This window comes from Sus scrofa, chromosome 13 (genome assembly GCF_000003025.6).
Source record: "Sus scrofa isolate TJ Tabasco breed Duroc chromosome 13, Sscrofa11.1, whole genome shotgun sequence".
Taxonomy (NCBI): Eukaryota; Metazoa; Chordata; class Mammalia; order Artiodactyla; family Suidae; genus Sus; species Sus scrofa.
In genome coordinates this window covers 205,800,154-205,921,908 of record NC_010455.5, presented here as the reverse complement: position 1 = coordinate 205,921,908, position 121,755 = coordinate 205,800,154, and the positions used below count along the sequence as shown (strand labels likewise).

The following is a 121,755-nucleotide window of genomic DNA, read 5'->3' as shown; positions in this document are numbered from 1 at the left end:
TACATAAAGAGGTTTGGTCTGGGTCTGGCACATGTCACCACATTCAATCGCAAGTCCAGTAGGCGGGGGGCACCACCATGGATAGGCACTGTTTCAGGTATTAGAAGCACAAGATTCCTGCCTGTGTGCAGCTTCCCTGCCAGGCAGTGGGGACCACAGCTATCGTAGAAAGTCAAGAAGGCCTCCTTGGAGGAGGTGGCATTGACCTCAGCCTGAAAGGAGAAAGGCCTGGCCTTCCAGCACAGGGAACAACTGTGGCTGAAACAGACTGATGGCCATGGGGGGGTCACTCATTGCAGGGCTGCAGCGCTGGACTGTGGGGCTGGCCCCACACGTCCTCCCTCTATAGCCTTCTCTTTGCCTGTTCTGGGGCTGACCCACATGGATGCACCCCCAGGCCCTCTGGCTTCTGGTTGGGTCTAGCCAAAAGGGAGCCCTGGCAGAAGCTTGGAGGTGGGGAGACCGCCTCTGGCTTTGTTGTCCTCGACAGCAGGTCATTGCTCCGCTCACGGCGGCCGCTCTAGGTGGGCTGCTTTCCGGTTCCTGGTACATGCTTACCCCTGACCCCGTAGGCTCAGGGTGTAATGGCTCCACCACACCCTCCGCATTTTCATCCCGAGACTTCCCTGCCCCCTGCCTGCACCTTTGTAAAAGAATCCCTAAGAGTTCCCTGGTGGCCTAGGGGGTAAGGGTTCAGCCCTGGCCTGGGAATTCTGCATGCCGTGGGCGTGGCAAAAAGAATCCCCCAAACCATGACTAATAAGCCAGCTGGTCCAAGGAGGGTCCCAGGAAACAGGTGGCTCAGAGTGGGGACGGGGCGTCATAGATTCAAGATAACCTGCTGGCCTGGGAAATGGGTCACAGAGAAACACGGCTATATGGGCATCTCGCTCCCATAGTCACGGGGTCAGCGTGGGCAGGAGCAGAGACAGAGGCAAGTCGTGGGGGAAGCGGGGTTGTCATGGTTTCCTGGTGGTGACAGAAGAGCGTTTATCCTCCAGGCTTCCTCTCACCTACACAGGGAAAAGGGAACATTAAAATGACTGGACACGCAATGAAGACCCTGGGGGACAGCTGGGAGGGAGTCCCGTGGCCCCTGCAGCCTCAGGACCAGGACTGGGGTCTGGCTGTGAGGCCGACGAGGTTCAGGTCTCTGGAGGAGGGGATGTGTTCTCAACGCGGGCCACCTTACCGCAGGGGACAGTTGGCAAAGTCTGGGGATATTTGAGGATGTCAAAGCTGGGAGGGGCACCGCCAGCATCTTGTGGGTAGAGGCCACGGATGCGGCACAGAATGATCTGGCCCCAAACATCAACAGCACAGAGGCGGGAGCCCCCCACCCTGAGATAAGGGCTCTTGGGGTACAGAGGAGAACCCCGAGATGTGGGATGAGGCCAGGTGAGAGGACCACTTTGAGCCGCGGGGTTCCCTGCGCCTCCCCCGCCCCCGCAGAGTCTCCACTTCTGATTATTTCCCAGACCCAGGATGCAGGGGGGAGGGACAGACAGCGTCTTGGCAGAAGGGGCAGAACGGCCCCCCACACCATAGACCCCTGAGATAATGAGCCAAGCCCAGCACTGCATCCTGGGAGGACGCAGCCGAGATGGGAGAGATGCATGTGTGTGTGTGTGTGTGTGTGTGTGTGTGTGTGTGTGTGTGTGTGTGTGCGCGCTGGGGGCGGGGATTCCTACCACAAGCCCAGGTAACTCATCTGTTTAATCTGTTTAGCAGGTGCAGACATGAGAGGGACCCTAGAGCATCACGTGGGTTTTCACGAACGTAATCAGTGGTCCAGACATTGTCACCCTCCTGGAAGGTCAGCACAGCCCCGGGCAGAGGCCGGCAGCCGAGAATGCTTCTCTTTTGGGTGGGTGGGGCCGCCCTTCAGTGCACACCACCTGGCTTCCATGTAAGCAGACTTATCAATAATATTCTCCAAACCTACTTGTTTGCTAAACTTATTTTTTAGGTTTGTTATTTTTATTAGGACTATTTTTTAAGAGACTTTTTTTGGATTTTGTTGTTGTTGTTTTGTTTTTTTAGGGCCGCACCTGCGGCATATGGAAGTGATGGGGTCGAATCAGAGCTGCGGTTGCCGGCCTACACCACAGCCACAGCCACGCCAGATCCGAGGAGCGTCTGTGACCTACACCACAGCTCACGGCAATGCTGGATCCTTCACCTGCTGAGTGAGGCCAGGGCTTGAAGCCGCATCCTCATGGATACTAGATTCTTTTCCACTGAGTCACAAGGGGAACTCCATTTTCGGAGCAGTTTAAGGTCCACAGCAAGATCGAAGGGAAAGCACAGACTTCTCACACACCCCGGCCCCTTACACACGCCTGGCCTCCCCGTCATCGATGCGCTGGACCTTAGCGGCCCATTCGTCACAGCTGGTGAGCCTACCTGGATGCGTCATTGTCACCCAAAGTCTGCAGTTTACACCCCGGCTCACTCCTGGTCTTGAACAGTCTTTGGTTCGGACGATTCCTTTTTTTTTTTCATAACCAGTATTTTAATATGGATTTTTTAAATTAAGATTTTATTTTTTTTTAAGAGGAAGAGTTTCAGGTTCATTAATGTAGAGTGTGACAGGTTGTTAAAATGTAATGAAGAGATTTTTATTTGGTAGAATTAATCTAAACGTCAATTAACTTAATCATTCTCTTTGAGATACATTTATTTATTTATTTATTTATTTATTTTTTTTGTCTTTTGTCTTTTGTCTTTGTTGTTGTTGTTGTTATTGTTGCTATTTCTTGGGCCGCTCCCACGGCATATGGAGGTTCCCAGGCTAGGGGTTGAATCGGAGCTGTAGCCACCGGCCTACGCCAGAGCCACAGCAACGTGGGATCCGAGCCACGTCTGCAACCTACACCACAGCTCACGGCAACGCCGGATCGTTAACCCACTGAGGAAGGGCAGGGACCGAACCTGCAACCTCTTGGTTCCTAGTCGGATTCGTTAACCACTGCGCCACGATGGGAACTCCAACATTTATTTTTTGAAAAGTCACTTTGTCCACATCTGTATTTGAATTCGAAACAGCAAAATCATAATGAAAAGACCAAAGTACAAGATAAGTCTATTTAAGGAGTTTAAGATTTAAAAGGTCTTTAAAGATCAAAATTTATCCATAAATGTTTTTCTAATAACGCTTGAAATTCAAGACCTGAATTAAGATTCATCATCTTAAGGTCTGAATTAATCTTTTTCATGGATTCAAGGAGCAACTTCAAGATCTCCGTTGCGGTCCTTTATCTCGGGCTGGTGTGTGTTTTCTGCATTAAAGCTATCTTGGGAACATTAACTGACATTATTAATTAATCGTCGCAAAATCGGTAAATTTTTTTTGTCTTTTTTTTTTTTAAATCAGTAAATTTTTGACTTAAAGAATGAGCTCAGTGCAAAGAACTTCAGGTTAATAACCATTTTTTTCTCACAATTTCTGTACTATATCCCTTGGTTTCCAGTACTCTGATACTAGGAATTTAATTCTCCAATGATTCTTATTTTTGTTTGTTTTTCTTGTGCCCATGCCCACCACATATGGAAGTTCCCAGGCCAGGGATTGAATCTGAGCTGCAGCTGCAACAACACCAGATCCTGCAACCCACTTTGCCGGCCCAGGGATTGAACCTGGACCTCCACTGTGACCCAAGGTGCTGCAATGGGACCCTTAACCCATTGCACTGTGGCAGGAACTCCTGATTCTTATTTTTAATTGAGATTTTCCATGTTTGACAATTTTTCTTATCAAAGTAATTACCTTAAACTAACCTAAAATTAACTTAAGTTGGAGTCAAATAATTCTGTTTTGATATAAATAAAATAAACCCATAGTTTTGTGTGTTTTAACACCTCTCCTTGTCCCCTTTCATCTACTTTAAAGCTCTGGCAAAAAAAAATGATCATATAAAATTGCCTAAAAGGTGTGAATAGGGGTATCTTTCCTCTTGTCTCAGGCTCTGCTTTTCGTTGGTCCAACACTGCTCAGCTATGCAGATGCAGCTGGAAGCCAGGTGGGGGCCCTGAGGGATGGAGGCAGAGGGAGCTGGGGCTGGAGGATGGGAAGAAGGAAAAATGCCCGCTGAGCTGAGATACCTTGAGCCCGAAATACAGAGCAGGCAGCTCCACTGAATGTCAGTGTGTTGTCAGGTGTTGGAGACCAGCAGTTTCTAAAGTACAGAGTCTCGGGAGTTCCCGTCGTGGCACAGTGGTTAACAAACCCGACTAGGAACCAGGTTGCAGGTTCGATCCCTGCCCTTGCTCAGTGGGTTAAGGATCCGGCGTTGCCGTGAGCTGTGGTGTAGGTCGCAGATGAAGCTCGGATCTCGTGTTGCTATGGTTGTGGTGTAGGCCAGTGGCTACAGCTCTGATTCGACCCCAGCCTGGAACCTCCATATGCCGCAGGTGCGGCCCTAGAAAAGGCAAAAAGACAAAAAAAAAAAACCCAAAAAGTACAGAGTCTCCTTCAAAGACAAGATGAAGGACTTTGGCATTAACCATGTTAATGCATAAACAGCTGTACTGTGTCCTAAGGAGACCCCCTTTGATGTTACAAAGAAGATACTCTTGTCATTGCCTATGCCTGTCCCCACCCACCAATCTTGTCACCTTCATTAATTCCGTCAATAATAACCTCATCACCTTCCTTAATAAAAAGATATGGGCTAAAGCCAAGGCGCCTTTCTTTGTTCTGGGGAAACAGAGTGCCTCCTGGTCCCCCGCTTTCTAAATGTAAGAGTCTTGTGGGGTTTGTCATACCTCGCCCTCCCCCTTCCAGGATTCCCTGCTGTCCTGCAGCGCTGGACGCGGCAGTCAGGTAATTGATTCCCAGGCTGGGATCAGACGGACAATGATCTGGAAGCATTCACAGTTGCACTCTGCACCCCGAGGGGCTGTTGGGGTGACTACAGAGTTAACCTGGCCTGGGGGGCATGCTTGGGAACAGGACGCGGTCCTAAGTCAAGGTGATTGAATGAGCAATGAGCGTCCCGGCTCCAGGACTGTCTGCGAGGGTCGTCCCTAGTGGGGACTCACAAAGCATAGGGACCAGCCGTCCTCATGACTCTTGTTACTCAGCATCTAATAACTCAGACCTTTGATGCAGAGAACGGGCTGACCGCACAGTGCAGCCCTGGGGAGGGTCAGTGGGCGGGCAGGAGGGACTGTGCGGGCCCAGGATGGCATTACTTATGCCAGCAGGCCAGAGTGGGCTGGCACTGAACGTGTCTGCCGGGGCCCCCAGAGCTGCCCTTTGGGTGAGAGTTTCAACCTGGGCTGCCCCTGGTCCAGGCGCTTCTTATGGTTTTGGTATCTTCACTGCAGCTGGGGCATCGGGTCCTGACATCCTGGCTCAGAGCTCGAGATGGAGCCTCAGCGGGGCCGAGGGCTCCAGGGGCGGTGGGAACAGGCGCTTTCTCAAGACTGATTCCTCGTGGGGCTGGTGCGTCCCCTGCAGGATACACAGCGCAGCCTGGGCGTTCCTGGGCACAGGGATGTCCTGTTCTTGCAGCATCACGGGCAGGGCAGCCCGTCGCAGTCCTCGATCGGGGAGGAACACTGGCAATTTCATATCAGATTTCTCAGAGGCAACGTCATTTGAACAGCTTTGAACCCGGAGCCGAGTCCCTGCTGGATGTGCACAGGGCGGGGGCAAGGCTTCCTTCTGATTTGATAAACTGGGCTCCAGATCCTGGAGAGTGGAATACCGCAGGTGGGGCGGGGGACCCCGCGGCAGGGAGGTGCCCTGAGGCCCCCGACCCTGTGCAGGGGGCCAGACCTCACCGCCTCCCTGGGAGCACAGGGCCCCAGGACAGGTTCAGTGTCTGGGGCTGAATGGGGTCCCGTCCAGCCCACGTGCCCTGCTCCACCGCGAGAGGAGAGTGTGGATTACTGGCATGACGGGGCCCGGGCGGGTGCAGGGGTGGGTGCAGATCTAGGGCCAGGAAGGGACTGATGAGGAAGAGAGCGTCAAGGGGGGCAGGGGGATGGGAAGCAGAGACCGGCTCCCACACTCCTAGTTCTCCGAGGTTAAAAGCCCCCACTCTGGCCAGCAAGCACTTTGCAAAGCCCCCCAGGCAGGGCACACTTGTAACACACGAGTGTCGTAGACGGCTGGCTTCTGTCTCCTTTCCCCTTTGCGTTCAATGTGAGAGTTTTGGCATAGTCAAGCTTGGCTTTTATACAGAAAACAGAACTCAGAAATTGGCTTTGGTTTTAAAAGATAATCTTCATTTTGTCAAAGTTGAGAAATTTTGGGGACAGTGAGCTGCGCACCCAGCACACGGAAGTTCCCAAGCCAGGGATCGAACCCACGCCACAGCAGTGACAGTGAGTCCCTAACTGCTAGGCCACCAGGGAACTCCAAAAGCTGAGACTCTGAATAACTGGTTTTTCCTTATATTTAAGTCAGCTCATACATATAAGCTTGGTAACTGGAAGCAGTTCTTCTAAATAGGCTTTGATGAATAGCAGCATATGTTAAACACCTTTGAATATTTTAAACTGCCCATGTTACTTTTAGTAAAGTTAATTTTATTGGTGAGGGCTTCAGTTATTTGATTAACAAATCAAATTTTACCACTGATCTCATTACCTAAGAAATTAACTTTATAAACACGGTGATTCTCAAGTCCTCTGAAATGTTCCTGTGCTGGAAATAAATGTAATGGAATTGCTGTTTAGCATATCCCAAGTCCAAATCCATGACTCCTATGTTAATTGAAAGAAAAAAAAAAAACAAGGCAGGGCTTTTATTGTGAATGGACAAAATTATGAATAGATAAAACTCCCAATTATCCAAGAATTCCTTCACTGGAAACTATTTAGGCGAGAAGTTTGATTTTCTTAATATTTGTGTACATAATTCCAAATATTTCTGATGTTGAAGGATCCTAAGAAGTGAACCCCAAAAGGCCACTGTGGGAGCAATGGCTTATTCCCTAACCACCTGGGGGCGGTGGGTCTTGTCTTGCTGCAGTTGTGTGTGACCGTCTGTACTGGCCAGGATGCTAAGTGAATAATTTTTGACAGCACATTTGGACATACAGAGCCCCACTTAGTCTATAAAAGGGGTGGTTTCATAACAAAACCCCCTTCTTTTAAATCCTTGGTTTCCAAAGATTTAACATGAGTTTTATCCACTCACCAGCTGTTAATTCCCACTGACACTGTTGGGCTCCTCTCCAGCTTCAGGGGTACCTGCCTCTCCTTGGTGCCAAGATATTACAATCAAGAAAATGTCCAAATACACAAAGTAGAGAGAATGACGAACCCCCTGTCTTCAGCTTTAATTTCCATCCACTTAAGATATTTGCATCATTTTTCATCTATTTCCACTGACCTTTAATGTTATAGAATCCTGCATTTTCCACAATCTTTCTTCTTTTCTCGTCCAGATCTTAAAGTGATACATGAATCGCACTTCCTGCCCGTTTTCCCCTCCCATTTGATTACAACTTCTAAAATGAGGTGAGGAAATGAGCATAGAACATTTCCAGAAAATCTTTTAGAGAAAATGGTTTATAAAATAGTGGACAAATGGGAAGCAAATAATGAGCTGGTGGTCACAAGTCCAGATATACTAGAACTAACTGAATTAGATAAAAATGTCTAAAAAGTTAACAGGCAGAAAAAAGCCTCCCACGGGCACGGTGAAACCTGGAGAGTGTCTGTTTCCAGCTCCCTGGCAACCTGCCCCTCGGCCTCCAGGAGCCCCTTCCTCTTTGCAAACCAGGGCTGCTGCTCTGCGGAGAGAGGGTGGGACGAGCAGCGGCCGTCCCTTTCAGATGCCAGCTTGCTCTCCGCGCAGGTGCAGGCGAGGCAGGTGCAGGGCGTGGCCCCACCCAGCGCGCGTGCGCGGAGCCCTGTGATTGGCGCGTTGGGAGGAAGCCAAGCACATCAGCGCGCTGTTCTTCCTGCCGACACCTCTCCAACCACATGGCAGCAAAAAAGTGAAAGATGAGCCAGGAGGGGTGGAAGAGCTGCGCTGGTGGCCGTGATCAGCTTCAGGGGGAAGTGCAGCCCAGTTTGCGGATGGAGCCTCCTCGCCGACCACCGCCCCAAGCCACTTGGGGAGTTTGTGTTTGTGGAGGCCAGATTGGGACACTTTGCCCAGCGTCTCCCTCTTCCGAACGACTCTCGGGTTTCACAGGTTCTCAGTCTTACCTGCCTCTAGACCAGGACTTTTAAAGCTCACATTTCAATGCAGGGACCTTTTTTTTTAAGATGGGAAAGTTGACTGCCTCGGCCTTTCAGGAATGGCCTGATCCCCTGAGATGAGGCAGACTGCCACCTGCCTAAAGATAACATCGCTGACTTTTGGGCAAACCCTATGGAGACCGAAAGATTGTCCTTTGCTGCTGCTTGTCCTGTTTCCTCCATCTCAACCATCAGATGCCAGGTTCTGAGCAGATGGGGGCTCGTCAGACTTCATCACGGCTGGACACTGCCTCCTAAACACCATCCTCTCAGTAAATGCAGGTTGAATAACTGAACCCAGGAGACAAAAAATGAATGACAGAGGCATTCGCGTCATGGCTCCGTGGTTAACGAATCTGACTAGAAGCCACGAGGTTGCGGGTTCGATCCCTGGCCTCGCTCAGTGGGTTAAGGATCCGGCGTTGCTGTGAGCTGTGGTGTAGGTCGCAGATGCAGTTTAGATCCCTGCGTTGCTGTGGCTCTGGCATAGGCTGGCGGCTACAGCTCCAATTCAACCCCTAGCCTGGGAACATCCATATGCTGTGGGTGTGGCCCTAGAAAAGGTAAACACACACACACACACAGACACACGAATGCTTCAGGGCTCCTGGAAAGTAAGATGGCTCTCCTGGAAATTGTGACTCTTCAGAGGGGAGGACCACATGCCCCGGCCTTCCCACCGGGGGCTCTGCAGCATACAAGTCCCCCTCTGCCAGGCTCGCACACCTGAAGGGGGGCAGGGGGAGCAGCCTCCAGGAAGGAGAGGCCTGGGGGCCCAGTGTCCCACCTCCAGGAGCTGATAGTGACCAGCAGTTCCTCTGCCCTCGGGCCCTGTCTGTGTCACTGTAACAGGTGATGAATCTGCTCCCCCCCCAGCATTCTCTTGACCCCCCCACCCCATCTGTCTGTCCATCTTTGAGTCAGCTGTCAGGTGGGCCCAGTGCAGCCAGGCTGCTAGGATTTGCAGGCGTGGAGGTGAGAATCCAGGAAGGTAGCTGGAGCCAGACCTGGGGAAGAAGCCTAAATCACCTGTCTGATGACCTTGATTTCACCAGGGACTGACGAGAGCCATTGGCAGAGAGTAAGGTGGTCGGGGTGCATCTCGTCTGCTGGGGCTGCCTGAGCAAAATACGCAGGCTTATGGGACGTGAGCATCGGAGGTGTGTTTTCTCGCAGTTCTGGAGGCTGGAAGCCTGAGATGAAGGCACCAGCAAACTCGGTTTCAGATGAGGGCTCTCTTTCTGGCAGGTAGGTGGCTGTTTTCTGGCTGTGACCCTGTGTCCTTAATGGCTTTTCCTAAGTGCATGTACTTGGAGAGGGTGTGTGGTAGAGAGACAAAGACAGAGAGACAAAGACAGAGAGCCTACTCTGCTGTCTCTTATAATACGGGCACCGATCCCATCAGATCAGGGCCTCGCCCTATGACCCCATTTTTTTTTTGTCTTTTTGCCTTTTCTTGGGCTGCACCAGCAGCATATGGAGGTTCCCATGCTAGGGGTCCAATCGGAGCTGTAGCCGCCGGCCTACACCATAGCCACAGCAACATGGGATCCGAGCCGCATCTGTGACACACACCACAGCTCACGGCCACGCCGGATCCTTAACCCACTGAGCAAGGGCAGGGATCAAACCTGCAACTTCATGGTTCCCAGTCAGATTCGTTAACCCCTGAGCCATGATGGGAACTCACCCTACGACCCCATTTAACCCTAGTTATTTCCAGATACAGCCACACTGGGGGGCAGGGCTTCCACCTGTGAATCTGGGTGGTGACACAGCAGGGTGGTAGTTTAGGAAGATTCACTGGGGCCCAGAGAAGGGGGCTGACAGAGAAGGAAACCTGCATTTACCGAGTTCCTATTTCGTACCTGTCCGAGGCGGGGCTATCACACACCTTTCAAACACCATCTTCACTTTGCGTTCTCTTACAGTCAGGGCACCTGCGGCCAGGGAGTGCGGGAGCTGCCTGTGGGCACATGGCCCTGTGGTGGGGAAGGAGACCCTGAGCCTGAGCCCAGGGCCTGGTCCAGAGAATGGTGCCTGGAAGGGAAGCCACAGAGGTGGAGGATGGAGATGGTCCTCAGGATGCGAGATGCTGTGGGCACCCGGGGAGGTTGGAGATGGTCCTCAGGATGCGAGATGCTCTGGGCACCCGGGGAGGTTGGAGATGGTCCTCAGGATGCGAGATGCTCTGGGCACCCGGGGAGGTTGGAGATGGTCCTCAGGATGCGAGATGCTCTGGGCACCCGGGGGGGATGGAGATGGTCCTCAGGATGCGAGATGCTCTGGGCACTCAGAGGGAGGATGGAGATGGTCCTCAGGATGCGAGATGCTCTGGGCACCCGGGGAGGTTGGAGATGGTCCTCAGGATGCGAGATGCTCTGGGCACCCGGGGGGGATGGAGATGGTCCTCAGGATGCGAGATGCTCTGGGCACCAAGAGGGAGGATGGAGATGGTCCTCAGGATGCCAGATGCTCTGGGCGCCCGGGGGGGATGGTGATGGTCCTCAGGATGCCAGATGCTCTGGGCACCCGGGGAGGATGGAGATGGTCCTCAGGATGCGAGATGCTCTGGGCACCCGGGGGGGATGGAGATGGTCCTCAGGATGCCAGATGCTCTGGGCGCCCGGGGGGGATGGTGATGGTCCTCAGGATGCGAGATGCTCTGGGCACCCAGAGGGAGGATGGAGATGGTCCTCAGGATGCGAGATGCTCTGGGCACCCAGAGGGAGGATGGAGATGGTCCTCAGGATGCGAGATGCTCTGGGCGCCTGGGGGGGATGGACAGGGTCCTCAGGATGCCAGATGCTCTGGGCACCCGGGGGGGATGGAGATGGTCCTCAGGATGCCAGATGCTCTGGGCACCCGGGGAGGATGGAGATGGCCCTCAGGATGCGAGATGCTCTGGGCACCAAGAGGGAGGATGGAGATGGTCCTCAGGATGCGAGATGCTCTGGGCGCCCGGGGGGATGGAGATGGTCCTCAGGATACGAGATGCTCTGGGCACCTAGGAGGAGGATGGACAGGGTCCTCAGGCTGTGAGATGATGCTCTGGGTGCCCGGGGCCCAAGGAAAGAGCCTCTGGGAACTGCTTAAGTTCAGGGGGCTATTTTAAGGGCACACCTGTAGGATCTGTGGGAGGACAGACCCACGGGAGGGCGCAGGCCAAATCCGTTGGCAGGGGCCAAACACGCCCTGAGGGACCAGGGGCCCAGCCTGGTCAACGCAGCACAGGGGGTACAAGTGCCACTGTGGACACCTCCTTACAAGCGCAGACCTGCACCAGTGGGGTGATGTCAGAGGTGCTGGGAAGAGGCTCCAGAAGGTTCTGTGTCTCAGAGGAGGAGAGTGAGGCGCTGCCTGCACAGAGTTGAGGCCGAGGGGTGAAGGCTGGCTCTTCCCCCCTCCTTTGGGAGGGAGAACGCCATACCCTTCAAGATGCTTTGAGCTAAAGTGGGAGAGGGAGCTGGGTTTCAGCCCCACCTGTGCCCTGTGGGGGGCACAGCCTGCTTGGCCAGACAGCAGGCCTGGTGGTGTCACTGGGATGGGGGAAGGGTTGGAAGGGGGGAGATTGGGTGGGGGCGGCACCCCGCAGAGTGAGGCTGAGTAGGGTAAAGAGGCTTCTGGAAGGTGACGGAGTTCCAGGATTTTCCCTCCGGGTAGCAACTGAAGCTAAGGTGTAGACGCTGTACAGTGAAGGGAAGAGGTCGCAGTGTCAACGGGGAAGGTTCCGAGCATCAGAGGCATCGGGCCAGGAGGTTGGGACGTCAGACCCGGCCAGTGCCCACCTCTCCATAAGCATCCGAGAGCCTGAAGGGGGACAGGAAGGAACGGAAGCCAAGGTCCGAGGTCAGGACGGGGCAGCAAGTCTGCAGGGTAACAGGGCATCTGGAGGCCCCAGCGACTCTCCTCTTGGGGTCAAAGACAGCCTGGGGAGCGAGGGGAAGGGAGGTGGGGGTGACCTCGGGCAGGGGGTCTGGGGGGCATAGGGTGTCTGTGCTGGGGTCCCGTCCATAGACCACACGCTCCAGCTCGCTTCTCCACCAGGTCAGCCTGTGACCAGCGCCACCATCATCACGAAGCGACACAGAGCGTCCACCAAAAAAAGCAAAGAGAAGGAGACCGCAGGGGCCTGGAGTCGCCTCCGCCTGGGGGCGCAGGAGGGAAGACCGGACCATCGGCGACCTTCCAGGGAGGACACGCGGTCCCATCCTGTCAGGTTGTCTGCGACCAGCAAAGGCACCGCGGTGTCTCTGCTGAGCCCCAAGGCCGTGCCGGTCTGGGTCTTGTCTCCTTGCCAACTGGGAGGACCCGCCCTGGACCAGGCTTTGCAGGCTCTGTGGGCGCTCAGGGCACTGTGGGTACAGGCCAGGCTCCGCTGGTGCGTGGCAGGGGCTGGGGATCACGGCTCCGACCGGGCCCGTGTCATGGATCCAGCTCGGGGGACGATGGGGGCTCCAGGTGAATTCTGTGACTAGCACGGGTGTGTGCTTTATATATAATTTCACCTTGTAAATTGGCAGAGGCGAAAAGCAGTCCTGTTACTATTTATTTTGTAAAAGAAACAGGAGCTTCTCGTGGGAAATATGCTAAGTTAGTTCAAGAGTTTCAGAAGTCGATATTTTAATTCAAGCCAAGACATTTTGAGGGACGTGCTCCAGGGCTGGGGACAAGCTGAGAGCAGGTTACCCTTGGCTGGGGCTCTGAGCCCTCGGCGTAGAAAAGCTCTTCCAGAGGCGCAGGGCCCTGGGCTGTCTGCTGGGGAGCCTTTAAAAATGCCAAGGCCTGGGCCTCGCCCTAGAGCAAAGGAGTCAAATCTCTGAGGGCAGGCCTGGGCACCCACATTTTCATTTACTTATTTATTTACTTATTTAGTCTTTTGCCTTTTCTAGGGCTTCTCCCACGGCATGTGGAGGTTCCCAGGCTAGGGGTTTAATCAGAGCTGTAGCTGCCGGCCTACACCAGAGCCACAGCAACACGGGATCCAAGCCGCATCTGCGACCTACACCACAGCTCACAGCAACGCCGAATCCTTAACCCACTGAGCAAGGGCAGGGATCGAACCTGCAACCTCATGGTTCCTAGTCGGATTTGTTAACCACTGCGCCACGACAGGAACTCCCCATATTTTTATTTTATTTTATTTTACTATTTCATCTCATTCTGGCTGTGCCCACGGCATGCAGAAATTCCAGGGCTAGGGATTGAACCTGAGTCACAGCCGTGACTACCCCAAGTCCTTAACCACCAGGCCACCGGGGAACTCTGAGCAATCCGTATTTTTAAAACATCACCAGGGTGGCTGCAGAGAACCACTGCCCTGACCTTTGTGGTTGCTGCAAAGTCAGAATCCCACTGTTTGGGTGCCAAGGGTCTCGTGGCTGGGGCTGGTGGGTTTGGGGGGAGGGTGGGTGTTGCTGGGGAGAACTCCCTTGAAATGTGGGTCCAGCCTCCACGGCCAGGCTCAGTGGGGAAGACCCCTCCCCGCCTCCCCCCTGGGGCCCTGATCAGGCTTCTCCAGGCTACAGACCACATGCAGGGCATGCGACGGGCAGAGAGGGAGGTTATGGAGTGATGAACGCAGGCCGGGCCCATCCCCTCTCGACAGCTTCTCTGAGGAGACAAGCGCTCGTTAGTCCCTCTGCAGTATGAGTCATTCCAGCTGTCCCGAAATTAGGCGACACGTGTCCGTGTGCACAGCAGGGAAGCAGTGAATGACACTCGTCTCAGAGTGGAAAGGCACTGATGGCAGTGCAATCTAAACAGGAAAGGCCGGCCTTCCCGTGGTGGCTCAGCCGGTTAAGAATCCCACCTGTTTTCATGAGGTTGCGGGTTTGATCCCTGGCCTTGCTCAGTGGGTTAAAGATCCGGCGTTGCCGTGAGCTGTGGTGTAGGTTGCAGATGCAGCTCGGATCCTGTGTTGCTGTGGCTGTGGTGCAGGCAGCTCTGATTGGACCCCTAGCCTGGGAACTTCCATTTGCAAAAAGACAATAAATAAGTAAATAAATAGATAAATAATAATAGAGATGGGGCATAGGGGGCCCCCCCGAAGAGAAGCAAGACCCCGCCTGGGAGGGGGAGCAGCCCGCAAATGAGGGCAGAGGTGGGGGCGGCCTTTCTGCTCTCTGGCTATCGAAGCCAATTAAACTCTGGCTAAATGCTGCTGGTTTTAGGACAGAAAATCCTCGAGGGAAGAAGGCGTGGGGTGGGGGTGGGGTGCGTGTGTGCACACGTGAGCACACTTTGGGGCATCGGCGCAGAACCCCAAAGCTTAGAACTGTCAAGCGAGAGCACCGGACTCCCAGACCACGGAGAAGCGGACTGAAACGGCTACTTCCTGCAAAACCACCCCGGATGCTGCTAGAGCCCTCGCCTTGGGCGACGGGGCCCAGTGGGCTTTCCTTGGCTCCTGAGCACCAGGCGTGGTATGAGCTGAGGACCGTGAGCAGGTCTGTCGCGACTCATTTTGTCGTCTTTGCTCCCTAACCTGTCTTGTTGACTTTAAGTCCCAGTAGGTGGCTGGTGAACAATAAATAGATGAGCTTCCTGCTCGGGGACCGTCAAGCCGTCGCCTTCTGAAATGTCTTTGTGTCTAATTAGCTTTCTTATTTTTAGCTTTTAACTGCACGCGTTGGGATACATCATACGAAAGAGATGGCTTAGATCCCGAGACGCGCTTTCGCGGGTCCACGTGGAAGGCAGCGCGCTTTGGAGCAGGTGTTTGCATTTCTACCCGTTTTTGCTGCCAGAGCCGGTGCCGGGTCATCTTGAGGTAGGGATGGGATTAGATCTTTCAACAGCGCCACGCAGAACGTAAGAAGAAGATTTGGCCGAAAGGGCCCAGCTGTGTGCCAGGGCTCCGATTTCTGGGAGGCTGGGAGTTAGTGCTGGTCAACTCACGTTGGCAATGACCCTCCTGGTGGGCGTGGCCTGGCCCATCTTCACCGCTGGCACCTGTGCCCAAAGCCTGGGGCTTTCTAGAATACCTGCTTTGAAGGAAGCCCACTCCACCCTCGGGGAGCCGGTACCCTGCTGGTGAAGGGTGAGGCAGTGGTCATGCCTCACAGGACAAGGAGCAGAACTTTCCAGTTGCAGGAGTTGGAGAGAGAAAAACGGGCCCTTTTTTCATTGACGAAAGACACTTAAGACTTAATCTGCTTCTCTAGACGCTGCTTGGTTTCACCCACAGTATCTAAAATGTAAGGATAAAAATGGCTTAAAACAAGATAATGGAGAAAAAACATGTCCTGCAAATACACATAAAAACCTCATGTCCCTCTGCTGATAGCCGGCAAACTTGACCTCAAGCATAAAATCACTAGGAGCACGAAGTTGCTGGTGACAAAGAGGGTACTTTGATTTACCAGGAAGGTAGAGAGATTCTCAATGTGTATACACTTGACATGACACCGAAGTATAATTTAGAAATGAGCAGAATGAAAATAAGTAGAAAAAAAATCTACAAAAGCACGGACCGGGGAAGGAGGGGGCAGTTAGAGCACATTTCTGGAATTTGCAAACCAGCTGTGCAACACAAGAGCCTGTTACGGTGACTTCGGGCTGTTTCCTTGGGTGGCTGCACATGGGGGCGGGGCATCCAAACATTTTAAGGGTTGCTAGACATAGGTCGGAGGTCACGTTGCTACCCCCGGAGCCACAGCTTCCCAGGGGCCCCTGTTGAGGTGGGGGTGCATAGAGGCCAGGCAGTCAGGGCAGGTGGTTGTGGCCAAGGACTGGCTCACAGTGAGTCCGCGGGGGTCAGGTCCCCCGTCTGCCATCCCCAGATTATAACCGGGATAGGCAAACTTGGCAGCTGGGTCATCGCGGGCATGACAGGTGGGAGCCTCTGGATGTGCCCCTGACCTTGGTCAGGGGAGTAAATAGGACACACTGCCCCCACCCCCGGTTGGGGGGCGGGCATCACTTCTACACCGGAGGATCTGAAGGATGCAGGGGTGGCGGGCTCCATACCAAGATGTAGTTCATATCCACTACATTTTTTTAGGGCCACACCTGCAGCATAAGGAGGTGCCAGGCTAGGGGCCAAATCGGCTGCAGCTGCCGGCTACACCACAGCCACAGCAACACAGGATCCCAGGCGCATCTGCGACCTACGCTGCAGCTCAGGGCAATGCCAGATCCTTAACCCACCAAGCAAGGCCAGGGATCAAATCTGCATCCTCATGGATCCTAGTCAGGTTCATAACCCGCTAAGCGGAAACTCCCAGTTTATGTTTAATTGACCGATCTGGGACCAGCAGAAGGGGCAGCAGCGGGCCAGCAGCCTGCCTGTCGCCCAGCACCCCCAGCTCACACCTGCGGAGGATGGAGGCACCTCCCGGTGGGCAGGCACGGTGGAGGCGTGGGGGAGGCCCGTCCAGCCCAGACTGCACGTCCGCCACAGCCGCGCTCAGGTTGTTCTAAAGAGGGAGGAGGGACAGTCCCCCCCCCACCGGCAGAGCTTGGGGCCCACCCGGACCTCCACTTAGCGCGGAAGGAGAAGCAGCCCCAGGGTAGAAAGAAGATACTTGAATTCCCGGGTGAGGAGAAGGACTCGGCCAGCTGGACGGAGGTGTGGAGGGGTGAGGGGAGCTGGGCCCGGGAGGTGTGAGAGGAGGCAGGGGCGCGCAGGCAGCGGGGGGCTCTCTGAGCAGACAAGGAGCAGCGGGGGGCTCTCTGAGCATCACCAAGGAGGAAGCAGCCATCAGCTGGCGCAGGACCACCCTGGCCAAGCCAGACCTGTGGGCAGTTCTCGCTCAGGGCTCTGCCCTGGGGACCAAGGCTGCGCTCCAGTCTTCAGGGCCGCTCCGTGCCCCCCTTGGCCTCCTCCTTCTCTGCCCCTCGTTCCAGAGCCATGCGTCCCGTTTCCAGCCGTGTCCCCTGGAGCTCTGCGGTCCTTGCGGGGAGGACCAGCCTCCCCTGGGTCATAGGGACAGTTTTACGACGTGAGCGACCAAGCCCACCAAGGACGACCCTCTTCCACCTCTGATGGGGGATCCCTCACGGGCCTCCTGCCAGCCCCTCAGGTGTGAGGGTTACACCTCTGGGACCCCCAGGGACTGTCGGGGGCTCTGTTCATGCTAAGTCAGGCTCACGCAGCAGCCAGCTTCTCAGCACCACCAGCTACCAGGGCAGAGGAAGAACTGCCCTTGGGGGCGGGGGGGGGGGTCATGTTTGGGAATTAAATGCTCCAAGCCCAGAAGGGACAGGTGTCACCCGCTCTCACAGTGGGTTGGCCGAACAGTCGGGGGCCAGCCGTGCCAAGGCCACATGTGCTTAGAAGAGGCAAGCATTGGGAAGAGTTGATAGGCAATGCTGGGGACAGTCACAGAGCACCAGAGGAATGGGGCTTTTAGGGACTCCAGAGAGCAGAGGCCTTACCAGCCTGCTTATGAAGCTTCAGGGCCCGAGGTTGAGCCCGCAGAGCCCGTGCGCCAAGGCGGGGGTGAGCACACAGGGTTTCACGGCCCGGCTCCCGCGCTAGCTCATGTTGGCTGCACACAGGACAGCGTCTGAGACCTGGTGACTCGGCTCTTGGGGTTGGGTCGGCCCTGGTGCACACCTGGTTGGACATCTGACGGCCCTTCGGGGTCCTGGCTTGGGGAATTTTGTTCCCACTTAATTGCGGAGCCCTGGACGTGCTGAGCCTCCACTGCTGCCCACGCTGCACGCGCAAGTGACTGGGGAGCTCTGGAGGAGAGCTGACCTGTCCTGGAGCGTGTCGCGGACACCGTCCGTTTGTCTCCAAACTGCACGCTCTCCAGGGGTTTCAGGTCTTGATCAAACCCCGAGCCTCACCCCGCCCCCCGCCGTGTCCTGGGCCCCTGGATGCTTTCCTGGAATTTCACATACATTTGAGGCATCGATTTGTCATTTCCCCGACTTGGTGTTCTGGAGACATCCACTTTTCATTTCATGCTGCAGTTTCTAAAAAGGAACTTAGCGGTAACTTGGGTTTTTACTCATTTCTCTTCTCCTTCAACACCCGGTGATTGGGTCTGCGACGTCCTGTGCTGAGGCGGTGACGCAGGACCACGCCCTCTGAGGTCATGCTGTCACCCTTCTGTGGGGTCCAGGTGGCACACCCTCGATCACCTGCAGAGGCTTGACCTCCTCAGTGGGGGCTCGCTCCTGGCCCTCGGAGGTCCGGGTGCCAGCAGGACCGGGGTCCCCAGGGCCCCCAGCTCTGAGCCTAGCGGATGCGCTGTGGGAAGTCGCTTGGCCTCTGCGGGTGTCCCTGACTTTGTCGGGAGAACAGTGTTGGCTCTTTGCTGAGCTGAGCAAGAGCCGGTGAAATGGTAGGATTCTCGAGTTTGCCTAGGGACACATAACGTTGTAAGAGGGAAGTGTAAATGCGCCGTGACGGCTGCGGAGGCTGGGGGATGGGTGGGCAGGAGGCACGGATTACGTTATCCTGTCAATTTGGGGGACACATGCAAAGCCCCTTCATGAGAAGAGTAGAAAAACCATAAAACAAAATCACAAGGAAGCCTGGTTTGCTCCGGCCTCTCTGGGGAAGGACAGACGGACAGTGAACTGTGGGCAGACTCTTGGCATCTAACCCTGGCTCGGCTGCAGGTGGCAAGGGAGCTTGAGTGGGTAACTTCTCTGGACCTCGGCCCCTTTGTCATCTTATTAAGCGGAGGGGAGACGAGGCCTCCCAGGTGTTGGGAGATGTGAGCGGATGGAGCTTCCTGGTGGCGGAGCTGGACAAGGGTTGTGCCTCTCTGCCCTGTGCCCCCACCTCCCCGGCCCCCCGCACCCTGCCCGGCCGCCCTGGGCCACCCTCCTCCCTGCTGCCCGCAGGCTGCCCCCTTGCCAGGCTGGCCACCTGACATGCAGAGCCTGCCCTGCGGATCCTTGTGCCACATTAAATGTGACAGTGAAGCAAAGGGACCCACTGACAACCAGCGTCGTGAGGAGCTGGGGGGGGGGCCCCCAGGGAGTCCCCGCTGAGGAGGCCCCAGGGCACCGCCTGTCCCTCCCCGGGTCCTTCGGAGACTCAGCGCTGAGAGGCCCTCTGTGCAGCAAAAGATCTGGGTTTTATTAAAACAGAAAAAAGAAAACACAACGCAGGGCCTCAGGCTTTCAGACCCTGGCTCGCAGGTCCCATGAGCCCCCAGCCCCTTGGCTGTGGGGCTGGGACCCCTGCAGTGCGGGAGGGCCCCGGCGTTTGGAGGCACAGGAGACCCTGTAGCCGAAAGAAGCACAGCAGAGGCAAAAGGGGGTCTCCCAGTACCTGGCGATGGGTGGTCAACTGGACGCGGCACTTGCATGGGGCGGTGGGCAAAGCCCTGACCAGGGGCTGGCAGCCTGGTCTGGTCTCCACGGCATCTCTCTTTGGGACCTGGTGTCCTCCACTGTCCGGTGACCTCTGCCAGCTCTGAACTCGTGCTTTGGTGACCAAAATCGAACCTGCTACTCTTTCACCCAGAAGGCGTCCCGCCATCTCTGACTCTTCCTTGGCTCCTGTTCAGCATCTGCCAGCTTGGCCTCCCCCGCCCACGGCAGCCCTGGTTCCTGCCCTTGCACCCTCAGTCCGAGGCTCTGCTCTGAGGCCGCTGACCGCCACCTTCTGGCCACTCAGACTGTCCAGCGCTGTCCCCCACCAGATCCTCAGTCCCTGGGCCCTCCCCTTTCACCCACCAGGGGCCCGCCCCCACCTCCCTGGCCCCCGCCTGCGCCACCTCCCCCGCCCTGCCAATCCTGGCAAGACCGCCTGTGCTCGAGGCCCATTCCGTCTGCCAGCTTCCCTGGGTCCCTGGATGGTGCTCTCTGTCCTGCCACCGAGGCCTCGCCCACCTGCCCCTCCTCAAGGATGGCACGCGGTGTCAAGGGCCCCCCCCTCCCTTTCCTGGCTTCTCTCTGTGCTTAGTTTCTTCCTGGAACTTCACCCACCCCGCGCCAGCGGCGCTGCTGGTCGGGGCCCCAGGGAATCCACCACACGGATGTGTCACTGTCGCTGTTTCCCAGCCCTTGGGGACATGTGCTGCATGAAGGGGTGACACCAGTTTCTACCAGTTGGGTTTGAGGTCATGACTCCAGGCGCCAGGAGGCATCTTCACAGGTGTGGCTTCAAGGCTGGTTCTGAAGGTCAAGCTCGCACAGGTGGTGACAGCTGATGTCCCTGAGGGGGTGACAGGCCCGGAAGGAAGCGGCTCAGGAGACCGCGACCCTGCCGCAGTGGCCGCACTCTGTCCAGCGGTGCCCCTGCTCTCACATGAACTTGACGGCTCTTCTGAGTCTAAGGATGAGAAATTCAGCCCCGAAAACACGCAGATGGTAGAGGAGGCGCTGTGCTCGTCAGGGCGGTCACAGCCGGCGGGGCTGAGCACACGCCCAACACACGGACACGCACAGACACGTGGACATACACACACACACACACCCCAACACCCACAGAGACGTGGACACACACACACCCCCCCCAACACCCACAGAGACGTGGACACACACACAGAGACACAGAGACACACCAACACACACAGAGACACACTGACACACACACACAAAGACACACCAACTCCCACACAGATACATACACACACACACAGACACACCAACACACACACAGACACACTGACACACCCACGTGGACACACACACACACACCCACAGACATATACACAGACACACACGCACAGACACACCCCCACCCCCACGCGGGTGGTCTGCTCTCCCGTCTCCATCAGCACTTCTTTCTCATTTTTGAACAGGGGCCCGTGTTCATTTGGCTCTGGGTGCCTATCGGAGAAACGGAAGCCTGGCAGACCCGGGGCGGACCCTGGAAGCCAGGCTGCTGAAGCTCTCTGGGGACACGCCAGGTGACACACTGTGTGGGCCACGCCCAGCAGCCCCTGCACACCCAAGGCCAGCCTCCAGGCCACCCTCCGCGATCCTGTCCCTGGACCCCCCAGCCACACTGCCATGTGGCTCTACCTCTGCGAGTTTCTCTCTTACTGGAGGTGTGGGTGCCGGGTCACAGGTTACAGCTCACAGTAAGAGGAGCAGAGACACAGCATTTGCAAACTTTCACTGCAATTTGGCGGTGTGGGTTTATGCGTTATCGAATCTAACAAAACAAATTAGGACTTGTATTTCTTTCCAGTGTTTTTTCTCTAATAATTTATTTTCATTGAATTTCACCAGCTGGCCATTGGAGTTGGGGGGATTCTGTTTTTTCCTTTCTTTCTCTTTTGGTTGCCCTGTGGCACACGGAGTGCCCGGGCCAGGGATTGGACCCGAGCAGCAGTTGCGACCTACGCCTCAGCGGTTGTAACACCAGGTCCCTAACCCACCAAGCGAGCGGGGAATCGAACCTGCGTCCCAGCGCTCTGGAGAGGCCATTGACCCCATCGCGCCACAGTGGGAGCCCTCAGGTTTTGACTTTGAAAAGGCTCTTAGGGCAAGTTTCCAGGACCCAGCTTTCCTTCCTTTGCCACAGGAGGGCTGGAGTCCTGGCTCACTCACCAGCCCTGTCACAAGCTTGCATTTCAATCACCCTGGGCATCTTTTTGGTGGCTCTGAATAGGACAATCTCACTGACACAAATTCATGAAAGGCAAAGACGCATTTCCATATGAATGCGAGCAGGCGGCACCGCAGCTGGCTCTTTGCAGGAGGAAATTATCTCAGCTAATGCTGAGCATGTTTCAACCAAACTGCTTTAAAGAATAGTGTGCGCACGCTTCCTTTTCTCAAGGTGTGGACTCTCCGCCTGAAAGGCGCTGTTGGCTGTCCCTCTGCAGGCTCGGGGGTGAGCCCTCTCTTCCTCTGCAGGTTGCGGGAGATCTTCTTCTAATGGTTTTAGTCCCTGAGCTGGGGGAAAACAAGTCACCTCTGAAAAAGCGTCCTGTTGCTGAACCACAAGAGAGGCGCGATCCTTTGTGTAAAGGTGCAGGAGTGACCTGGGCGACCTCACCTGGGCCTCTGACAAGCTCAGAACGGCGCTGGGAGGCGGGAGCTGCGGGGTCCAGATTTCATTAGAAAAGATGCTCTCTGGGCCTCACTGAATGGCCAAGGCTCTCCGTCACATCCACCCTTGCTGATGCAGCTTAGCATCGAAAGAAGGGTGGGGCTGTGTGGTAGCGAGGGGGCCGCAGCCTGCGGGGTGCAGCACGGCCACGGGGTGCAGCACGGCCACGGGGATCCTAATCCGAGGGGCTTGGTGCCAAGGGTGGGGGGGGGGAGACAGAAGGACGAGCTCAGGGGGGCGGGCCAGCCGGGCACAAGGAACAAAGAGGGACAGAGCGGGAGGGACAGGGGGACAGAAGCGGCCGGGGATGGTGTGTGCGGACCGCGTGGCATCCACTTAGTGTCACGGGGATTCTAACTGCAGCAGAAGCGACTTTCGAAGTGCGTAACTTTTCAAAAAAGTTTTTAAATCTTTTGTGGCCGCCCTGGCAGCATATGGTGATCCCAGGCCAGGGACTGAATCCGAGCCACAGCTGTGGCAACGCCAGCTCCTCTAACCCACTGCCCTGGGCCAGGGATCGAACCCACACCTCTGCAGCCAGCCGAGCCGCTGCAATCGGATTCCTAACCCACTGTGCCACAGCGGGAGCTCCAGTAACCACCTCTGCTAATAAAAAAGCAAGCCTCCTCCTGAGGACACCCAGGGTGCCTGGCGTGTAGCGCCCACGTCCTGGGCGGGACCAGGGACACGATGACCACGGCCCGGGGGCAGCCCTCCTCCTGGCACACGGGTGGGTGTTACCACAGGGCGCTCCGTCTAAGGTGTGTGCCACGTGCACTTAGAAGACGCTGAGAAGGAGACTGACAGCCCGCCCTGCCTCTGCAGTCCAAGCGCAGCCCTGCTCCAGGCCTGTGACACTTTGCTGTTGAGGGCGAATATTCCGGGATGCTCCTTAAACTGCGTGATTTACAAACAGCCGGGTGCTGTGTTTGCCGGGGCCTGGGCTCTGCCTTCTGCGTGTCCTCGGGGACTGTCCCCTGCAGGGTGAGCCTCCCCTCTGCTGGAAACGGTCTCCACTTGCAGAACCAGACTGTCTGACCCTGAGCAAACTGAGAACACACGGAGCTCTTTGGAAGTTTTCTGTTTTGGACGTAATGGAAATGTGATCAGAAATAACCGAGATTCTGCTTGAGGTTTTTTTGGTTTTTTCAAATTTTATTTCAAAGGGCAGGAAATATTTTGTGAGGCAACAACCGAGAAAACAAGTGGCCCGAGAACAATCAGAGTTTGTCTTAATAAATAACAGGATGCCTCTTCTGTTTCTTGAGCTTCTGCAACACATTTCACGTTTCAATAAATAAATCCACTCCAGCGCTGCGGAGCCAAGAACAGGCTCAGGTCTACGCGTGGTGCGGGGGGCGGGCGGCGGGGACAGAGGGCTGGGCTGGGGACCGGCCACTCCCAGCCCCAGGCCCGGCCTCAGCGCGTCCTCCCTGGTCCCCGAACGGGGCCAGTGGTGGCGTGGCCCCTGGGGATCGGTGGCGGCTGTTCAGTCCTCCCGTCCGTCGATGGCCTTGCCCCCACTCACTTGGACGTTTCCGGGGGGGGCGCAGAGCAGGAGGAAGTGCTGGGACGTCGTTTGGGTGATGGGACGGGTCTGGGTTCCGTCTTGGTTCTGATGCAGGTGTCAGGTGGGTCCCCGGGGAGGCGGGGCTCTGTGACCCGCACCCCCTCACCTGTAGCATCCCAACCGCCCCATCGGCTCCATGTGCTCTGACAGCCTGCGTTGAAATACCTGAGAGAGACCAAGGCACCCGGGCGCCGCACACAGGTCCCGGCTGCCATCGCTCGTGCCGCGGAGCAGCCGCCTGGCGCCCCGGAGGGGCCTGCGCGTCGGGGGCTCGGTGGGCGGACGGCAGCCTGCGCTGCCCACCAGCTTCCCCAGCACTGCCCCGGGCCCCAGGGCATGGCCAGAATCGTACCAGGAATTCTCAAGGTGGCTTTTGTGTCTGTTCCAGGTGAATGTGCAAAAGGCAAGGGGAAATCATTCTTTTCAACACAGGATCCTTTATTCGAACTTTTCCTTGAAAGACCGTGCGTGGAGGGCAGGCCCAGCCTCCCTCCATGGGCTCGAGTGGCTAGTGCTCCTTAAACCTGGAAGAGGAGGAGGAAACAGCAGCTGGTCACCTTGCGCTGATGCCCGGAGCCCGGGGTGCCTCGGGCTCCCCAGGGGCCAGAGCGGGGGTGGGGGGGTCCCCTGGGCGAGGGGCGGGGGGGTCAGGCCAAGCTCTGAGCTGCTGACTTTGCCGGAAGCCGCGGCTCAGAGGAGCAGAGGCGGCAGTATCCCTCGCGCCTCTTCACTGCACGTTCAGGGGAGACGGACCTGGATAGTGTCCACCCCAGGCATTTATTGGGAAAGAAAAAATGGGCGTGCATGAGCCGCGCAGTGACAGGGACCCGAGCGAGGTTTTGGCTCCTTTTAGGGCGAGCTGGTCTGGCAGGCAGACACACTGGGCTGCGGGGACGCTGAGGGCACTCACGGAATTTGGTCTCCCGTCGCCGACCCCGGGCAGCACAGCTCCTTGTGTATGAGGCGGACCAGGAACTGCACCCAAAACAAAGACAAGGCCACTGTCACCACCGGGAGACCCTGCGCGGACACCGTGCTGTCCCCGGGGAGGTGCTGGAGCCCACCCGGCTTGGCGCTCAAGTGCATAGTGGGCGGGGTGGGGGGCTGCCCCGTGGAGGTGCCTCTTCTTCAGAAAGCGAAGGACTTCAGAGCCTCAGCAGAGGAGCGGCGGGGGCCTCACGGGCACTGCCATCCCGAGGGCCTGGTCCCAGGGCAGGGCTGCCTTGAAGCCAGTCCAATCATAAAATGCCCACATGGGGAAGTGAGTAAGAAGGACACGGTCACAGAGACACTGGGGGAGGCTGGAGCGCTGCACGGGTGACTCTGGAGGGCAGGCGAGCCGTCACCAGCCATTGGCACGGACAGCCTGCAGAGCCATCCTTGGGCAGCCCTGGTCCACGGGCAAGCTTCTGGGAGAGCACGGCCAGGCCTCCCCAGAGCCCGCTGCTGGTCCGTGGCCTCGGCCTTGGTCTCGAGGTAAATGAATCAGCAGCTCCTGCCCACGGCCTAGAGGGCGGAGTCAGCTCATGCGTCCTGATCAGCGCGGGCCGCATCGCCCCAGCTGAGCTGCGTGCAGCGGGGACCTAGGTCTTCCCCAAGCGTGGCAGCCCCTCCAGAACGGTGCCCCCACAGCGAGCTGTGCCCAGGTTTTGACAGGGGCTCCTGAGGGAAACCCTGGCTCAGGTGGTCCTGCTTCCTGGAAAGCTGTGGGTGCCCCCGGGCCCGAGGTGGGGGGTGTTGCTGGAGAGCTTCGAGGGGCTGCTTTAACACCACCCGCAGCCACGCGGTGCCATCCTGAGGCCGGGGCGCTGCAAGACAGGGTGCTGAAGGTTCAGGAGGAGCCCCCGGGTCCCCTACGATGGCCGTGTCCCAAAGCCAGCGTGTGGGGACTCGGCAGGTGCTACAGGCCAGGCTGCCGGCGATTGTCGCGTTCCAGTTCAATAATCTGCTCTCGGGAGCCCGAACCTCCAGCGCCCGCCGCCTGCTGAGTCCTCGGCACGAATCCCACCCAGTGGGACCAGCACAGAACCATTTTCTGGCGGAAGGAGGGAAGGACACGCTGAGTGCTCCCAGAGGGCTGGGCTGCCCTGTGTGCAGCCCCGACAACGCTGGAGGTCAGACACCAGCTCCTCAGACGTGACACGTGGCTGTCCCTGGGCAGTGCCCTCCCAGGAGCCTGCCCAGGGGGCTGCAGCCCCGAGTAATGGAGTGTGGACGGAGGGGCAGGCCCGGGGCTCTGCACTCGCCCCGAGGTGCGGTCACGGTCCCCGGGCACCGTCACGGTCCCCAGGTGAGGTCACAGCCCAGTTGGTCTTGAGGTCCCCACGTGACCTGCTGGGCTCACCGAGGTCCAGCCTTGGAAGGAGGGGAAACTGGTCCACTGAGACGCCAAGAGGTGGTGTCTCTGGTCTTTAGGGCTGAAAAGACTGGTCCTGGTGGCCGCCTGGCCTCCCCAGTCCCGCAGCCTCACCGTGGCTGTCTGCCTGCTGTCAATCTTCCCCCCCGTCCTTTCTGGGTTCTGGCATTTCGGGTGTGTTTCCTGTCAATATCGGAGTCAGTCTGGATTTCCAGGCCAGGCCAAGTCCGCCGGTGACTGGAGAGTCGGTCCATCCGCTGTCTGCTGGGCCCTTTCCCGCGGCGTTGGCGTTGTAGTGGCTGCTTTGGTTCTCAGCTCTTTTCCTTCAACAGTGGGTTCTTCCTGGACCCCCGTGGGCCGTGCCAGGCCGTCCGCCCCGTCTGCTCCCTGACACTCTCGTCTTTCTCTCTGCAGCTGCATCCAGACGGCTTCCTTGTATCTGTATCTCACCAGCTCTTTTTTCAGTCTTGTTCTTTTCTCACGAACACAGTTCCTTCTGTGACATCTTTAGTCATATTAACTGTGTTTATTTTCACGGTTTACCGGATAACCTTTTTTCCTGCAGTGTGGGGGGGTCCGTGAGAACCGTGCCTGTCGCCCCCATCCCCGCAGGCCGTTTCCTAACCACCTCCTGACTTGGGGCTGAGCTCCCCTTCAGCTGGGCTTGGCTGTGGGGATGAGCTTCCACCTTCTCAGATGGTTTGGGATTGGCGTCTGCCTAACAACCAGCTGTGGCCCCGGTCCGGGACCAATGTTGCCCTGTGTTTTGATACGTGTATAATATCTACATCACGTAAGTCAGAAAATTAAAGCTTACAGGAGGCAGGTCTGTGGCTAAAGATTCTCAAGGCAGTTTCCCCCTAATCTGGTGAGCATGCTGGTGGCACAGGTCCCGCTTCTCTTCTGTGCCCATGTGCGAAGGTACATGCTTCCACTGCCTGCCGAGCCCGGGGGTCCGGGCTGGAGGAAGGCCGCACGTCCAGCTCCCCATCTGAGCCAGCCCAGCACCTGGTCTCCTGTTCTGGGGGCAGCCCTCAATTCCTGAGCCTGACAACTCACCCCCCTGCGCTGGCACCAGCCTGGGCACTTACTTCATGTTGCCCCTCCATTCTGGGGTCCTGGGGACAGGCTTTCCCTTCCTACAAGTCTAGCCGTGCATTAAGAGGACGCTTAATGGACGCAGAGCCTGGTGTTTCTGAAACAGAGGAGGCTCTGTCTTTAAACAGACCTAATGATGCTGCTACTTAGTGGAAGTGCCCTGGCTTCCTTGAGCAGCTGTTTCTCAAGCCTCCCAGGTTCCCAAGTTGAGAGCTGGTATTTGATTCTGTATGAAATGAGGGGAGCCGGGTCTTAGGACGCCTGGGAATTAAAATATAAAACTTCCATCTCATAGATGGAGGTGATATTTCCAAAATCCTCAACTCATCTGTATTGGGATCAATATCAGTTTCCCGGTGAAGCAAGACACGTTGGCGGCTTCAGGTCCGGGACCCTGGGCGCGGGGTGACCGGTAAGAGTGGGTGTGGTGGCTGTGCTGAATGGTGGACATAGCAGGGTTGGGCCATCCAGATGGGTCTTCTCCATCCCAGGGCACAGGAGGGGACAGACACAGGGACAGAGGGTGGAGCGGCCCAGCCCCTCCCCTCTCCTCCAGCCTTTTAAGGGTGGGCAGCCAGGCTGCTTCCCCAGTGTGGCAAGCTGGGGGCCAGAGGGACAAGGGGGCAGATCGGCACCGTCTGGAAGGCCAGCCCAGTGCCCTGTCCCCGCTAATCCCCACTGTGGTCCTGTCCCTGGTGCCACTATTCTGCCCACGCCACAGGGGGACGCTGTAGACCAGAGGGGCTCAGGAACCTGCTCGGGCTGCACAGGAACCCGAAGGCTCAGGAACCAAGGCCTCTTTAGTGCCTGCTGGAAGCTGCTGCTGCTGCTTCTGACGTCTGGGCCGCGAGCACTCGGGGACCCTGGGACAGTCACCAGCCCCAACTCCCCAGGGACCAGGGAGAAGTGCCACCAGGCTTTGGAGGCTCCTGGATCAAAGGGACCGACTCACCAATAAGGCACAGGCGTCGGCGAGCATCAGCATGGAGAAGACGTTGTGCCATCCAGACGGCGAGATGAGCCCCGCCAGCAGCGGGCCCAGGGCCGCCCCTGAAACGAGGCACACGGCGGAGTGAGGGAGCGAAAGCAAGGTGACCGCCTGAAACACCCAGCCCGGTAAATACACAGACGGCGCTCGGGCCCTTACTCGGGACTAAAGAGAAAACAGATGAGACAGGAAACGCTCCTCTCCACCCAGACCGGTGAGGGATGAAACGCTCGGCCCCCGGTACCAGCCAGGGCGGACGTGGCACTGGCTTTTTTTGCAGAAAGAAACGTAAAAATGTGTCTTGACACTAAAATGGTCACCCTTTTCATCTAGCTCTCCCATTATAAATGTATGACAACATGCAGCTGCCTGGTGGCCGAGCTGTTCAGGATTCAGTGTTGTCACTGCTGTGGTGCAGGTTCCGTCCTTGGCCCGGGAACTTCCGCATGCTGGGGACGTGGCCAAAAAAAAAAATTTTTTTAAAAATTTTATTATAAAGCAATCTGAATCTAATTAGACAGTCTTTTGCTATAAAAACATTTGGTAAAATAGGCACAAGGCTTGTAGATACTAACACGGTTTCAATGTTCATGTCCTGATTTTGATAACTGCACTGTGGTTACACCAAGAGTTCCTTGTTTTTAGGGAATACACAGCAAACACATAGTTATTGCACGTTTGCAGTTTATTCTTTTTTTTTTTTTTTTTTTTTTTTTTTTTTTTTTTTTTTTTTGTGTTTTAGGGCCACACAGCATATGGAAGTTTCCAGGCTAGGGGTCTAATCAGAGCTGTAGCCACTGGCCTATACCACAGCCACAGCAATGCGGGATCCGAGCTGTACTTGTGACCTACACCACAGCTCATGGCAACACCGGATCCCCAACCCACTGAGTGAGGCCAGGGATTGAACTCGCGTCCTCATGGATACTAGCTGGGTTCTTTACCACTGAACTTCGACAGGAACTCCTGCAATTTATTCTCAAGTGGATCGGGAAGAAATACCCACGTGTATATTCATAAGTTGCATGTGTGCATGTATGTGTGTGTGTGTATTATAAACATGGTGGGGAGAGAGAGGTTATGATAATACAAATATAATTTTTTTTTTCCTTTTTAGGACCACGCCCTTGGCATACAGAGGGTCCCAGGCTAGGGGTCGAATCACAGTTAAAACTGCCAGCCTACTCCACAGCCACAGCAACGCAGCATCTGAGCCATATCCGCAACCCACACCACGGCTCAGAGCAACGCTGGATCCTCGACCCACTGAGTGAGGCCAGGGATTAAACCTGCAACCCCATGGCTCCTAGTTGGCTTCATTTTCACTGTGCCATGATGGGAACTCCACATGATTTCTTTTGTACCATCTTTGAAGCTTCTTGTGAGTCTCAGATTATGTCAAGATAATTTTTTTAAAAACTATAAAAAAACAAAAGAAAGCAAATATTCCTCAACATGCTGAAAGATATCTATTTAAGAATGTCTGTCACAGCAGTTGGGTTGTTTTCCTAAGAGAGACTGGAATAAATTATGATATACGTGTAGGATGGCTCACTGCTTGGGTACATGGAGAAGTATGAAGAATTCCTACCAAGTCACCAACTGAGGTTTAATCTCCGAGAGATTAGATGGGCTAATATTGTTTTAGATGCTGACAAAGAGCACTTACTTCTTTTATAATTGGAGAAGTAACTATATGGCATTTTGGAGGGGGCTGCGCCTGTGGCATGCGGAAGTTCGTGGGCCAGGGACTGAACCCACACCACTGTAGTAACCAGAGCCATAGCAGTGACAATGCTGGATCCTTAACCCACTGAGCCACCAGCGAGCTCCAGCTCAGACTCTTACAATGAACTATTAGACATGACTTTCCACCTCCTGGGACCCCAGGCTTCTCCTCAGCATCACTACTCAGGACAACCCCTCCTCCACCCAGGAGGGCAGAGGCTTAGGCTTGCATCCCGGGGTAAGGATGCTGGCGGCAAGGTGCACACACCCGTGGGTCCCGGGGTCTCCTCTGGTCTCCAGCTGGACCCCAAAGTCCAGTGGTTGACATGCCTCCATGCGGAAAGGGCTTCTAGTGAGTGCTTAGCAGCTCAGTCTTAAATATGAATATACGGGATGGGGGGTGTGCAGGCAAGATTCCCCTGTGTCTGAGGAAAGCCTCAACATGAAAGCAAACAAACTGGGAGGAGGGGAAGCTGGAGGAAATAACGTGGAGAGAAGAAAATTCTCAGGAAAGTGTAAGAGCCTCAGAGAACTAACAGACATTAAGCTAAACCACAGGAAACTCCCACTCTTGTACCTGAAAACCCATCCAACCTCAGCAATTTCACACGATTCAATCTCACACACACCACATCCAAGAAGAAAGGACGCGCTGAAAGGGCAGACCACACTGACAGAGAGAATGCTGCGACAGCTAAAACGAAAGGTTCAGTATGGAAATTGCAAAGTCAAGCCAAGAACGTCTCTGGGAAAAGCAAAGAAAAGAATAAAGATGCAGGCAGGCAAGGAAAAAAGAAAATGGAAGATGAATGCAGAAAGTTCAACATCTGACTACCAAGGTTCCCAGGAAGACAAAACCCAGGAAGGGAAGCTTGTCAAAGAAAAAAGCACAGCACACTTTCCCAGAGGACAAGAGCACGTGTCTCCAGACGGGGTGGGCTCCAGGGCACCAAGGGCACGAGGTAGGGGGGTGCAGAGGGGCTGCAGAGATGAAGACGGGAGCCCCGGGCCCCTGAAGGGGGAGATCAGAGGTGGGAGATGGAGGCCAGGGCTGAGGATGACCACGGGCTTCTCCCTGGTGATGACAGAGCTGGAGTTTGGAGAAAAAGGGCCCTCAGCCTGGACTTCTATACCCAGACAGACTATCCACCTAGGGAGCCGGCTGAAGCCTGACCCCGCAGACTCCCGAGCTCTCAGCTCTACCTCCTCTGGGGAAGCAACGAGAAGACATGTCCCACCAAAGGGTGGCAGTAAACATGGGACCTGGAAGACAGGAGTCCTCCGTGGGCAAGATCGGGGGGCTCACAGAGGGGAGCCGTGTGGCAGACAGAGGGTGAAGCACCCCTCATGGCTGCAACAGAAATTCAAACCAAAGGAGAAAAGGAGACACGTGTGACTCCGGGGTCAAACAAAGATGTGCGTATTAAGGACGTGCAGTTAAAGTTTTTTTCTTGGCTCAAGAGGGTGTGAGAGTAAATAGACGGAGGAGGATGGGGGTGGGGAAAGACCAGGGCCCCCCCCCACCGCCTTCCTCACCAGGACAGCAGAGAAGGTCAGAAGGTGATGAATCAAGACACGTAACGTGTCTGTGGGAGGATTTGAGAGAACAGTGCCGAAGTCCTGCTGGGAACAGCAGAAAGTGGGCGTGGGGGGGGGGGCAGGGCCGGTCGCTTTGCCTTGGAATACATTTCTAAGACTCTCTGGTTTCTAAAGTTACATTATGTTTAATTGGGATAAAATAAATTAACTAGGGGAAATTCAGGGCCCCGTGTAACGGCTCTGCATAAGCACAAGCCTCGCAGCCCACTGGGGTGCAGCTCCAAGCCCCGAGAACCACCAAACAGATCCGCTCCAGTCACGGGAACCACCTGATTCTGGCTTGTGGACACCTCACAAGCTCCACCTCCACTGAAACCAACAGCACTTAATAAACACATCAGAGTAAATGCCCCTCGGAACAGAATTCCTGCTGGAGCCGTGCATTTCTGCTTGGGTCTGGCTCCCCTTCCATCCAGCAGGGCAGCCCCTGAGCAGAGCAACAGTGAGGGAGACACCTGCCTGCCGTTTCCATGACTACCGCTTCCTTGATGCTGGAGCAGTGGGGCTGGTGGACCTGGGGCGTCCCCACCTGACCGCTGAGGGACAGTATTTAGTGCAGATGAGGGAGGGGTCAGATGAGGCCTGAGTTGCCCTCTGCCCTTTTCTGGGAGGAAGGCGTTTGGAGCAGGCTTTGGTTGCTCCTGCAGCTCAGAGCCTTCTCTGTGGATAGAGGCTGAGTCTCTACTCTGGGCCAGAGACCTCTGCGTCCTCTTGTTTTGAGAAGAGTATGGAGAAAAATGTTGTTTTTCACCTAATGCATCATTTTCTTCTTTTTAACTCTCCATCTGCTTTAAAATGCAGCCAGGGCTGCCAGTGCCAATTCACTTTCAGAAAAGGGTTTCACGGTAGAAGCTGGACTGACTCAGGGACAGAGGCCTCTGGGGACACAGAGCAGAGAGGAGGATACGGGGCGCACAGACCTGAGACGCCTGGCCCAGGATGTGTGCTCAGCCTGACCGCTGTCCTCCAGGCCACAGGGAGCTTCTCCTGTGCTACCCGAGCCAGGAGGACGGTGCTGGGGGCTGTGGACACTGTCACAGGGCCCGGCACCCTGCCACTTCCCTTCTCGAGAAACGTCCCCAGGAGATGCTGCCAAAGGGAACGAACGGTCTCCCTGCGAACATCAGAGCGGTGACCACGGACGCCAGCCAGCAAAATGCCAGCACTGGTGTCAAGAACAAGAACGGGGTGGGCACGACCTCAGGGCACAGCCTTCTGAGCAGTGTCACCTCGCCTGGCATGTCTTGGACCAAGCAGGGCTGCTACGTGAGGCACGTGCTGGAGCCCCTGGGGGTGGTGGCATGAGCAGGGCCTGTGACCCGACCCCTCACCTGCACCCGACGCCCTGGACGGGAGACCGCCTGGCTGGACAGTCTCCTTCCTCGCCCGGAGCACCTGCTCTGTCCCAGGCACCGTCTCAGTGGGGCAAACTCTGTCCTGCTGGGGCTGCCAGTCAGGGGGAGGAGGAGGAGGTGGACGTGTCCCCAGGAGAGCTGGCTGGGGGGAGTGGCTCAGCCTGGGTGGGGGGAGGGGGGCCCCAGACAGGTGGTTGAGGGTCCTGCTGAGAGCTGACATTTGAGTAAAGCCCCCAAAGTGCCAGCTCCCCTGTAGGGTGGGTCTCAGCACAGGGCACCAGGGGCAGTGGGGCGGCTGAGCAGCTGTGCGGGGAGCAGGGAGGGGAGGGTGGCAGGAAGGACCTCGGATGCAGCATCAGGAAGACAGCAGTGGGCGTCCAGAAATGGACTGTGGCTGTTCCCACGCATCCATGACCACAGGCCCTGGAACGGCCCAGGGACAAGCATCCCTGGGGGCAGAGAGAGCTCCGCGTACCCATCCTGCACCCACAGAGCCGCCCTCGTCTGCAAGTGCTCCGTTTCCTGCTCTGAGGGCATCCCACACCCCGGTGCCGTCCCCACGTGCCTGCACCTGCCCTCACTGTCCCCTGCGCCAGGGTCTGGGGCAGCAGGTGACACGGCAGCGTGTGGCCCAGCATCCTCCCCAGCAGGTGTGCCTGCTTCAGCTCTGTGTCTCCACAGAGGGCCCTGGACCGGGCGCCTAGCAGGTCCTGCAGGGAGCGTCCCAGGGCACTGCTCCCCCACGTGGCTCGAGGAAGGTCACGGCTGTCAGATTGTGACGCACGGACCCGGGCAGGCTTGCCGGTTGCCTGTCCCCTCCCAGCTCGGAGCAGGGGCTCGCTCGCTGTGCCCGCCTCTTCCCCTCCAGAACATGCTACTGCCTTCTCCCAAGACCCTTTAAGGGGCTGGGAACACCCTGAGTCTCGCGGGCTCGGGGGCCCGTCTGTTTACCCGTGTTTCTATTTAAATAAGATCCTGTCCTTCTTGGAATGACGGTGGCACCTCGTCAGGGGCCCAGCGGCTTGGATGAAAACCTGGCACACGTCCCTCCACCCCGAGGAAAACCCGTCCTGCCAGCCCCACGTGCGAACCTCCTCTGGGATCATCCGACCAAAGAGGCCAGGCAGTGCCCGCGGCCCGTGCCCCCCGGGTCTGCATGTGTGTTTGATCTGCTCGTGTTTAAGAAGGCCGGCCGATCCCAATAACACCAGAGCAACGGGCATCCTGGGCATCCGCTAATCAGACGGGACCACGTGGTCCCCCCACGACCGCCATTCGCCAGTCAGGGCTGAGAAGAGCCACGTACCCACAGACCCCGTCCCGTCGATGATGGCAGTCACGGTGGCGAGGGCGTGGGAGTTTCCTTTCAGACTTTTATGAGTCCCCTAGGAGAGAGGGAAAAGCGAATGTGTGACGTCAGAGGGTGGTTCACCCCAAACCCTTCGCAAAGCAAGTCACAGGCTATTTCTATCTGGAAACTGAAGCTCTGTTCCATCTCCAGCTTTACCCTGGAAAAGGACACACAAAGTTTCAAGTGCTTTTAATAGCAAAAAAAAAAAAAAAAAAAAAAGATCATTAGAAATGCTTGTCCCAGTGTATTGCCGTGAAAAAAAGACTAGAATTCTCGCCAATGGACAGAGCTGGGCTCCGCACAGCCACCTCTTCACTGAGGCACCGCATCTGCCAACGTGGAAAAGAAAAGCGAACGGCGCCCGCCCCGTCCCTCAGCTGTGCCGACGTTAACGCCCGCGCCCACGTTTCTGCTGTGGCACGTGAGAGGCGGCTGTGCAGTACCTAAAAGTCCACCCGATTAATGGCAGATGCCAGGGATGAGGGTCAGAGGGCAAGAGGCCAGTGCAGGGGGTGCAGGTTTGAAGTGAAAAACCAACAGGAGCTCTGGTTTTCAAAAAGCCCCACGCAGAGGCCTGGGGAGAAAGCGCAAGCTGAGGACCATGAAAGGAAGGGAGTCGATCAGGAAAGATGGTGCCTGGAAGCCGAAAACCGTGAAGACAAAGCAAAGCTGGTAAAACATAAGAGCTTGTGCACAGGTATGTGTACATAGAATCTAAAATAAGGAACCAGTGGAAATGCCCCAGAACCCATGTTTTCCGGAGTCTGTACCCGTCCCCCACTGCCCTCCAACCCCACAGGGGCAGACACGCTGCCGGTCTGGGGCGGCTCCTTCCAGAATCTTCTGTGCTCAGGCCGACAGGAGCATGGATGACGTCGTAAAGGCAGTTTTAGGAGCAGTCGGTCAACATGAAGCTGGGCCCGGGCCCATGTGGGCTTCAGGAAAAGACCAGCCTGACCCCCAGGCCTCTCCCCTGGCTTTCCTCCGCTGACCAGTCAGGGCAGGACCTCTGTTCTCGCTGGAGAAAGAGCCTGGGATGCTGGGGGCAGCGCACGAGGGCGCCGGCTCCAACAGGGCGAGGCTCAGGCAGGAGCAGGTGTGGGGGCTGCAGAGGCCGGGCCCCCTGTGCTTTCACCCAGGACAAGGGTCTGGGGCTGCAAGGACTTGGCGGACGCAGAGGGAAGGGGCTGCTGGGGCCGCAGGGAAGCTCCATCCTGCCCGCGAGTCTGTTGTCCACTTTTGGGGAACTGCTTATGGCTTTAAATAAGCTTGTAATTTTAGAAAAGTCTTAGGTTCACAGAAAGGCTTTGAAGAGAAGACAGAGTCGCGGCAAAACGCCGGTGTTAACATCTGACACTGTCAGGCTATGTTTACCAGGAGTAGTGGCCTAATACTGACGCATTATTAAAACCTATACTTTTGGAGTTCCCGTTGTGGCTCAGCAGAAACAAATCCGGCTGGGAACCATGAGGTTGCGGGTTTGATCCCTGGCCTCGCTCAGTGGGTTAAGGATCCGGCGTGGCCGTGAGCTGTGGTGTAGGTCGCAGATGCGGCTCGGATCTGGCATGGCTGTGGCTGTGGTGCAGGCCGGCGGCTACAGCTCCGATTGGACGTGTAGCCTGGGAACCTCCATATGCCGTGGGTGTGACCCTAAAAAGACATGACAAAAACAGATAAATAAATAAAAGAAAACCTCTACTTCATTCAGACGCCCTGGGTTTTATCCAGTGCCGAATGCAATCTCTCTGTCCCGGGATCCCGCCCAGGACACCATGTGACATTTGATGACTGCGTCTCCACAGGCTCCTCCTGGCTGGGAGCTTCTGACTTAACCTGCCTTGTTTCTGGTGGTTGGATGGGGTGTGGGGTCTGGGGGGACAACGGAGGAGGTGAGGGCCGTCTCCTGGCCTCCTCCCGGGCGTCCACGCCATCAACCTGACCTGTCACTCTGGTGCTGACCGTGACCCCGGCAGGGGGGGGGCTGCCGGCTTCTCCCGGGAGACGTGACTCTGTTTCCCCCTCCCACGCCGCCCTCCCCGTGCAGAGCCCACCCCCAGGGCTGAGGTGTCCCTCCTCCAGGGCAGAGGGTCTGCATAAGGCTTCTGTCAGGACCCTCGTCTCCTCTCTCGCATTTATGCCTGGAGATGCTTCCCAACAGGGGCTGGGGTCTCAGTGCCGTACGTCTGCACTGACGAGTGCGTGAAACCTCTCACGTCACGTAGACAACACGGCCTGCGCCCTGAGGGTCGCTCTGGGCCCGCGAGTCACATGTCACCTGTCATCCACACCCTCCTCCAGGAGGAACCAGTCCGGTGTCCCGTGGACCCCAGGGCGCTGGGTGGCCCTCATGCCTGGGCATTACCCACTTCTGCTCCACGCTGCCCTCCTCCCTGAGCGCGACCCCCAGGGACAGGACGCCGCCTGGCTGCTCCCTGTGGTCCCAAGGCCCACAGAGGGCTGGGCACAGACGGGGCACCCAGAGCGGGCTGGATGAAGGGGAGGGGCAGACCTTGCTCTGCTGGGGCCCTGAGGGTGGGCTCTGGGGGACACGGCCCCCCACCTCGGGGGCTGCGGGGCAGCTCAGAGGAGCCAGCCCGGCGCTGCTTCGGACCTCAGCCGCACATGCAAGGCTGCCCCTGCCCTTGCAGGCTTCAGAAGACTCCACTCGCGTGCCAGGGTGCTCGTAGAAACAGAGCCTTTGCCAGCACAGTCCTTCGCACCACGCGTGGAAGAGGCGGCCGGCCCGCCAGCACCAGGCCTGGTTCTGCACCCAGCTGCCCCCACTCACCAGGTCGGCGGAGACGGCGGTGGTGATGAGAGCGTAGGGCCCGCTGACCAGCGCCCCGCTGAGCAGCAGCATGACTGCAGGAGAGAAACCGGGGGGTCAGCAGGAGGCAGCACCCCCTGGGAGGGCCTCCCCATCTGAGCTCCCCCGCGGGCAGCCCACCAGGCATTGCACACGGGTCCCACCCTGAGCGGGATGCAGGCCGGCCTGGGCAAGGTGCCCAGCTCCCGGGAGCCCCCACTGCTGGGCCAGTGTCACAGACAGAAAGTGCCCTTTAAACTTGCCCCAGGTATGTCCATAAGTCCAACCACATTTTCCTAGAGATTCAAGCTCCGTTCAGGGACCTGGTCCCTGTTTCCTGGGCAGCAGTTGTGGCCGCGCCCAGAAGTAGTGGGACTCCCCGTCACACAGATGTGACCACAGACGTGACCGGGTGAGCGCCCGGATGCTGATGCCCGCCACGGCCTCATCTGCGGTGGAAAGGACATTCTCTCCGACCCACAGCTGCCGATGGCCACCCCCAGGGGCCCGGAGCCCCTGCCCAGCCCGGCTCCCCACGGTCGGGACAACCAGGTCCATTTCTGAAATGCAGTCTCCTGACCCGGCCCCCAGGCTCCCTTCCTGAACCACTCTCCAGCGGACATTCCTCTGTGGACCCAGGGGCCACAGGAAGCTCCACGATCCCTGGCGTCAGCAACCTGCCCTGCGGCTAATTTTAATGGGGTCACCCAGCCTGCATCTGTGCATCCCCCGCTGCCGGCTTGTGAGAGCGGAAGAGATATTTACTAAGTGCCAGAGCCATCATTTGATCGCGCTGCTTGCAGGGAGTTAAAAACAGACCTCCAGTGCTTTGCAGCCCAGGACGGTGCTGACAGACCAGCTCAAAGGGGACGCCCCCAGCCCCCACCCCGGGCTTGAAACGCTGGGGGTGCAGGTCTCGGCTGCTGTGGCCCTGCCTGTCACCTTCCAGGTGACATGTGGCTTCTCTGAGTGGCTTCCTGCCATTGGGCATCCAGGGCTGCTCACTGCCCCAGACCGGGGGCCTGCACGCCCCAGGCTTGCCCTTAAACTCGAGGCCTCAGGTCCCGAGAGCAGAAGTCCCCGTGGGCCCCTCCCAAGCCCCCACCCAAAGCGGGACACGGGAATGACTTTACCCCGGCACACCGGCTGCACGCTTCTCTGCCGATGTTTTATTCCATTTCGCAGAGCCGCGTGGACCCGCAAATGCGTGTGAAAGGAACGTAGGGCCCTGCAGACTCACCTATGGTGGCTTCCAGACCGATTCTGCTGACAGCAGAGAACACGTAGAGCTGCAAACGGCATAAAAACAGGAGAAAGACTCAGGTTTACTGCGAGGAGCTGCAAAGTTATCTGGCATTGGTATTCCTGAAGAGTGATTCTCAGGCAGCTGCCCAGACGGTGGAAACCCCTAGAAAGGCTGGCCGGCTGCTCCAAGACAGGTATCCAGAGCGCGTGGCGCACTGTCCCTGGGCTGGTCCTGGACACACAGAGTCCGATGGCCCGGTGAGCTGGGGGACCCTGGGGTGCCCACACTCTGAGCTCCAGGGCGGGGCCCTGGTTGGGGGCCCCCCACCCCCAGCTCTGTGTCCTAGAGTCTAACTGTCCGCTCTCAGGGGCCGTCAACCCTGAACGGCAGGGCCGGGTGGCCAGGGGGCCAGGCTCAGGGCTTCTGAGTCAAGGTTCCTTGATGTCCATGCTGGGTGGCGTCCACCCCAGGTGGAGGACCAGGCTTGGTTCTGGGGACAGTCACAGCCCAGGGGTGTGGCAGGTGGGCAAATAATTACAGTGCAAGTCGACAGGTGATGATGCCGCGCGTGAAGTTGTGAAAACGGCAGGGACATAAGGATGCTTCACCCGGTCCCCACGTTCACACTGTGACGCGGTGCCGCCGTCACCCTCATTTTTCAGAAGGGGAAACTGAGGCACAGGGATGTCCCCTGCTCAAGGGCAGGTACGACCGAAAGACAGCAGGACTGGCATGGTGAGGGCAGGTCGATGCTGCCTGGGGAGGCGGGGCGGCAGCTGCAGCGGGAGCCCAAAGAATGGGCCAAAGCCTGCGGGGGAGGGGCAGGGAAGGGGTGTCCCCAAGGGACACGAAGCCAAGGAAGAGTGAGAAACAGTGGTGAGCTGTGTGCAGGGGGCGTGTGCCGTGTGCAGGGTGCTGTGAGCATCCAGGAGGAGGAGGCTGAGCGGGGTTGAAATGGTGCCGGGTTCCCAGAAACCAGAGCCCTGACTGGGCTGCGCCCACAGCTGGCGAGTGTGCACACACACATGCGCAGGGGAAGGGGACCAGGCGGAGGGGCCGGGCTCACCGTCGGGGCCGCGAGCAGCAGCATCAGGCCGCAGGTGGAGGCCCTCTTCTCCAGTCGGTCTGAGATCACACCCGCCAGGATCCCACCTGCAAGGCAGAGGGAGGGGCCTGAGGGGCTTGTGGCACCAGGGCGAGGCCCCAGGAGAGGAAGCAGGACCTGCGCCGCTGCTGCCACCGCCCTCCACCCCGGCCCCTCCCATGTCCCGCGGGCAAGACGCACTGGCACCAGGGCCTCGGGGCTGTGGTCACGTGGCCCGAGGCCCCTCCCAGTGGAGGGACACGGGCGGTCTAGGGGTGCAGTTCCAGGCTGGCCCCAAAGCGCCTGTGCCTGTGGGGGTCCTGACATGGCCAGCCTGTGGCCCACCGTGAAGCCTGCGCCTGGTGCCCAGGGGGCAGCAGCTCCAGGCCCACGTTGGGGAGGGGACCTGCCCTCAGCAGGTGGCTCGGGGCCTCCCCTAGGAAGCCAACTCCAAGAAGGCCAGGCCGCGGGTGTTCACACGTCCTGAGCAAGAGGTAGTGAACTCACCAAAGATCCCGCCCACGTCAAAGAGCGTGGAGAGCTCCCCGGCCTTCTTGACGTCCAGGTGGTCTGTGAAACGACAGCGGCGTCACCGCGGGGGCGTCACCGCCAGGCAGGAGCCACGCACAACACTCACGTGTGTCGTAAGCACGATTTAAACCAAGGCGCCATTGTCAGGTGGTGAGATTAATTCGTATCGGCGTGGAGGGGAAAGGGGGCCTGCCGGACGGCGGACGCACAGCAAGAACGAGCCCGAGGACCCGCCGCCAGCTCAGTCCAGGTGTCGGCCCACCCGCTCGGTGGCCGTGAAGTCGGACGCAGCCTGCAAGGTGAGGCAGGGCCTGCACACAGACCCCTCGGCCCTGGCTTTGAGACCTGAGAGGCCCTGGAAGCTTCTCCTGCAGTGGAGGGGCCTGGCTCTCAGGATGCTCAGCCGGGGCTCTGGCCACTGGATGCTGCACAAGCCCGCAGGCCGGCTCAGCTTGGCCTCCCGAAGGGCAGGTACAGGGAATCTGCTCCTTTCAGATAAAACCTCAGACTGGGGGCGCCGCGTCCTTCTGCGATCACAGGAGGCGACGCTGGGAAGAGGGTGTGGGGCCAGCCCCTCCAGGCCCACCTGTCTACACTGTGTGTGGCTTGTGGAGGTTGCTAGAAGGGGAGGCAGCTCTGAATCCCCAGAAAGCTCGCTACTGCCCCCAGCCCCTGTCCCTGCGAATGGCTGGGAAGGTGTGGTCTGCGTTCTGGAACCCCATGTCCCAAATTGCTCCTTGGTGTCACATGACCTGGAGCCCGCACCTCCCGGGGACCCCAGTGTCTTTGCTTCCCCCAGCCATCCCCGCCGCCGCCGCCCCAGGGGGAACCAGCCCCATTTCTGTCCCCCAGCGGCGGCAGCCCTGCCCACTGGGGGTCCCTCCGGTCCTTCCGCTGTGGTCATGCCCTGGACAGGGAGTGTTACACGGCGCTGGCCTGTCCTGTCTTCACTCATAGCTCCAGCCACTGCTGGATCTCGGGAACACGAGACGAGCTGTCAGCTCCCCAAAGTTAGCGCTCCGTTAGAAGCTGTTTCCAGGTCAGACTATTAAGCCTTTATTATCTCAGGTCCCCAGGGCTCTGCTCTCGCTTGTCAGCTGCTATGACCCAAAGTCCGATGTAGCCTAATTGAAACACAGCCGCCCCAGATAGGAGGACCCCACGGAGCTGCGGCCGCAGCTGTGATATAACATTTCTCACCCTTCAACCGCATCTGGGTTGTTATTACGGCAATAAAGCTTTCATTTCCGAGTTTGCCTACATGTTTCTACTCACCACACATCATGCATCTCTTCCCCTCCCAGGACTACAGAGGCCCGTGGATAAAAGGGGGTCCCGATGGCAGCCCCCGCCCGGAGCCTCCCGGCTCTGCTTCCGGACGCAGGTACTCACCCACGTTGGTGATGTACAGCGGGAGCCAGAAGAGGAAGGTGTAGCTGACCAGCTTGGCGAACAGCAAACACAGAGAGAACTCCACCACGCCCTGGCGGAGAGAGACGGTGTCCACCCCGACGCTCCTGGCGGGTTTGCCGAAATACGCAACCCGACGGCAGAGAGCTCCGATCCCATACGGACAGCTGGATCCGGGGCCGCTTTTAGCACCTGGGGGCCGCCCTGTCCCTGCAGAACCTTAGGCACTGCTGTGGTGGCCGTGAAGGGACCGCAGAGCTGCCCCACGCGACTCTCCCGGCACGTGACTCCCCTTCAAGGCGGACACCCGTGTCCTTCTTTCAGAGCAGAGTCAGTAAAGATGCTACTGATTCGATTCTCACACATGGAAACCTTAGCCACTAAGGGAGTTCTCACGGACGCGGTACACGTCACCTCGTGACCACATACTTCATGGCTATTTCTTTTCCCCCGAAAACTAAAATCACTGCAAATTTTTTTTTTTAATCTTTTTGCCATTTCCTTGGGCCGCTCCTGTGGCATATGGAGGTTCCCAGGCTAGAGGTCCAATCGGAGCTGTAGCCACCAGCCTACGCCAGAGCCACAGCAACGCAGGATCCGAGCTGCGTCTGCAACGTACACCACAGCTCACGGCAACGCCGGATCCTTAACCCACTGAGCAAGGCCAGGGATTGAACCCACAACCTCATGGTTCCTAGTCGGATTCATTAACTACTGAGCCATGATGGGAACTCCATGAAATCATTGTAATTTTTATTTTCTGTTTAGAGCCACACCTGCGGCATAGGGAGGTCCCCAGGCCAGGGGCCGAATTGGAGCTGCAGCTGCTGGTCTACACCACAGCCACAGCCATGCCAGATCCAAGCTGCGTCTCTGACCTGTGCCAGAGCCACAGCCACACCAGAGCCGAGCTGCATCTGTGACCTGTGCCAGAGCGTTTGGCAACGCCGTACCCTTAACCCACAGAGTGAGTTCAGCAATAGAATCCACATCCTCAAGGACACTATGTTGGGGTCTTAACCCACTGAGCCACAGTGGGAACTCCTGAAGTCACTGCCACCTGAACACACAGCATAAATGTTTCTGACTGTTCTGCCGCCGTTGCCTGGACTATGCTAAGAGGTGGGGGCCGGGGAAATGCCGGAGCAGGAAGCAGACCCTGAGGAGGAAGTGCGTTTGGAGACGGGCGGCTACCGTGAGATGCTCCTTTGTGTTCCATTTTCTGTCTTCTTTTCGACAGAGGGGGCTCTTGTGAAACAGTAGCTGCAGAAATCCCTTGAGAAATCTGAGAAGTTGGGCGACATCAGGACATGCCCTGCCCAGGTGTTGGGACACAAACGTCCATCGAAACCAGGCAGAGAACACGACGTGGAATTTGTGGCAGTGCTTCTATAATTAAAGAAGTCCCTGCTTTCACAGCCATGCTGGGAACGAGGGGGCTGTGGGGGACCCCTGCACGCTCTCCGCGGGCCTGGCGGCGTGCTCCGCGGGCAGCCCGTGACCTCACCCGATCCTCGGGTCAGCACGAAGGCACGGAGCCTGTGTTGCAGGGAGGGGACAGGGCCTGTCTCTCCCCGACCCCACTGCCAGTTACAGTGTGTACCTGCTTTTAGCAAAAGCACTTCAGGCAGCTGCACAGGACTGACAACAGAAAAGTTTCTGGTGGTTATTAACAACTCTTTAAGCCCTTGGGGGCTTCAGGGCAGGGGGAGGTGCACTGGAGCCCGGGGTGGACTGGGCCATGGGGGCACAGGCCCAGGAGAGCCAGATTTTCTGGTTTTTCGAAAGGCCTGTCGGTCTATAAAACGTGTGAAAAGTTCTCTATGGAGACGACTAACTCCAAAAATTGATGTATAGGGAGCTCCCTGGTGGCCTGGTGGTTAGGATTCAGCACTTTCACGGCTATGACCCAGGTTCGATCCCTGGTCTGGGAACGGAGATCCCACATCAAAGGGCTGTACGCCGTGATCAAAAACAAAAACCGTAAATATTTTACAAGTATCAAGAGGCAAACAAAACACCGTGGCCGTGTTCAGTCCTGAGCTGATCTGGCTGCAGCTTCTGCTCTCGTGCTGTGACTTTCTAATGGAGGGATTGTGTAATCCTGGACTTCCCTCCTGAAGCTTGATTATCAACCGACCCGTCTCCTCAAGGCCACACGAACGCCCCCTCTGACACGCTCCCCAGACCCGGGCACTCACGGGGATTTTCAAGGCCCCCATGAAGCTGATGGCGGCCACGCCACTGCCGCCGTCCGGGAGCACGACCACGTGGTTCTGGTGGCCCGAGCGCTTTCCATCCGACAGCAGTAAGCACTGCGTCTCTGGGTCCTGGAAAAGACGAGAGGAAAGGCGTCGCCGGGGGTCCCTCTGGCAGAGGCGAGCTTAGCGGCTCCCCTAATGGCCTTGGGACACCTGGGTTCCCGGTCTCACCGCGGCCACTGCTATGTGACCATCAGCCCTTGGGGGGTTTGGGGAAACACGAAAAACAATGCAAAATCCTTTGACCCCACAGTTCCAGGACACTGTGAAAAGTCATCTGAGAAGTGGAAAGTCATTTATACAATAAAATGAATGTCACACCATCACTGAGAAAACACTGCTAGAGTACATCCAGATAAATGACCGGTCTTGCAGTTGCTAAAAAAAAAGGCTGGGAGATTTGCCATAGGAAAGTAAACGCTTACGACACACTAAATTATAAAACATCATTCAAAACCACCTTTTCATTATGACCTCAAACAATGTTTAAATGTGTACCATATAGGTAGGTAACTAGGTCCCACTGTGGCTCAGTGGGTAACGAACCCGACTGGCAGCCGTGAGGACGCGGGTTTGATCCCTGGCCTCACTCAGTGCGCTAAGGATCCGGCATTGCCGTGAGCTGTGGTGTATGTAGGTGTCGGATGCGGCTCGGATTTGGCGTTGCTGTGGCTGTGGTGTGGGCCGGCAGCTACAGGTGCCGTTGGACCCCTAGCCTGGGAACCTCCATATGCCAAGGATGCGGCCCTGAAAAGAAAAAAAAACAAAAAACAAAAAACAGGTAAGTAGGATCTATTCATAGAAAAAAAAACCCCCAGAAGCTAAATTCTTAATCAACAATGGTTATCACCTGAGTGGTAGAATTACATGCAATTTTTATAGAAAGGTCAATTAATTTTTTTTTTTTTTGTCTTTTGTCCTTTTTAGGGATCTTTAACCCACTGAGTGAGGCCAAGGATTGAACCTGCAACCTCATGGTTCCTAGGGGGAGTCATTTCCCCTGCGCCACGATGAGAATGCCCCTTGATTAAATTCTTAACACGATCCCGTATTTTTTAAGGCATTCACAATGGATGTAACATGACCAGAAACGATAGTGTTTTAAAATTCATAAACCAACGCTAATGTTTCATCACTTCCTATTCCGGGCATCCCTAAAGGACAAAGTTTACTTTCGTCACAGCAAAGACCAGGAGTCCCCCAGTCAAGGCGGGGTGTCGAGTCACGGCAAGGATGACCTACAAATGTCCTTCGTGAGGCCACCAGGAAGGTCACGGATTTAAAAAAGAAATGTTTCCTATACGAGTTCATGGGCATCATTTTTTTTAGATGCCACTCCAAGTGGGGTGTTAGTCTCATAGCGTGTGATATTTGTCTTTCTCCGGCTTCCTTCACGTCTGAGGATCTCTAGGTCCAGAAATAGACCCACAGACACAGAAGCCAAGCTGACGGCTACCAGAGAGCAAAGGGGAGGAGGATAAACAGGAGTCCGGGCTGAACGCACACACCCCACCACACATAAAACAGACCACCAGCAAGGACCGCCGCATAGCGCGGGGGACGCCACCAAACGTTCCGAAATAACCTACAAGGGACAAGAGTCTGGAAAGAAATGTGTGTAACTGAATCACTTTGTTGAACACCTGAAACTAACTATATCGTAACCCAACTACAATTTTAAAAAATATTCTAAAAAGAAACATTTCTATATATTTCGGACTTGCCACAAAATCAAACAGGTCTCATAGTATTTATCTCCCTATAACCTATGTAAGTTGGATGCAAAAATGCAATTTAAAAAAAAGAAAACGTGGGAGTTCCCAGCATGGCTCAGCAGTTGGCGAACCCAACTCGCATCCACGAGGTTGAGGGTTCCAGCCCTGGCCTTGCTCAGTGGGTTAAGGATCTGGCGTTGCCGTGAGCTGTGGTGTGGGTGGCAGATGAGGCTCTGATCCCTTGTTGCTGTGGCTGTGGTGTAGGCTGGCGGCCACAGCTCCCATTTGACCCCTAGCCTGGGAACCTCCATGTGCCGCGGGTGCGTCTCTAAAAAGGAAAAAAAAAAAACCAAAAAAAAAACCCAACAACTTATAGAAAGCCCAGCCTACTAGTCAAAGAAAACCAACAAAGGCAAACCTAAGTGTTACTGAGGACACACAAGACCCTGGGCGTCCGGGACAGGTGTCACCGAGGCAGGGCTCCGGCTTCCTGGCCAGCAGCCTCGTGTGCAACTCACCAGGGGCTTGTTCTTCTCCTCCGTTAAGATTTGCTTCTGCAGCCGAAACCTGTGCGTGCCGTTCTCGTAGCCTTTAGGATGCTGGGGACGAAATGGCTGAATCAATGCACAGAAACCACCCCTAAAGTTCACGGCGGCGAGAACGCCGCCTTCATAAAAAAAGCTAACAAGATAAAGGAAGACCCCCGACTCGAACAAAACAAAGGCTCATCTCAGGGCTCCAGCCCTTCAGGTAGCAGAGTGAAAATAAAATCCTTCTCTGAAGACTAATCCCTGACCGAGGAAGAAAGAAACAGAAGAGTGCCAATGAAGGCAACTTCACTTTCCTTAATGGCTTTGACATTTTTAAATGGCTTTGAAAGGCAAAGCCCTTTAGAAATAATCGGCCGATGTTTTTCTCTAACAAGCGAAACACGGAGGCCCTTCCTCCATCAGGAGGTTGATTCAGAGGGAGAAAACACCCCCGGGATAGGAGAGGCTGGCACAGCTCGACCCCGGGCACGAGCTGCGCGTGTGCACAATGAACACGTTTCCGTTTCTCCTGGGTGCTCCTGGGCGCGGAGCGGCTGGGTCACAGGCGACTCTTCACTTAACCTTTGAGCAAGTGCCAGACCGCTTGTTCCAAAGTGGCTGCACCCTTTTACGCCCCACCAGCAGTGAACGAGGCTTCCAACTGGTTCTTTTTTTTTTCCATTACTCAAACAAATTTATCACATCTGTATTCCAACAGGTTCTGATCTGTCGTCCTGGCTCTGGCATCCTCGGGGGTATGAAGCAGTACCTCGTCTGGGGTTTCGATGACATTTCCCCGGTGGCTCCTGACAGGAAACCGCTTTTCCTGTGCTTTTTGGCCATGTGTGGATCTTCTTTGGAGAAAGGTCTCTTCGGACCTTTTGCTCCTTTTTAAACCAGGGTGACGACTGATGACCGAATTCCAGATGGTCTTTATAGATTCTAGACACAGGTCTTTGCTCAGATACACGCTCTGCCTATTTTTTCCCACTCCGTGGGTGTGTTTCCACTTCCTCGCTGGTATCCTTTGAAGCGTAAGATGTTGAAATTCAGGGAAGCCCGAGTGATCCAGCTTATCTTCTGCCCTGTTTGTGAGGTCACATCTCAAGGTCATAAAGAGCTCCACCTCTACCTTCTTCTCAGAGTTGTGTAGGTTCAGCTCTCACATTCGGGTCTTTGACCCATTTTGTGTTCGGCAGGAGGAAGGGTTCCCAACGCAGGCTTTGCGTGTGAATATCCAGCTGTCCAGCCCCACGGGTCACAGATGGTGGCCCTTTTCTCATTGAATGGTCCCAGCGCCCTGGTTGAAAACTCATCCACTCTAAGTGTGAGGGTGTATTTCTGGACTCGATTCTATTCTGTTGGTCTGTGTGCCTACCCGTATGAATACGGACACAGAGTCTCAATTCTGAGAGCTTCGTAGTAAGTTTTGAAAGTGGGAAACGTGAGTCCAACTTTGCTCTTTTTCAGGAATTCTTTTGGCTACTCTGAATTTTCTCGCATTTTCATGTGAAATCAGGGATAAGCGTGCCGATTTCAGGAAGCCAGCTTGGAAAAAGCCAGCCTCCACCCCGGAGGCCCTTGGAGGGGTCCCTAACCCAGCCTGCACCAAGCTTCTCGTCCGGTTTTCCTTGTTATCATTACGATGAACCTGCCTCTAAAACGGCCAATGTTTTGAGATGGGACCTGTGTCCATACTGTGTTACCCACTGACAGGACGGATGGGGCCAGGCTGGGGACAGTCATGAGACAAACGGGGCAGATGGTACAATGTCTGGAGGACACGAGAAGCAGAGGCAAGTCCTTACCATGGCCAGCGAGGACGAGCAGGCGATGTCTCTGGGATCTGAAACATCAAACATGGACAGCGTGAACCGGGGCCTGGAGTCTCCTCTGGCACAAGAAGTTAAACCCAAACAAGGCACCAGCTGATGCTTTTACTAAATTAGCAACAATCTGGAGTTCCCGTCGTGGCTCAGTGGTTAACAAATCCGACTAGAAACCATGAGGTTGCAGGTTTGATCCCTAACCTTGCTCAGTGGGTTAAGGATCTGGCGTTGCCGTGAGCTGTGGTGTAGGTCGTAGACGCGGCTTGGATCCCGTGTTTCTGTGGCTCTGGTGTAGGCCAGTGGCTACGGCTCCGATTGGACCCCTAGCCTGGGAACCGCCACATGCTGCGGGAATGGCCCAAGAAATGGCAAAAAGACAAAAAAAAAAAAAAAAAAAAAAATTTAGCAACAGTTTTAAGAAAACAGAATGCGTGAGGCAGCCTGCCGGGTGGGGTGGGGGCTCCGCTCGACCCCCCACCCTGGTGAGGACCCACGGTGCCCCTTCCCGCATGCAGGCACCCAGACACACTGAGGTGGCACCAACACACACCAATCAGCACCAAGAGGAAGCCGGCTTTGCAACACAAACCAAAGCGAGCCTGGCAGGTATTCGCTACAGTAACGAGCCATGTAAAGATACATTTAAAGGAGAAGCGGAAGGAAAGAGAACAACCGGACCACAGCCTGGAGTAGCAGGGTTCTGAACAGCATCTGCCATGAGTCCTTTAATGCTGCGGAATTAATTAAGACTAAAAATGAGTGGCCCCAAAACATACCTTGAAATAGAACAAATGCCTTTCACCTAAATGCAAGGGGGGAAGGATGCGCAGAAACAAAACCCGGAGCCAGGCTCTTCTCTTCTTATTGAAAAACCTCGCCCGTGTGGATTGAGGGCCAAGCTGGCGGCCAGGAGGGAGGCAAACTCCATTTCTTGAGAAGCCAGAGAGTTGCCTGTTTTTTTTTTTTTTTTTTTTTTTTTGTCTTTTTAGCACTGCACTCGCAGCATGTGGAGGTTCCCGGCCTAGGGGTCGAATCAGAGCCATACTTGCAATCTACACTGCAGCTCATGGCAACACCGGATCCTTAACCCACTGAGCGAGGCCAGGGATCGGACCCACAACCTCATGGTTCCTAATCAGATTTGTTTCTGCTGCGCCACGATGGGAACTACCCAGAGAGTTGCCTCTTAACAGCTTTGTTCCTCCCTACCTCCCAGAACCCTGGCCTTTTCATAAGTTCTGGTGAGAGAGTTAAACTGCCTTGAAACATGCACCGAGCTATGCTTTAAACTTCTCACAGGGGAGTTCCCTCCCAGGACACACGGAAGGTGACACCCCAGGGTCCCCTCGGCCACTGGAGCTGAAGGCTCCTTCCTGCCCACCCTCCACAGAGGGTCTGCCCTGGAACCTTGGTGGTCCCGATGGCCCTGGGGACATGCAGCGATGCCAGCAGCCCCTGCAGGGCACGCCCCACCCGTGCTGGGAGGTCAGCCAGGTTGGTCCCCATGATGTGGCTTTTCCTGGGCTTCCATCCTGCAGGACATGAGTGCAGGCGACCCTTGGCTGGGACACGTCTGAGAGCAGCTTCCCAGGCAGCCCTCGAGGGGCCGGCACATGGGGTGCCCTGTCCCTGGGCTTGGCCTGGGACAGGAGGGAGGAGCAGGAAAGCCTGCATCCAGTGGTCACAGAAGGGGCGCCCCTGAAGCTTTGCCATCCAGCCCGCAGTCAAGACCAGGGACGAGGGGAGCAGAAATAGACTCTGGGACATGAATGGGCTCGGGCTTCCCCTTGTGCAGGGCGCTCTGCCCTTGGACACCGAACTTGCTCATCACTGCTCACAGCTGGCTTATCTCACCGCCACACAAGTGCCACCGCCTTGTCCCGGGGAGGAATGTGGCACCAATCCCTTTGGTAGAAAGGCCTTGCTGGCCTTATTCTTGCTCTGCTGTGGCAGCCAGCACCTCTGTGAGAGCCACTCCCCTGTGTCCACGGGGACTCAGAGGCGATCCCAGGGCTGTGAGGGGAGGCCTCCCGACACCTTACGGGGCATGCCTGGCGGCTTCACAGCTGCCCTGGGGAAGCCAGTGCAGCCCATCCCTGGAGGGAAGCAGGGCTCCACAGTCACCATGGTAACGGGGGGCGGGGGGGGGGGAGCGGGGAGTGATGGTGAATGTGGGAAGACGGCCCGGGAGAGCCATCCGTGCAGACCCTCCCAGCATCACCGCCCCTCAGAAGCCACAGGAGTGGGGGCTTGGGGGTGGGGGATGCTCTCATTTTATTACAAGGGACCAAACCAGAGCTTTCTTGCTCTTGGAAACCCTGCCCCGCCCAGGGTAACTGGACCGAATGGCGTTGGTGCCGAGAGCCCCGGCCAGGGCAGCAAACAAGTTCCGGTCGACTGCCACGTACTCAGCTCCCCGTCCCCTGGCCGCCGTCCCCCAGGACCGCCCCTTTATCAGTTGAGGAAGAAAATAAAAGCCACTGTGGACTCTGGACCTTGGACAGAACCCACGGGGACCCTGCACCGCAGCGCCGAGGAGGTGCGGCATATTCCCCAGGTGACCGGTGTGGACAGAATCCCCGGGGAGCACGGGTGACACGGGGGAGGAAAACAAGTGACACGGTGGCCTTTCCGAGCACTCCCGTGACACGCAAGCTACCGTCAATGCCACAGGTGGGGACGTGGGCAAGGACAGCAACAGCCACCCTCCTCCCCACAACTGCGCAGTTCGCTTGTTTGGGCCACTTTGAGGCCCTGGGAGAAAACGGGGAGAACAGGAGGTGAGCAGCCGCGGGCCCTCTGCTCGCACCCAGGCAGGTCTCAGTCCTCCTCCAACCTCGGCTTCCACCCTTACGGACAGGACATCGCCCAGAGCCTCACTGCGCTCGGCTGAATGTGCTTATTTTAAACAGAAAAAAAGTCTCAGCAGCAAGAAGAAAGCAGTGAGAACTCAAGAGCACTCACCTGGACCTCAGGGATGATGACACCCAGCAGCTCCGAACGCAAAGCTGAAGCTATAATGAACGCGCGACAGGGGCCGCGTCACTTGTGTCCCTACCTGGGAATGGACCGCAGGGAGCAGTCCAGGGGCCTGTGACTTCGTTTCGCTTTAGGCCACAACACAAGCCAAAGGCAGCTCAGCACGAGAGCACGTGGGCGGAGGACGCCCCCACACGCAGGAGCTAAAGCGGCACCCGCTTCTCCAGCGTTAGTGTAAACCGTTAGGCACCCCGTCCCGGGCGCTCTATTTAAAAAGCTAATTTCAGGATCAACTAAAATGAAAGTCTGGGGAGTTTCACTGTGGCTCAGCAGGTGCAGAACCCGAAGTTGTGTCCAAGAGGATGCAGGTTCGATCCCTGGCCTTGCTCAGTGGGTTAAGGATCCCGAGTTGCTGTGGCTGGGGTGTAGGCCGACAGCTGCAGCTCTGATTCGACCCCTAGCCTGGGAATTTCCAAATGCCACAGACGCGGCCGTAAAAAGAAAAAAAAAAAAAAAAATTGAATGTCTGGTATTGGGTCTAGAATGGAACAAAAGGTAGATTTTCTGGTGGAACACTCTTCGCCCAGTTAAGATATATGATCTCAAGTCATGCGTGGTTTTAAAGCCCAGCCAAGGATACATCTTATCGGAAAGCAAGCAAGCAAGCTGGAGAGGCACACTGCAGACTGGGGCCAGCAGGTGCAGTCACTGGGCCATCTCATTTGATGAGACAAGGGCAGTGAGCAGCATGGCAGGAGGAGGAAGACACGCCTGCCCGATGCTGTGAGGCCAGAGGACAGGGCGGAAGGAGTTTCAACATCGGTTATTCCGGAAATAATCAGGAAACAGCGGGACATCCAGCCAAACCAGGAGTCGGCGGCTCATTGGGGAAGCCTGGGCCTGAAGGAGCAAGTCTACCCCCCAAGAGGTGAGCCGGGCAACGCAGGTGCACGGGCCTCAGCAGTAGCCCCCCAGAGACCCCCGGGGTGGGGCCCTCACCTGCTGGTACTTACGTTCGATGAGAAAGAGAAAGCACACCAGCCCCATGGCTGCCACCACGGCCCCGGGCACGATGAAGGACAGGCCCCAGCAGGTGGACACCCAGTAGCCAGCGATCAAGGACCCCAAAATGTTGCCCACAGAGGTGTGGGAATTCCAGACTCCCATGATCAAACCCCGCCTGCAACACAGCAAAACACAAGACGGCCTGCGATGTCTCGAGGCTTCAACGGGCCAGTACGTGACGTCATGACCGCGCCTGTGCCGAGAAAGGGCTGGTACAGTCACAAACAGGCGCTGTGCCCACTGTCTCCCCAAGACACGGGGCCAGGGACGGTCCCAGGAGGACTGCACCCTCCCGCTGTGCAGGGACACATCTCTCTCTGAGCTTAGGATGCAAAGAGGAAAGAGGCCTTTCTCTGAAATTCTTGGAAGGCCCCCCAACTGAAATCTGTGCCTTTTCAAAATCTAAATAATCACTTGATACAATATCCCATTAACCAAAGTTCACGTGGACGAACCCGCCACGTGAGTGGGCATCTACGACGGGCTGGATGTGTGCGTTTCCAGTGTGAGGTTCCCCAGCTTGTTCAGCCTCCCGGACCACTGCCTCACCCTGGGCCCCGCGGTGCTGTGTGTTACCCTGGGCTCCGACGGCAGTCAGGTCACCAGGGGCTGGGTGCAGCTCTGCCACCAGGCACCTGTCACGTTTCCCCATGCCTTCCAAGCCTGAGAAGATGTGGCTTCTGCTTCCAAAAGCCTGGAGGCCCTGCCTGCATTTCTCCCAGGTTCCCTGGAGGCCAGCGAGGCCCGTGACCCAGACTCCACCCTGCCCACCACAGGGGGCGTGTCTCCAGGGACAAAGCGCATCGGAATTCCAGCCACACATGTCGCAGAGCTTCCAGTCACCTCACTTCACAGAGGTAATAAGTCTAAAGAAAAACTGAAAATAAGCTGGTCTGGTTTCCATCAGAATCTCTTGCAAATGAACGCCCCTGGCAACAGGGCTGCCGGCCTCACCTCCCTTTTCCAAACCAGTTGCTGAGGCAGGTGACGACGCTGGGCCAGCCGGTGGTCTGTACCAGTCCGTTGACGATCTGTGACGGGGGCAAAGGAGGGGACTCAGGGTGACAGGCACGGGGGGCCCGTCCTCGGGGGTTGGGGGGCTCCGTGAGGACTCCCAATAAGAAGAGGGCGAATCCCCCTGCGCCGTGAGCCTCAGCAGCCAGAGGTGTGTTTTAAACTAGATACAAACACACATCTTAGTGCAAGAGGACCGGGAGCCTATCGTGACCATTTTAGACAAAGTGGAGGAAAAAAAGAAACGAAACTCTCTTGCTAGGAGATGAACCACCGGCAACAGCCTGGCGCCAAGCTTCCAGGCTCTTCCAACCTGAAACTTTATTGAGGGCGTTCCCGTGGTGGCTCAGTGGTAACGAACCGAGGGAGTAGCCGTGTGACTCAGTGTCAGCCTCCTTGTCTCTTTAAGTCACTTTGGGCCCCAAACGAAAATGCATCCTTAAAAAATGGGGGAGGAGGGGCTTCCCATTGTGGCTCATCGGCAATGAACCTGACTAGTATCCATGAGGATGCGGGTTCGATCCCTGGCCTCGCTCAGTGGGTTAAGGATCTGGCGTTGCCGTGAGCTGTCGTGTAGGTCACAGGTGTGGCTCGGATACCACGTGGCTGTGGCTGTGGCTGTGGCTGTGATGTAGGCTGCCAGGTGAAGCTCCAGTTTGACCCCTGGCCTGGGAACCTCTATATGCCATGGGTGTGGCCCTAAAATAAAGAAATAAACTTCACTGAAAGAGAGAAACCTTCTCCTTGTTATTGAACAGTGGTCACACCATCAAGACGGCCTGTAAACTGCACACTTTCCCTTCTCGCACCACAAAGAGGGGCTGTGGTTACTGCGCCTCCGCAATGAGCATCGCTAACGCCTGGAGAAACCATTCCCCCGGCTTCCAGGAGCACCTGAGCTCCCCGTGAAGAAGGGATTTAGGAGGCGTGTGGGCACCTGGCTTTGTGTTAGTCTCAGGAGCCCCAGGGGCAGCTTTGCGAGGCCACAGGAAACAAGCCTCAGGCCTCCTCCAGCCGCCTGGGGAGGACCAGCAACCTGCCCTCGGAGGCCTGGGAGCTGCTGGTCCAGCCCGGCCCAGCCTTTCCTCCAGCCACAGGCTGGGACTCTGGGAAATAGCTGTTTCCCACACTCTGATTTTCATTTTTTTTTCTTTCTTTTTTGTCTTTTTAGGGCCACCCCTGTGGGATATGGCGTTTCCCAGGCTAGGGGTCAAAGCAGAGCTGTAACTCCCTGCTTGAAATATTTTGTAATTAAAATGGCCAAACTCTTTCAAGTCCTATGGTGAAAACTCTAGAAGCAAACTGCATACAGCTCGGCTCGGTGGTTTGGTAGCAGCCCCCTGGGCCGTGTGAAGAGCCTCAGAGGTTGAGCATCCTTGTGTTAAGTCATTTTCCACTTCTCGTCAATATTATCCATGGCCCTGCTAGGAGGGGCGGAGCTGAGAGATCCAGGGTGGGGGGGGGGCAGCTGGAGAGGCCTGGCCGCTCCTGTCTGGCCCCCCCTCCCCTGCGGACTGCCCCCCACCCCTCCGACCACGGACGGCTCCCTGGCCCCCTCATCCTCCCTTCCTCGCCATAACCCTATCCCTCTGCCTCCTGAGTGCTTGGGTCTGTCACGGACAGGACAACTCAGACCGCCCACATCAAGGCAGAAGGACTCAGGAGGGTTTCTGCTTCGATCCCCTGCTGGGGTGCCCGATGAACAGGATTCTTCCAGCAGCAACTCCCGAAACTAAGGGAGACTTCCCGGCTGCGGCAGGTGTGCAGCGGAGGAGAGACAAGGACGAGGACCGAGCTGCGGCCCTGCTCCCTTCACCTGCCGACGCCTCTCCTGGCAGAGGTCGGGACCTGGGACGGAAGCACATCAGGGCCACCCCGTCCTCGGTGAGCCAGGGCCCCAGGCCCTACCTGAGTGACCACGTAGAAACCAAAACTGTGGATGCTGTAGAAATAGCCGAACCCGAACAGGGCTGTAAAAGCACCACTGGCCAGCATGCCACACGTCAGGTAGTACCGCACTGGCAGACGTTCCCCTATGATCCCGCTGAGACAGAGAGAAAGAAAGACCCACATGAGAAAACAAACACACCCACAGAGCAAACGACCCAGCGGTTCCTCAGGATGGGCTCCTGCTGTTTTCCGAGCTTTTAGAACTCCGAAGCCCTGCAATCTCCAAGTGCTAATCACAACTCTTTCTCCACGGAGCATTTGCGAGCCAGAAGCGGGTGACATCTTCTAAGACCTTTTATTTCTAGTAAAATCACTGTCAAATCATACGACTTAAATACTATGACATGTGAGATGGCTGCCAACTTAAAAAAACCAAACCCTTGTCCTGCCGGCTAGTCCTGTGTTACATAAGCACTGTCTAGTGGACGCACAGAGTATTTAAAACCTTCAGCTGCTGAACTAGACAAACGTGACCCTGAGCGGGCCCCTCAGCCCGCAGGCTGTCACTGAGGCCCTGTGCTGGTGGTGGGGGGCTCTGTTCACACCCTCTCCTGCCACGACCCGTTAAAGAGCATCTGCTTTATGCAACACGGTGGGAGGGCCCCCGTGGTCCCCGTCAACAGCAACCTGACTCAATAAGGAGCTAATCTCGGAGTTCCTGCTGGAGCATGGGGGTTAAGAACCTGACTGCAGCAGCTTGCGTTGCTTCAGAGGCTGGGGTTCAATCCTGGCCCGGGTACTTCCATAGGCTGAGGGTGTGACCATAAAAAAGAAAAAAAAAAAAAAAATAAAGAGCTAATCTCCCTGGAGAATTGCTTCCTAGAGCTGCCGCGGTGCTCAAACGAGATGCATGTGGTTCATGCCTGGCGGGCTGCCAGTACTCAGCTCAACAGCGCCCGCACCGTGGAGGGGGTGAGGCTGCAGTTTCACACTGGGCGTGTATTTAACAGGCTTTCCCACCGTCATACCTGCCACCCCATGCACGTGGAATACATTCTTCATTGCCCGAGGGGCTGTCACTGCGAAACAGCTTGGCCCTTGGTGACTTTCTTTTGGTCTTTTCTAGGGCTGATCCCGCGGCATATGGAGGTTCCCAGGCTAGGGGTCCAATCGGAGCCGTAGCCACAGGCCTACGCCAGAGCCACAGCAACGTGGGATCCGAGCCGCGTCTGCAACCTACACCACAGCTCATAGCAACGCTGGATCCTTAACCCACTGAGCAAGGCCAGGGATTGAACCCGCAACCTCATGGTTCCTAGTCAGATTCGTTAACCACTGAGCCATGACGGGAACTCCCTTGGTGCCTTATTAAGTGAATAAAAACCTGGAGTCGGGAGTTCCCATTGTGCCTCAGTGGAAATGAATGCGACGAGGATCCCTGAGGATGCAGGTTCGACCTCTGGCCTCACTCAGTGGGTCGGGGATCCGGCGTTTCATAATCTGTGGTGTAGGTTGCAAATGGAGCTCAGATCCTGCACAGCTGTGGTGTAGGCTGGCAACCGTAGCTCGGATTCAGCCCCTAGCCTGGAAACGTCCCTGTGCCACGGGTGCGGCTCTAAAAACAAACAAACAAAAAAACCCCTGGAGAATCATCTCAAACAACTGGGAGCCTTCTGCAAACTAAACACTCCAGGGTCTCATTTTCTTCTGTGTAATCATTCCAGGCGTCAGCCAATAAGACACGTAAGGTGGGATGACACCTGCCGGCCAGAGAAGAACGTTCTGGGAACCAGCTCTGCAATTCTGGTCCTGCATCTCAAGAACTACCACTTTGGAGAGCTTTCACTTCTGAATTTACTAAAGAAAAAAGATCTACCCGGTACCATGTACATACTTGAACATGAACGCAGAAGAAATAATTTAAAATTATAAACACATTCAGGAGTCCCCGTTGCGGCACAGCAGAAATGAATCTGATGAGGAACCAATGAGGTTGTTGGTTTGATCCCTGGCCTCACTCAGTGGGTTAAGGATCCAGCGTTGCCCTGAGCTGTGGTGTAGGTCACAGATGTGGCTCAGATCCATCATTGCTGTGGCTGTGGTGTAGGCCGGCAGCTGTAGCTCTGATTTGACCCCTGGCCTGGGAACCTCCATATGCCACGGGTGCAGCCCTAAAAAAAAAAAAAAAAAATTCAGGTCAAACTTAAAACTGAGCAGACACCGATTACAAACAAACTCAAGTGCATTCTAGAGCTGGGCGCAGTATCAACTTCATCGTGCTCACTTCTGAGAAGGGGAAACAGGTCCCGGAGGGGCTGGCTGATGGGCCTGAGATCACAGAGCAGGCGTGATCCTGCTGGGAGCTGGTGCCACCGACTAGGGCTTACAAATGTCCTCTGGTCTTGCTGTATGACCCCGGGCCCCAGTTTGGTCTCCATTTAAAAGTTTTTCAAGAAAAGGCCTAAGGGGATGGACACCATTCCACGTTCACAGGGACTCCTGCAGATAAGAAAGGCCACGCCACACCTGCTGGAACCTGCCAGCACTGACCAGGGCTAACGAAGGAGCCACGGTATCTGGTCTATCTGATACACTGCACGATCCATTTCACTAGCCACGTGCCAGGATGTCACTAAAAAAAGGCCATGCGGGGAAGCGGGGTGTGTCCTCGTCTCAGTCACAGTTGACTGTGGATTTCACGTTAGACAAAATGTTATTGTAACCTTCACTGGCTGCAGGAGTGGCATCTCCGCCAATAAGCAAGCAATCAGGGAGCTCCCACTGTGGCTCAGCGGTAATGAACCCGACTAGAATCCATGAGGATGTGGGTTCGACCCCTGGCCCCACTCAGTGGGCTAAGAATCCAGCGTTGCCATGAGCTGCGGTGTGGGTCACAGATTCGGCTCGGATCCTGTGTTGCTGTGGCGGTGGTGTAGGCTGGCAGCTACAGCTCCGACTAGACCCCTAGCCTGGGAATATCCATGTGCCGCAGGTGTGGCCCTAAAAATAAATAAATAAATAAATAAGTAAGCAACCATAAAAACCACTTTATTCAAATCAGGTTTCTTCTTTTTTTTTTCCTGGCCACACCCAAAACATGCAGAAGTTCCTGGGCCAGGGATCGAACCTTCGCCACAACAGTGACCCAAGCCGCAACAGTGACTATGCTGCATCCTCAACTGGTAGGCCACCAGGGAAGTCCCAAACCAAGTTTGCCTGCAGGACCCTTGAAATCCTGGCTGGGGCAATTCTTTGCGGCGAGGGGCTACCCCGTGCTGTGACACCTTGCAGCACCCCGGTCTCTGCCCTCGAGAGCCAGAAGCACTGCCTTCTCCAGCTGAGACACCAAAACCACATCGGTCCAGCCTCTGCTCACTGTTTGCCAGGGGACAAAACCCCTCCCCGCTGAGAACCACATCTCAACGCTGTTTCTCATAACTGAGAAAAGCACACTCCAGCCTTTGGCTCTTTTTATGTTATTGATTATTGGTGTCCAGTGAAACTGCAGTCTTCAAAACATAGACACGTGACCCCAGGACGGAACACGGCTGGCCGCCTGGTTGCATCCCGGGCCCCAAGCAGCCCGAGGCGTGCACGGTGCTCTGCAGCTGGCCTCTCGCTCCGTCTGGGTTATTCCGGTACCGGCTAGTTATAACCCGTACCCATTAGTACTCACACCACACTCAGACAAGCCTTGCAGCCTGTGCCAAAGTGCAGGCACGACAGGGGGTGCCCGTGGCTCGGTCAGCAGAACCCCCTCCCCAACCACTCAGAGGCATCCTGAGCTGTGGAGGGGGCCAGGCCTGGACGATGCCACCGTCCGGGTGGGCAGGCCTTGGGGAGGAAGGTAACCAGGCACGGGGCTTCCTGAGATTCTCGAAGCTCTAAAAATCTCTCTGAACCCAAGCCTCTCTGAAGTAAAGGCCTTAATGCCTAAAAGGCTTCTGGGTTTGTTTTTGGTCAACCTGGCTGGACTGACACAATAGCAGTTGCTCGCCAGCCAGTCACGTGTCCTATTACCCATGGGCACTACCCCCTCCCTAGGCCAGTTCAGAGCGGGAGCGAGAACCGGATAATGGGAACGTGCATTGTGTGTGGCTGGGCCGCTTTGCTGTACAGCAGAAACGGGCACACTGTAAATCAACTATAGTATTTTTTACAAGACGGAAAAAGAAAAAGAATGGGAAAGGCTCATGTGTACCAGGGGCTGGGAACGGGGCACCTGTGTGCCAGGGCCTGTTCTGAGCATCCTACACGCATTACTGTTTAGGGCTCGCCGCCCTCCTATGAGGAGTTAAGAACTCGCTCCCCATTTTACAAAGTGGAAACAGAGGCCAAGAGATGTGGCCACTTGCCCGGAGCCACGGCGGCGAGCAGTAAAGGCGGATGCAGCCCCCACGACGTGTCTCTGGAGTCCACACCCCCGACCGCCAGGCAGGCAGGTGAGGCGCCGCCTGGCCCAGCTGGGCGTCCAGGCGGACGTGCCCTGCACGTCCGGGGTGACTGCTCCGATGCCAGACGGCCTCTGACAGCAGAGGATAGATGCTCGGCTGTGCGCACTGGTCAGGGAGCCGCCAGCTCCCTGTCCCTGAGGGACCGCGTCCTGGCAGGGCTCACAGTGTGTCCAACCCTGGGCCAGGAAAGCTGTCGGCTGGTCAGCAGGTCCCCCGGGATGTGTGCCGGCCCCCACGTCACCCTGGTCTCTGAGGAGAGGGTGGGGGCCACACCTGCTCCCACGCACACGGCCAATCTGTACACAGAACTGCCCGGTCTTGGGGTCTCGGCCTCACCTACCTCAGGTACATGCCGACGGCGTAGGCGCACAGGAAGGCGTAATCCAGGGCCCCCAGCAGCTGCTGGTAGTTGTCCTGATCTACGTGGGGCCAAAGGCGAGAGGAAAGAGTGTGGTTTAGTTCCCACCAAAACCAGCCCACCTCGGGGAGCGGCCCAGGGGCACACAGGGCACCTCCGATCCAGGCCGCGGACCGGAGGGAAGGGGCGGCTCTGAACAGAATTCGCGGCCACGTTTCAGACAATCGCTGATTAACCCTTCCTCCCATTAGGTCCACTCCTCACTTCCGGCGGCGAGCGGGGGCGGGGGGGGGGGTCTCACACGTCGCCTGGCTGTTTTCCGCCACCCCGCCCCCGCCCCCGCACGGCTCCAGGACCTCTTCTCTCGCCACCCGCAGCCTACGCTCTGCGAGCCTCAACGTCCAGCTTTGACAAACACCGCACACGGACGCTCGCAGCTGATCTTCCGCCGAGAGAACCTTTTTCAGGTGTGCCACCCCCACCCCTCCCGCACGCGGGCGCTGGAGGACGGCAGCCGCGGCTGCAGGAGGGAGGCTAGTTCGCACCTGGAGGCGCAGGTGCATCTGGGAGCAGCCTCACCTCCTCACCGCGCTACGGTGGGTGAGGCCGGGAGCCAGGCCAGCCAGCGGCTCTGAGCATCACCTGTGGAGGAACCTGGGGGGCTGCCCGCTTCACCCGCGGCGGGGGGGGGGGGGGATGTGGAGAACTCACCAAACGGGGCCCAGCCGCAGTTGGTCTCATTGTCTGGGAGCTGGTGAGCTGGGGTGTCGCTGGTTTTTTGGCTCTGGCCGTTGAATCTGACTTCGGCCTCATTAGAAGCAGTGCAGTACTTGTGCAGCTCACCCTGGGATGTCGTGGGGAGGACAGAAGCCGGGGGGCGGGGAGGGAGAGGGTACAGGTGAGACGAGCCACCCCAGGGTGACTGCCTTCTAGGGGGATAAGGCCCCATAGGGGCAGCCTGTCTGCGGGACCCACGAGCCCTGCCCACAAGAAAGGTTCCAGGGGCTGCCCTTCTGAGCACACCTGGCACACACGAGCTTGCACAGGGCCACCCGCATGCTGCTAAGCGCCCTGCACCCGGGCATGGTCTGCCTAGGTGATGACTGCCTAAGCGAGCCTGTAAATATTTGCCAGGCTAGGCGCCGAAATCCGCCTACTTTACAACGTACAATGCAAATCATATCTCAGAAAACCACCTCCAACACAAACCAGCTCAGGCCACTCCTTAGGGAGGAAGCTGCGCCTCTAGGAAAGTGCCACAGGGCAGCCGGGGCCACCTTGCCATGGGACCTGAGCAACAGGTGACTTGTTCCTTAGCACAGGAGGATCCAGACAGGACCCCTGCTGTCTGCCGTCCGCCTGGCGGTCGCACATGTCCCTCCCCAGGTGCTAACCTGCCTGCTTCTTTCCTGCCAGGTGTGGGCTTTCTGGGTTTCTGGCTACAGGTGGCTCAGGGGCACCAATCCATCAGGTGTGCGTGAGGGCAGAAAGGAGGTGTCCTCAAGGCCAGAGAGGTGGCCTCAGGGGAGCGGAGGTCTGGCAGGGGCAGCCTCTAGTGAGCCGGGGTCTGCGGAATGGGGCCTGCAGGCTATGAGGGGGGTTGCTCCCAAAGGAGCAGCTACCCTGGGGTCGGCTCCCAGCCGTGGGCCGGGTGGGGGCTCCGCCCTGGTCCACCAAGAGGCCTGGCCACCACCGCTGCTTCCTGGGCACCCCGTCTCCTCAGGGAGCTGCCAAACAAAGAGGCTGGCCTCCTTTAAAGGGCTGGCCTCGCCAGGGCCGTGGTCAGCCTGGGCTGGATGCCACCCAACACTGCAGACACACACCCCTGAGACCTGGCAGGGCACAGGGGATCCAGCCACTCAGGCCACGTGGCTTGGTTGCCATCACCGCGCGGTTCTGCTACAATTGAAACACTGCCCTAAAACTAGCCAAAGCTCCCCTGTGCAAACTGAGAGCCACACTTTACAAATAGCTTTTTCCTCAGCGGAGCTCATGGCACGGTGGTGGGTTCCTAGGAGCCCCTTCCTGGCCGGGCCTGTGCTCGGCGGACTCACCTGGGTTGAAGGTGGGACACTGAGGATGTGACTGCAATGGGGACCTGGGGGGGGGGGTGGCTTCCTCTGCACACAACTGGCGTTTCCAGCATTTCCCGCCCACCTGGTTTTATAAATTCTCCTCTTTGCCTTCGGAAGTCAGGTGTTTCCCCCCACCTTCCCCGCAGCTTCTCGGGGAGGCCCCACCCTCGCTGTCTATTCACCTGTCACTAAGAAAGCCACAGGTGGGACGGAGACACCCTTGCAGGCTGAGGGGGACCCTCAGGCTGGGGTCCTGACACGGAAGCTGGGGAAGAGGACCAATGCAGACGCCGCTCCGACGGGCACGTCCACGTCCTGTTCGCCATCCGTGTGGCAGAAAGGACTGGAAAGCAGCCCTTCCTGTTTCACACAGAAGCAGAAGAGGTTCTGTTTTGTTCTGGGCTGTGACGAGAGGTGCTAGTCGGGGACATGGGCTCTGAGCGGGAAGCCTAGGTTTGCCAGGCTGGCTTCCAACCTCGGCCAAGGGCGTCCATCCTGAAGGCAGCAGAGCCCGGCCCGGCACTGCTGTAAAGACAGCTGTGCGTGTGTGCGTGTGTATGCAGAACGCCCCTCTGGGTCTTAAGCAGCTGAGTGTGTAGGGCCACCTGGGAGCCTCCGGTTGGCTCCTGATCCCCTTCAGCGCCTTCTCTCCCCAGCCCTCCTCTTGCATGAAATGCAAACGCCCCCCTCCAATGGCTGCAGCAAAAGCAACAGAAGATTCAATATAACCTGAGCTCAAAGAGTCCTGAGAGTATTTAAATAACTACATGTTAGTTTTTAATAATACTCCTACATTTTAATATTTCAGTGCGTTTTAGTCCCCAAACCTGGTGTTTGCAGGGAAATTAATTTAGTTCAATTAATCTAAAAAAACCTCACCAGGTGACCTGATTACAATGTTCTAACATCATGGGGAGGGGAACTAGTCCTTTGCTTTCATAAACCACGTCTCCTCTGCAAATCTTTTTACACAGTTCCTTTCCACCCATACTGCAGCAAATAATCAAGTTACACCAGGCCGTTACTAAAAGCCCATCAATCAACAGCCTGCCTGGCAGCAGGAATCCGGCTAGGAAACGCCGGGGGAGGAAGAGCCCAACGGAACACTCCAGGGACGCAGTGCTCACAACTGTTTAAGAATGTCTTTGTGATACACAAAGGAAGGGCAGCAACGAAGTACACGGCCAAACGCAAAGGCGGGGGCTGGGGGGCGCGGGAAGACAGGCGTCAAGGGGATGGAAGAAGGCAGAAAACCGCCACGACAGCCCCTGGAGCCTGGCAGCGGGGCAGGGGCGGCGGGATGCAGTGTGTTCACCCTCGGTCAGCCACAGACCCCGCCCCCATCCCGCCCGGGCCCCGCCCTCGCCCCGCCCCACTCGGGCCCCGCCCCCTAGGGAGAACCGCTAAAGAGAGGACGCTGCAGGGGCTGGGCCAGGGGCTCCAGCAGACGTACCCTCTGTATGCTCCCCATGTAGGCATGATTTTTTTTTTCAATAGAAATGAACCTTTAATGAAGACTCTGAACTGGAGCCACTGCACACTGACAAACTCTATTCGCTCATTCCTTCCAAAAACAAGGGTGGGGCACCTCCTGGGTTCTTGGGCCAGGGCTGCAGCCAGGCTGCTCTTCTCCGGAACGGAGGAGATAACCGAGTGGGAATCGGGAAGGGTCCAGGGCGATGCTGAGCGGTGACAATGAGGGGGCAGGACAGGGCAGAGCGCAACCTCCAGGCTCCTCAACTGTGTCCTCTGGACGACACACGGAGTTCGCTGTAGGCGCGTGTGTGCCTGTGTGCACTTCCTCGACGTGGACAGGAAGCCATCGCCGGCCACTAGGTTGTGTGGGTGCGTTTATTCTAATAGTCTTCACACTCCTTTACGAAAGCTCTGGGTTAAAAGAACTCTCCAAAGCATTAACCAAAAGGAGTCTTAGAAGAGAAAGGCAAGATTTGGGGCCGGCTCTGGTCTGAATGTTGGTGTTCCCACCAAATTCATGCGTTGCAACCTAACCCCTAAGGTGATGCTATTCGGTAGTGGGGCCTGGAGGCGGTGATTAGGTCATGAGGGCCTCATGGATGGGATCGGTGCCCTTTTAAAAGGACCCCAGAGAACGCCTCAGCCTTCCACCATCTACCCTACACAAGGAGGAGGCCGTCTGTAAGCTGGAAGAGGGCATTGCCAGAAACTGATCATGTGGCACTATGACCTGGGATGTCCAGGCTTCAGGACTGTGGGCAGTGTCTGTGGTTTTCAGGCACCCAGTCTGTATGACTTGGTTATGAGCACCCAGTCTCTGTATGACTTGGTTACGAGCACCCAGTCTGCATGACTTGGTTACGAGCACCCAGTCTGTATGACTTGGTTACGAGCACCCAGTCTGTATGACTTGGTCACAAGCACCCAGTCTGTATGATTTGGTTACAGCAATGCAAGTGGACCGAGTGCTCAAAGCAGGAAGACTGGACAAGCTGTGCCCATTTACACAGCACCGGGAGGCAGTCAGTTCATCTGAGTCACAGGAGCCACACAACAATGGACCAAACACACACCCGCATAAGCAAACACACACCCACTCAGAGAGGCGTATGGAAATACACAGGGAAGAATACATAGGGAAGCTCGGTCACCATCTGTTTCTTTTTTTATTTTCTTTTTAGGGCTGCACCTGTGGCATACGGAAGTTGCCAGACTAGGGGTCGAATCAGAGCTGCAGCTGAAGGCCTACGCCACAGCCACCGCCATGCAGGATCCGAGCCACGTCTGAGATGTACATTGCAGCTTGTGGCAATGCCGGATCCTTAACCTACTGAGCAAGGTCAGGGATCTAACGTGCATCCTCATGGATACTACGTCAGGTTCTTAACCTGCTGAGCCACAATGGGAACACCCCCATCCATTTTTAAAGATGAACTCATTTTACATGGACTTATGCACACACTGATCTTGACGCTTCTCACTCAAAATACCTCCTGGGGATCTTTCTGAGTCAATTGGTTTGGCTCTAATTAATTTTTTGAAGTAGTTGCACATATCAGTATATGAATGTGCCATAATTTATTCAAACTTTCACTTGCTGATTAAGTTGACAAAATAGCCAGCTTTTTTTCCTTTTCTTTTTTCTTTTTTTCTAATTGCAAACAATGCTACAATTAAGATGCATCTGCAAAGCCCCCTAAGTGCTGGTGCTTTCATTTTTATGGACAAGATTCCCAGAAGCAGGACTGAGGGACAAGCATTTTTAATTTCAACAGGTGTTACCCAGACACTTTGCTAAAGGCTGGAACACTTTTTTTGTTTTTTTTTGTCTGTTTAGGGCTGCACCTGCGACATATGGAAGTTCTCTGGCTAGGGGTCGAAACTCGAATCAGAGCTACAGCTGCCAGCCTACACTGTAGTCACAGCAACACCAGATCCGAGCCATGTCTGCAACCTACACCACAGCTCAAGGCAACGCCAGATCCTTGCCCACTGCGCGACGCCAGGGATTGAACCTGCATCCTCATGGATACTAGACAGATTCCTCTCCACTGAGCCACAGTAAGAACTCCTGGAACACGTCACACTCCATCACCAACACCCGAAAGTTCTCTCCATCGCTGCCAGCAACAGGGTTGCCATTTTCTTAGATGCTGCGCCAGTTTGTGGGTCTAAAGTGAGGCATTATTACTTTAATCTGCACCTGTAAACACCAGCAAGCTTGCACCACAGTTCATGCAGCTCTGGGAAATTCAGACCCCTTGTCTGTGAACTGCCTTCCATCCAATGTTCCTTTGGGTTTCCCAGCTTCACACAATTTCCTTCGTGGCTTTTTCTGGCCACGCCCACAGCATGGGGACGTTCTTGGGCCTGGGATGGAACCGAAGCCACAGCAGGGACTCGAGCCACAGCAGTAACAAGCTGGCTCCTTAACCAACTAGGCCACCGGGGAACTCCTGGTCTTGCCTTTTTACTCTTTATTTTTGACATTAAAATCTTTAATTTATCCGTTTTTTATAAGACAGGGGTTCAACTTTATGTCCTCTAGATGTACCACCAGTTGTGTCAACACCGTGTAGTCACTGGACTATATTTCGCACGTCACCTGTCAGCCGTTCTACTGGATGTCTGCATGGCATCTCATACGCTATTCTACTGACCTGCCTATGCTCATGCAGTATCATCATAATCTGATGATAGCGGCTTTAGAAATGTTACCTTTTTCACATGTTCCTTGGTAACTAATTCTTAGACGGTCTTTCAGATAAACGCTAACATTATTTTATTTGATTAAAAAAACACTGCTAGGATGTTCACTGGAGCTGCATCCTATTTAAGTACCAACACAGGAGACAGTAGAACTTTCTAGGCAGCACATGTCCGCCCAGGGCCGTGGTGGGCACTCCCGGCCTCTCAGCTTTGCTTTCTGTCCGCCCCTCGGGATCTCCCAGGTCTCCACTCCCACGGCCACGCGAGCAGGGGCCCGAGCCCTCACATTCAGAGTGGCCAGTGTCACCCTTCTCCTCGGGCAACTTGCATCCCTGCAGCCCCGGCTGAGCCCACTGCCTGCCCGCCTCCAGTGAGGAGGAGGGACTGGGGCATCGTGCTGCTCTCGGAACCCCACCTCCTCTGGCCCTGTTTTCATCGTTATCACTTGTTTTTCCTTCCTGCCAGACTAAAATCAGAGAAAAATTAGGTATCAGCAGCGACTAAAGGTAAGTCGACACAGTCTCCTGCTGACAGAACAGGTCATGTTTTAATGACACTGAAGAACGTGAACATTGCATAATTCACAGCTCCCGGTGGTCCATTCTGGGTAAGCAAATTTATTAATTAATTAATTTATTTTTTGTCCTTTTGTCCTTTTTAGGGCCGCACCTGCGGCATATGGAGATTCCCAGGCTAGGGGTCGAATTGGAGCTGCAGCCACCAGCCTACACCAGAGCCACAGCAACGCGGGATCCGAGCCACATCTGCAACCTACACCACAGCTCATGGCCACGCCGGATCCTTAACCCACTGAGCAAGGCCCGGGACTGAACCCGCAACCTCATGGTTCCTAGTCGGATTCGTTAACCACTGAGCCATGAAGGGAACTCCAGCAAAGATATTTTAATTTTGATCTGCTCATGGTGTGCCAGTAAATAGAGGCTCTAGATCATTCCAAATGTTCCTTGGGCCGACTGGATCCTTGCTACTTCTAGTTTCATAAATAAGATGAGCTATAAAGCACGAAAGCCTCGGATAGCGTAATAGGTCAGTTATCACGTGGGGCGCCAGATCCTTCATCTCCGAAGGCACAGAAGAAGCCCACGGGTTGGGCATGAGGCCAGGCCACCTGGCACATCTAAGTCAGACAGTCCACGTGTTGACGACGACCTGGGCGTGATGCTGTGGATACTCTCAGGTGCTTAAACTTGTCCGGGAGACCGTGTGTCGGGCGGTTCGAGCCAGGACCCCGGAGCCAGCCCGGCCCGAGGAGAGGCCCCCTGAGGCGGCCCTGGCCTCGCAGAGGCCTGGGCTCTCGAGGCTCAGCTTCCTCCTAAGGACACTCAGGGGACAGTGTGATGATGTTAAATTAGACACGAGCATGCCTCGTCAGGCTGCGGGCTCAGCAAGAGGAGATGCGGCCACAGACGAAAACTAGGAACCGGCCACGAGACCCCCTCATCAGTCAGCCCCCTGTCCCAGCAGGGAAGAGGGCGACTGGCCTGGAAGGATGCCACACCCCTTCCTGGCTAGTGGGGACTCTGGTGACCATGAGAAGGGAGCTCTCCAGGGGCCAGCCCGCCTCAGCGCGCTGCCACGGTTCCAGTACAGGCCCTCGCCCAGCACCCAGGGCCTGGCCGCAGGGTCCAAACCCAGCCTTTCAGGATCAGTCCTGAACCTCGGGAAGGCCCCCCCGACCACTGTGGCTGCCTCGATGCCACGGTCCTCCCCGAGGCCCCTTCCACAGCCCCGCCCACCTCGGCAACGTGTTTATTTTCTCAACAGAAGACAGGAAGCAGTGCTGCTACATTTTCAGGGGCTGCTCGGTCCTCGGCACTGACTTAGGGACACTGGTGGAAGAGTGAAGGCCCCCCCTCTTGCCCTCCTCTTTCCTCTCTTTCGAGAAGCACATTTATATTTCTCTAGTTACTAAAACCTGGTGCATCAAAAACGTGCGGTTTTTGGAAGCGCCTTGAAGGGCAGGGGATATTCCTGTGTCCTAGGGGTCAAGGAGGAATGCAGCATCCTTGGAGGAAATGGCTGATGTTTCGTGTCCACGGGGAGTGGATGGAGACCGGGGGCTACAGAACTGCCCACAGAGGCAACAGCCACCGTGCTGCCTCTGCCGTTGGCCCCAAGGCTGGGAGGGCAGCTGTCCAGCACGCGGCCCCCTGCCGGGGCGAGCAGAGGAAGCAGGACGACCAGGGTCCTGGACCTGCATCCCCGCCAGCGAGGAGATCGCGGGGGAGGGGCAGCCAAGCTTTAGCAGGACCACTCTGGGCCCTGGGCGATTGCCTACAATACAGAGTCAAAAGCCACTCGAGCCTGTCGAGAGCCAATGAGGGTAAGAAAACTCTCTTGTTTTATCCCAGGTTATACCGGCTATTATGTAGGACTATCTGCTGCAATCGTCTTTTCTCAGAGTCGAGTTAAAGGCCTGCTGGACAATTTCCTGCTCACCCACCAGGCACCCAGAAACTCAGTGTTCTAATAACGGAGACCCCCCACGCCCCTGCCACTGCCCGGCTTAGGGTACAATCGAATGACTCTCATGGCTGGAGAAGCAATTTGGGGAACGATTTTAGACTGGATATATTTAGGGGGGACGTTCACACAAGACAGAATAAACACTTCATCAAGCTTCAGAATTCCGCAACTGTCAACCAATATAACCGAAAGCAGGCCAGCTCTGAAACTATAAATCCTAAAAACATTTTTAAGATGTTTAAGTTCAGAAAAGAGAAACTAAAAACACGGAGCGAAATAACTTGCTCCTCAACAATCCATTTTTTCCACTTATCTTATTATCCACCCCCCACCCCCGAATTGGCTCTTAAGGTAACTAGTTCCTTACGGAGAGTTTAGGCAAGAAATGCGATCGAGGGTTTGTAAGGATTTCTTACCTTAACGATGCTGATAGGCTTTCGAGATAAGTGAAAACTTGCATACAGCAAAAATGTCAAAATAAAAACGAAGGCTCGGTACCTGGAACACAAAACAGCGGCAGGTGATGACATAAAATAAGATTTATTAAGGGTACGTTATAACTGGGGGAGTTCCTGTCGTGGAACCATGAGTTTGCAGGTTCGATCCCTGGCCTTGCTCAGTGGGTTAAGGAACCGGCGCTGCTGTGAGCTGTGGTGTCGGTCACAGATGCGCTCGGATCCCGAGTTGCAGTGGCTGTGGTGTAGGCTGGTGGCTACAGCTCTGATTAGACCCCTAGCCTGGGAACCTCCATATGCCATAGGAGCGGCCCTAGAAAAGGCAAAAAACAAAACAAAACAACAAGGTTATAACAGTATTCTTGAACTTCCTCAGGCTGTATGTTATTCATTCACTGCTGTATCCATGGTCAGTTCTATTTATAATACCGCTCTGCTGTGATATTCAAAAAACATGCTACTTTTTTACTTCGTCCAAATGGAAACGATTTAAACATTCGTGAAAAACACTAATCCAAGAGGAATGTGGGACACAGGTACACAGGGGTGTTTAGGAAGCAGACAGAAGGAATGGTTGTTTAGTTTGTAACAAAATTAACTGCACGCGACTCATCAGCCTGCTCTCCTGGGCCTATAAGATCATACTTATTTTTTACTTTTTAGCTTCTATGCCCCTGGAAGGACACAAGCCAGGGAGAAATAGAAACACTTCACCGACCTCAACGAGAACAACTCAGGGATGCCCACAAGCTATGAATGAGGCCAGTGACACAAACACACTGGCCCGGAGCCCTGCTGCTCCTCCTGGTTTTGGAGAAAAGCAGCTCAAGAGCAAGTGCTGAGATGCACGGGAGCCTACAGAAAAGACGACGCTTTAGCAGGAGGATGGACGCTCATTCCATTCTGAACGCTCGAACCACTCGACAGAAAAAACAGTCCTTCGGGAAGAAACCAGGTCAGGAGGAAAAGTGTTTGGCAAGAGGCTCCTGCCAGGAAGGCGGCCCTCTGCGCCGGGGGCCCAGCCCCTAACCCTGAAGACCCGTCCTGCTCTGGAAAGACCACTGACTTTCGAATTGCCCTTGGGTGCTTCAACCCACAGGCACCCAAGGGGGAGGCCAGGGGATGGGGGATGGGGCCCCCCTGGAGACGCGGACCCTCCCTCCTGCCTCCCGCCCACGTTTTCAGCGTTGCGATTTATTTCTCTGGACCAGGGCTGTCTGCCTCTCTGACCACCAGAAGAGGTAGGTGTCAAATAAATATTTCCAGATCAAAACAAACAAACAGACAGACAAACACAGTAGGGTCCTATTTCAGGTGGGAAAAAAGGGTTGGTGGTCCCGTGGGACTCACACCTGCACCCTGTGGAGGACGTGTGCTTAGCGAAGGCAACACCGCACGACGTGCCAGAGGCTCAGAGACGCTTGCAGATGAGTAAAGGAAAGCCGCCACTTCCTGCCATTGATGCATCATTTAGTTACAGCATCGCGGACTTGCCAGATTCTTACTTTATTCAATGGGCTCCAAACCACTAATAGTATCATTTATTTAAAATCTCACCCCGGATGCGGCCGGTGAGAGCCCCTTTGTTTTCAAGCACGTCCTTACTTTTTGGCACAAGATATCCCAGGCTCATCTCCCTTCCCACCCCCATCCAAGGATGCTGCCGGCCTGGCTCCTTTAGTGGGAAATGAATGGCGCGTAGGACCGAGCGCTGGCACCAGGTGGGCTCACCGCTGCTGGGGTGCAGCTGCTTCTGGGACTCTCAGCGGTAGAAAGAGGACATTCTATGCACACGCACAACACCTACAAACAGAACACACACACACACAACACACATCTCCGTACACACCCACCACATTCACATGCATACCTACACACAGACACACACACACACACAGCTACGCATATCTCTCCCCGTATCTCCTCTCCAGGTCTCGACATCTTTAATCCCAACCCAACATCACACGACTCCTTCCGCTCCTCCCCCGACAACCTCTGAACCTCCTTCATCATCAGCAAGAAGCTCCCGCCCTCCTCGGCGCTACTCCTGACAAACATGCATAATCTGCAGAAAAAGAGAAAAAGCTTATAAAAGATGAAGGAAGCCAAGAGACAGATCCAAGATAAAAGAGACTAAAGCCACAGGACAACGAAATGCGACATGGGACCCTGGACTAGATCCTGGGCCGGGGGGATAAATCTATAAAAGTCACTACTGGACGTTTAATAGAATTTTGACTCTGCGCTGTGGATTAGGTAGTAGCATTACGTCCATGTTAAGCTTCCTGGTTGTTTTGTTTGTTTGTTTTGTCTTTTTGCTTTTTAGGGCTGCACCTGCAGCTTACGGAGGTTCCCAGGCTAGGGGCCTAATCGGAGCTACAGTTGCCCGCCTACACTACAGCCACAGCAACAGCACATCTGAGCTGCCTCAGACCTACACCATGGCTCACGGCAATGCTGGATCCTTAACCCACTGAGCAAGGCCAGGGATTGAACCCGCAACCTCATGGTTCCTAGTCGGATTCATTTCTGCTGTGCCATGACGGGAGCTCCAGCTTCCTGATTTTGATCCTTGTGTGCAGTTTTACGAGAATGGCTTGTTCGCAGGGAATGTACACTCAAGAATTTAGAAATAAAAAGGAATGATGTCTGAAACTTGCTCTCAAATGGTTCAGGAAAAAATGTGTGTGTGTATTTGTGTGTGTGTGTGTGTGTGTGTGTGTGTGGGTGTGGGTGTGTACCCACACCCACACACATGAGAGAAGGTGACGGGAGAAGAAAATGGGGATGAATGTTAAGAATCTGTCTGCCAGGGAGTTCCCCTCGTGGCGCAGAGGAAACGAATCTGACTAGCATCCATGAGGATGCGGGTTCGATCCCCGGACTCACTCAGTGGGTTAAGGATCCAGCATTGCCGTGAGCTGTGGTGTAGGCTGAAGATTCAGCTCGGATCTGGCATTGCTGTGGCTGTGGTGCAGACTGGCAGCTATAGCTCCGATTTGACCCCTAGCCTGGGAACCTTCATATGCCACAGGTGCGGCCCTAAAAGGACAAAAAAAAAAAAAAAAAAAAAAAAAAAAGAAAAAACAAAAAAAGAATTTGTCTACCAGTTGGGCCCGGGCCCCACAGCGGGGCCGGATGTGTTTCACCATTTCCTCTGCCCTCTACTCTAGATTCAGGGTCCCAGGAGAGCCCTGGAGCCCACCTCGTCTCCTGCCTCCTGCTGGACAAGGGCTATGGCGGAAGGTCAAGAGGACAGAGCTCAGGGGCCCCCATCAGCTGCCCTAATGGGACAGGAAATCCTGAGGCTCACCTGCCTGTCACGACTGCACACAAAGGAGGGAAGTTGGTCCCCCACAGAGCCACGTGCTGTCACGAAGGATCAATGCACGCTGGGCAGAAAAACATTCAAAATGCCCTTCGCAGGAGTGTTAAAGCCAATTCTCTTCTTCTACAGCTAGGAAGCTGCGCTCCAGAGAGGTTAAATAACTTTCCAAAGTCAAAGAACAAGTCTGAGGCGGAGATGGAACAGAAATGAAGACAGACACGCCATTTCCTATGTGTGGTCTGTGGGCCCACGGCACTGCATCACGTGGGAAAAGCAGGTGCTCAGGCCCCGGCCCAGTCCTACTACATCAGAATCTGCATTTCTGGAGAGTCTGGGGTGACGCACGGGCACACTAAAGTTTGAGAAGCACTGCTCTAGCTCCAAAGGTCTCAGCCCTAACAACAAAAACAAACAAACAAACAAACAAAGACTTTGTTGGCGTTCCCTGGTGGCCCCGTGGTTAAGAATTCTGCATTGTCACTACTAGGGAGGGTTGCATTTCTGGCCTGGGAACTTCCACATGCCAGGAGCGCAACCAAAAAGAAAAAGAAAAAAAGAAAAAAGCAAGCATTTGTGATTACGGAAGCTCTCTGTAACACTCTTACCCTTTTTTCTATGAGTTTGAAAACTGTATCAAAATAAAGCTACAAAACAAGGTAGGGATAAAAACTGCTCTGGAACGAACCAGGTGGCTGAAGTCACACCTGCCACCCTCTGAGTGCTCCCGCATCAGCCTGAGAAGCCGAACGAGGTGTGGAGGCCCCCAGCGCACTGGCGAGACAGAGAGGAAGGGTCCAGAACACCCTGCTGTGCCATGAACGTTGTCTCGAGCAGAAGGCCTTTGGGTCCCTGAAATCTCTCACCTGCCCCAAAGCAGAGCCCTGGGGAGAACTCAGCTGTCACAAACACTCCCCGGGGGGCAGCCAGACCGAGTCTCTGGCCTGGAGACGGGGGTGGGGGGCGCCCACAGCACCTGCACACTCTCCTCTCCCAGCTCTTCTCCTAAGGGCCTTTATTTTCGCAAAGTCGCCTGTTTCCCCCAAAGTGCTCTTCTCCTTAAGAGGGTACTTAAGCCCCAATTCTAAGGCCCCTGGGGGCCTCGTTTGCACGTGAACTCTCACACAAACGGGATCAGGTAGTCCTTGTTAAATGTCTTTTCTCTTGCGAATCTGTCTTTCCCAGTTTAATTCGCATGCCCCCAAGCCCATAACCTAAGAGGGTAGAGGAGGCAACCCGCCTTCCCAGCAGAGGTCGGCTTGGGCGGGGAAAGCACTGGAAGGCCTGGCTCCGAGGCGGGGCCCAGCTCTGACTCCGCCCTTACCTGCACCTTCTCCAGGCCTGCGGGGCCCCTGGGGCCCGTGGGCAGGATGCTCAGGCACGCGAGGTGCTGGGCAACGCGGCCGTGCGCCGGCCTGCCTTTCACTTGTTCGGATTTCTCTTGTCTGAAAGTCCTGGCCCTGTGAGCCCACTCACGGAGCTCAGAGCTCACGGGCTTGGCACACCCACACCCCTTCAGGATCCTGCCGGGGCTCAGGGGTCCTTTTTCTGTGGGACCAGGATCATCTCCCATGGGCAGCCACCACCGAAAGCCCCGGAGGCCAAAGGCTGTCACTGCCAGAACCAAAGGCGGACAACACGGCTGTGTGCCAGGTGCCAGCGTCCCCCCACCGCTAAGCAAGTCACCCGTTTGGGGAAGCCAGCTGTCCATGTGCGCATCGCAAGGGAACTGGGGGTGGGGGTGGGGATCGCTGGCTGCATCAGGCCCAGGGACTCACCACTGATCCCTGGAGAACGAGACGATGAAGCGAATGCCAGGGGGAAGTCGGGCCATTTATGTCGCACTGATGGCGGAGCTCGGTCACGGAAGGAGACGCTTCATAAACAGGTTCTTAAGCCCGGCTCTCTGCAGCTCTCTTGTTCCGCAGGCAGCCAACTCAGGCTGGAGAGCCGGGGGCTCTCCTGCGGGTCTCGCCTCGCCTCTCGCTTCCCGCGGCGGCTCTGCTCTCTACAAGGAGAATGAGATGGAGAAAGGTCAGATGTTCTGGCCAAAGTGCCAACGGTCCCGGGGAAGAACGAACCGCTGCTCCCCAGCCCCGGGCAAAGCTGGACTTTCATGCACCAGGTGCTCCCACCGGGCAGGGGGCAGGCATCCGCCCTCCGGGGCAGCTGTGTGTCAAGATCACGGCCGTGGATTTCACATGATGTTCTGATGACGTGTGAAAAGAACTGCCGGATTCATCCCCCCGCCCCCCCGGCCCCGAGACCTCCAGAGACCAAGCCACTCTCAACACGGTGCCCTGCAGGACGAAGGTGAATGTCCACAGGAGACCGGTATGAGCCCCAACCCCTGCTGTGGACCAGGCCACGTTTGAGCCACAGTAACAGAGGGGTACGGGCGCCTGGACACCACGGCAGGTCATCAAGCCGGTCCTCTGACGGCGGCTTTGCAATCGAGCCGAAGTGCACGTCAAGCTGTGGGAATGGCCTTCGCCTCACACCTGCCCTTCCTTTCTCACCCCTGTGGGCACCGCACGGGCCTGGAAAATGGCCCCCAGTTCTGAAGCCGGAGTGGAAAGCAGAGCAGGAGAGGGAAGGAGGGGCAGGCAGGCCGGGTCTCCGGTCTTAGAGCCCAGCTCACCACTCGTGTGAATTCGCAGTCGTCTCCTACGCTCTGCGACAAGGACTGTTTGGAATCAAGGCGCTAAATTACAGCACGAAGCACCTGCAGGGGCATCACTGTTCTGTCTCAACACTTGTTGAAAATCCACAGGTTACATAGCGTTTTTGTTTTTTTTGTTTTTTTTTTTTTTTTGCTATTTCTTGGGAATATGGAGATTCCCAGGCTAGGGGTCTAATCGGAGCCGTAGCCACCAGCCTATGCCAGAGCCACAGCAACGCGAGATCCGAGCCGCGTCTGCAACCTACACCACAGCTCACGGCAACGCCGGATCGTTAACCCACTGAGCAAGGGCAGGGACCGAACCCGCAACCTCATGGTTCCTAGTCGGATTCGTTAACCACTGCGCCACGACGGGAACTCCTACATAGTATTTTTAAAGAGAGTTACTTCTTGAGTTCCCATCGTGGCTCAGCAGAAACGCATTTGACTAGAATCCATGAGGACGCAGGGTCGATCCCTGGCTCTGCTCCGTGGGTGCAGGATCCAGCATGGCCGTGAGCTGTGGTGTCAGGCGCAGACACAGCTCGGACCCTGCGTTGCTGTGTCTGTGGCAGAGGCTGGCAGCTGTAGCTCCTATTTGACCCCTAGCCTGCAAACCTCCATATGCGGTGGGTGCATCCCTGAAAAAAAAAAAAAAAAAAAAAAGTTACTCTTTTTTTGGGCCACACCCATAGCATTTGGAAACTCCTGGGCCAGGGATCAAAACCCCTGCCACAGTAGTGACCCGAGCCACATCAGTGACAGCACTGAGTCCTTACCCCGCTGAGCCACCAGGGAACTCCTAAAGAAAGCTAGTTTTGACTGAACATTATGCTTAATTTAAAGCTGACATTTATTCAAGGTCTTTGAACAATTTCCTTGAGATAAAAGACAAGTAATGGCAAATAGCTCCAATTTGAAGGACCTAAACCATATCCCTAAATGCCTGCGTCTTCCCAAATAAAACAGGTTCCCCAGGGTCACTCCTGTCTTGCCTCCCATGTGAGCGTTTGCGCTTTGCCAAGCTGTCATACCCCACGGCCCCATCTCCTCTCGGGGAGGCAGTGCAGCCCCCTCTGTCCCGGTCAGGCTGGCCCCTCGGCCCTCATCCCCACCGGGGCCTTAGCTAGGATCGAGCCCCAGGGCTGACTCGGGCAGGGTAACCCCAGGCAGGTCACTTAACCTTTCTGCCCCTCCCCTTCCTCAGCTGAAGAATAGGGACGAGGGCACCTAGGAAGCAGGGTTGCTATAGCGATGAAGTGAGTCATCCGTGGAAGCCCCCAGCACAGAGCCTGGGGTGGAGTGGATGCTCAAGAAAGGGCAGCTGGTAGTGTTCTCAGCAGAAGGCAGAGGAGGAAGGACCGGCCTCGTTCCCGTGTCCTGGTCCAGAACCCAGTTCAAAGGATGTGCTGAACCAAGTTCCACAAATGCTTTGAATCTGTCTTTGTGCAGATCTCTGGACTGAAAGAAACATCTTACTCAAATTCTGCCCAAAACGAGTAGGCTCCTATGTGGGCCTCAATATACTCTGAGAAACAATTTTGGGACGACGCCCATATGAGGAAAGAATTTCGTCTAAATGTACAGTGTCTGGAAAGGTCAGAATCAAATTTCTTTCTCTGTCCAAATGTGGCTTCTCCAGGTACAGGCTGTCTGCAAGAATTCGATCCGCTGCATCAACTAAGCAATAAACCTCAATGCAATTCTGGTGAAGCCTGTAACTTAAAAAAAAAAAAAAAAAAAAAAAAAAAAAAAATCTGGAAAACACTGGAAAATCAGGAGGAAAAAACCCCCCCAAAACTTGATTACCTTTTAAAACAAGGGTTCTTGAGAGTTCCCGTCATGGAGCAGGGGAGACAAATCCAACTAGGAACCAAGAGGTCGCGGGTTGGATCCCTGGCCTTGCTCAGTGGGTTAAGGATCTGGCATTGCCATGAGCTGTGGTGGAGGTCGCAGACATGGCTCAGATCCCACGTGGCTGTGGCTGTGGCGGAGGCCGGCAGCTGCAGCTCCTGTTGGACCCCCAGCCTGGGAACCTCCATATGCTGCGGGTACGGCCCTAAAAAGACAAAAGACAAAAAATAAAATAAAAATAAAACAAAGGTTCTTCCTCCATAAAGTGGGTGAACTCAAGTGCTATAAAGTCTCACCGAAAGTGCAATTCAGATGTGTAAACACAATGATTTCACAGGTGGGATGTTAAGAGCTCAATTTACAAGGTCCCTTCCGTCCGGTGCCCACTGAAAACCATCCCAGCGAGAGCTGCTCAAGACCTCCGGGGTCGCAAGGGACACTTCCACGCCCTCCCAAGAGCCCACGAGCCCTCTGAGCAGGAGCGCAGCGAGGCCAGGCGGCTGGCCTGGGGCAGCCGGACACCGTGGGGCACAGGTTGGTCCAGTTTCCCTGGATGCCCTCCTCCGCCCCCTTCCTCTGGCACGGCTCCTCCACAGAGAGGGCAGCAGGCCCGGAGCAAATCATTTGGTTTAAATCCGATTTGGGGCCCCTAACCCAAGCACATAGAAAGAAAATATCTGTTTAAAAGGGTGGGAACTCTGAACAGGCACCCCTAGCACCCACCATCCCCACAGGGAAAAGGGTCAGAATATCTAGTTTCACTCTATTGTCAAGACGGCAACTTCGGGGGCACCCGGCAGAGCATCTCTGATACTGTCTGCAACAGGCACGTTTTCAGACCCATCTCCTGAAAGAGCCCGACCGCTCCTGTAACCACACACCCAGAAAACCCGGGGCACCACGTGGGGAACAGTTCCGTGTACTCGCTGAAGACGAAAAAGAGATTCCACACAAAGCAGCGCCGAGACTAACACGGAAACCCCGTCCCACCACTGAAGCACAGCTGCAAGCAGTCAAAGCGGCCCCATGTGTATTTTTAAACAATCCACCTAAAGTTCTTAAGTGGGTCTTATTTTAAGGCTAATGTCCCCCAAACAGGTTCCCATACATTTTTCTTTAGGGAGAGAGAGGGGGTGGGGAGGGCAACTTCCTCTCCAGACCAAGCGCCTTCTCTGGTCTGCACTTTCCAGGCGCCAATTAAAGATCAATGACCACAGATGCTGTCTCTCTCCCGCTTTAGAGACCAGAGGGAACCCCCTACCTGAACCATGTTCTCCCACCAACAGACAGACCCTCCCGCACCCCGCCCACAGCACCTACAAGCTCACTTCCAAAAGCACGTGGTGAAACACGCAAGGTCCAGGGCCCCGGGTGTTCGGGGTTGATGTGAGAGGAGAGTAGGGAAGGAGCGACGCAGGGCGGAGGGGACAATCCAATCCAGTTACCCACTCAGACAACCTCACCCAATTTGAATCCGCGGCGGCGCGCCCTCTCCAGGCCCTGAGCTCAGGGAGACGACAGGGAAGGCCGGCTTTGGGACGGTGCCTTGAGAAGTTCAAAGCTGGCTCTGGGGCAAGGGGCTTTCCAGTGTCCTGCTCGCGGGCCTGGTCGCCAGGTCACCTGGATCAGCAGCGTGGCTGCAGAGCCTGCGAGGGCCGGAGGGTGGGAGAAGGAGGAAAAACGAGGCTGCCTGTTGTGGCCGGAGGCTGGGTCACCTTCGGGCGCTTTAAGTCCTATAAATCTGGAAGGTCGCTGGCACCCTTGTTGGCCGGGAGTCTCACGGGCTCCGGGAACCGGCTGCTCGGCAAACAACACAACCCGAAGGCCCAGGCTGCCGGCTCCTCCCGGCGGCGGCCGGTCCCCGGAGGGGGACTCGCGGGCACGCCCACGTCGCCGCCGCGCGGCCGACCTCGCGGGCGGCGCTCTCTAGGCCCCCCGCTGGGCTGTCACCGTGGGCGGGGCGGCCTCGGGAGGGGACCCGGCAGGACAGCTCGGCTCGCCCCCTCCCGGGGCTCCGCTGGGCGGCTGCCGGCTCGGTACGGGCTCCCGCGCCTCCATCGCCGGGGCCCGGCCGCCCGGCCTCTCCTCCAGACGCCTCGCCGCCAGCGCGGCCCCGGCCCCGGCCGAACACAAAGCCACGCGCCGGGGCGGCAGCCCGCAGGGCGCGCGGACCCCCGGCGTCCCCGCCCGTCGCCCCCGGTGGCAGGTGCGGCGCGGCCGCGGCGCCGAGTCCCCCGGCCCGGCGGGCGCGCGCGGTGGGGAGGGGTCCCCGCGCCGCCGCCGCCGCCCCGCCCGGCCCGGCCCCCCGCGCCTCACCTGCGCCCCCAGGCCCGCGCCCCGCCGCCCGGCCCCGCCGCCGCGGGCGCTTCCTGCTCGCGACTTCCTGGGGCGGCGCGCCCAGGCCCCGGCGGCCCTTTCACTTTCCTGCGGCCGGCGGGGCGCCCGCCCGGGCGGCGCCTCCCCCTCGGCGCTTCCCCTCCCGTCCTCCCGCGGCCCCGGAGGCGCCCGGAGGCCCAGGCAGCCCCGGGATGCCGCGCGGGGCGCCCCCGCGCGGAGCCGCGCGGCCCGCCTGCCCGAGGCCGCGGGTTGGGGGTGGGGGGGATCATCCCCCCAGGAGTCTTCCCCGGGGTCCCCTGTCCTTGCACCTGCCAGCGGCGCCAGGGCGGCGCCTGGCATGTTCCCCGAAGGGGGCCCCCAAGGCCCTTTGTCTGGAGATGGGCCCTACCCAGCGCAGCAGCCGAGCCAGGCTTCCCCACAAAGGACCCGCACTGTGAGGGCTGCCCTGGCCTCTGGCAGTTTATTCTTATGACCTCTTCTCAGGGGTCGGGCTCCATCTGTATCACACCCGTCAGTACCTGTGTGAACGCAGTTCACAGGGCTGTGCTGGAGAAGCCCAGCCGGGTCTTGGTCCCCTGAATTGAACGACCCCTCCCCAGTGCCCCAAAGACAGTTCTCCAAATCCCTGCATCACTTCTGCTTTTTTCTTGTTCTTTTTGTCTTTTTTGGGCTGCACCTGCGGCATATGGAGGTTCCCAGGTAGGGGTCGAATCGGAGCTGCAGCCGCCGGCCTCTGCCATAGCCACAGCAACACAGGATCCGAGCTGAGGCTGCGACCTACGCCACAGCTCACAGCAACACTGGATCCTTAACCCACCGAGCGAGGCCAGGGATCGAACCCACATCCTCATGATTCTTAGTCGCATTCGTTAACCACTTTCTGGGGTGACAAGATGTCCTGAGCGCATTTCAGACATCTCCCGCCAGAGACCTGAGTCAGCCCCCTCTCCCAGAAGGCCCACATCCTAAAGCAGCCAGAAGGGAGGACAGAGGTGGGGTGGGGGTGGGCTCAGGGGCAGAGAGACCAGGAATCCAAAATATCTGCAGAGGAATGAGCCTCGGGTTGGAGGAGGGACAGGTCTGGGGAGCGAGGGTTTCGTGGGGGTGGGGGGGGAGGCAGCAGGTGGGAAGGCACGGGGTGAGAGTTCTCACATACCGTCCCTACCTCAGGGAAGAGTCAGTTGCTGAAGTGGAGAGGGAGGTGTCTGGGGGACACGGAGAGGGTTCAGGGTCACCGGTGAGAACACCAGGGAGGGAACAGCAGGTCATGAGATACTATGAGTGTGTCCGTGAGCCCCCGGGTGCTGAGAGGGGACAGACAGGCGGACAGATCCAGCTGGAAGGGTCGGCTTTCACCGCCCACCCCCCCCCCCCAACTCGAGGAGAAGAGTCACTCTTTGTCCCTGGTCTTAAGAAAGAGGCAACTCTGACCCCGCTGGGAGGCTGGGGGATGCACAAGAGAAGAACTAGGAATGTGAACCTACTGTGTGCAAGACGAGCTCTGGGCTGGGAGCAGGGGTTGCAACAAGAAATAAGACAGGAGAGAGCTCCTTCTGCCCAGCAGCTCAGCAGAGAAACCACGGGGCCTGGGCGTGTGCGTCGGGGAAGAGCAGAGGAGCTGTGAGGATTCTGGGCTTCAGAGCTCAAGAAAATGCCTCCCGTTTAAAAAGCATAAAAGCATGAACTGTTCTTAGCGAGATGAGGAAGCATAAGATCAGAACACTTAGGATGGAGAAGAGGAATCTCATTTTATCTCCACTGATCCAAAAGCAAGAATTTGAGCACTCACCCGGTGAGCAAGGGGGAGTTTTTGTTCAGTGACAAATACTTTTGATAAGGAACAGAATGGAAGCCCGTCCTGTTTTCCAGGCAGACAAGAGGTCACAAGCCAAGGAGCGGGAGCCCCAAGAGGAACGGAGCACCAGGCCTGCCTGGGTTCAGAGAAGGGCGGGCCTGCCCTCAGGCGGCAGAGCTCTGGACCCTAGTTGACTCACTAGGAAAGCGCTGTCCCCACCCTGGGGAAGGGAGCGGCAGCAGCCCCAGGGGACGTGGAGGGCAGGTCAGAGGGCCCCCGCAGGGTCTTGTCTCCAAAACACAAGGGTGCAGAAGAGGTCTACGCAGATGGAATATCTAACCACAGAATATCCCAGACTTTAGAAACACCGAGAAAAGGCTAAGAGTGGAAAGCAGTTGCCTCTGGGCTGTGAGATGAGGCCCAGAGGGACCAAGCTGTGCATTTTCAAATAGAAGGAAAATAAACACTAATGTGATTAAAAAAAAAAAAAAAAAAAAAAGAAAAAGAAAAAAAGGAAGAAGAAGGCTGTGCTTAGCCCAGGCAGTGGGTTGTTAGTAGCTGGGGCTTGGACTCTGTGATACCTATAGGTTAGGACGCATTTTGGGGAGAGGAGTTTTGCAGGTGTCCTGAGGTCACAAGGAGGCAGCTGCCCATTTACAAGGGCACCCTTGGCAAATGACCCCCATGACACAGGTGGGCAGATGCCCCTGCTTCTACGCCTGGGTGATGCTTCCCAGCCGAGAGCTGTCTTGCTTTTCTCCTGTGCTGTGGAGAGGGGCGCATCGCTTAGAAAATGCCCCAGCGCCTTCGGGAGCCGCTGGACTGCAACTCAGGTGGGGTCTGCACTGACTTAGGCTTCTATCAGCCAGACGTGCCCTGCAGCCCAGAGCCCTCCTGGGGCTAACCTGTTGGCCAAGCCTGTCTGCTGTCAATTCCTCCTAGGCTTTTTTTTTTTTTTTAGGGCTGCACCCGTGACATATGGAGGTTCTCAGGCTAGGGGTCGAAGTGGAGCTATAGCTGCTGGCCTACACCACAGCCACCGCCACGCCAGATCCAAGCGGTGTCTGCAACCTACACCACAGCCCATGGCAATGCTGGATCCTTAACCCACTGATCGAGGCCTGGGATCGAACCCACATCCTCACGGATACTCGTCAGATCTGTTTCCGCTGAGCCATGACGGAAACTCCTCCTCCTGGTTTTAAGCCTATAAACAGTAGCAGGTCTGGAACGAGGAAGCTGGCCCATCCACTGAGGGGTCACTTCCTCAGCCAGGCTGGGGCAGATAAATAAATGGACAAGCAAGTCAGAAACGTGTCATAAGGTCTTCAGTACAGCTCCACGCTCTTCCGTCCAAATGTGGCTTGGTGAAATATGTGTCATCAATCAAGGGGCTGGACTTTGATATCAAATCCCAGCTCCCTCCCAGCCAGTATTTGGTATTTATGAAGAGAGGGTGCTTTTATTTTAAACAAGATGGTAATGGCCTGGTGGGAGAACACAGCCACCGTGAGATCTCTGAATTCTCGGGTTCTGCATCCGTGGATACAACCAACCGTGGACGGAAACTACGCAAAAAAAAAAAAAAAAAAAAAAAAAAGAAAAATCCAGAAGACTCCAAAAAAGCAAAACTTGAATTTGCCACACACCAACAACTACTGACATAGCGTTTACAGTGTGTCAGGTGTGATACGTGAACTAGAGATCACTTAACGCATCCATGAGGATGTGTAGGTTATATGCAAATACTCCGCACTTAATATCAAGGGCTTGAGCAGCGGGGGTGGGGGTACTGGGACCAACTTTTTTTTTTTTTTTTTTTGCCTTTTAAGGCCGCATCTGGGGCATATGGAGCTTCCCAGGCTAGGGGTCCAATAGGAGCTACAGATGCCAGCCTACCCCACAGCCACAGCAACGCCAGATCCGAGCCGCGTCTATGACCTACACCGAGGCTCACGGCAACGCCCGATCCTTAACCCACTGAGCGAGGCCAGGGATGGAGCCTGCGTCCTCACGGATGCGAGTCAGATTCGTTCCCCCTGAGCCGTGAAGGGACCTCCTGGGACCACCTCCTTATAACTCAACTCCTTTCTGCACATAGACACAGCTGACCCAATAATATCAGATCCAAGGGACACCCGGACTCAGGTTCTGTCCACCAGCCCTTAGCGGTTTTGCCTACGGGTCCTTCCCCAGCCCACACAGAGCCTGGGAGAGTCTGGCCCTGCACAGCGAGGCTCTTTGCCGGTCCGCTGGTTCTACCCCCCTCCCCAGGGGGTGACAGTGCTCAGAGCCAGTCTCCGCTCAGCCTCCGTGAATGACCTTGGCACTGGCTATGGTCCCAGGAAGGCTTGGCCGCAGGCTCCTGCCGGTGCTGTCTTCTAGTTCACCTACTGGGAACGCCTAAGGTTGACACCGTTACTTTGTTACCCCTGTAGCTGAAATGCTTTCTACAACCAGACTCATGCGACTCAATCAGAAACGCAAGTTACTGCCTATGGTACCTCTTCCTCACTGTCACCCAGAATCGTCTTTTTGGACACGAGCCATGATCCCCCAGTGAATGGTGGCCTGGCGGGAAAGGCGGGCGTTCCTGACTCCACACTTAGTGTCGGGGGACCCGGGGGGACCCCTTCACCCTCCCAAATACCCATTTTTCTACTTTGACTTCCCGGGCTGACGGAGGCGGTCAGGTGTTAGGATGTGGGCTCCCCGAGGGCAGCGATCTTTGACCTGTTTCGTTCAACAGTGCATCCTCGCCACTTAGACGGGAGCCAGCACGGCTCCGTCAACACTCGAGAAACCTTGGTTGTTGGCTGAGTCAGAGCAGACGCCGCGGCCACTCCAACCAGGGGAAAGCCCGGCAAATCCGTATGACTGTGTCATCATTCCAGGTCATGTGCCGGGAGCTAAGGCGAAGAGGGGGCTACAGGCTCCTTCATCAGCTTATTGTGTTGATTTTCTCCTAAAGAAAGGGAGTCCAACTCACTGCTCCCTCATCTTGAATATAAATCCTCTCAGGTTCGTTTTTGTGGCCTAAACTTAATTTGTTTGTTTTCTTTTGGGTTGCCCCAGGACGTATGGACGTTCCCAGGCCAGGGACTGAATCTGAGCCGCAGCTGTGGCAACGCCAGATCCTTTAACCCACTGCCCCAGGCCGGGGATCAAACCCGAGCCTCTGCAACAACCATGAGCCGCTGCAGTTGGATTCTTAACCCACTGTACTGTAGCGGGAACTCCTTAATGAGGTTTTAAAACAATATGTGAGGAGTGCCCTTTGTGGCTCAGCGGTAACCAGTCTGACTAGTATCCACACGGATGCCAGTTGGATCCCTGGCCTCGCTCAGTGGGTTAAGGATCCTGCGTTGCCGTGGTGCAGCCTGGCAGCTGCAGTTCTGATTTGACCCCTAGAGGGAGAACCTCCATATGCCACCCCCCCCCACACTCTTAACATGAGAACCTCCATGTGCCATGGGTACGGCCCTAAGCCAAAAAATAAAAAACAACAACAAAATATACCCACAAAGATTGTCTGGGTCACTTCACAGCCATCCTTCTGCCAGCAAAGCAGGAGCTGCCACTGTAACAAGGGGTGTCAGAGCAGAGCCCCTGCTGCCAGGGGCCATGTTCTCCTGGCGCGTGACCCCCTTCCTGTGGCAGCCACGGCTGTGCCAGTGCTGACGCTGGCGCTCACAGGTGCGTCAGGCTGGGAAAGCTCCTTCCTGCCCCAGCGTCTGCCCCTCCAGGGGCACTGAGAGCTCGGGCCTGTGCGACACTGTCCCTGCCGGCAAGACGACTGGGACAGGTGCCGAGCGCCATCCTCTGGGACCCACCGTGGAGCTGGTTACAAAACAACAGGGAACCTCGAGCCACATAACCTGAAAATCCCCCCTCCCCCCCGCCAACATGTTCTATACGCTACGGTTTTAACTTAAAACGACGATTTTAAAAACTCTTTTAGAAAAAAAATGCATTTTTTATATTGTCATTTTTATGAAACAACCACTATTTTAAGCATAAGGAAACCAACCAAAGGCATGCTCTGGCGGAACCACCCCCACCTAACTGATCCTGCTTAACAAATGCTTTTTTTTTTTTTTTTTTTTTTTTGGCTTTTTAGGGCCACACACGCGGCATATGGAGGTTCCCAGGCTAGGGGTCCAATCAGAGCTACAGCTGCCGGCCTACGCCAGAGCCACAGCAATGCCAGATCCGAGCCGCATCTGCAACTTACACCACAGCTCACGGCAACGCTGGATCCTTAACCACTGAGCAAGGCCAGGGATCGAACCTGTGTCCTCATGGATGCCAGTCAGATTTGTTAACCACTGAGCCACGACGGGAACTCCAACAAATGTATATTTTTACATTTCTGTTCTGTTCCATGGGGACACTTGCAGGCTGGGCGCACTGAGACATCGTGCCCAGTGCGACAGATAAGAAGCACTGAGCTGATGGGTTCCAGCACTCCCGGGAGGGAGGGACCAGGGGCTTCGTGTGGACCAAAGCGGATCCCAGCCTGGTGCTTTTCGGTGCTGGATCTCCCTGCTCAGACCGTGCAGATGCCAGTCCAGGAGACCTGAAACCCCCTGCCAGGTTTCCAACCCTCCTGACGCTCCTCTTGCTCAGCTCTGCTGATGACTCTCTTTGGTCCACAGCTGCCTAGAGGCTTGTTCTAGCAGCTACACCATCAAAAACCGAGCCTGGGAGCAGCAGGGGGCAGGGTGGGGAGACACAGAAACGAGCAGGAATGCCAGAGCCAGGGAGCCCAGGCCAGCACCCAGAGGTGATGAAGGGCTTTTGGGGGGCGTCCCAGGGCAGGGGGGGAGTGAGGTACCCAGAAAAGGCCCCAACACAGTGTTTTCTTAATAACACGGAGTACAACTTCCTCAAGTAACGCCTCCTACATCCTTCAAACTCCTATTAAACATTTCCATTTAGCTTTCAATACTATTCAGTTTCTTAAAACACTTTTACAGAAGTTTGGACATGTTCACCACAGAACGGTGAGTGAAAAAGGCCAGCAAGAAATGAAACAGCTCCAATTAAGTGCAAATACACACCCGTTCCCGAGGCTGGAAGGCCAGGCACTGGCCCCCATCCGTGGGGTCTAGGGGGTGGGGTTATGGGTCATCTTCACTTTTTCTTTAGACTTTACTGTGTTTTCACAATTTCCCAAGAGCATTTAATTGATTTTTCTTTATAGAGAGCCACCCAGGGCACATGGAGGTTCCCAGGCTAGGGTCTGAATTGCAGCTGCAGCTGCCGGCCTCCACCACAGCCACAGCAACACCGGATCCGAGCTGCGTCTTCAACCTACGCTGCAGCTTACAGCAACCCTGGATCATTAACTCAGCGAGTGAGGCCAGGGAGAGAACCCGCATCCTCACAGAGACAGCGTTGGGTTCTTAACCCGCTGAGCCACAGTGGGAACTCTGAGTAACTTCTAATCCGAGCCTTGGCTCTGTGTTGGACTCTGGGCTAGACTGCGGGGGTCAAGGCCCGGGGGCACTCTGGGAGGCTGGTCTCGAAACCCACGGCACAGCTCTGCAGGGGGTGCAGCCGGCACAGCCAGAGGAGTGGTCACAGGGGGCTTGAAGCAGTTGGGACAGGTGTTCCCAGGAGGTGACATCTAGGGAAGGCATTCAAGTTGCAGAACTGTGCCCAGGTAGAGAACTGTGGGTCTCGCAGTTCAGGAAGCGAGAAACATACTTGGATCTACCAGGGCGTCCCGGAGAAAATGATCCACACAGTTTGTGATCGCGAGTGTAGACGGAAAAGAAGCCTTTGGGGAGACGTTCTTATCGTCACATGTAATCGCGGGAATGCAAAGGCAAGGCACGGGGAGGTGCTGTTTTGTCCAGCAAGTTAGCAAAGAAGAGAGATGACTTACGCCAGATGAGGAACAGCGGGAATCAGTCACTCTGCTGGAGAGGGCAGGGCCCGCCCACCGCAGATCTAGAAGGAATTCGGGAATAGGTGTTTAGTCCTCAGGGTCCTTCCCACTGGCCCGTCCCTCGTCATTCTACATAAGCGCATTGGCAGCAATGGATTGGCGATGTGGCCAGAGAGCGATGCACTCAGGTGTGAGTCTCTCCAGTATCCGAGGGAGTGGGGCCCCAGGTGCTCCGTGACTTTGCTACATCGCTGACACCTGGGGCCACATATTCCTCTGCTGTGTTAGATATCACACCATGATTTTAAAGTGTGTGTTAACCTTATGTTTCTACAGCACCTGGCGTTTCCAGAGCACTAGCAGCCTCGTTATCTTATTTGATCCTTACGACGTCCTGGCAGAATGAGCCTGGTTCTGGGAAGGGCCGGCATGTCACTCAGCTTACGGCCTCCTCCCCTGCCCCTTACTCCGAGAGACTGAGCCATCCTTAGACGCTGGACGGTGTAGCCCCTTGAACCATGGGACCTCCCGCCACCACCATCACTGGCCACAGCAAGGTCAGAGGTGATATTGAACACAGAACCAAGCTCCTTATCCACTAGTGGGGAAGAAGGACACCCCTTTTAGCATAAGGCACTGACACGTAGCCAGAAGATCCTGTAGTTTTGGTACTTTTTTTTTTTTTTAACGTCACAAATTAATGAATCTGTAATTTTTTTTCTCATCTCCTCATAGCTGCCTAGTATATGACCCAGGACCCAGCACACACTCAGCCACAGGAACTGAACTGATATACTCAGAGGACTCTTGGAATCTGATTTGAGGAGAATAAAAAAAGCAAGTAAAAAAGAAGAAAGAAAGAAAAGAAAAAAGAAAAGCAAGATCAGGAACCAGAAGCAAAAAAGAACGAAAAACTGATGAACCTTACCGCCTTTCCTCCCAAGTGTCGCAACCCTGCTGCAAAATGCCACCTAATACCACTGCGATGGCTTATGTGACTAAGTGTTTACTCTGTGCCAAGCCCTGTGCTGTCAGGTGGAAAAGGGGGCACAGCTGAGCACGTCTGAGCCCCCAAGTTGCTGCCCAACACGAAATGCGAGTCTGCCCCACTTCCTGACATCTGTCTCCACCCTGGCTGACGCCACCAACCCGTCTGCCCACTGGCTGTGATGAATTACGGAATAATCCCACTCCCTGGGTGGAAAACAATCTGTTTTTCTCTCTCGACAGCAGCATTCTCCACATCCTTCTATTAAACTGCATAACTCAGGTAGGTGTGTCGGGGTGTGTGTGTGTCTTTTTTCCATTTCACCAGTTGCCACTTTCATGAAACACAACCTTACATTACACAGTTTCTCCTTGCACTTACAAATACTTGTCCCTATATTTCTAGAAAATTCTCTCTTCCCACCTGACCTGTACTAGTGCTAACGGATATAGGCATTAAAAGTAACCCGCTTTTCACAGACTAACTTCTGACTGTCAGGATACCCTGGCTGAACCACCTTTGGCAGTGTCAGCCTCCACAGGAAAGTAAATTGGAGTCAAAACTTCCCCAAAGACCTATTGGTAGGCAAAAGCTGTTTGTTTACTGTATGGGTAACAACAATATAAGCCTTAATAGCAAGAGCTAATATTTACTACGTGCTTTAGTGGGTTAGGTATGTGCTAAACCGATCATTAGCATCTTATGTAGGAGTTCCCGTCGTGGCACAGTGGTTAACGAATCCAACTAGGAACCATGAGGTTGCGGGTTCGATCCCTGCCCTTGCTCAGTGGGTTAACGATCCGGCGTTGCCGTGAGCTGTGGTGTAGGTTGCAGACGCGGCTCGGATCCCGCGTTGCTGTGACTCTGGTGTAGGCTGGTGGCTACAGCTCCGATTCGACCCCTAGCCTGGGAACCTCCATATGCCGCGGGAGCGGCCCAAGAAATGGCAAAAAGACAAAACAAACAAACAAACAAAAAAACAACATCTTGTGTAGACCTCACAACAGCCCTAAGAGGGCAGGGAACTATTATATATTACCTCCATTTTACAGACGGATAAATTGGCTTCCAAAAGAAGCAAAGAGAGCTAGGATTTCCGTCTTGGGTCTGAGTCCTAGCCACTAAATGCCATAAAACCTCTATTTTTAAAAAAGAAGTTGCAATTTCTGTGTTTTCCTATCCATAAACATATCCATAGATAGATATAAGTGTACGTTTATATTTGTGTGTGCATATAAAATGGTTCAACGCGTAATACAAGGATTTTAACAACCTCACATTTCCACAGTTAAAATGGGCCGGACCTTCCTCTGCTCAAAGTCTCCACTTTTCATCCGAGCAGTTGCTACAAACAAACCCCAAACACCAACCCCCTTTGCACTTTCCCGATGTCCCCGAGGTCTTAATGCCTTTTCTTCCACCTGGTCCTGGACCCTCCCGAGGGGACAGGCTCAGGGGCTCAGCCAGTTGCCATGGCAACTGCGGGGCGGACCCGACCCAGCTCGGAGGTGGGTCAGAAAGGTGCGGAGGGCAGGGAGCGGACCCCCAGGAGGGCTCCAGGGCACCTTCCTCCCCGCGGGACCGTCCCACCCAAGAAGCTGAAGGCACCCTCACCAGCTGCTGGGTGCAGAACCACTGCCAGCTCGGACGTGGTTTTCCTTACTTGTTTTGGGGGGAGCAGGAGAGGTGAAGAGGTGGGTCTCTCGCATTTACATTTACGAAAAGCAAGAAGATAATTTCTGCCGGGGTGGGGGGGGGAATGGCGCTCGGAGGAGCCCTGGACCCTCACCTTCTCTGCTCTTGAGCCCCTGCTGCCTCGCCCCGCCCTCCTCCGCGGAGGGATAATCTGCGCATGCTCCCTGCGGCGGCAGGTGGGAGGCGTGGAGATGGTGGGAAGGGCCGGCGGGTGGGTTATGGCAAGTGGCCCCCTGGCAAGGGGAAGAGGTGGAGGAGGGTCTCTTCCTTTTCGCCAGGGAAGAGGCCCCTCCTAGTGATGCCTCTTAGTCCTCCCAAGAGAGCAGGAGGACGAGCTAGGCCAGCGTTTTGCAGCCTTTAGCGTTTGAAAGCGCTGCTTCTGCCACCCCCAAGCACTTGCGGGCCGTGTGGGGTGGACGGTCAGGGAGTCTGGGGCTCCCAGGCACCGGCTGGCCCCACTGCAGTCTTTCTGGGACTCCCAGGTCTCCTGTAAGGCGAGGATGAGTGGGGCTCTCTGCCTGACCAGAGCTGGGAGCAGCCTCTTTCTGGAAGCAGGAATTTGGAACTGGGCTGTTTGCTGCTGCCTGAGGCTGGAAGGCCCTTCCTGCTGTTCACCTGATCTTGTCTCATTTGGGCAATTGCTAGAACTGCAGCGTCCTGAAATTACTATAGATTGACTGGAAGATTCGGGGGGGGGGGTGTGTGACTAGTAAGACGTAAATCAGATTGTAATTTTGGAGTCCAGCAGCTCCATGGCCAGACACTGATCCGGGATGAGGTGTGCTCAAACCACTTTTTTCATCCTAAGGCTCTTTGTGCCAGTGCTTATCTGCTTGGTACATGGCTGAGGTCACGGCCGGAAAACCATAGTTACTCCTTGAAATCAAGGATCTGGGAGGCAGTAGAGTGCAGTGAACAACAGCGATAACTCGAGTCAGAACACATGGCTTGAAGCCCACAGGGCTGTAAGATTTTGAGCAATATTTTTATCTCTCCGTGGCTCTCTTCCCTTAGCTGCACAATGGGGAATTGACAGTGAGGATTTAATAGGACAATTTGTATAAAACTCTTCAAGCGCCATTAGCACAGAGTCAGAACTTCGCAAGCATCAGTCACTGGCATCATTAGAGAAAGTTTGAAAGTTGAACTTCTGACCTTTATTTTTTTGTACAAAAATGTAACATCTGTTTGCATATTTTTGAGTATACTGCTATTCCATTTCTCTAATAGTTAAAATATTTTTGAGGTTTTATTACAAAAGGACATGCTGAGTTGTAGTAAATGTGGCAACTGCCAAGGATAAAGAAGACACCTGTCGTCCTTTGCCCTTGTAAAGTCTCCACCTTTTCCCACGAGAAAAACCGTGAATGTGGGGTGTTTACAATCTTTTTATATTTGCAACGAACAAACAATATAATTGTAAAGTCTTCTGTGTTAATTTGCTTGTATGTGGTTTCCCTTTTCAGAAAGGGCTGGGTCTGGGCCTGAGATTTGGTGAAGATTGCAGCCTTGCATTAGGTTAGTGTCACTGAGGCCTGCACCGTATGTGTTCTGGAAGATCTGTGGATTATTCAGCTCTTTTTTTTGTTAAATTTTATTTTAATGGCTGCATCTGTGACATGTGGACCTTCTCAGGCTAGGAGTCGAGTTGGAGCTGTAGCTGCTGGCCTACACCACAGGCACAACCATGTGGGATCCAAGCTGCATCTGTGACCTACAGCTCAGCTTGCGGCAACGCCCGATCCTTAACCCACTGAGCGGGGTCAGGGTTGAACCCACATCCCCATGGACACTATGGCAGGTTCTTAACCCGCTGAGCCACAATGGGAACTCCCTATCCCGTTTTTACTTCATAGGTTTGGCCTCTAAAATGCTGCCAGCAAGATCAAGCTCTACGTTTTCCCAGCCCCTGCTGCCCTCTCTCACCACCCCTCCCCGCTTCCCCAGCCACATCACACAACACACCTTGGGGTGGGAGTCAGGAGAACTTTCTAGATAATGATATGTGATTTCCTTGTGCTGTCTTGGTTGACGGCATTATGTAGCGATTATAATATACAACAATGCATTTATAAAATGTCGTTGTTGACCCCTAGGGCTGTTCTTTGAGATTGGAAGGGTTTCTGCCTCTCAATTTATAGAACAGGAAACTGAGGGTCAGAGGGCAGGGGAGTGGCCCGAGGTCACCAAAGCTAAGAGGCCAGGGGAACCCAGAATTTGAACTTGGACCTTCTGGCTCGAGGTGAACAGTGTATCCACCAGAGGAAGATGATTTTAAGGCCTGTTTTCCACTTAGATCAATTTTTAAAAATACTTACATATTAGATTTAAATACATAAAACAATTGGGTTATTGTTGTTAGTGAAGGTTATTAGACCTCAAAAGTAACTTAGAGCCCCGTGCAATATTGAGATTTAAGATGAAACACCGTTAGTTGTGTAATTTGCAAAAACGCCTTAAGAACTGGATCTACAAACATACAATGGCCAAACCATACATAAAAATGGAACTCTGACCCACAGCTTGGAGCAGCAAGCCCAGGAAACCAACCCCTTATCTCATGGTAACCATCCCAGGAAGCCAGCCTCCTGTAGGCCAGACTTGCTGGAAGTCGGGATGCTATCTCTGCTACAGATCCAGGAACAAGCAGTTACCCTTGTGACAACTGGCTCCAAATGGCCAGGACTTGATTGATAACTGAGAGTTTCCCTAATTTTGCCCCCATGTCCACCTTAGGGCCAACCAGAGAAAGCTGAATTTCGCCCTAACCAATCACATTGGATGCTCACGTCTAGTGAGCCCACCTGCAGCTCCCCCCAGCCCCCCGCTGCCCCGCCACAGCCTCCAATCAGGATACACCTGAACCCTTCCCTTTTCTCTGCTATAAAAGCATCCCCGGGGAGTTCCCGTCATGGCTCAGTGGTTAATGAATCCGACTAGGAACCATGAGGTTGTGGGTTCCATCCCTGGCCTTACTCAGTGGGTTAAGGATCCAGTGTTGCCGTGAGCCGTGGTGTAGGTCGCAGATGTGGCTCGGATCCCGAGTTGCTGTGGCTCTGGTGTAGGCTGGTGGCTATGGCTCTGATTCGACCCCTAGCCTGGGAACCTCCATATGCCATGGGAGCAGCCCAAGAAATGGCAAAAAGACAAAAATAAATAAATAAATAAATAAAAAACGTCCCTTGTTTTCTGTTGGCCTTCGAGTCTCTGCCAACGTGTAAGTGACACTGGTTGACCCCCATGCTACAGCCAGCCCAGAATAGTCTTTGCTTGTTCTCATTGGGTGGTCTTTGTTTTTTTTTTTTTTTGTTTTCTTTTTAGGGCCGCATCCTCGGCATATGGAGGTTCCCAGGCTGGGGGTCCAATCGGAGCTACAGCTGCTGGCCTACACCACAGCCACAGCAACATCAGATCCGAGCTGTGTCTGCGACCTACACCACAGCTCATGGCAATGCCAGACCCTTAACCCACTGAGCAAGGCCAGGGATGGAACCTGCATCCTCATGGATGCTGGTCAGATTCATTAACCCCTGAGTCACACGGGGAACTCTGGGCGGTCTTTGTTTATTTCCACACACCAGATAGAGATTCTTTTGGTGAAAGTAGTGAAGGAAGAACGCATGTCCCCCTGGCCGGTGGACCTGCAGGCTCCCGTGGACTGGATTTGGCTGGCCAGATTGGCCACAATGTGTGCAAACACGTTTTTACGTGCTCTGGGGCAGACAAAGAGGAGGGTGGCCTGGCTCTTGAGTGTCCAGAGATCAGACAGCCATCCAGCTGACTGGTACCTGAGACAGAACCCGTGTGTCTGATAAAGACGGTTCAAGGCGCTAAGAGAGAGGAATTAGGAGAGGGTGAGCTCAGCTAGCTCAAAGAATCAATAGAAGCTGCAGGAGGGAGCTGTCTGAAATTTAGAGTAAAAACTTAAAAACAGAGAAGTGTGGTTAATACATACTCATTTTTAAGAACTCACCACTTAAAATTAAACTTTACATTTTGTCACACCCTGACCTTTAAACGAGATAGATGGATGGATGAAAGACAGAGAGATGGTACATAGAGCTAAAGTCCTCTTTCTCCAAGCCCCGTCCCCCTGTCCCTCCCCGAGGGCATTCTTTTCATAAATTTGGAGCTTTTTCTGGAAGGGGTCCCTTAGCCGGTCTTTGAAAAATCGCCATGACTTTGGATGGGCAGGGCTGGGCAAAGGAAGCCATTCCAAAGAGTGTCTGGCACAGGCAAAGGCCTGGAAGCAGGGAGGCGAAGGGGGTCCTGGGGGATGTGCCTGTGGTTCGGTTTTGCCGATGCACCTAAAAAGCACAGGAAGGGGCTGGTGGCCATGAGGCTGAGAGGACAACTTTGGCCTTGAGTGTGGAGAGACCGAATGCCAGTGGATAAGACTGGTCTGCGTTCGGGTTTCTGAGTAGAGGAGGAGCGTGAGACGGACAATGGGCCAAAGGCTGCAGACATAGAGGCTGAGTTAGAGGCTTTTGCCAGAGTTTACAGGGGTGGGGGGTGGGTAAGACGCCTGGAGCAGGGGTGGTGACACAGAAATTGGGAAGGAGATCATGAGGGGCCCCGGGCAGGCAGTGTCAGAGGACCAGAGGGCAGCCAGGAGCAGAGGCCCATTAATGAGCAAGACGGAGTGTGAGTGCAGGTGTGTATGTGTGTTTGCATGTATGTGTGCACTCGCGTGTGACTGGATAGGTGTGTGTGAAGGAGTGACACTTCTTATGGGACCCGGAGGGGGCTGGACTCATGTCCAGGGTGGGGGAAGCCTGTCCAACCCTGACGGGCATCCTGGGAGACTTGAATCAGCTAAGGGCTCAGAGCCGACTCCTTGCGAAACACACAAACACAGGAAAAGATCTTGAGTTCCTGCTGTGGCTCAGCAGGTTAAGGACCCATCACTGTCTCTGGGAGGAAGCGGGTTCCATCCCTGGCCTCGCTCAGTGGGTTAAGGATCCAGCGTGGCCATAAGCTGCTGCGTAGGTCGCAGATGCGGCTGGGACCTGTGCTGCTGTGGCGGAGGCTGTAGCTTGGATTCAACCCCTGGCCGGGGAACTTCCATATGCTGCAGGTGCTGCGGTAAAAAGAAAGGGGAAGAAGAAGGGAAAGATCTGGAGGAACACAGCTCTATGGACCAACAACACTGAAGGGTCAGAAGAGCCCAGGAAGGTGAGGAGGGGCGGGTGGAGGGACCTGAGAAGCCGGGGACCTGGCTGGGAAGGGGCAGTGCCCAGCTCTAGGCAGGGGTGAAGCTTTTGGCAAGAGCTGGCCCAACGGGCCTGCTACACTCCTTTTTAGGACCCCGATTCAAAGGTGGCTCCTCGTCGCAGCATCACGCAGTAGCAGGTTAAAGGAGGCCAGCCACGTGGTGTTCAGGTTAGAGAGCAAGTGGGTATCAGGATGCCTCAGGCCCCGCCCCTTCCCTCCTTTTGGCTGATTTTTGGCCGGGGCGCCCCTTCCCGTTGCTCTGGTAGCACCTGAAAGCTGCCATTGGCTCCGCCCTCCGGCTGAGGCCCCGCCCCTCTCTCGTCCCAGACAGCAATTGGCTGACTCATCCGGTTGCTATGACAGCAGCCCAGTGGCTCCTCCCCTTGCCCTCCCACTTCGCCACCCTAGCCGGGAGCAAAGCGGCCTGACCGCGTCTCCATGGCGACGGCGGACGCGGTGGTGCCCGCAGCTGGTACCTACCGACTAGAGAGGCGCAGGCAGCGACGGGGATCCAGATTAGGGCGGGGCCATGTCGGACCTGGGATCGGAGGAGTTGGAGGAAGAGAGAGAGAATGATCTTGGGGTGAGAGCTCCGGGTAAAGGAGGGGCTCCCTGGGGTGCGCGGTGTCCGGAGGACCCTTGGAAGCTGGGTCCGGAGAGTGAAGGGGCCTAGAGGCCAGCCACAGCCTCTCTGGGAGGCCCGGCCGAGAGCAAGGACCATGCAGGCCACGGCGGGCGCTGTGTCCTGCGAGTTGGCTGTGAAAGGTGAAACGTTATGACGTCTGCTTGCCACATCCCTTCTCGCTCCTCCAACTTCCCATTCCTCCTCCCATTAAAGGCAAAGATTTCCAAATCAAAGGCTTTAGAGGTGTCCTCCTCTCCGCTGTTACCCTCCATCGAGGCAGTTTCCTTGGATGGCCGGGTCGTCCCAAGCTACCATACTATTCTTAATGTATTTTTGTATTGTTCTGCAACTATTTCCTTAAGGGAGCTTGGCTCCTCGGGATTAAAGGCAGATGAGACAAGCTGCTTCCTGGCATCCTTTAAGACAGACTAAGGAGGTCTCAGGCTCAGCGAAGGCTTCCTGAAGTATGACCTTATAGCCCTGTAACCATATGTGCTTTCTTTTCTCTTGTTGGAACTGACCCAGTGGTTGCAATTATTTCCTGGTTTATTCAGCAGAGAGGAGGTACGGGGTGCATGTCCAGTGATGTGAGTTGGGCTCCGTGTGGGCATATTTGTGTTGCCCAGAGACCAACCTTCCTCGGCCAGAGGGCGACCATTTCCTGGATGACAGGTTAGGAACTTCAGCCGCTGTGTGGGCAGGTACAGAGTTGAGAGAGTTTTAGAATTACTTGAAAAACCTAGATGTGCTTGCTCAGTCTTTTTTACTAGCTCTGCACACCCATCTTCTAGCTTCTGCCCCATTTGCTTCTCAAGGCTAGGACCTTTATGCACTGGAGCCACCTGGCCAGTAGGGGGAGCCAGAAGTGCCTAAGAGCTGCGTCCTGGGACAAACTGCACTGATTTACACTCCAGACCCCCCTGGGGCTGCGGCTGAGTCCGGAACATGGGACATCGCCTGACATCACCCCTGCTTGGCAGCCTCCTCTTCCTCATCCATTTCCACATCCCCTTTCCTGGCTTCTCCTGGGAGCACTTAAAAAAAATCACTTGTTTAAGGTCTGCTTCTGGGAAACCCAAGCCACACCACCTGCCCGAGAAGCTTTCTAGTTTGTACCCTCAAATGGCCCAACTGGTTTGTAACTTTTTAGTGCCCATAATTTTCAGGTTCAAATCACAGATGGGGTCATTTTCAAGGATTCCTCTTTTTTTGTCTTTAAAAAAAAAATCTTTTTAGGTCCGCTCCCGTGGTATTTGGAGGTTCCCAGGCTAGAGGTCTAATCGGAGCTTTAGCTGCCAGCCTGCGCCACAGCCACAGCAATGCCAGATCCAAGCCTACACCACAGCTCATGGCAACGCCAGAGCCTTAACCCACTGAGCGAGGCCAGGGATCGAACCCGCATCCTCGTGGATACTAGTCGGATTTATTACCACTGAGCCACAATGGAAACTCCTCTTTCCTACGTAGATTTTGATTTAGACTAACCCTGAAACAACTTGGCAAGGCTATATAAACTTTTACCTTATAGTCTGAGCATAAATTTCTGAGCCAATCAGAAAAGCATAAGAACTGCAAAAATGTTCATTTGGGAAGCCCTTGACGGAATGTATCTGATCTTGTGTGCAACGTCTATCCAGATCCAATGCCATGTCAAATCATCGCTCTAGGTCCTGGCTGCTTCATTCGTTATTATTTGCACCCCACATTCATATGTTAGATGCTGCAGAAATGTTTACTTTAGGAAGGACGGGGGGAAAACAGGGAAATGACAAGCTCGGACTACATTTTTCATGGATTCGCTTTTTTTTTTTTTTTTTTTGTCTTTTTGCTATTTTTGGGGACCACTCCCGTGGCATATGGAGGTTCCCAGGCTAGGCATCTAATCGGAGCTGTAGCCACTGGCCTACGCCAGAGCCACAGCAACGCGGGATCCGAGCCGCGTCTGCAACCCACACCACAGCTCACGGCAACGCCGGATCCTTAACCCACTGAGCAGGGGCAGGGATCGAACCTGCAACCTCATGGTTCCTAGTCAGATTCGTTAGCCGCTGCGCCACAACGGGAACTCCTGGATTCACTTTTAAGATAGATATGTAATTACTTCTGTGTTGGGCTATGAGTGTCTGAAGCTTGACTCTCTTGATAAGGAGTTTTAAAATAAGACAAACTAAATTGAGATAGGAGACTGAAGTTGACAGGTGAGCCCCCGTTTATTCCTCAGCTCCCCCGTGCCCCTCCCTCCATCTGAACTTCCTGGAAGGTCAGAGCTGCGTCTTCAGGACACACTCACCTCAAGGGTCATTCGCGTTTTGTTTGTTTTTTTTTAATTTTTTTTGGCCTCGACAAATTTTGTAGTTTTTAGCATAGACACCTGCATCAGGATATTTTATTTTATTATTATTATTTTTTTTGCCATTTCTTGGGCTGCTCCCGCAGCACATGGAGGTTCCCAGGCTAGGGGTCGAATCGGAGCTGTAGCCACCGGCCTACGCCAGAGCCACAGCAACGCGGGATCTGAGCCGCGTCTGCAACCTACACCACAGCTCACGGCAACGCCAGATCGTTAACCCACTGAGCAAGGGCAGGGACCGAACCCGCAGCCTCATGGTTCCTAGTTGGATTCGTTAACCACTGCGCCACGACGGGAACTCCTCATTTGCGTTTTACATTCTGGAGGAAGGTGGGTTCAGGACCAGGTCCACCTGCATATGCTACTTCAAACGTGGTCCTACAAAGAACAGGCCTTGGAGGAGTTCCCTGGTGGCTCTGAAAGTTAAAGACCCAGCGTGGTCCCTTCTGTGACTCGAATTGCTGCTGTGGTGTGGGTTCAGTCCCTGCCCCAGGAACTTCCACATGCTGTGGGCGTCCAAAAAAAAAGGAAGAGGAAGAAGGAATAAAAAGTGCAACTTAGAAGACCTCTCTCATTTTCCCTGAAATGGATCATCGTAATAAGTGCAGGGAGAGGAGAGCCAAGCTCCCACTGTGGACAGGTGCCAGCCGTGTGCCTCCGGACCAGCACTCCGCGTCTTCCAGGCCTGGTGCTTAGCACCTGGAAGACGAGGTCAAGGCTCGGGAGGACGCCATGGAATATCGGTATCGAATGCCGAGCGCATGGCTGGCGCTTGGTAGCTGTGGTCACCTTGGTTTCTTTCGGCAGGAATATGAAGGGGAGCGGAACGAGCTGGGTGAACGGCACGGGCACGGGAAAGCGAGGCTGCCCAACGGGGACACATATGAAGGGAAATACGAGCACGGTAAAAGGCATGGCCAGGTCAGAACTGGTGACCTGGGTGGGGGCGCCTCCCGATTTGATCCTCTATTAGCAATTATTAAGTTCAGAAGAGATCTGCATGACAATCCCTGTGTTTCAGGGGACCTACAAGTTTAAAAATGGTGCTCGGTACATCGGAGAGTATGTTAAAAATAAAAAGCATGGTCAAGGCACGTTTATCTATCCTGATGGATCAAGATATGAAGGTAAACATACGATCACAAAGCAGACGTTTGTGTGGGGGCGGTCTCTGGGGACTGAACTCGTCTGTGGATGCAGAGAATACAAGAAAGCTTCAAGGTCCCTCCATTAGTCAGTCATTCAACAAACCTGAACTATGTTCCTGCATTCACAGGGTTGATGCAGAAACCAGAAAGCCTTGTCGTGAGTGAACTGATCCACGGGGGAAATGTGACTGTCCTGGGACCCGCACATTTCCTCCTGTGAGCCCACATCCCGAGGGGAGGCTGTGGTGGTGGTGGGGGGGGGGGGTGCTGGGTGAGCGAGGACCTTGGGGAGGGGTGGGCACTTGGTGCTCGGTGGCATTCGTCTCCTTGGAGTTGCTTGTGCTCTTTTCCGTTTCTGACCAGCCCCTCTTCCGATGGACACGTTGTGTGGATGGCGGTTCTTTGACTGAGGGCTTCTGGTCTGGGAGACATTCTGTCTCATTAAAGTGGCTTCTTATCTCCGCCACAGGGCCCAGCAGGCCAATGTCATGTCTCTGGAAGATTCCTGTTTCCTTATTTCCAAGAACCTCCCTGCCATGCCACCACGCCGTCACGTGGTGTGATGACAGAGTTAGTGACGTCCTAACGAGGGATTAAGGCGGTTCCGAACCCAGGGGAAGGGGCAGGTGGGGGCGGGTGTGAGCTCCTAAATGGTGTGAAAATGTTATGTTCTGGGCTGCTTTGCTGGGAAGAATTTGCCTAACTGTCATCAGATTTGCAGAAAGGGTCTGTGAGGCCAGCCGTGGCACTGGGCAGATGGCAGGTGTGACCTTGTACAGGGGACCCAGTCCCCCCTTGCCTCAGCCCTTCTCATGGAGGATGCCATGTTCCGTGTTGCGCAGGCACAGGCTGGAGCAGCCCGCTTTGTTTACACCTCAGACCAGCACCCACATTCTCCAGCAGGGCTTCTCCAAGGTGGGAGGTCGCTGCTGTGCTTATTAGAGATGCGACTTCTGTTCTGTTTCATACATCTTAGAAGCCTTGCTCCAGATGCAGCCCATCTGCTTTTAAATTCAACTTGAAACAGTTTAATTTAGGATTTAATGCTTTCCAAATCCTTATGCACCCAATCTTGTCATTTTCAGTGTTGATAATTTGAACAACATATATATACATATATTTTGCTTTATATATATATGTTGCTTTTTATAGCAACACCCCCCCCCCACACACACACATGTTGCTTTTTAGGGCCACACCCATGGCATGTGGAAGTTCTCAGACTAGGGGTTGAATGGGAGCTGCAGTTGCCGGCCTACGCCACAGCCACAGCAACGCGGGATCTGAGCCATGTCTGCGACCTACACCACAGCTCACGGCAATGCCAGATCCTTAGTCCACTGGACGAGGCCAGGGATCGAACCTACATCCTCATGGATACTAGTCAGTTTCCTTTTCACTGAGCCACAATGGGAACTCCCCATTGTATATGTTATGATAAGATATGTATGTATGTGGATGTTAGACTTGGAACACAGGATTGAAGGACTTTTCACTGTGAAGGTTAGCCAGCATATAAACCTCTTTGGAGCAGCTGTAAGTTTCTGTGTCTGCCCGTGGTTTGCATCTGAAAGGGTGCAGGGTGCAGTCACTAGGGCAGGATTCCATCCTTGGGGTTGGAGGCCACCGTGCTCATTTGAGCTCAGTGAGTTGACGGTCTTCCACCTTGAAGCTTTAGTTGACACGAGAATCTTTGTGTCTGCTTTGACCGAGTGCTCTCACGGTGACAGGGATGCAGAGTGGCAGTTTATGTCAAGGATTGGTCTGCTTATGTTTTCCTCTAGAAGTTTTACAGTGTCTGGTCTTTCATTTAAGTCTTTAATCCATTTTGAGTTCATTTTTGTATATGGCGTTAGAGAATGTTCTAATTTCATTCTTTTACCAGAAGCTGTCCGGTTTTCCTAGTATCACTTACTGAAGAGACTTCTTTTCTTCATTATGTACTTCTGCCTCCTTTGTCGTAAATCAATTGACCATAAGTATGTGGGTTTATTTCTGGGCTCTCTGTTCTATTCTCTTGATCTATGCAACTGTGTGCGTGCGTGTGTGTGTGTGTGTGTGTGTGTGTGTGTGCGCGCACGCACGCCAGTACCATACTGTTTGATGCCTAGCTTTGTAGAGTAATCTGAGGTCAAGAAGCATGGTTCCTCCAACTCTGTTCTTCTCTCTCTCTCTCTTTTTTTTTTTTGTCTTTTGTCTTTTTAGGGTCTCACCCCTGGCATATGGAGGTTCCCAGGTTAGGGGTCTAATTGGAGCTGTAGCTGCTGGCCTACACCACAGCCACAGCAACGCGGGATCCGAGCCACATCTTCGAACTACACCATAGCTCAGGGCAATGCCAGATCCTTAACCCACTGAGCAGGGCCAGGGATTGAACCTGCAACCTCATAGTTCCTAGTTGGATTCGTTTCTGCTGTGCCATGACCGGCACTCCCTTTTCTTCTTTCTCAAGTTTGTTTTGGCTATTTGGGGTCTTTGGTATTTCCATATGAATTTAAATTTTTCTTATTCTAGTTCTGTGAAAAATGCCATTGGTATTTTGATAGAAATTGCATTGAATATGTAGGTTGCTTTGGGTAGTATAGTCATTTTGACAATACTGATTCTCCAATCTAAGAACACACTGTATCTTTCCATCTCTTGGTGTCATATTCTTTCATCAGCATCTTACAGTTCTCCAAGTATAACTCTTTTACTTGCTTCATTAGATTTATTCTTAGGTATTTTATTTTTTATGATATGATGGTAAATGGGATTGTTTCCTTAATTTCTCTTTCTGATAGCTCATTGTTAGTGTATATAAATGCAACAGATTTCTGTATATTAATTTTGTATCCTGCAACTTTACCAAATTCATTGATGAACTCTAGTAGTTTTCTGGTGGCATCTTTAGGATTTTCTATGTTTAGTACCCTATCATCTGCAACGGTCACAGTGTTACTTCTTCCTTGCTAATTTGTATTCGTTTTATTTCTTTTTCTTGTCTGATTGCTGTGGCCAGGATTCCAATACTATATTGAAAAAAATAACTTACATTTTAGATGGGGGAAGATCCACCTCTTTCTTTTCATGAATTTTTGATAAACAGGCCCTTTTTCTGAACTGCTATCCATGTTCTGCAAGCATTCAGCATGGCTCTTTCTGTTGTCTGCTGGCCCACGTGTCTGCCTGCCACCCCAAGCTGAGGGCAAGCTCCTGGAGCTGACTCCATACTGGCACAGTGGCTTGTCTGTGTTATAGGCTCCAGACCTTGCAGGTTTATGGAGAAAATACATGGGAGTTCCCTTTGTAAATAGACTCTGGGGTTATGCATGTAAACACACGATTCTTGGATAATTAACATGCTCTTAGCATGTTGTCTATTCTTTTTCTTCACACAGAAGCAGATCCAGTTTCTGTATAAGCCAGAAGCTTATACAAGTTATGGGGGTCCTCTTCAAGAAAAAGAATATAAAGTGGACCTAAAAGTGAATTTTTAGTTATAATGACTAGTCAAAATGAATAAAAATTTTAAAATATCACAACATCTCAAAATCTGAGGAAATGATGTGAATTTTTAAAAATTAATATCCTGGAATTCCTGCCATGGCACAGTGGGTTAAGGATCCAGTGTTGTCTCTGTAGTGGCTCAGGTCACTGCTGAGGCATGGGTTCAACACCTGGTGCAGCACAGTGGGTTAAAGATCTGGCATTGCTGCCGCTGTGGCATAGGTCACAGATGTGTCTCGGATTTAATCCCTGGCCTAGAATCTTCCATGTACCACGAATGTGGACAAAAAGAAAAAAAATTGAAAAATTAATGTCCTGATACACCTCTGGCCCGCCTCTCCCCTGCATTTGTCTGCTAATAAGGGAATGTCTATTTGACAATAATTGAAAAATATTTTTTATAGAGAAGACAGAAGGAGAATTCCATCTTTTTCCTTTGATTGACAAACTGATTGAAATTTGTTGTTAAATTATCTGTTGTCTAGAAAAGTGTCCTTCAGCCTTACGACAATGCCATTCTCATTCAGCGGGTAGTTTCCGACTTTGGAAACTTCTGTTAAGTTTCTTTCATTTGTGAAATGTAAGATTTGAGGACATCTTGAGTTTTCTAGTGCAGGATTTATCCTCAATTCCTTTTTTTTTTTTTTTTTTTTTTTTTTTGTCTTTTTAGGGCCACACCTGTGGCATATGGAAATTCCCAGGCCAGGGGTCGAATCGGAGTTCTAGCTGCCAGCCTACACCACGGCCACAGCAACACTGGATCCCCGACCCACTGAATGAGGCCAGGAATTGAACCCATGTCCTCATGGATGCTAGTCAGTTTTGATGAGCCATGATGGGAACTCCAATACCTTTTAATTGATGACATTCATTGACTAGATTGCTGTTGGTCCGGTGGTAGAGAGGTGTGTTGGGGACTTCATGGGGTCTTTGCCAATTTTGGTATTTCCTAACAAGTCAGCCTGTAACCAGCAAGAATTTGGGTAGGGTTGTGTGGCAAGGACTCAGGTGAGGGAGGAGTCTGAGCAGATGCTGGGCTGGCCATCTGTCTACTGGGGGCAGGTGAGAGGAGAGAACCAGATTAAAAAGCTGGCAGGTGGCTAAGGATGGACCATGGAGGCTCCAGGTTGTTGCTGCATCACTGCATCACACCAGGCAGCTAGAATATGAGCCGGGGGCCTTTGGCTTCTGATTGTAGGGCAGCAAACTCTGGCTTGAAGCCTCGCTGTGCTGCTGGCCAACTGGGAAAGCTGCTGTCAGCACACACAGGTGACAGTGGCCCAGGTACATAAGCTGCCCAGCCTGTCCCCTGGGAGGCTGGCTCAGCCTCCCTCTGCCAGCTCCCTGCTCCATACTGTCCATTGGTTGGGCCGAGTGGCAGGGGGTGGAGGGGGTCGAGGGGCTGGGGCAGCAGTGAAGGGCAGGTGGCCCCTCCTGAGCCCCACTTTGTGTGGTTCCGTCCAGGGGAGTGGGCCAACGACCTGAGGCACGGCCACGGCGTGTACTACTACGTGAACAACGACACCTACACTGGAGAGTGGCTTGCTCACCAAAGGTTCGGGTCCCTCCTCCCCGGGGGGGGGGGGGGGGTTCACATCGTGTGCACATGTCAGTGACTAAGAACCAGAATCATGAGCAGAGTCCCCTGGTCACCTCTGCCTGGCCGTTCACAGCTTTAGGGCTAGAGTGTGGGGATGCACTGCCGGGCAGGTGCAGGCTCCCAGGAGCTCACCCAAGGGCCCTGGGCTGGGGAGGCGGGGATACAGGAGAACCTTCTGGAGCCTAAGCAGCTCCCGAGAGCTCTGCCTCCTCCCCAAGCCAACCGGCCTCCAGGCAGGAGGCCAGGGCCGACCAGCAGCGAGGCCGGTCCACGCGTGGGCCACGAGCAGACGGCGCGCTTTGCTTGGGCCCAGAGAGGCCACGTGGGCTGTGCGCCCATCCCCCCAGGCTCCCCTCGAGGTAAATGCTGGCTCGTAAACCTGGAAGGACCTTCTCTGCTGGGGAACAAAGGGCACCGTGCGCCTTGTCTTCCGCAGGCACGGGCAGGGCACCTACTTGTACGCGGAGACGGGCAGCAAGTACGTGGGCACCTGGGTGAAGGGGCAGCAGGAGGGCGCGGCCGAGCTTATTCACCTGAACCACAGGTACCTGGGCAAGTTCCTGAACAAAAACGTAAGTCGATGGGCAGCGACGTTTGCCAATGAAATTAGCACCACCGTCCTCCCCCAGCCTGTGGGCGTGGACAGGAAATAGGACACGCCCTCCCAGCCGCTCCAATTGCGACCCCTCCCTACCCCCTCCTCTCTCTCTCTCCCCTCCTCCTCTCTCTCTCCTTCCCCCCTCCTCTCTCTCTCTCCCCCCCTCCTCTCTCTCTCCTTCCCCCCTCCTCTCTCTCTCCCTCCCCCACCCCCTCCCTCTCTCCGATCCCACAGGGAGCAGGGTGGGAGCAGGGCGAGGCATCTCCGGAACACCTGTCCTCTCTCCCAGCGGTGGGAACTGTTATAGCCCCGGGGGCATCTCGACCTTGTTCTCCTGGGTAAATCGGATGTGAAATACTTCTTTGTCTGCACCCACGGAGCTTCCTGTAGTTGAGCACGTGGGTGTTTTGACCTTCTTTCCCCTGGAGGCCTGGAGCCTGAGCCCTGCCCCGGGGGAGGGAAACCCACGAGCTCCTCCCTCCGCTCCACCCGCCCACCGGCCGCGGGCTCCAGACCTCGCGTGGGGAGACTTCCCGTTTGCAGTCCCCGCGACCTTGTGTTTGGAGGACCGTGTGGCTTTGCTTGTCCTTGTCTGAGCCCCGATGGGAAGCAGAGAAACCGTGGATAATTTGGAACCTGCCCTGCCTTTGCGGTAGCTTTGATCAGGGGTAGAGCAGAAACTTTCCCCAAAGAACGAGTTTGCAGAGCAAATGGAAGGCGTTGGAAGTTGACCTCGGGAATATTTAACTGATTTCATAAAGAAGCCAGCTCCCTTAGAACTCAGTTTTCATTTACATAAAGTGCACGCCCTCTTGCAGATTCTACTTTTAGTCGACTTGTTCTCCTAAAACCTATATGCTGCATTGGTAATTCCCAGCCAAATCCTCGTGGGATATTTTTCAGCACAGGGAGATGCGCGGAGCAAAGAGAATGTGATACAAGTTAATTGGGAGGAATCCATGAATGAGGCGACTCTAGACTGATCTGAGGAATGAGAGCGGAAGTGGGCTTCGTTCTGCTAGTTAGCAAAAGACTTCAGAGTTGTACAAGCAAGACACAGTGCGTCCCAACCGGGAGACGCTCCAACTCCCACCTCCCCGCCTCGCTCCAGCATCAGGAAAGCATATACAGCTTGTACAGAATTGTAGTGGGGGGGCTTTAATTAAATAAGGTCACACTGTCAGGACACAAAGACACACCCAAAGAACCCTCGTCTACCTTTTTGCACATTTAGAGGTTTTTAGGTAGGTTAGTTCCTGGAATTGCACAATCTGCAGGTATCGGTATTTTAAATGATGACAGATCCTGCCAACTGTCCTGCAAAGCTGAGCCAGTTTGGCCTCTGGGATAAAACATGGGAGTCTATTCATCACACCTTCTTTTTTTTTTTTTTTTTTGTCTTTTTGCCTTTTCTTGAGCCGCTCCCATGGTATATGGAGGTTCCCAGGCTAGGGGTCGAATCGGAGCTGTAGCCACTGGCCTACACCAGAGCCACAGCAACACGGGATCCGAGCCGCGTCTGCAACCTACACCACAGCTCACGGCAACGCCGGATCCTTAACCCACTGAGCAAGGCCAGGGATTGAACCCGCAACCTCATGGTTCCTAGTCAGATTCCTTAACCACTGTGCCACGACGGGAACTCCAATTCATCACACCTTCTCACCAACACTGGATAGTTTCAGACTTTAAGATATTTTTTGCAAATCTGAAGGCCGAAAAATGTTATCTCAGAGTTTTGATGTGCAGTTCCCTGATTCCTGGTGAGGTCCAGCATCTTTACACTTTTATTGCTGGTTTGACTTTCTCCCGCAGAGAATTACCTGTTCGCATCCTTGCTGACAAGTTATGACAACATACCATGAAGCTTCCTAATGAAAACTGTGTGATCCTAGGATAGATCAACACAGATCCAGGAAGCAGGTTGGTGAGTCTGGAGACAGGTCCAGGTCTGTGAAATGACTCAGCACTTGAAACGCTTGTCATTTCCAATTAAATGAGAAATGCTGGGGAGAAGGCAGGAAATGGGACAGCTTGACGACCACGTGAGAAAAAAGTAAAGCCAGAGTTTGTCCTCCAGCTTAGCGATGAAGCTACTTGCAAGAAGGAATAAAGATTTAAGTGTAAACAAGAAAGTCAAGAGAGAAAGCTCAGTGACTATTTCCAGCTTTGAAATGAGGAAGAGGACTTTCCCAACAGAAACACAAAGGGAAACCAAGAGATTTCCCTGGAGCCATACGATCCCACCGTAAAGAGGATCGAGGAGCTATCTGACGAGTGGGGTTGGGACATTTGTAACACTGAGTACATAAAGCATTTATATAAGAAACGTCAATGTGATTTAAGTTCCAAAAATGTTGGGAAAAAACTCATCTCACTAATAACTTAAAAGATGTGCTTTTAAATGATAAAGCCCTGTTTTTTACATACATATAGATAGACAGACAGACAGACAGACAGACAGACAGACAGACAGATAGACAGATAGACAGACAGACAGACAGATAGACAGATAGATAGATAGATAGACAGACAGACAGACAGATAGACAGACAGATAGACAGATGAATGCAAAAGGAGAACAAAATATTAACGCCTAGAAAAAAACAGGGGTTTGAGGACAAGAGACTCTTGGGAAAATGAAAATTCTTAGGGCCTCATTCCGGCTTAAAAAAAAAAAGTATATGTATATAAAAACACACACTCTTACCCAGGAATTGAACTTCTGAAAATTTACCCTGAGGAAAATATCAAGGCATACATAACGATTTAACTTGGAATATGTCTACCATTGCATTTTTTGGTCAAAGTATCAGCCTACTAAACAGCAACAGTAGTGAGTAAAACAGATTATAATTCTTTGATGAAATAAAATACCAGGTTGACAACTCATGTTGTGAAAGACTACCTGGGAGTTCCCACTGTGGCTCAGCGGTAATGAACCTGACTAGTATCCCTGAGATGCTGGTTGGATCCCTGGCCTCACTTAGTGGGTTAAGGGTCCAGTGTTGCTGTGAGGGGTGGTGTAGGTCACAGACGTGGCTCGGATCTGGCGTTGCTGTGGCTGTGGTGTGGGCAGGCAGCTACAGCTGTGATTCGACCCCTGGGCTGGAACTTTCCATATGCTTCTGGTGTGGCCCTAAAAAGACACACAAAAAAGTAGTTAAGGTTTTTTTGTTGTTTGTTTGTTTTAAGCAAACAACAGGGGGAGTCCCCATGTGGCTCAGTCTTAACGAACCTGACTGGTATCCATGACGATGCAGGTTCGATCCCTGGCCTCGCTCAGTGGGTTAAGGATTTGGAGTTGCCATGAGCTGTGGTGCAGGTTGCAGATGCAGCTCGGATCCCGTGCTGTGGCTGTGGTGTAGGCCAGCAGCTGCAGCTCTGATTTGACCCCTAGCCATGGGAATTTCCATATGCTGTGGGTGTGGCCCTAAAAAAAAAAAAAGGTGGGGGTACCTATACTTTGCATTCCATTAGCCATTAGTTCCCGAAAGCATCTTGAATTTGAATTTTATTGAATTTTCCCCAATCCCATGACTTTGGGTAGGTTTTGTGAAGGTCTCATTTCCCCCCATTTTTTAGCTTCGTTGAAGTGTGTTTGATTATAATGTGATCATTTTCCGCTGTGCAACAAAGTGACTCAGTGATACACGTCCGCACGTCCATTCTCTCAGGTCGCAGAACCCTGGGTGGCGCTCGCTGTCCCGCGCAGCAGGTCCCCCTTGGCCAGTCACTCCACCGACCTCCGTGTGCCGATGCCCGGCCGGAACCCCCGTCCGTCCCTCCCCTCGCCCCCCACCAAAGCTGACGTTATAAAGCATTTTGTACTTTCTACTGGGTGTTGACACTCAAGAGTGAAGCCCTTCTCGCTGTCTCTCTGTTCCCAGCCTGTTGGCCCTGGAAAGTATGTGTTTGATATTGGATGTGAGCAGCATGGGGAGTATCGCCTAACAGACGTGGTGAGTGGCGGCGTCGGTACGGTGTCCTCCATTCGCAGGCGGCAGAGATGCGCCGGGATGCTGAGCCCTAGACCTCTGTCAGGAGCGGTTCCTGTAAAGGAGTAGAGGAAACGGAGGAGTCGAGAAAACGGGACCCCACGGGAGCTCTGAAACTGGGTGACCCTTCAGAGTGTCCTGAGCGGAGGAGGCAAAGGACTTTGGCTCCCCGCTGGACCCGTCCTGGGGTGGGCTGCCCAGGGACCGGGCCATGAAACCTGGGCCATGTGGCTTCCTTTGTGCAGCCAAGGAGGGCGGTTCCCGGGAGGGGCTCCATGCTCAGGCAACAGCTGGAGGAGTGGGTGCTGGGTCCCTGGGTACCAGGTCCCAGGAGCCTCTGAGATGGCAGACACCCCAGAGGGACGCTTCTCAGAGTTTAGTCCCTGGGCCCGCAGCCCTGGCACCAGCGGAAATCTATTAGAAATGCAGGTTCCTGGGCCCCCCAGACTCCCGGGGGTCAGAAACTCTGGGGTGGGGCCCGCCTCCTGGACAGCGAACAGCCCCTCCAGGGGCTTGTGGGGCAGTTCAAGCCAGAGCACCGCTGTCCTGGATCACCGCCGGCACCCTTTGTGGGGGCTGAACATCAGACCTCTTGAAACTGAGTAGAGCAATCAGGCAGGGGTCTGTCACCTTTTGTCACAGGCGTCATCATCTTTGTGACAGCGAGGTTTTCCGCCTTGATCTTTGGAATTTTGTGATAGTCACAAAACTGAGAAGCAGACCAATATGCTCGGCAGGATTGGCCTATGTTGGCTGTGAACCAGTGTCGGAATTACACGTTCCTGTAAAACATTCCCCATCTGGAAATGACGAACTTTGTTCTCCCTGAATTGCATTTTTCAGCTCAGCGCTCGCATTCTTCCGCGGCATCACTGGGTCGTCTTCGGGTGTTTAGGATTTTTCCTACAGTGATGTTCCTTCTATTGTGTGTAAAGAATCTTAGAGTGGGGGTTCCCATCGTGGTGCAGCAGAAAGGAATCCGACTGGGAACCACGAGGTTGCGGGTTCGATCCCCGGCCTTGCTCCGTGGGTTAAGGATCTGGCGTTGCCATGAGCTTCGGTGTAGGTAACAGATGCGGCTCGGATCCCATGTTGCTGTGGCTCTGGCGTAGGCCGGCGGCTTGCAGCTCCGATTAGACCCCTAGCCTGGGAACTTTTATATCTGCAGCTGTGGTCCTAAAAACCATAATAATAATAATAATAATAGCAATAGTAATCTTTAAAATTTTTAAAAAAAATTATTATTTTTTTTTTGTCATTTTAGGGCCACACCTGTGGCACATGGAGGTTCCCAGGCTAGGGGTCTAATCGGAGCTGTAGCCACTGGCCTACACCACAGCCACAGCAATGCTGGATCCTTAACCCACTGAGTGAGGCCAGGGATCGAACCCACAACCTCATGGTGCCTAGTCTGATTCGTTAGCCACTGCACTGTGCCACGACGGGAACTCCCATAATAATAATCTTAGAGCTGAAATGTGGCTGAGCGGTTGCAAAGACATTTAGTCCTGCTTGTGTCTTACCCGGAAGCCTTTCACGCCATCAGTGGGAAGAACACGAGAACCATTTGGCACCCACCCCCATGGGTCAACCTAGTTCTCTCAAGATCCGTTTTTGGCCCCTAGTTTATGCCACGGACAGTTGGCAGTGACCCTGATCCCCGAGTGCTGTTATCGAAACACTCGAATGCTGATCAGAAGCCTGTCCCTTCTCCCCCACCGGAGGTACCCCCCAAGTATGGGTCAGTGGACATTTTTACACTTTAAACAGGAGAGAGGAGAGGAGGAGGAGGAGGAGGAGGCACAGGTGACGGTCGTTCCCAGATGGAAAGCCACCAAGATCACAGAGCTGGCCCTGTGGACCCCGACCCTCCCTGAGAAGCAGCCCCCTGAGGACGGAGCCAGCCAGGAGGGGACCCCGGGAGCTGGGGGTATGGACGCAGGGGGCCCCGGCGGCCGGTCGGACAGGGCTCTCGGGGAGGCAGGCTCTGAGTCCGGCTCGAGTGCGTGCTGTTGTCTTGGGGGCTCAGCTCCTCCCAGGGGCCAACAGCCGAGAGGAGGGTCTGGCCACCACCCTAGTAACTCGCTTGATTCCTCGGACAGCCAGGGGCACTTTATTCCTTCCCCTCGTGCAGGGGTTGGCTGGGAGCGTGACCTGGGCAAGGCGCTGGCAGCGGCCAGGTGACAAGTCCTCGCTAAAGGGCATCTGGGCAGCACTTCTCCGTGGCCATCACAGGGGGCTTCCTGTGACATCCTCGGGGTGCCGTGGGGTGTCAGGGTGTAGGAGTCCTTCTGCTGCCGGTGAATGAAGACCAGCTCTGATTGGCCTAAGTGGAATAATACTGATACTAATTCATTTGTTCCTCCAACGGGAGGGGGCGGGTGGGACAGCCTCAGGCATGGCTGGATCAGGCCTCCGCTCTCTGGTCTGGCTTCCTGTGCCCTGGCTCTGCTTGCCGGCATCCTTCTCCCTTTGGAGAGCAAATCTCATGGACTTTGTCCAGTTGTCACCCAGTCAGCTCAGGGACCCTGGGGAGCAGAGAGCTTCTCTTTCTCAGTATGCTCATCCAAACCCTTGGGTGTGCATTATACACTGAAACAGAGCAAAACGCCCTTGGGAATTACGGTTATCAGGCCAGTGGCTCCTGCCCTGAACCCATCACTATTACAGGGGCGGGGGAGCAGATGCCAAGCTTGGGGGGAGCAGTGATGCTGGGGAGGGGGCGTCCTTCATGGAGAAGTGGGTGCTGCCATCAGCAGGAGGGGGGCGCGTGCTGCGGGACCTGCATCTGCTGATACCAGTTCCCTTTGCCCGTCTCAGCTGGGGGAGAGGCGGCCGAGGAGGCCCAGGCTCTGGCGGACCTTTCAGAGGGGGAATTAGATACCACGCGGCCTGGAGAGGAGGAGGGAGACGCCAGCAGAGCGGACAGAGCGGAGTCCCACGAGGACAACTTAGAGCAGGGTGAGCGGCGGTGTGGGGGCGAGGGGGGCGGGAGGGGGCGGGAGGCTCCACGCCCACTGGGAAGAGGAGGCTCCGGGAATGGCCGGGGCCTCTGAGGCCCCCTGCCACAGCCTGGCTCCAGGTGGCAGTTCCTGGGCCTGGGGCCCCATGCAATTTAGTTTGTCTCTGCTGTAATTTAAGACCAAATCTATTTCCCATTCTTTTGAAAATAAGATCTGAAATGACTAGGTCACATAAGACAGTGTTCCATTGAAATGCCCCATTTCGTTAGCAGTGACCACCTTAGCTGTAGTGCGCTCGTGCCCCAAGGCAGGGCCGGGCGTCAGGGGCCGGAACCAGGCTTTACCTGTGAGCGCTGGGGCCTCTTGTCTTACCCCCGCGGCCTCATCTGCACCACGTGCAAGATCACGACCCTGGAGATGCCAGCGCCCTTGGGATCCTGGCGTCCAAACGCCACACGGAGCTTTGTTCCACACGTGCGTGCGGAAGTTCCGAGGTGAAAAACAGGCCTAGTGGGCAACACATTTCACCGTAAAATAGACATTCGGGATCTACTTATCACGATTCCCATGTTAGGTTAGAGGTTCAGCCTACCAATCTCATCGTGAACAGAGGCAGCCGTGAGAATTAGAGAGTGTACACAACAAGAAAAAATAATGTTCAGTTTCAGGAATCATTTAAAATAGCGTCTTGGAGAGTTCTCTGGTGGTTCAGCAGGTTCAGGACCTGGCCTTGTCACTGCTGTGGTGCTAGGTCCATCTCTGGGCCTGGGAGCTTCCACATGCTGCAGGTGCATCCTGTGAATGAATAAATAAGAAAATAAAATAGTGCCTTATAAACATGTAGCAAATTCTCACTTTTTGTTAACACGAGGGCTAAACACTATCTTTCATTCATGATGCCATTTTTTTTTAACTTCCTGAAAATGCTTTATAATAATGCTGTGTGTAAATAATGTACAGCAAATGCCTTTAAAATTTAAACCCTTTAAGTATTTAACTTTTCAGTGTTAATACATAAAAATGCAGGGGGCGGGTGGGTAGGGCAGATCACAGCCTCCACAGGGATCAGAGTTTCCATAATGTTCCTTATAGACTCTCGGTGTAACTTACTGATCAGTGTATGGAGGCCAAAGGTAATGATTGATCTTACTTTCACTTACATGGATATTCTTTTGCTTTTTAGGGCTGTACCCACAGCATATGGAAGTTCCCAGGCTAGGGGTTGAATCAGAGCTGCAGCTCCCAGTCTACACCACAGCCACAGCAACTCCAGATCCAAGCCATGTCTGTGACCTACACCATAGCTCACGGCAATGCTGGATCCTTAACCCACTGAGCGAGGTCCGGGATCAAACCTGCATCCTCATGGATACTACTAGTCAGATGCGTTACCGCTGAGCCACAATGGGAACCCCCACATGGATAGTCTTAGCATTTACTCTGAATGTGTCTCTTGCTTTGTTTCTTACTGTACCAAAAGAGAAACTATAAAAGTCTGTATAAGAAAAAATTTAATATTCCGTTTTGCCTGATAAATATATGTTTAATATTTGTAATGTTATTTATTGCATAAGATCCATTAGCAAATCAAGAACTTTTAAATAGAAAAAAGAAGTTAATAGACGCACGCGTCCTTTTCTCCCAGGAAATGTCAGTTTTGAAGAGGAGGATGGCAGGCAGTCAGAGATGCTGGATTAAGAGGAGGCAACCAAGACGGTGGGAGACGGAGTCATCGAGATGCTTCGGTTACCAGGGGAGTTATTACCATCCACCACGGATCTTCCTTACTTAGTTGTTTGTGACATGTTTTATAATTGCAAATACATTTCTTCATTAGCCTTCGTTTATGAGATAGCCTCTGCTTCGAGTTCTTTAAACTGAAAGTTACCAGGTTATTTTGTCATGATTTTTTTTTTTTTTAGCGGTGTTTTCTCCTAGGATAAAGAAAAATGTCATGCAGTTATAACTCTACAGAAGGTGGTTAGCGGGGGAGTTCTCTTGCGGCTTGGCAGGTCAAGGATCCAGCATTGTCACTGCAGTGGCTTGGATTGAGGCTGTGGCGCAGGTTCGATCCCTGGCCTGGGAACTTCTGTATGCTGCAGGTGTGGCCAAAAAAAAAAAAAAAAAAAAAAAACCCAAAAAACAAAACATGTTATTCTGGCTAAATTAACAGATTGACTATGTTCTGAGGTTTCTCTCTGAAATTTCCTTCAAGAGAGCTAGGAAGACACCTAGAAAATAAGGATTCCTGTATATGCAATGCTCATAAAACACAAATAATAAACACACTTCAGGAGTTCCTGTTGTGGCACAGCAGAAACAAATCTGACGGGGAACCACGGGGTTTCGGGTTCAATCCCTGGCCTTGCTCAGTGGGTTAAGGATCCGGCATTGCTGTGAGCTGTGGTGTGGGTCGCAGACACGGCTCGGATCCCGCGTGGCTGTGACTGTGGCGTAGGCGGGCGGCTACAGCTCTGATTAGACCCCTAGCCTGCGAAACTCCTCCGCTCTAGGGAGCGGCCCTAGAAAAGGCAAAAAGACAAAACAAAACAAAAAAACAGAACAAAAAACCAAAACCAAACCAGGTAACTCTAACCTGTGTTCATAGTTTTGGTTTGATTTATTAAGACAGGCACCCGAGTGTTCCTTGGCGCATTACCAATACCGAGACACAGAAGCAACCTAAATATCCATCGGCGGATGAATGGATAAAGAAGCTGGGGGATTGACACATCATCCAGCCATAAAGGAGCGTGAAATATGCCATTTGTAGCAACACGGATGGGCCTAAAGATGACCATGTTGAGTGAAATACATCGAAGACAAACATCCTAACGACAACACATGTACGGAACCTAAGTGATACAAGTGGCCACCCACAAGGAGCAACAGACTCACAGCCTTCAAAAACAAGCCCATGGTTACCAAAGGGGACAGGTTCCGGGGGAGGGGGATGGACTGGGCGTTTGGGGTGGCGCAGGCACACGATTATCTGCGGAATGGCGAGTTTACAGGGACCTGCTGTGTCGCACAGAGGACTCTACTCAATGGTCTATGATGACCTCTATGGGAAAAGAATCTGAAAAAGAATGGATATGTGCATACGTATAACTAAATCACTTTGCCGCAGAGCAGAAATTAACACAACACTGCAAAGCAACCATACGTCAATCACATTTAAAGAAATGAAAAAAAAAAGTCTAAATCAAACCCTGCTTTTCACTCTTTACTTGAATTGTGTGTGACTCTTCTTCGCACCCCTTACCTTCTGGTCAGGAGAACTTCTGGCGAATGTTTTAATAATTGGCTGTGTCATGACCATCATCCCCGCTGAGATGAGAGTCTGGGTGGGCACCACCCTCTCCGGCCAGGATCCCAGCAGGAAACAGATGGCTCTCAAAACAGGGTCCTGTGGAGTCCCCTCTGTGGCACAGTGGGTTAAGGACCTGGCATTGCTGCAGCTGTGGTGTGGGTCGCAGCTGCAGCTCGTATACAATCCCTGGCCCAGGAACGTCCATGTGCCATCACAACAACAAAGCGTCACGCAAGGATGCACTTATGAGGGACTATGCTGAGAGGTGCTGGGAGCTGGCTGAGGCCCAGGAACTGGGCAGTGGCCACCAGTCAGGTTCCTTTGCAGCAGCTCTGGGACTGGCACGTCTCAATCTGCCCAGCAGCAATTAGTAGGCACCTCTTCCCTGTCCAGGGACCCCCTGAACGAAGAGCCAGCAGCACAAGTGCCACCTTGCTGTCCCCGTGTCTCCTCCCTAGTGGCTGGGTGCCACTGCCTCTCTGGGGAGTCGGTCCATTTCTACGGTCCTGCTTCCCTGAGCTTTGATGTTTGTCCTGCACAGCAGGCCAGGGACTTCAAGCAGTTTTATTCCTTAATTCTCGGCCATCCTTGTTCAGGCTTCATTGATCAGCCTCGTGGATTAGTCACCAGCATTTCAGGGCTTGAGCCAAACGTCAATTTCAGGTGAGAGCACCTGTGTCAAAAATTTCAGGCGAATTTAGATTTTTTTCCACCCATTTGACCCAGGTCTTGGAATCCACTCCCAGGGTGCCATCTCCCCAGGGACGTCTTGTTCCCCGTTCCCGGGGCTCTGCGGGTCTCAGCTCCTTTCTGGGGATGGAGCTGTGAGAGGTGGGTGAGTCCTGGGCAGAACTGGCATCAGATCCCGAGGCCACTTCCCCAGGAGCAGGTGTTGAAAGGCTCTTATGAGTTCCCATTGCGGCTCAGAGGTGATGAACCCAACTGGTACCCATGAAGACGCTGGTTTGATCCCTGGCCTCACTGCTCAGTGAGTTAAGGATCTGGCATTGCCATGAGCTATGGTGTAGGTCAAAGACGCAGCTCAGATCTGGCGTTGCTGTGGCTGTGGTGTAGACCGGCAGCTGCAGCTCCTATTGGACCCTTAGACTGGGAACTTCAGTATGCTGTGGTGTGATGATTAAAAGGGGGCGGGGGGAGAAAGAATGAGGACAGGAGGGGGAGGGAGAGAAAGGGAGGGGAGGGGGTGCCGCCTCCACGTGAAACCAAGCAGAAACCTGTGGGGCTCCTGGGCACAAGCCTTTCTGGGTCCCCCTTTTCTTGTTTTTGGGAAATAAGCTTCAGCATCCATGAACCTGGAAGAGCAGGTTCAAACAGTTGCTAATCAGGGAAGGACCGGATGCAGAGAGCAGGGAGGTGTCCTCAAGAGACCAGAGTGCAGCCTCGGGGCGGGGGCCCGGCTCCTCCTCAAGGAATATACAGACCAGTATCTCTGAGCGCTTCTGCAGAACTAAACCCCCCAACAAATGAAAATCAGAGAGGGAGACCCACAGAACCCATCCTGGGGCCACTGAACACCAGCTTAGAAGAAGAAAGTAAGGTTGCCTTTATCCTGGTCCTTCTCTGTGGCCTGTTTTCCACCCCCAAACTATAAAACCACCTCCTAACCTCGCCCCAGGAGGGCGCAGTCTTTAGGGCACTAGCCTGCTGGGAGCCCCCCTTTGTCTGGCAAAGCTATTTTTTTTTCTTTCTTAGCAATAGATTCACTTTTTATTTTTACTGTTCCTGGCTATAGAATTAGGCCATCCTAAGTCAGTCTCCTTTTTTTTGGGGGGGGGGAAGCGGTGTTAGTGGCATATGGAAGTTCCTGGGCCAGGGACGGAATCCGTGCCACAGCAGTGACCCAAGCTGCTGTGTGATATTATTTTTCCTCCTCCCCAAATTGTCTCCATGTTTGTACTCAGCACTGGTGGACAGAGGCCAAGTTTTGGCAACACGCGGACAGTGGGGTTCAAGGGAATTTGCAGCTCCAAACTTTCAGCTGCGCATGTATTTCTGCCCCAAAGTCTCATCTCCACTCTTCATCCTTCACGCTCCTTTCCCGTTGGCGCCTTCTCCTTAAGTTACAGCTGAGCATTTGATCAGCTCAGCCCCTCACATCAGACCCCTCTCGGTCTTCAGCACACCTGCCCAGTGGCCAGCGGAGGCGAGTGGCTCCTTCGAAGCTGCTCTGGGGGATGCCGAATCTCCACCCTTGGTCTGTGTGTTCGCTGTTCATTTCTCTCTTCCCCAGCGTGTGCGCCAGGGCAGCAAGCAGAAGCAGGTGACTGCAATCTATGGCGTCACCAGTTGCCATGGTAACCAAACCACAGCTGGGGATCACCTCCTCCCTTGTCAAGGGGACTTCCTGGGACAGACCCCTCCCCATGTCTCCTGTGGCAGCTCCTCTTTGAAGCATGGGATAATAGTATTTCATGCAAACTTCCTGGATTTTTCAGATGCTCAAACCCACCACCACGGGGAAGAAATGAACTGCTTGATGGTCTTGTGCCCCCAGACCTCCGGGTGCCCAAGGACTGATAACGTCAACCCCCCGTCGCCTCACCATCAACCAATGAGAACGGTGCATGAGCTGATCACGGGAGCCAGGACCTCCCCACCCCCTCTGCCCTTCATCTGGGCTTTAAAAATGCTTTGCTGAAAACCCTGGAGGGGTTCAGGGGTTTTTGATAATGAGCATCAGTTCTCTTCACTTGGCCCCGCCGTAAACCAAACTTTCCCCCCCTTTCTTTGTCTTTTTAGGGCTGCACCCGCTGCGTATGGAGGTTTCCAGGCTAGGGGTGGAATCAGCTGCAGCTGTCGGCCTACACCACAGCCACAGCAACACCAGATCCAAACTGAACTGCATCTACGACCTAGTCACAGCTCCCGGCAATGCTGGATCCTCAACCCACAGAGCAAGGCCAGGGATTGAACCTGCAACCTCATAGATACTAGCCTGGTTCTTAATCTGCTGAGCCACCAGAGGAACTCCCTACCATTAATCTTTCTCTTTTCCCAACTCTCTCGTTTCGGTTTGTTTTGTCTCACTGTGCATCACGGTGCGTCTGGCCGGTGAACTTGCCTTTCGTAACAACTCGGGTAATAGTGACGCTTCTTCTGCATGACCCCATGGCCTGTACTCCGTTTCCAAGCAGCAGGGAGGTGACCTGCAGACACGCTGCCTGTGTGAGTGATCCAGAACCTGATCGTGGGAGCAGCTGTTTCTTGAGCCACGTCTGGTACCAGTTCTTTAGTCAAGGTTGCATCGGGAGAGCCTGCGGGCTCGTAAGGACAGTCTGAGAGGGGCTGTGTGTAAAGATGGGGGAAGCCCCGTAAGGGAGGGAGCGGTGGGAGTAGATTCCGCACCCTCACCCCCCTCCCTCCTGCGCGTCTCCTCTGGCCTCCCCAGTGGCTGGAGGGGGAGGGAGCCTGGGTGATGCGGTCCACGCAGGTCAGCCTGGGGACCAGGGCAATCAGAATACCCCCAGCTCCACCCCTGCGCGCCCAGCCCTCAGCACAGAGCCTGGCAAGAAGCGGCAATAGCCAACAGCTAGTGTTAAAATAGGGTAAGGTTTGCGCAAGAGTTGCAAGTTTCACAGCGCGCTACCGCGCATGCGCAGCAGCAGCAGCAGGCCCCCCCCACAAAGCTGCAGTGCGCAAACGCTCTTAGGACTCCTCATCCACGCTTGAGCCCTGGCTTGGACCAGTGTCTGCCCTGCTGTCCCCTTCCCCGGCCTTCTGGAGGAAGATAAGAAAATCTTGAAATGCTGTCTATGCGCCTGGCCTGCCTAAGTTTAGGGTGTGATTTTACTGAGAGCTTAAAAAAAAAAAAAAAATAAGAGTTCCCTGGTGGCTCAGTGGGTTAAGGAGCAGCGTTGTCACTGCCAGTAGCTCTGGTGACTGTGGTGGCTCAAATTCCATCCTTGGCCCAGAAGTTTCTGCGTGCTGAGGGTGGGGCCAAACGAAAAAGAAAAGAATAAGTGGTTTTCTCAGGTTCAAACCAGGCAGCCCCACGTTCCATATGCGTACCTGGGAGACCCACTGGGGGAACAGAAGCCTCTACACTTTTCTCCTCCAGGCGCGGGGTCCTCGAGGGACCTGCCCCATGATCATGCGGCCTTCATGGTCGTGTGAAAGCAGAGCGGGCCTCCCACAGGCAGAGAGGCCCAGCAAACACTGCCTTTACTGAGTCGCATATTGCCTCTGGGGGATTCTGTGATATTCTTCCACTGCTGAATTTTGGCAGCAAGAAGTTACAGCTCAGAGCCCTTAGTGAGCTCCCGCCTGGGTCCCAGGAGCCACTAAGGGGAGGAGGGTCACTGCTGTGCAGAGCCTGAGGCTGCAGGGTGGTGTGTGGGCTTCTGAATTTCCTTGTATATATATATGTATATACACACCCATATATAAAGTCATGGGGGCAGCTCCCTGTCCTATAGGTGTCTGGCCTTTAAGCCAACCTGATGTGAACACCTGGTCACCAACTTCAAAGGGGCCATCCTTCCTGATGGGCTGGCCATGAGCTTCCTTCACAGAGCCAAGTTCCCTACGGCAGAGGTTCTCAAACCTGGGCACGCACCATGGTCACCTGCGGGCTTATGAAAACAGGTTACTGGGCTCCGCCCCAGAGTTTCTGATTCAGTGAGTCTGGGGTGGGACCTAAGTTTGTGCATTTGTTGCGAGTTCCTGGAGTATGTGGGTGCTGCTGGCCCAGGGACCACACTTTGAGGACCCCCTCTCTGAGAGCACTTAGCACATGGCTCAGAGTGGCAGTGGTTGGGACCAAAGGCAGATGCGTTCCACGTGCCAGGATGCCGGCACCAGCTTCGCAGCCAGCCAGCCTCGTGCAGGCTGCGTGTTACACAATTTCTTCCGTGTAGATCTCAGAGAATCTCTAGGAGGACTGCAGGAGATGCTGTGGAGAAGGCGCTCAGGTACAGTTCCGTATAGTGGTGACTGTTGCTGTGTCATTAAATCCGCTCAGATTCCTTGAATGCACCAGCACGCCACAGCACATCCGCTGAAAAAAAAATGCATGTACTTGAAAATAGTACCCTAGAATTTGGATTTTTTTTTTTGTTTTTTTTTTTGTCTTTTTAGGGCTGCACGTGCGGCATATGGACGTTCCCAGGCTAGGGGTCAAATCGGAACTGCAGCCGCCGGCCTACACCACAGCCACACAACACCGAATCTGAGTCACATCTGTGACCTACACCACAGCGCATGGCAACACCGGATCCGAAACCGGCTGATCGAGGCCAGGGATGGAACCCACATCCACATGGATACTAGTCAGTTTTGTTACCACCGAGCCACAACGTGAACTCCCTGGAATTCGAATTTTTACGAGTATGTAAAACAGGATGACACTAAATGCCTGGCTCTTCTCACCTTTTGCAAATGCGGTATAATTATGGTTTTCATAAATGTGTCAGTTGTGAACCTTGGCACGCCACAGGACATGTTAAAGTCATCGAGTGTGTTACAGCTGGGTTCTGCGAGGTTTGTCGGCACCGTAAAAACCACCGAAATAAAATGATGGGAATTCCTTCATGCGCTTTTCATGCGATTCAATGCCTGGAACAGGGACTGGGAGTGGGGCTTGGTCAGGGGGTGGGGGGCGTGGAGGAGGCAGCACAGGACAGGTAGCTCTTCTCCCCTCCCTAGGCTGTAACAGCGAGGTGTACACGTGTCAGAATGACCCTAAAGGCAGGGCGAAGGGAAGCATGTGGAAGTGGGGGCGGGACGGCGGGGTGGGGGCAGGACGGCTGGGTGGTGGCCAGGGGGCTGTTGGAGCTCAGGTGATTACAACCTGGACTCCTGGTGCCACATCAGGATCAACGGTTCCTGCACTGGGGGAACCGGGAAATAGTGTCGCCCTATAAACGGCGGTTTATAGACAAGGCGGAAAGGGAGAAAATCGTTTGAATTCTACAGTCACCATAAAGATCCAAGGCACAGTTTTCCATCAGGGCGGTCAGCTGTGGGGGCAACTTATAATGAGCCCAGGTGCACTTTCCCAAGAGGGCAGCTCGGGGGCATGTGACAAGGGCTGCCCTCTGCCGGCACCAGGGTTAGCCCTTGGGCTCGTTAACAAGTCCTTACCCTAAGGTGTATCTCAATGGACAGCCTCCCAGGACAGTGGCGACTCAGAGCATTTGTTACCCAAAAAAATTCACAGCCATTAGCAGTCAGTTCCCCTGTACCTGGAGCCCCACGCAGACAGTATTTTGCTTTCTGTCATCATGGATGAATCTTTTCTAAAGTTTATATAAATGGAATGATGTGGTATACACTGATTTGGCCTCTTTAGCTCAGCACGATGTTTTCGTTTGTATCATGAGTTTATCAGTAGAGTCTGTTCCTTTGCTGGTCTGGTCCCACGTTGATGGACATTTGGGTTTCCAGTTTTTGTCAATTTTGAATAAAGTATGGATTGAAATTTATCTTTTCCTGTGTGGATATTCTTTTTTTTAAGCATCATTTATTGAAAAGACTCTTTTCTCCAATGGGTTGACTTAACAGCTTTGTGAAAAATCAGCCTTCTGTATACATATGGGTAATTTCTGGGCTGGCTCTTTCGTTCCATTATTCTGTGTATATAATTAGGTGCCAACACGATATCTCGCTTGTTACATCTTTATTATATACCTCCAAGTCCTAAGTCCTTCGGCTTTGTGTCTCTTTCAAAGTTGTTTTGGCTGTTCTAGGGCCCTTCGCATTTTTATGAATCAGGACCAGCTTGTCAATTTCTTTACAACACAGACCCAAGAGTGCTGCTGGCAGTTTTGTGGGGATAGCACTGAATCTGCAGAACAATCTGGGAAGAAAGGACGTTTTACCAATGTTGAGTCTTACGACCCAGGAATATGGCACATTTCTCCACTTCGGTCTTCCACAATTTCTCTGAACAATGTTTTGCAGTTGTATCACACATCTTGCATGTTTTTGTCAGATGTATCGCTTAGCATTTGCATCTCTTTTTTTTAATGCCATGATACTGTTTTTAATATTAACTACTAATCATTCACTGCTATTATATAGAAATATAATTTTTTGATTATTGACCTTATATTCTTCAATCCTGTTAAACTCACTTATTAATTCTCAGCATTTTGGGGAGCAGGTTCCATTGAGTTTTCTGCATATATGATTAGTTGGTCTATGAATAGGGGAACTCTTACTGCTTCCTTTCTAATCCGAATGCCTTTTATTATTATATTTTCTTGTCACATTGAACCGTCTAGAATCTCCAGTCCCATGTTGCATGGTGGTGCTGCTCTTACAGGGAGAGCGTTTATTCTTTCAT

General features: G+C 54.4%; 2 protein-coding genes across 12 annotated transcripts; one reads left to right on the top strand and one right to left on the bottom strand.

Annotated features, from left to right (window-relative positions):
- SLC37A1 (solute carrier family 37 member 1) lies at positions 20,085–94,961 on the bottom strand. Of its 8 annotated transcripts, none has more exons than XM_021071027.1 (21): positions 94,846–94,961; positions 86,466–86,530; positions 73,703–73,932; positions 68,561–68,642; positions 60,109–60,241; positions 59,380–59,458; positions 54,604–54,739; positions 52,636–52,712; positions 51,630–51,796; positions 47,617–47,654; positions 45,797–45,877; positions 43,504–43,632; positions 41,285–41,375; positions 39,869–39,931; positions 39,344–39,429; positions 38,272–38,320; positions 37,014–37,087; positions 34,181–34,259; positions 28,157–28,254; positions 24,661–24,725; positions 23,309–24,274 (listed from the first exon to the last, which is right to left on the bottom strand). In XM_021071027.1, the coding sequence occupies exons 3-21, from the start codon at positions 73,756–73,758 to the stop codon at positions 24,259–24,261; spliced, it is 1,599 nt and encodes a 532-aa protein (XP_020926686.1). In that variant the 5' UTR covers positions 73,759–73,932; positions 86,466–86,530; positions 94,846–94,961; the 3' UTR covers positions 23,309–24,258. The 8 variants fall into 8 exon arrangements, with proteins under 8 accessions (XP_020926689.1, XP_020926686.1, XP_020926688.1 ...); XM_021071029.1 differs by lacking the exon at positions 94,846–94,961 and adding an exon at positions 89,246–89,277; XM_021071026.1 differs by lacking the exons at positions 86,466–86,530; positions 94,846–94,961 and adding exons at positions 77,899–78,086; positions 78,757–78,917.
- RSPH1 (radial spoke head 1 homolog) lies at positions 94,811–112,986 on the top strand. Of its 4 annotated transcripts, none has more exons than XM_021071037.1 (10): positions 94,827–94,948; positions 95,548–95,662; positions 98,148–98,244; positions 98,362–98,467; positions 103,442–103,532; positions 104,014–104,149; positions 108,066–108,137; positions 109,944–110,103; positions 110,994–111,134; positions 112,782–112,986. In XM_021071037.1, the coding sequence occupies exons 3-10, from the start codon at positions 98,152–98,154 to the stop codon at positions 112,832–112,834; spliced, it is 852 nt and encodes a 283-aa protein (XP_020926696.1). In that variant the 5' UTR covers positions 94,827–94,948; positions 95,548–95,662; positions 98,148–98,151; the 3' UTR covers positions 112,835–112,986. The 4 variants fall into 4 exon arrangements, with proteins under 4 accessions (XP_020926693.1, XP_020926694.1, XP_020926696.1 ...); XM_021071036.1 differs by having other exon boundaries at positions 94,842–94,948; positions 95,545–95,662; XM_021071034.1 differs by lacking the exon at positions 95,548–95,662 and having other exon boundaries at positions 94,811–94,948; positions 98,148–98,261.

Coding starts and splice junctions, on each gene's coding strand:
- SLC37A1 (XM_021071027.1), bottom strand. CDS start 73,758: ATGGCCCGACTTCCCCCTGGCATTCGCTTCATCGTCTCGTTCTCCAGG. Junction 47,655..51,629: donor CTTTCTCTTTCTCATCGAAC/GTAAGTACCAGC, acceptor TTGATGTTTCAG/ATCCCAGAGACATCGCCTGC. Junction 28,255..34,180: donor CGACGGGACGGGGTCTGTGG/GTACGTGGCTCT, acceptor GCCTCGTTTCAG/GGGCGGCCCTGGGCCCGCTG.
- RSPH1 (XM_021071034.1), top strand. CDS start 94,895: ATGTCGGACCTGGGATCGGAGGAGTTGGAGGAAGAGAGAGAGAATGAT. Junction 94,949..98,147: donor AGAGAGAGAATGATCTTGGG/GTGAGAGCTCCG, acceptor TTCTTTCGGCAG/GAATATGAAGGGGAGCGGAA. Junction 108,138..109,943: donor AGTATCGCCTAACAGACGTG/GTGAGTGGCGGC, acceptor CACTTTAAACAG/GAGAGAGGAGAGGAGGAGGA.